This window comes from Plecotus auritus, assembly GCF_963455305.1.
Source record: "Plecotus auritus genome assembly, chromosome: 8".
Lineage (NCBI taxonomy): Eukaryota > Metazoa > Chordata > Mammalia > Chiroptera > Vespertilionidae > Plecotus > Plecotus auritus.
Window position 1 is genome coordinate 31,048,434 of NC_137782.1, and position 142,073 is coordinate 31,190,506.

Consider the following 142,073-nt stretch of genomic DNA (forward strand, 5'->3'; position numbering starts at 1 on the left):
TAGATGAAGTGAAGGAGCATTCCTGGCACGCGAACTGAACGGGCAGAGCGGTGTTCAGTATGACTCATTTAGAGGTTTTCTTAGAGTTCTAGGACACAGAAGAGCTGTCTTCTGCCACTTCTGACCACAAGCCCAATTTCTCTATCTGGTCTATGGAATAATGGATTCAAAAGCCACATACTGTCACTTCTACCCTATTTCATTTGTTAGAAGCAAGTTACCGAGTCTGAAATGCTCAAGGGCTCAAGGAATTGTACTCCTCTTCTTGACAGAGGGAGTGTCAAAGAGTCTAAAAATTACAACAGTTCACCCAGTGGCCAGAAATTATTAACTGTCCTCCCACTTGCAAAACATACACACCCTTCCTAATACCCACCCCTTGCCAAAAGTCCCATCCTACTGCAGAATGAGCTCTAAGTCCAGAATCTTTGCATCCAAATCAGGTTCTGATGTGAAGGAGGCTCCCTGGGTATATTTCCTTCAGTGTACCTGCTAGTTGCTCTCAATTTATAGACCTGTGAGTTCCAGAGACAAGTTGTTTGAACTCTTGCCACACCCCCCCCCCCCCCCCCGCCCAACATACATGCCTACATCCTCCCCCTAGCATACAATGGTGGGACAGGCATAGCATAACCACTATAGATATTCTTGTGCAAAGGTGGGCCTCTCTGGTTCCACCTTTGGGATCTTTGTTCTGCTCTCCAGTCATCCTTTTGTTTCCATAAATGCAGCCCATATTTGCTTCCGTGCACTTTCTGGGATTGCTTATTGCCAGTAGAATTGGGGCGGGCAGTTGCAGAAGTCTTTTTATTTTGTACTATCTCTCATTCTTTTAGTCCACGCTCCAAACTGGCACTCTTTTGCCAATATAATTATCTTTCAAAACTTTGTGTGCTTTCCGTGAATCTTATTGAGGTTCACTCCTCTAAACGACTGGCATCTCTTTGAGATCAGTTCTTCTCTACCTTGGGCTTTGGCTAAATGACAACTTCAAGATTCTTGGAAGTCCTACTGCTTAACTGAATACTCTGAGGTGCCACTTTGATGTTTTTGAGAACTTAACAAAAGATTTTACAGCCACCCCTTGGCTTCACTTTTAAACCATCTTTTCCTGGCATGGCCCTGGACTGCATCTTTGCCTGGAAGTTGTTAGTTAACTTAAGCATCATTTGATATTTGGAGAAGCTGGGAATTTTTTAAACCAGCAAGTTTTGGTCCCTTTTTATTTAACAGTCCTTTTGGCTTATCTCTCTTCTCTGACTTTTTAATATAAGCATCAAGAAGAAGCTAGGAAGCACCTTCAAGAGTCTGCCTGTAATTTCCTTACCAGATGGTATACCCCGTTCATTTGGCACATTTTCTTTTTCCACGTTACTGCAGGTGGCAGCGTTGCTAAACTTTCTGCTTAAACTCCCCTCCTTCCCTGCTCCTCATACCCTGTAAGACTATGGGTTCTTCTCTGATTTTCTAGCACCTTTTGGGGGTGTCCAGTCTCTTAGTCATCCTTTTGGTGGTTCCTGTTGCCACCTGTTATTCTGCCTTCTCTATTCTAGCTTCAGAGTTCTGCTCACACTACTTTCCCATTCCAGGCCCCTGACATTCAGTCATTTATTCCACAAATTTCATTGAGCACCTTCGGAACACAAGGCATTGAACTAAATGTTGGGGAATTCCTGGGGACCAAGATAGTCTTTGCCCTCATATTCTAGTGGGGGAGACATGTCAATCAAATAATCCCAGAAGCTGTGATAAAATTACAATTGAAGGGGGTGCATGAAGGGAAGTTAGAGGCCCCTCTGTAGTCATATAATCTGTCCTAGTGGCTGTGTGCTTAGGGAGAGCTGCCCTGAAGATGTGATATTTAAGTAGGAACCCCGGAAGTGTGAATGAGATTCCCTTGGGGAAGAGGATGAATTAGCATGTGGAAAGTTTCTAAGTCAAGAAGGTTGGTGTATGTGGGGGATAGCCAGGAGTCCTGCAGGCTGGAGCAGGAAGATCAGGGTTCAGCTCCCAAGAATGAGCTAGAAGGCTCAGTAGAGATGGGCCACCTCAGTCTTGGGTGTTCATCCTGGCATGTGGGCATTAAACCATATTTGGCATCTACAAGGTGCCATCACTGTGTATTGGGAATACAACAGTGAATTTATCACACCAGTTTCCTGCCCTCAGAGAGCTTAGAAGCTAGTGGTTGAGACAGATAATAAACAAAGAATGAACAAGAAAATCTCAGATATACAGTGAGTGCTGTGAAGGAAGTACGAGAGGGTGATGTGACAGAGAGCGGTCGAGGGACTTTAGACCGCGTGACCTAGAGCAGCTTCTCTGAGGCTTTGCATCAGGTATTTGACGTGTAAGCCACAATGTGAAGGCGAGAGAGGGCAAGCCTGTGTAGTATTTGAGAGAAGAACGTTCCAGCAGAGGCCAATGTACACGCCTGGAGGCTGGAGCAAGCTTGAAGTGTGCAGGCACTGAAGAGGGCGGTCCAGGTGGCTGAGAGCCCTGAAAAGAAGCAAGGCCAGGAAGGGCACAGAGAGGTCCAGTGCGGGTGTGGAGGAAGGCACCCAGTGGGAGGAGGCATCCAGACACAGGCTGGAAGGCAGGACACGTGGGCAGGTTTGTTCTCCTCTGCATTCTTTTTCCCTGAACTGTTTTTGGTCCAGAGGGAAACAGATAACCCTGCCTGAGACGGGATTGGTCCGGTCGGGAGCCTGGGGCGGGGTCGTGGCATCCAGACTAGGTGGAAGCAGAGCTAGGACGGGAATTGCCTAGAAGGGCGGCCGGCCACTGAGCAGGCAGAAACCCCATAAGCAACAAGACGCGCGCGGTGACTGCCTCTCTCAGGTGCACGGAGGCTCAGACGGCGAGGATTTTGTTTGGTTCTACCTGTGTCCACAGCACCTGGTAGGAACTTGACGCTTTGTTTTTGAGTGAGTGGGTGAACATTGCCGGGTTTGGCAAGAGTTTCCTTTTCAAAGGCCACGCTTTGTGAATTCTGGAAGGATCCGTAGCAAGCAGACCCAGAGAAGGTGAGTGAAGCGCCCAGCCTGCGGCTCACAGTTAGGCGAGTCCTTCTCCCCGCCCCCACCCCCCGTCCCCTCCCCTGTCCCCCCCGCCGTCCAGATTGAGTTTCAGCCGCTCCGCGTCCCGCCCCCTCGCCCCCCGCCCGGCGCCTCTCCCTCCTCGGGCTCTGGCCTTGGCCGTGGCTGTGGCCCGGACTGGCCGTGGCAGGTCCCACCTCTCCGCCTCCCAGGGCAGCCTATGCCAGCCCCAGCGCCAGGAGCCCAGCTCTCAGAGGTCCCTTCAGGCCCGCGACCGCTGCCCCTCCTTCCGAGCCAGGTGAGTCCCCGCGCACCCCGATCCGCCCCTCCTCCCGAGGAAATCAGGTGCTCCAGCTCGCGGCTCCGGGGGCTCTAGGCTCAGGGGCTCCCGTGGAGCCCCCGAGCCTCACCGTGGGAATGCGGGGTTCTGGGGTCTGGGTTCGGGGTTCCCTTTGGGGCAGCGGAGCCTCCAGCCTGGTGTGGGGTCTTTAGATTAAAGGGCCGCCGCAGGGGGCTGGGTAGGGTCCCTGGGCAGGATGTCAAGCCCCTTGGGTGGGGTTATGTACCATGTTTACAGAAGAGAAAACAGGTTTGGAACAGAAAAGGAGCAAGACAGGGATGGTGCGTGATAGAGGGACATGTCCCCCTTTTCTAAGTTCCATACCCCATTCTAGGGACTGTGAAAACTACTCTATTGTTGGTTCTGTGCCAGAGGAGCCTGGACCCCACAACTTAGTTCTTGGGATTGCCCCACTCAGAGCCCAGCCCCCCCCCTCCCCACGCCCTCTCCCCCCCTCCCCCCCCCCCGTACCTGTTGGGGCCCCTCATTTGCCACCTGCCTAGGTGTGCGGACAGAGAGGGAATTTACAAGTATTCCCCGACTGGGGGTTAACAGGTGTGGGCTCTGGCTCCCTCCCCACTCCCTCCTACTCTGTGTTCTTAGGCAAGTTTCCTAAACTCTGAATCTTAGTTTCTGGGGCTGAAATTGAGAAGGGCGATAATCAATAGTACCATCCTCCTAGGGTTGCTTGAGAATTGCTTGAGCTTATGCAACATCCGGCCATAGGAGGCCCTCTGTGAAAGTTGACTGGTTATTAACCTTTGCAACAGTGTTGGGAAACAATCCCTTACAGAGACAAAGAAACAGGCTCAGAGGTGAAAGCTATTGGCCACGGTGAAGCCAGGCTTACAGCCTCCAGTGCTCTAGGTACCCCGCTGTAGGTCTGTCCCCTGTGCCCAGGCCCTTGGGAAAGTCCTCCCCCAGGGGACCCTAGCTGTGGGAGGAAAAGTGTGCTGCCAGCCAGGCGCCAGGCTGAAGAGACTGATTGCTGGAGAGGAATCAGCTTTGGACCCTCCAAATGGCAATTGGAGGAATGGGACCCCTTGTGGGGGAATGAAGGCTGCCAGCCTGGCAGCTCAGCTGAGCCCTGCCCTGGTCGAGAGCTGCATTCCTTGGTGGGCCACAGGCTGCAAATAACGGTGACCCGGAGCTGCTCTCCGCTGGCTTGGCAGGGTCTGGTAGCTGGGACCTGGGGAGCCAGTCCTGGGTGGGTCTGGGGTAGGAGACCTGGAAAGCCGTTACATTCCTACTGCTGCCAGCGCAGCCCACAGCATCCCCACACACCACCGCCTGGGCAAGGACCTTGACCAGTGTAAACTCTGAAAGGAGGCAAAAGCTGGAAGGCTGCCAGGCTGCCCACGCAGGCTCTGTTGTCTCTTCTTCCCAGCTCCTCCCCCTTGCTGCACCTGATCTTTCTTCGCTGCGGGCCAGCGGCCAATGGTTAGCTGAGGCCCCTCTCACCACTCCTCAACTGTGACAACAGCCTCACCTGGTGGCTACCAGACTCTACCTGCTTCCAAAGGAATCGTTTCGTACCCCTTTATTTTCCCACAAGGAATACATGCCCAGTGCAGGGAAAGCAAAAGAAGAAAAAGAAGCCCTGGCTGGGTGGCTCAGTTGTTTGGAGCATCCTCTCATACACCAAAAGGTTGAGGGTTCGATTTTCGGTCTATGCACATACCTAGGTTGCCAATTCCATTCCCAGTTGGGGCATATAGGGGAGGCAACTGATGGATGATTCTCTCTCACATGGATACTAGTATTTCTCTCTCTTTCTCAAAAAAAATTAATAAAAGCATATTCTTGAGTGAGGATTGAAAAAAGCAAAAACAAAAAATGAAAAGAAAAGGATAAATGCAGTCATTCCTTCTGACCCCCCCACCCAAAAAAAAAACCCACCCCAGACCCAAAACATTTCTGTTTTAATTCTTCGGGCAAGTACACAAACACAGGTGTTTGCACATATACCTTAAAAATCATGGTGATGTGTTACTTGTTTCAGTGTTTTAGCTCATAAATTTCTGGGAGTGAAACAGATTATATTGCCATTTCTAATAGCAGCATGGCTCAAAGAGTGTGAATGTCTCATTATTGTAAAATACTCATGTCTTTATCTGCTTGTCCAAACATAATTTAGAAGTGAAATTGCTGAGTCAGAAGAATTATTTTTAGGATTTGGATATTTATTGCCAAATTTTCCTCCAGGGAGTTTGGACCACTTTATCAGTGCACTGAGTTATCTATCATATACCACTATCAGTAGTATATAAGAGTGTCCATTTTCCATAGCCTAGCCAACATCAGATATTTATATTGTTGTAAATATCCCTAATTTTATAGAAGAAAAATAGCCCATTGTTTTATTTTACATTTTTTGATTACTTGTAATTTGAATATGTTTTTATTTATCTATTGGCAGTTTTTATTTGGCAAATTGTTTCAGAGACGTAAAATTTTCATGTATGAAAATTTGTCATATACTCTTATGTTTCTTGTATAGTGTCAGGCTTGTAAAGCCTAAAATTTACCAGCATTTTCTAATATTTTAGTGTTTTCTTCCTATATATAATATCTATATACACTGAGTGGCCAGATTATTATGATCTCTGAACTCAGTGCATATCCTATATAATAAAAGGCTAATATGCAAATTGTCCCCTCGACCAGGAGTTCAACCAGCAGGCAGGCTGGCCAACCGCCCGTGTCCCCTCCTCCTGGCCAGGCTGGCCGGACCCCACCCATGCACAAATTTATGCACCGGGCCTCTAATATATATACACACTGAGTGGCCAGATTATTATGTGTCCAGAGATCATAATAATCTGTCCACTCAGTGTATATAAAAGCCTAATATGCAAATTGTCCCCATGGGAGTTCAACTGGGAGACTGATCGCTTGCCATGATGTGCACTGACCACCAGGGGGTAGTGCAGAATGAAGGAAGGCCCTGGCTGGCAGCCAGAAGGCCACGATCAGCCCTGATCGCCGGCCAGGCCTAGGGACCCTACCCATGCATGAATTTTGTGCACTGGGCCTCTAGTTTTAAATATTTTTAAACCCAATTGAACTGTATTTTAGAGTAAGATGTGAACCATAGAGCTAGATTTACTTTATCTAATTAATTAAATTAATAGATAGGTTTTTTTTTTAAACTTCTGCGCTCCACCTGTTAATTCCTCCTTTTCCTACCAAACCCCTGGCAACCACAGATCTTTTCATTGTCCCTCTAGTTTTGCCCTTTTGAGACTGTCATATAGTTGGAACCATACAATGTGTAGCCTTTTAATATTGGCTTTTTTTTTTTCACTGAATAATATGCATTTAAAGTTTCTCTATGTCCCTTCATGACTTGATAGATCAGCTTTTTTTAGTGCTGAACAATATTCCATTGTCTGGATGTACCACAGTTTATTATCCATTCACCTACTGAAGGACATCTTGGTTGCTTCCAAGTTTTATTAATTATACACTAAAGCTACCATAAATTCCCACATGCAGGTTTTTGTGTAGACATAAAATTTCAACTCATTTAAGTAAATACCAAGGAGTGTGATTGCTGGATTGTATGAAAAGAGTACGTTTAGTTTTGTAATAAATTGCCAAATTAGCTTCCAAAGTGGCTGTATCATTTTGTATTTCCACCATTGCTCCACATCCTCATCAGCACTTGGTATTGATCAATGATTTGGATTTTTGTCATTTTAGTAGATGTATAGTGGCATTTCATTATTGTTTTAACTTGTGACCCCTAATAACATATGATGTTGAGCATCTCTTCATATACTTTTTTACCATCTGTATATCTTTTTTTTGTGTGTGTGTGTGTGAAATGTCTATTCAGGTCTTTCCTTCATCTTTAAATTGGGTAGTTTGTTTTTTTTTATGTTGAGTTTTATGGGTTCTTTGTATATTTTGAATACCAGACCTTTATTAGATATGTTTTTGCAAATGGTTTTTCTCTATGGCTTCTTTTTATTCTCTTAACAGTGTCTTCTGCAGCGGTATTTCATGTTAGCAAAATAGCTGAGATGACAAGGCACAAGGCTGCAATGCAGAGCACATGGAAGTGGAAATCGGTACAACCACTTCGGAAAACTGGCAGAATATGCCACGGCCAGATATTTTCATATCTGTGAGCCAGGAATTCCACTCCTAGGTACATATCCCACAGAAATGTGCAGTAAGAACCATGTGGCAGAATCTTTATAGCATTCCTATTGGTAATAGCTTCAAACTGGAAAACTGCCCAAATGCCAGTCAACAGCAGAGTAGATAAATAAATGCCCGTGTTTACATTCACACGATGAAATACTATACAGCAATCAGAATGAGCACAGTACAACAACATGAGTAATGTTAAGGGGGGATAAATCCACAGAACATTACAATGTACGATTCCATTTATATAAAGGAAAACATATATTTTTTAAAACAGGCAAAAGTATTTGATATTGTTAAACGTGGGGTGTAGTGTCTGGAAGGGGCTCACAGGGGGCTTCTGAAGTAATTCCTTTTCTTAGTGCTGATTATAAGGGTATGTTCAGCTTGTTGAGGATTCGTTGAGCTACATACCAATGTTTTGTGCATTTTTCTGTATGTATGAGGCTTGTTACTTTCATAAATTTTCTGTAAAGTATGTACGATTTGTGAATGGACAATGTAAAGAAATGTACCAGGAGAATAATAGGTTTTACAGACATGAGCGCGGTGAATGAGTGAGCAAACGTTGGAGACATTTGCATGATCTAGGTATGTGTTATTCCATGTATCTTCCTTCTTCTTGGCCAGTGGCACCCCCTCCCACTTTCCACCTCCACCTTCAGTCTCAGGGCCTGTCCAGCAATTGTGCTTTTCTGTGAGGTTAAGGTAATCAAGCCCTCAGGCCCAGGCCCCCTTGCTGCTTCCTGGCTCATTTATAGGCTGAAAGTCATTTGAGGCACGTGACATCCTTCTCACTAACAAGTGAGGAAACTGAGGCTTGCTGTGACTTGACCAAGATCACAGACTGGTTAGTTACTGAAATACGTTCAAATATACCTCAGGCAACGTGACACCCAATGTTCCATGCCAATTTGGAGGGGTTTGAGTAGGAATCCCTAATTCTACAATCTCTGTACATCTCTCCCACTGTAAAATCTAAAATCTGATCCCTTCCCTTGGGGAACCTTTCCCTCTGGTCTCCCTGCAGTGGCCCGCCACTAGGACGCCCCAGAAAGGAGGCTGAGAGGTTGGGGAAGGGGGTGCATGTGAGGCGCTGTGCAGCTGCCACACTTGGACCAGGGTCTGCTTGCTGGAGGCCAGTGAGCCCTTTCTAATGCTGCAACCTTATTCCTTCCCCAGGTCCTCTCCACCCACCCCTGCTGCCATGAAGATCGCAGTGATTGGGCAGAGCCTGTTTGGCCAGGAAGTGTATTGCCACCTGAGGAAGGAAGGCTATGAGGTCGTAGGCGTGTTCACTGTCCCAGACAAGAATGGGAAGGCGGACCCCCTGGGTGAGTGGGTGGTCTAGGAGCAGGGAATGGGGGTGTCCAAGAAGGCAGGCAGCAGTGGATGGGAGCAGAAGCCCACAGGATCTTGTGGTGGGGCCACGGGTGTCCCTGGAGACCTCCTCCCTACCTGGTTGTGAGGTGGGGCTTCCATCCTGGAGAAGAGCCACGGGAACACTCCTGCTCCCAGCCCTGCTGTCTGGTTACTCCATGTTTCTCTGACCCAAGTCCCCAGGCCCTGAAAGGGATGCCAGGCAGGAGTCACTGTGTCCCTGCCACTGAGCAGGGCTGACTCACAGAGTGCTAAGCCCCACCCTGGCAGTTTCTGTTCACTGGGGTTGGAATGGGGGCTGAGAATTTGCATTTCTAACCAGTTCTCCGGTGATGCTGATGGCTGTGGCTCTAGGAGAAGCAATTTGAGAATCAGGGGCCGAGCTGGGGGCCTCAGCAGCCCAGCAAGATGCAGGGCCCTCAGCTCAGATTCACAGACTCTCCAGGGACACTCATGGATCCTTTCAGGCCTGACAGACATGGAATAGGTGGGCAGGCTTAGGAAAGGGGCCTGTGGGGCTGACCAGACACAAGGCTTGGTTCATAAGGAAGAGTTGAGTCTCCCCAGAAAGCAGTGCAGGCCCTGTTCTTAGAGATGACCCATGACATAGCCTGAGCCCAGCCCCAGCCACCAAGTGACCATTGACACCAGCTCCTGAGCCTGGACCCAGACTGGAGCTGCTACTTGACCTTACCTCAGATGCCACGCACAAGTATTCTCTTGGTCACAGTGGGAACAGCTTTTGCAAGCACAGTCCATTCTGTTCACACTGACCCCACCCTCCTTCAACACCTCTGGATGCCAGGGCACAGAGACGGAGGGGCTAGAAGGTGGGTCAGGTCCAGTCAGGGGCCAGACATCAGGAGCGCTAACAGAGAATCAAGTACAAGCAAGTGTCCGATGGGTGCTAAAGAGGGGCGGGCAAAAGAGAACTTGAAGGTACCAGTATAGTGACTGCAGGAGGCAGCTGCCACCTCTAAGGCTAGGGAAAGTCGAGGGATGAAATTGTGACTTCTAACACTTGGAATTGGGGGAGCTGTAATTCAGCCCCATGAGGAGGGTGTGCTTGACATGGGGGCTGGTAACAGGGTGGGAAGAGGGGCATGAGGGCTGGGACCTGGACCTTGGAGTGCCGACACCAGCAAGAGGGGGTTGTGTGCACTGAGGCTAGTTATGCAGATACTGGGAAGACTGCAAAGGACTCAGCTGCTTCTCTGGGTGAGGAAGTGAGGCTTGGGTAATGCTCACTTAGAGGAAGGAGCCCTCCTCTCCCCCTCTCTTCCCCCCTCCTCTCCTTCCCTCTCCAGCCTGTCAGTGTCCCTCCTGCACCTATATGGCCAGTGCTTTTGTGGTTTGCAGGTCCCAGACCCCTCCCCAGAGAGCAGGGTAGAGAAATAGTAACTTGGTGATGGGCATGGTGTGAGGCCTTGGGGAGTGGTATGAGGGCAGAAGGCCAGCCGTTGGGGGTCAGGCAGGCGTCTGGGAGAGGGAGGAGCTCAGATGTCATCTCCCGGTTGTCAGCAGAAGTCAGACCAGATAGAGCAGCCCCTGAAACCTCACCCTTGGCTAGTGCTGCCCCCTCTGTGCTGTGGGGTGGAGCCGGGCTGGGCAGTGGGGAAGGCTGAAAGGGACAGGCCTAGAGAGAAGAGGCAGGAGTTACTTTGCTGGGAAGGCAGAGGTGGCCACGTGTGGGTGGATGCCAAAAGGGGCTGGTTTCCCATTCCCTGTCCCACAGGCCTGGAGGCCGAGAAGGATGGAGTGCCAGTGTTTAAGTTCCCCCGCTGGAGGGAGAAAGGACAGGCTCTGCCTGACGTGGTGGCAAAATACCAGGCTCTGGGTGCTGAGCTCAACGTCCTGCCCTTCTGCAGCCAGTTCATCCCCATGGAGGTCATCAATGCGCCCCGCCATGGCTCCATCATCTACCACCCGAGTCTGCTCCCCCGGCATCGAGGGGCCTCGGCCATCAACTGGTAAGGTGGCAACAACAGCCCCCTCTGCCTGAATTGCCATCCACCCTTAGCCCAGAACAGGTGCCATGCAGGTGCCTAGCTGTGCTGCCAGGTGGCATCCACACACCGGATTGGTTTAAGTGTTATCAGTCAGCAAGAGCACTCAGGAGAACTGGGGCTAAGCCTCGCTGAGTACTCTGCACTCCTACAGTGAGCTTCAAAGGGGGCAGGCATGTTCCCATCTTGCCTCAGGATCTCAGCAACAGTGTCAAGGGGCCTCACCCAGTAGGCTACCAGGGCCACCAACCAGGTGATGTGTCCAGAGGTCTGCTCTAACCTCTACCCACTGCCATCCTCGCAGTAGCACCCCACTTAGAAAGAGCTGAAGATGGGTGATGAGAAGTACTAAGAAGACAATAAATGGGTGATGTGTCTGGTAGGTGGGGTAGTTTAGATGAGTAGTCAAGCTGGGAAAAGAGAGGGGGTTTGCAGTCAGACTGATCTGGTTGGAATTCTACAGCCACATCTCTTCACTTCTCTGGATCTGTTTCCTTGTCTGTGAAGGGGGCGTACAATGCCTGTTACATCATTGGGAAAGATTAAGTTACATGAAGCATATCGAGCTTTTACCACAATGCCTGGTTGATGTCAATAAATAGCATTTTATTTCTCCCTCCCACTCTCACCAGAATAGGCATGGATCCTCCCAGGGGTCGAGGGGGTCAAGAGGTGTGCTGGAGGATGGCAGGGTCCATACAGGCTGCCCCCAAGTCGTCCCTCTCTGTGGTCCTTGCTGCTAGACTCAGGGTTTCATTCTTCTGTTCCCTAGGACCCTCATTCATGGAGATAAAAAAGGGGGGTTTACCATCTTCTGGGCAGATGATGGCCTGGACACTGGGGACCTTCTGCTCCAGAGGGAGTGTGAGATCCTCCCGGACGACACCGTGAGCACTCTGTATAACCGCTTCCTCTTCCCTGAAGGCATCAAAGGGATGGTAAGAGCTGGGAGCTGGCCTTGACACGTGTGCCTGTTTGTCCCAGACACCCTTTCTAGGCCCAGCCTGCCCTGGGAATTTGTACCCCCAATTCAAGGGTTCTGGAGGGAGAAAGCTTTCATTTCACAGTTTCAAAGAGGCTTGATTAGGACATTTAATATCCTGTATTAGGCAGGACTCTTGCTTACAACTGGAAGAACCAAACTCAAAAAGCTTTAGCCAAAACGGGGACCTTTGGGGCTCATTAAATAGAGAAGACTAAAGGCAGAGATGGTGTCAAGCATGGCTGAATCCAGAGGCTTAAGCCATGTCACTAAGATTCTATTTCTCTCTTTTTCTTCACCTAAATCTACTTTTCTGTTTGGTTACCTTCATTCTTAGGTTGCCCTCAAGTGGGAGGAAAAAAAGTCACTGGTACCTCAAGGCTTATACCTCTGGGCTCCAGGGAAAGAGAAATCCTTTCTCTCCTAGAAATCATGAATGAAAAATCAGAGAAGACTGATTGGCTGATTTGGGGGGCATGTGATCACCCTGAGCCAATCACTGACCAGGACGATGGGGTACTCTGATTGGCTAGCCTCAGTCACATGCTTCCTGCTGTGGCCTGTGGGGGAAGGAAGGCTGGTCCAGTTGTAGTCTTGTGGACTGAGTTTTTTCTACAAGAAAACTCAGTGTTACCCGAGGAAAGACAAGAATGACTGATATCAGAGACACTTATGCTTGGCTCGGCAGGCAGACCCTGTGGGACCTGACTCCAAAGGGGTTGGTGTGTGTGCGGGCCTGCTGGTGGTCCAGCGGGAGAAGGCCAGCCAGTGGTGGCCAGCATTCCTGCTTCTCACAGATTCCAGTGGCAGGCAGGGGTCAGACAGGAGGAGTCTCCAAGAGGACAGCATTTGCTGTTTGGAAGTAGCAATGAGCATAACAATGCTGTGAAAGTGCTCACTGCTGCCCAGATGTCAGCAGTCTGGTGTGCGGCCACCTTTTACTTTTCAGGTGTGTAGAACTAGATGCCTCTTGGTATTCTCTCCCATGCAAAGTAAACTTGCTGAAGATTTTGTATGAGAGACAGAGAAAGGGGTTACTTGCACATCTCCCAGGAAACAATTAAAAATATCCTTTAAGGCTGCGCTGTCCAATAGGACAGCCACTGGTCACATGCGGCTATTAAATTAACTTAAATGAATTCTAATTAAAAATTGAGTTCCTCAGTCTCACTAGCTACATGTCAAGTGCTTAGGAACGCCGCTCGGACAATGACCCTGTATTAGACAGGACAGGCGTAGAACGTGTGCGTTGCCACAGAGCATTCCGCTGGGCAGTCCTGCTTTAGACATTTCCGACATTCCCATCACTTCTCAGTCTCTCTGTGTCTGGGGCTCTCCCACAGCCCCTTCCTCACAATGAGCTCAGGCTTCTTGGCTACCCTTCCCCCTACCCTGATTCCTTCTCCCACAATCTTGCTCTTCTCTTGAACAGAGAAACTACTTCCTGCTTAATCTCAGACCTCCAAAACCATCGCGAGGCTCACCACCCATTCTCCTTACCAGACAGGGAAGGTTTTAGATAAAAACATGGAAATGTGTGTGTGTGTTCTATGTAATCTTCCAAAACCTTGTGTAGTGGAGATGGTGGGGTTTAGTGCCCATTGTACAGATTGGAATTGGATTCAAACGAGCTCCATCTCTTCATACAGGAGATATTTCTTGGCTTCTGTGGTGTGCCAGGCACGTGTGATTAGTGTGGGGCAGGGTCCAGTCCCAGTGTGAACCCAGGGAGGGGAAGGTCCTAGTCCTGGGAATGTTGACCGATCGGGTCTCCCCAGGTGCAGGCTGTGAGACTGATTGCCGAGGGCAGAGCCCCCAGAGTCCCTCAGCCTGAGGAAGGAGCCACCTACGAGGGCATTCAGAAGAAGGAAACAGCCAAGGTGAGTGCCAGGACTCTGCCCACCCTGCAGCCAGGCTATGCTCAGACTGGGGTGAGGAGGGTATCCTGGGGAAGCGGGGGTTCTGGCTGGGCAGCCAGATTGTAATTGTTTCAGGCCAGAAGAGAGGGCTGCCCAGGCAGGGGAAGCGGGAGCTAAGCTGTGGACGGGGAAGGCATGCGCACCCAGACAGGCAGGGGTCTGGGTCCTTTCTGGGTTTTTCTCTGTTTCTCTTTAGGAAGAATGGGCAGGCAGGGTCCCCAGAGAGAAGTGTGTGTGTGTGTGTGTGTGTGTGTGTGTGTGTGTGTGTGCGCGCGTATGTGTGTGTGTGTATGTGTGTGTGTGTGTGTGTGTATGTGTGTGTATGTGTGTGTGTGTGTATGTGTGTGTGTGTGTGTGTGTGTGTAAAATCAGCTGTAGTGCTGGCAGTCTCTAAGATGAGGACGAGAGATAATTCAGTTCCTCAAAGCTGTCACAGTAGTGGAGTCTGCGGGCCGTATCTCTGCTCCTCTGTTCAGGGCTTCTGGGGTGCTACATGGGGATCTGTGTGAGTCCTGTAGGCCAGGAGGAGCTGTGGGCGGCAGGGCACTATGGGATGGACCTGCACTTTGTGCCGGGGACTCTGTGTAAGGCCTTGGCCATCTTAACCATGGAACAGTATCTCCCCACACCATTAGTTTATGTTTACGCAACCTGCCAAAGTCTGAGGGTCAGAGAGCACCCGAAGCATGGGTACCAGGGAGACGCCCACCCCGCTCAGGAACTCAGACTAGTGTCTGAGAAGAAGCCGGACCCCCCGCTTTCTCCCCCGGGCTTCACCTACTGCCAAGGGCCCACAGGCTGGAGGGGGGGCATAGGTGTTGCCCAGATGGTCCGCAAGTGGAGAGAGACCTGCTAAGCAGCCGCGTCCTGCCCCACAGATCAACTGGGAGCAGCCAGCAGAGGCCATTCATAACTGGATCCGTGGGAACGACAAGGTGCCCGGCGCCTGGACAGAGGCTTGTGGGCAGGTGTGTTCATGCGTGACTGAGATTGAGCTAGATGCACTGGTGTGCCCCACTGACTGCAAACTGGTTGGCAAACAGCCACTACCCTGAACTCCAACCCCACCCGAGTGCCCCCAGCCACCTCAGCCCCTCCCCCAGGACCATGGGACCACCTGCCATCCAGTGGCTAAAGGAACAAGGCCTCCAGGCCCTACAGCAAATCTGTCGTTGAGCTGTGTTGGTTGTAAAATATTTTGACTCTCACCCCTGGGCTCATAGACCCCAGTCCCACCTCCTAGGGGGAGGGGCAGCATGCTTAGGCCAGGGGCTGGGCAGGGGGCAAGTGAGATGGTGCTTACAGGCTCTCTTGAGGGGTCAGGGTCTGGCAAGACCATAAACAGGGACTTTGCATCCCACGGAGGGCAGTCCTGTCCTCCACAAAGTCCCAGACTGTCCTAACCCCTGATCATTGACCAACCACCCAGACTGTATCCGGGAGTCCCCCTTTTGCCCTCACCACCACAGGACCTCTTTCAAAGTGACCAGTGCTTGGTGGCACCCCCAGGGCTGGTGTCCTCACCGTGGTGTCTTGAGCAGATGTCCTGCCAATGTCTGTCTACCTGAGATCTGAGGCTGGGGCCAATACCAAAGGTCTTAGGGGCACACCGGGCTTAAGGGCTCCAGAGGCCGCCGAGGCCTTGCTTGTGCCCCTTGAGGCAGAGTCCCAGGCCTGCAGAGCCCTGTCCCCCGCCCCCCCTTCATCTCCCTAGCCCTGCTCAGCCCTGCCTGGGCTGCCAGCAGTGGGGTCCTCTTCTTATTCACTACCTTCTGGTTTTCCTGTCCTGTTTCCAAACAGAAGCTGACGTTTTTCAACTCCACGCTGAACACTGCAGGCCTGGTGCCTGAGGGAGAAGCTTTGCCCATCCCGGGAGCCCACCGGCCGGGGTTGGTCACCAAAGCGGGACTGATCCTCTTCGGGAATGATGACAGAATGGTAACAGTGCTGCTGTGGGTCACACGTCCCTTGAGACTTCAAGGCCACACCGACTTCTGCCCAGGGGTTCTGGCCCTTCAGTAGACCCCAGGCTGCTCTGGAGAAAATAAGATGGCAGGATCTAGGAGTCCATGTGTGCCCCTGACCACTGGGTCTGCCCACTTCCCTGTTCCAGGAAGGCTGGCCTTTTGCTCTTTTGGACCAGGTGCCCCACCCAGAGCTGGGTGTCCTGTGAGAATCAGGGGGAAGCCCTCTGCAGGGAGTCCTGAACTTGGGGCCTCATATTAGTCCTGCAGAGTGTCCAAGCACCACTGGCGTGGTCATTAAAGCACCCTGCCTCAGTTTCCTTCTCTTTGAAGAGCCCTGGAGTCATGCCAGGCACATAGCATGCTCCAATTTGTATTAGCAGACTCTGCAGCTTAGAAACAGCTCATATTATGGAGCACTTTCTGTGTGGTGGGCACAGCTTTAAAACAATTTAATTCTCCCAACAACCATATGAGATATGTATTAATATTATACCTATTTTACAGAGGAGGAAACTGAAGCACAGAGATTTTTTTAAAAAAAACCTAGTTTATGGCAGAACTGGGATTCAAACCTAAAATTCTGGCTCTGAGGCCCACCAGTTGGCCAAGGTTCTCTATTAGTGCTCACTCCATGCATTGCTGAGCAGATCAGGACCTTAAGATACCAGGGGAAGGGAAGAAAGAGGACAGGCAAGGGTCTGTGAACACGTTAGGGAATTTCAACAAACCCTGGATGCTGACGTTTGGCTGCATTGGTGTGTGTGTACAGGCCAATTTATCATGACTGATAAATGTGGTTGGAAGACCAGATCTGTCTTGGATCACATTCCCTAGAAGCGGTTCCTGAGGTGGGAAATCTCGTGCACATGATTTCTGGACCATTCGGGGAGCAGGCTAGGACAGAGGGTTCTGGAGCAGTCCAGCCTTAATGAGGACAGGCTCTGCAGTGTGATCCGCTGATCATGTCCCGGCATCCTCACATTACTCAGTTCTCGATTTCTGCATCCCCGAGCTAGGGTTGGGGTCAAAGATACATAGCCCCTGGCCTCTCTGTGCAGGGCCATGCTTATCTGCCAACATAGAGGAGGACACAGGTACAGAAGTAGGCCACTAACTGCCCACGCTTGTAGCAGGGCCCTCTATGGGGGAAGGGTACCAGCTCCATCCTCTGAGATATCCACAGGTACAGCAGAGCAAAGGGGACCCTTGGTGGAAACCCTTGGTTGAACCATCTCTTGGGACTTTCCAGCTGGGCATGGCTGGGCTTTAGCTCACAGAAAGCTCCAGAACATATTCAAAAGGCAGCAAGCTAGGGGTCAGACATGGGACTTGGCACCAGATCTATTAGGGCATGTGTGGTACATGCCATTCTTATAGACTTCTTATCAAACAGAGATGTCCTTCTCTACCCAACAGTACATCTGCTCCTCTTCCTACCTCAATATACCCTCTGTCCCCCAGAGGGGCATATATGACCTTCACCAGATGTTCTCATGGGGCTTGGGGAGCTGGGGATTTTGGTGATGAATTTTTTTCTCAATTGGTTTTCAAAGTAGTGCTGGAATTATCTTGTTTAATGCACAGGCATCGGTTTTATAGAAATAATAAAGCCATTACACATAAGAGAACGAGAGCATGGTGGGGTGGGTGACAGGGAGAGCTGAGCATGAGCTTCAGTTTCCTCTGTGTCCTTACACAGCAGCCTCCCCACTCTTAATGCCTCCTCATGCAACTGAGACTCCCTCTGCCTTTCTTGCGGTGAGGGCTGGAGAGGAAGCACAGCGCTCTCTGCAGACTTGCTCTCTTCCCTGCATCAGGGCAACCACAGGCCCTGTACAATCCTTTCTTGTGCAGCTGCTGGTGAAGAACATCCAGCTGGAGGATGGCAAGATGATCCCAGCCTCGCACTTCTTCAGGGGAGAAGACAGCAGCGCCCTCGAGCTGACGGAGGCAGAACTGGTCACCATGGAGGCTGTGCGGGTGAGACCACTTCAGGGCTACTGTCTGGTTGGGCAGGTCCTGCACTGCGCATGTGTTTTGTGACCCACACTCCCGGGAGTCAGGCTCTCTGCACTCTCTGTGGATGTGCTGGCCCTAGGCACAGTGTTGGTTCTATCATGTCTTGGGGTTTTCTATGTCCTCTTGCCCCTTTTTCCTCTACCTCTGGAAGCCTGAGATTTGGTCAGTTGTCTATGACTCTTCTAGGGATTCATTGTCAACAATGGACAAATGAAACAGAAGCCCCTGGAATAGCTGAGTCAGGTGCCAAGCCCCAGGTCTGCCCTGGGGTTAGAGGGCTAGCTGGACAAACGGGCCCTCTGGAGCTTACAATTGAGTGGCATTCAGAGCGGTGGGATTATGTGTTTACTAGAGGCCCGATGCAGGAAGATTTGTGCAAGAACGGGCCTTCCTTCCCCTGGCTGCCGGCACCACCTTCGCTCCAGCCTGGAGCCGCCTTTTCGCTCTGGCCCGGAGCCACCTTTCTGCCTTCCCATGCTGCCCAGAGGCCTGGAGTGGCTGGGGCGGTGCGTAATGCCCCCGGCCGCTCAGCACCTGCATATGCAAATTAATCCTCAACCTTTGTTGGGTTAATTTGCATACTCACTCCTGATTGGCTGGTGGGCATCACGAAGGTATGGTCAATTTGCATCTTACTCTTTTATTAGTATAGATAGATGTCAGCAGCCACATGGGTGGGTGTGGATGTTGCTGACAAGTACAGACAGCGGGATTTATCAAGGGAGAGACAGGAGAACACCAAGAACTTCTTTATTCGAAAGCTGAACATTTGAATGTCCATTTAAAAAAAAGAAAAGCAAAGCATATTCATTCAAAAAATATTCTTGGAGCAATTGCGCTTGCCCCAGCCCTATGTCCACTCTGGGGTTAGAGGGCCAGCTGGACAAACTGGCCCTCTGGAGCTTACAATTGGGTGGCATTCCGAGTGGCATGAGATTATGTGTTTATAGAGTTGGACCTGAGTCAAAAGCTGCTACAGCTGAGTCCGTCTGTGAAATGGAGAGAATAAACCCCACCTCCGTGGCTGTTGTGAGTGGTTGGAGGAGAGAATGCGTATGAAAAAGGTCAATTTAGTAGCATCTATTAGGCTCTATAAAAATGTTGGCAAAGAGCCTACCAGTCATAAAAAATATCAGGTACTTCTAGAGTGTATACGCATGTAGAGTTCTAAACACTTCAGGAATAGTAGTTCTAAACACTTCAGGGGTGGTCAGGCCAGGGCCTTCAGGCTCCTTGAAGCAGCTGCACCTTGGAGTGGACAGAGAGCCAAGCCTGATACCGTGCATACATCGGGGGCTGCTGTCACCCAGCTGACACCTGCTCCCAGCTACCCTGTTTCTCACCACGCCTTTTCTTCAGAGTGCCTGGAAACGGATTCTCCCCAATGTCCTGGAGGTAGAAGACTCCACCGATTTCTTCAAGTCGGGGGCCGCATCAGTGGATGTGGTGAGGTAAGGCCAGGAGTGGGGGCGGGGGGTCCCATCCCAGTTGTCTGAGTCTGTGCCACTCATCAGCCCAAAATGCAATGGTGGGAAACCACCACCATTTGTTATATTCATGATTATGCAGGTCAGTGATCCAGAAAGGGCCCGTGAGTGCAGGCCTGGCAGGCCACCCTGAATGGCTACAGGGCAGTGGACTGGCACGAGCTAGGACAGCTGAGTAGGGATGTACTACTGCTAGCTGGCTTCTCACCACCATGCCTGGCACCTGGGCCAGGAAGGCTGGCAGCTGTTTTGCTGGCACCTGCATGTGGTGGCTTGGGGACTTGGACTTTTCATGGTGCTGAGAGCGAGAGTGCCAGCAAACAATGCAGGTGTGGTAGCACCTTTCGTCACCCAGCCTGGAAAGTCTCCCCATCGAGTCACTGCTCCTGACTTGATTGGTCTCAGCAGTCACAAGCCTATTCAGACTCAGGGGCAGGGGCAGGGGTCTGAGACCTACCCCTTCAATGGGAAGAGAATCAGCTAATGCAGTGGTCGGCAAACTCGTTAGTCAACAGAGCCAAATATCAACAGTACAGCGATTGAAATTTCTTTTGAGAGCCAAATTTTTTAAACTTCTTCTGATGCCACTTCTTCAAAATAGACTCGCCCAGGCCATGGTATTTTGTGGAAGAGCCACACTCAAGGGGCCAAAGAGCTGCATGTGGCTTGTGAGCCGCAGTTTGCCGACCACGGAGCTAATGTATGACTGTTTTAAAACTGCCACAAGCTTCAATACCCCCAGTGGAAGCCAATGTGTGCAGAAGGTGGGGGTCGGGGAGGACAGGCAGGTTGGGCCTGAGCAAATGAATCTAACCTCACAAGTGTTCCCATCAGATGTATGTTGCGGGTAAAGGAATCATGATCTCAATATTTTAAAAATTGAGGTATAAGTTTATATACAGTGAAATGCACAGATCTTAAGACAGTAGTTTGGTAGGCTTTGGTTTAACTTGTGTAACCCACACAAGCTATATAATATATAACCTATAGATGATGTGATATCTTTCATATACAACGTAAGTTGTATCTTGATCAAGATAGATACCAGCTCACCCCAGGAGGTTCCCTCCTCCTTTCCAGTCAGTAGCCCCATGGCCCATAGACAATCTTTCACCATAGATTAGTTTACCTATCCTTCAACTTCCTATGAATTGTCCTGCCTTCCATTTAACAGTGTATAAAAAGGAGGTTCAGGATTAAAAAGAAAAAGAGCCCGGCCAGTGTGGCTCAGTGATTGAGCATCAGCTCATGCACCAAGAGTTCACCAATTTGATTCCCAGTCAGGGCACATGCCCAAGTTGTGGGCTTGTTCCCTAAAATCAATAAAAGCATATTTAAAAATAAAAAAGGGGGAGAAGGATGTGGAATAAACTGAAACATCTTTGCTTATAACAGTAGTAATTAATTTATTCAGTTTGGTTTAAGCAAAAAAGCAAAAAAAAAAAAAAAAAAAAAAAGAAAAAAAAGAAAAGAAAGTTCAAAAGTCTACAGTAGCTTTCTTTAGGCATAGTTGACTACTCCAAAGAGTCAAATTATGTCATGAACTTGTCACCATCTGTTGCTTCATTTTGGGGCAGGAATTTTCTTCATAGTGACAAGATGGCTGCACAGTAGCTTTGGTCTCATTTCTTGCCTTTCCAACTTCCCCACTGAAAAGGGGATTGCTCCTCCAGCAGTTTTCACATAAGTCCTTGACTTGAATTTACTGTCTCTGGTGGAGTCATGAACCAATCACTGGCCAGGGGGAGGCATGCTGTAATTTGCCAACATTTACCACCCTCCTCCTCATGCTGTCTCCCCTGGATACTGCAAATGTTCACTTGACTCCAGAGTTCCAAAACATCCGATTCAGACAGTTCTACCATTTCAGTAGTTACGTAGGTGGAGGATGAATTTTTGGAGTTCCCCGCTCTATCATCTTTAGTCTTTACGTAGGCTTTTATTTATCTTGGATAGATACCTACAAGTGAAATGAAAGTATATGTTTGAATTTTAAGCAACTGCTTTACAGAGTGGTTTCCAAAGTACCATTTTACAATCTTACCAGCAGTGTATGAGAATTCAGTTGGTAAGGTCAGACTTTATAATTTTAGATATTCTAATGAGTATGCAGCCATATCTTGTGGTTTTAATTTGCGCTTTCCTAATGATATTGAGGATCTTTTCATATGTCATCCATATTTCTTCTTTAGTGAAACATCTGATCAATCTTCTGACCACTTTTACTTAGGCTGTTTTTTTCTTAGTGTTGAGTTTTGAGAATTTGTAAAATATCCTGAATAAAAGCCCTTTATCAGATATATGATTTGGAAATACTTTCTCTCAATCTATGGCTTGTTTTTCAATCTTTAACAGTATCTTTTGAAGATTATTATTAATAGTTGGATTATCCCATTTACTCATCACAGAATGGTAGCAGAGCTTTTATTATTCCCATATTACAGGTGAAGAAACTCAGACTCAGAAGAGTTTGTCACTTGACCAAGGTCATAAATTAGTAAGTGGTGGAGCCAGAACTTGAAACCAGGGCCTTCTGAGTGCATGGACTGGGATCTTAACCCCAATTCTAGGCTAACACTCATGCTGTGGCTGCTGAGATGAGGGTCTGTTCTGGATAAATGTCTTTGGCACCACCACCGCTGCTGCTAGAATAACGCAGGTCTGCCACGTCTCTCCCCATGCTCCCACTTTTAAAATCCCCTGTCCCTCAGGCTGGTGGAGGAAGTGAAAGAGCTGTGTGATGGTGTGGAATTGGAAAATGAAGACGTTTACATGGCAACCACCTTCAAGGACTTCATCCAGCTGTTAGTGAGAAAGCTGCGAGGGGATGACAAAGAGAGCGAGTGCATCATTGACTACGTGAGTTCTGGGCTTCCCCATGTGGGCATGACCCTAGAGACCCCTCAGGCATCTACTACTATGGATCCAAAAGAACACACGGATGTACAGAAAGGCAGGACCCCCAAGTGCCCACCTTTCAGTGTCCCAAGCTTTCCCTGGCAGCTCCGGAGGACCTGAGGATGCCAGGGCAGTAGGGAAAACTCAACAGAAGAAATTGCTGTCTAAGGCTCAGTATGTAGGCTAAGTTCTGAGTCCCAAGACACGAGACTAGAATAATAGGAAGAGGCCTTTACCGAGAATTTCTCTCCCTCTTTCTCCTTTGTTGGTTTTTCCAGCTGCATCTCTACTGTGCCCACAGCCCCTCCTAGATTACCTGCCTCAACTCTGGTGCCCCTGGGTGGCCCTAGCCCCTGCTTCCGGTACGACCTTCTCCTCCATTTGTCTCTGTAATTTAGTGAGGGCAGTGGCTTCCTGCTGTTACTGATGTCTGGGTTGATTCATGGCTTCTCAGCTCTTCCATCACCTGTGTTACCAATTCTCTGCATTAAATTATTTTTTTTTGAAATGCCAGGAAAAAAAAGAAAGCAAGAGAGAAAGGAATTGGGAGTGTTTTCCCAATAAGGAAACAAATGTTGCTATACATTTAACTTGTGTTATGGAAGAGTGATGAAGTAATTGCAAGTCTGTTTCTTAGAGAAACTATTTATTTATCCTTTAATCCTCACCCAAGGATATGTTTATTGATTTTTTTTAGAGAGGAAGGGAGAAAGAGAGATATATCGATCAGTTGCCTTCCATGTGTGCCCAGACCAGGGATCAAATCCACAACCGTTTTGGTGTACAGGACAATGCTCCAAGCAACTGAGCCACCCAGCTAGGGTATTTCTTAAAGACACACTTAAAAATGATCTCTCGGTTATCTTGGTACAAACTCCCACAGCAATTAGCTATGGGGTAGTTTGTTAGGCTGGTAGTTTGAAACAAAAGCTGATGAAGAAAACATGGGTGGTCAGGATGGACCTCAGGTTGGCTATAGCTTTGTGAACAAATGACTGATGAACAGGTTTCCCAGACGCTTCTGCATTCAGCATGGAATTGCAGATATGTAGGTAAGTGAGTGGTGGGTCTGGTGTCATGTCTGGTGGCTTACAAGGGCCTGTCCACCTACTTCCTACGTGTGAAGGCCAAGCAAACAGCCTGAGGTCACACAGTAGGTAAGTATCAGGGCTAGGACTTCAACCCAGGCAGTCTGGCCTCAGTCCATTCTATTCATTTCTTCTTACCACTCAGAACCTCAGACTTCTCACATAATAGACCCTTTGTGTGTGTGCTTGTGTGTGTGTGTGCGTGCGCACACACACACATGTGTGCCAATGGTTGTCTATCCATCTGTGTTTCCCGTGTCTCCAGGTGGGTTTGTGCCAGCCAATGATGCCCATTTGTGAAGAATCCACACTACAGCTAAAGCCTGTGAAACCTTTCTTTCCAGGTGGAAAAGGTAGTGAACAAGCTGACCCTCCGAATGCCCCACCAGCTCTTCATTGGGGGCACATTTATGGATGCTGAGGGTGCCAAGACCTATGAGACCATCAACCCGACAGATGGAAGTGTGAGTGCAGGCCCAGCACCTTCTTTTTCCTCCCTCCCACTGCTCCCCCATCCATGGTCTGCTTGCCCATCTACTCCCCTATCTGACACTGGGGTGGAGGGCGGTCCTGGCCCAGGGGACCTCTGCTTGGACACAAAAGGGCTGCAGTCCATCGCCAGTCCTTTCTACAGGAATGACATAGAGGGAGGTGTGGTGTGGAAGGGTTGGTGGGGGGTTGGGGCAGGACTCTAAAGGGCCTGCTCCAGAAACTGGAATAAATTTCAAACCATTCCCTCCCCTCCACACTTCAACAGTTATCCCAGCATGGCCCCACCTTCTTGAATATTTGTACCCTAATGTCTGGAAATCCTTCCTTGAATTCTATGGCCCTCTTACATCATGACCCATATACACACATTCTCAGACACGTACATACTTGGGACAACACTTACTCTTACCAGTATCTACCGAACGTTTTCTATCCTGCCCCATCTTACTAGTACAATATCGCTCCAGTCCCTGCAGAAAATAGGGGATCATTGGAGAGAAGTTTAAAGAAAGTGCTTTACAAAGAGATGGACAAGGTGTGGGGACACAGACAAAGGGTACAGTGCCCTCGGCAAAGGCATGGAGTGCTGTTAGCACCTCAAAGCCTGTTTTGGGAGTCAGGATGGAGGCTGTGTGGACAGGGCTGCCCAGCAGGCGCTGTCTGTAGTGACCAGCAAGAAAGCCTTGGCCTTAGCCCTCCAGCCCCTCTCTTCCACTTGCACCCAGGCCTGTGCTGTGGACCATATGGATACCCTTAGGGCCGTGATCAGAAAACTGCGGCTCACGAGCCACATGTGGCTCTTTGGTCCCTTGAGTGTGGCTCTTCCACAAAATACCACAGCCTGGGCGAGTCTATTTTGAAGAAGTGGTGTTAGAAGAAGTTTAAGTTTAAAAAAATTGGCTCTCAAAAGAAATTTCAATCATTGTACTGTTGATATTTGGCTCTGTTGACTAAGGAGTTTGCCGACCACTGCCTTAAGGCATGCAATGCAGAGAGGGGACAGGTCTAGTCACCCCAGTGTCTAGCCTATTCCACATAAAAAATAAACCTTTTGCCTGGGACTCAATAAATGAATGGATCTATGCTCTCGGTTTGAAAATGCTCAGCCTTAGTCAGCAGCCCAAGTCTGTTGCCCTGTGTTGGCTCAGTGAGAAGGTTATGAGAAGGTCCCTGGTATGTAGAAACACAAATAGACCTTCCCCAGGCCTCATCTTACTCTGGCTGCACCCTCCCCGTGCCCTTCCATTGGTAGAATTTCTTCTCTGAGTGACCCAGGTGGCGGGGGAGCAGGCAGGCGTGTCTGTGTCCACTGAGCCCAGGGAAGTTCTGCTCCACCACAGGTTATCTGCCAGGTGTCCCTGGCCCAGGTCAGCGATGTTGACAAGGCAGTGGCTGCTGCAAAAGATGCCTTTGAGAATGGATTGTGGGGGAAGATCAGTGCCCGGGACCGGGGCCGGCTCCTGTACAGGTGAGAGCCACACACCCACCTGTCAGCTCCCACCACCTTCAGCTCAGGGCGAGGATGGATGCTCAGGTCCTGTCAAGAAGAATTGGGGTTTCCAGACAGGGCCCCGAGGCCCGAGGCTCATAAAAGGCTACTCAGAGGAAGTGACGTGAGAGGCAAGAGGGATTTTACAAGTGACCTCAGGGGAAAGAGTAGAGGGGACAGTGTGAGCAAAGATGAGGAGGTGCAAAAGTGAGGGAGTGCTTCAAATGGGAACCACAAACTGGCAAAGCTAACAGCTGGTTCTGGGCAGACCCAGACAGACAGGGTGCTCACCTGGACCAGCCCAGGGCTGGTGTGCACAGAAGCCGACAAGGGCAGGGACGGGCTCATCCTCACATCCCCGCACCCCCCGCCTATTTTTTAAAGTCAGGGTGTAACTGGCCCTCCCTCCTTAGCTCCAATCAGAAGTCTTAGAGAAGGACTTGGGATTGCTCTGACTTGTGACCACAGGATGGAATGAGGCCTGGAAGAGAGGAGCTGCTCCCCTAGAACCAGGTGGTCTGAGTGGGAGTGGAGCAGTTACCCCCAAGGAAGTGGGGTGATGTTTCCAGCAGAAATGGGGGATGCTGGACAGACGAACTTAGCGGTATCCGAAAGCCTGGTGAGCTGGTTCCAGGAACCTGGCTTTGATGCTCTGGGTTCGGGGAAGCCCTCAGGCACGGAGCCTGGTGATGATGTAGTCAGTGCTGGTCATCTGGTAGGAGAGGCCCCACCCTGGCCACGCCATTGGAATGCCTTTTGTTTCTATTCCAGAGGTCAGACATGCCAAGGCAGCCCCGCAGCAGGGAAGCAGAGCGAGGGGCTTGCATGGCTTGCAACATGGAATAGATATGGTGGGGCTGGGGCCAGGTGAGGGCTATGTAGGCGGGGCATGCCCAGCATGCCTTCACTTTAGTTTTAAGGCTTCTTGGAGCACCCATCCATTTTAGGAAGCCATTGGCTAATGACCTAGAGCCTCTGAAGGTCAATCAGAGCTATGAACGTGCATGCCTGGGCTGGTGGCGGTGAGCTGCTGGCCCTGGAATAGGGACCCTGTGGTAGACAGTGCTAGCCCAGAAGAAAGTGCCTTTCTCTGGAGATGCTCTCCTTCCATCTGGCAGCGCATGTGATGACCCCACCGACAACAAAGATAGTGAGGAGGTGGTGCCATGCACCGCTGTAAGTGGAGACTCCACCTGGATGGACAGACATGTCAAGGCCTGAGAACTCCTGGTGACCTGCTTCCTGCCCCATGCAGCCTTCTAGTCCCCAGGGAGGAGGCATGCCCATTGCTGCCCTGGGATTTCCCTGAGAAATGGCTGCAGAGCACCCCTGATTCAATGAGGGAAGTAGGACTACCATGGTTTTTACGGAATATGGAATACGTTATAGGAATAAGACATGATGCAATTGTGGGAGCAGCTGGGAAGACAGATCCAGAGGGGAGAGTTAGAGAAAGTCACTAGTCAGCTCCCCAGAACCCCAGAGAGATAAGACAGAACCTCCCTGGGAATCTGGGGAGCCAGTCATACCTAGCTGCCAGAGCGGGATCATGATGATCTGGTGGAGGTGTCAGGACAGGGTTGGAGCTGTATCCTGAGTGTTATGGGCAGCCATTGGGAGGACTAGAGGCATAGGCAGGAGGACTGGACCAGGCCTGGGGGTGTTAGGGCCTTGCCAGTGGCCGTAGGCAGAAGAGAGCAGAGTGGGAACAGGTCAGCAGGCTTTGATCCTGGGCTGGTACTTCCCAATGTGCAAGACTGAGGGAGGCTCTAGATTGGTGGTCTCCACCTTTCCCTGTCCACCCTACCCCCTGGATACCTACGACCCTCACATCAGGAAAGGTGCACCATTCTAACTCCTAAGCTGCCCACAGCAGCAAACCCATCAGAACCGTGGGAGAACAACTGGATGTTGGAGTGTTCAGACTCCAGGAGGACTGTGTAGACATGCCTGCCCTTGCATCTCTCCCATCATCCCTCCCTCTCCAGCCCTGGAGATGCCAGCCTTGGGAACTTCCTCCACTGGATTAGCTGGTGCTGGGAGCCAAATAGGCTTTCCCCTGGTGGAGGCCGCCCGAGACAGAGGGTGGCCTTCTGGGATGGTGGCCTCCTTGGAGGCAGGCAGCCTCCTCTGAACAATCAAGTGTGAGGATTATTATAAAGTAGTCAATCCATTGATATTTTGGGGAGGAAGCAAGGGAGAGAGGAACGGAGAGCAGGACAGAGGACATCATCTTCACACTCATCCAGTGAAGTAAATGTTACTGTTCCATCTCACAGATGAGGAAACGGAGGTCAGCACAGCTGAGTGTGCAGGGCAGGGCTCCTGACTCCTTGAAGAACAGCCCTGAAAAAGCAGGCCAGGTTGTGCCAGGCCTGAGGCCATCTCCTTCCTTCCTCCATGCCTTGGCCAGGTTGGCAGACCTCATGGAGCAGCATCAGGAGGAGCTGGCCACCATTGAGGCTCTGGATGCAGGCGCTGTCTACACCCTGGCCCTGAAGACCCACGTGGGCATGTCCATTCAGACCTTCCGCTACTTTGCTGGCTGGTGTGACAAGATCCAGGTGGGGACTAGGCTCCGTCCCACTGCAGGAGAGCTCACACGGGCAGGCCTGGCCCGGCAGGGAAGTCTGAGGGCAGCACATTACTCTGGATGTTGTAGAACAGCATTATACATAATCGGGGAGGTTTGAGTCTCCTACCCCTCTGGGTAGTGGGGGTGTCAGGACACAGACAAAACCTTGCTCTTCCCTGGGCCCCAAGGGGCAGGCTGGCTGCCCAAAGTGAAGGGAAGAGAAATTGGGCTGGTACTTCCCACTGACAACTCCACCGCCCCCCCACCCCACCACCACCATGCTTTTTCCAGGGCTCCACCATCCCCATCAACCAGGCCAGACCCAACAGAAACCTGACCTTGACCAGGAAGGAGCCAATCGGGTGAGTCCCAGCACAGGGTGGAGAGTGGCCACACCCCAGGTGCTTTTCACACAACACAGTGTGTGGGGCACTGATACCGTCTTCTGTTTATGTATTTATCGAACATCTATTTATTTGCCAACTACTATGTGCCAGACATTTCAGGGGCTGGAGAGAAAACAATGATAAAAACTGGTGAAAATTCCTATTCTTGGGATAAAAAACAGCTTCCACCACCTCCATGTGCCTGTTCTGTGCCCGACACTATTTTGACTACTTTATAAACATAATTTTATGTAATCCCCAGAAAAACCCTATACCAGTCAGGGTCATGGAGGAAAACAGAGAGTACACGCTAAAAAATGCATGTGAAAACAATATAATAATTAATGTGCTTTAAAATGAGGGACTTCCACGCAGCCCAAGGAACAGAAATACTGAGGGAGAACGAGGCAAGAGCAGAGAGAAGTGCTCAGTGGAAGGAAAAATGAAAGTGTCCAGTCGTCATAGACAAGACTAGGGACTGGGGAATGATTCAAAGCCAGCAGGAGGAGGCCCCATCCCACCGTCAGATGGCCCAAAGGCCCAGGATGAGTAAGTAGGCTGTGGAAGCAGGAAAAGCCCTCCGTTAGCCCACAGGGAGGGGTGAGGCTGCGGGGAGGTGGCATGGACTACAAGGCAGGGTTCCCCAGGCCAGGCCAAGCAGCTGAAGCTGTGGGGAGAGAAGAGGAGAATTGTCTACCTGGTGCTGAGAAAGAGAAAAGGCCAGCTCTTTCCGATGTTCAGAAAATATTGGAAAACTTATGAGCCCATCTCGCTGCTTCCCCTCGCGTCTTCCGGTGGCTCCCAGTGCGCCTAAAATGAAATCAAACTCCTGACTTTGGCTGCCTGCTTGATGGGGGCCTGGTGCCCTTGATCCCATCCCCTCACTGGGCTCAGCCATGTTGGTCTTCTCATGGACCCTGGACCCTTTACGCCCGTGCTGCTCTCTGGGTATTCACATACCCACCCCCCCACTCCACCCTCCAATTCCTGGTCACTTAAGCATCTCTCGTGGTGACCTCCTCTCCAAGTGTGGTCTGCAATCTCATTTTGTTCTCTGCAAGATACACGTCCCCCATCTGCGCTGCTGCTCTCCCAGGGGACATACTGAGCACTCCAAAAATGTCTGCATACAGGGTAGGGGTGGCTCCAATTAATGTGCACCAACCAGCTCCCCTAGCCAGTGCCCCAGTGACCCCAGGAGTGAGCCACAGCCACCTCACCCCTCCCTCAGCTTCACACTGGCCCAACCTCCCTGGGGCCAGTGGTCTCTCTTTAGTGAGAGGAAGGTGTCAGCTCCCATCATCCAGGCACAGTGGACAGCACCCGGGACAGGCAGGAATCACCCATTGCAGTGCCCAGGAAGTGAAGCACAGCAGGGTACTGGCTGGGAGGTGCAGGCCTCTGCACCGGGGAAGCCAAGACCATGAGGCTTCCGTAAAGAAAGGCCACGGGAATAGATGAGGCACAGAGGCAAATGAGTGTTCTTTCTCATGGCAGCTTAGCCAAGGATGGAGTCATCTTGTCCTTGTGTCCCATGCCCCCGTTGGCTTTGACCCCATGCCAGGCTCTCTGTGCAGACCCAGCCCAGGGGCCGCAGCCTTTCCCCTATATTGACAAGTTTGGGGGTTTGCTCAAGCCACATAACAAACTGGGAGGCTCACACAACACATAAGTGTTGTCTTAGCATTTTGGAGGTGGAAGTCCCAGATCAAGGTGTCTATCAGGTTGGTTCCTTCTAAGGCCATGAGGGAGAATCTGCCCAGGCCTCTCCCCTAGCTTGTGGTAACTTCCGGCAATCTTTGGTGTTGCCTGACTGTCTTCATGTTCGCGCGGAGTTCTCCGTGTGACTGTCTTTTCACACGGCGTGCTCCTCAGAAGGACAGCAATCATATTGGGTTAAGTATCCACCCTACTTCAGCAAGACCTGATCTTAACTGTTGACACCTGCCACCACCTTATTTCCAAATGAGGCCACGTTCTGAGATTCCAGAATTGGGACTTCAACAAATGAATTTTGGAGGGCGCACAATCCAGCCCATGACAGTGGGACTTATTTCTCTGGCATCTTTCCTGTTGTGGAGACCCCACAGCCCAGCCCCCTCCCTTTCTGTGGTCACCTCACCACTTCCTGGGAACACTCACTCTGGCCCTTCTACCTGCCTCGTCCCTTTGGGTTTTCTGGGTGTACATGGTGTGGGAAAGCGGCTTTCCTAACCCCTCAGTATGCCCCATCACTCCCAGGATGGCATGGGGGCCCCTAAGCCTGCCTCTGCGCCCACTCAGCCCCCACCTTGCTCCCGCTCTGCCTGCCCCCACACCCTGTGGCTTCTCACCGCCCTTTCCCACTGCCTGGATTCAGCTAAGCGGTACTTCTTGGGGAGCGTCCTCTGATGGTGATGGTAGTCATGGAGATGATGATGGTGACGATGAAAACAGTCGCATAGTCAGTGTGGTGCTCTTGCGTGCACTAGTTCCTACAGGGGAGGGGTATGGGAGGACCACATGCCTGCTGGGACCACAAGTTTCATCAGCAGGTCCCTCAGCACAGCGGGGTGGCCTCCCCTTCATGGACACACTGCCCTGCCAGAGGCTTTCTCCTCCACCGAGAAGTGGTGCAACACTGGGCTCCAGGGCTTAATGCAAAGCAAGCAAACCTTATCAGGCTTCCCAGGCTGACTCCATGTTTCTCATCTTCATGGGACTGACCCTGGCCTCATATCAGGGAGAACCCTCGCCCACATTCTCCTGGCCCACTCTTGTGACCCTGGACCCTGTCCCACACCCCTCCAGCCTGCCCTGTCACCCTGGGCCCTCTCTCAGGCCCTGCTAGCTGCCAGGTCCTTACCCATGCCTGCCTGCTGTCACTCCCCCCATTGCCTGGTGCCACGCCCTACCGAACTGCAGCACTAGACTGGTCTCATAGCTCCGATCCGAAACCGTTCAGTGTCCCAGGCCATCGTGCCCTGGGAAGAGGGCCTCCAGCAGGACCTTTGGTGCCATGTCAGGAAGCCTGGCCCTGGAGCAGACAGCAGGCCTGGAAAGAGGAGGAAGTGGAAGGTCCGCGGTGGGCACCCAGCTGAGTGGAGAGGTGAAGGCCTTCTTCTTTTGTGCGGCAGGGTCTGTGGCATTATCATCCCCTGGAACTACCCCCTGATGATGCTCTCCTGGAAGACGGCTGCCTGCCTGGCTGCTGGGAACACAGTGGTGATCAAGCCTAGCCAGGTGGATATGGGCGGGGCCTGAGGGCTGCACAGGTTATGGGGAAGCACCTGTAAGGGAGGAGCCAGATGGTCCCTTTGCCCACCCCAGTCCTGGTTTCTCCTCAAGGAAGGAAGAGCACTGCTGATGGGAGCTGGCCTGCTGTGGCCCCGCAAACTGCATCACTAGCCTGGTCTCATAGCTCCGATCAAAAACCATTCAGTGTCCCGTGCCATCTTGCCCTGGGAAGAGGGGCTCCGCCAGACTGGACACTCTGCCCCGCCAGGGCCTGCAAAGTCAGACGGGAGCTGCCCCCAGCAGGACCTTTGGTGCCATGTCAGGAAGCCTGGCCCTGGAGTGGAGAGCAGGTCTGGAGTGGAGAGAGGAGGAAGCTGGAAGGGCCAGTGCCAGCAATAGCACACATGGTGTTCTTTCAGCCCTGGGGTGGCTGTGTCAGGATAACTGTGCTTGTGTTTGCAGCTGCCTGGTGAGTGGAGCCAGGTATTTCTCCACAGACACAAGAAGTCTGGATCAGGGAAGCAGAAACCCTGCTTGGTGCCCCATACTCTAAGACAGCCTGCAGTGGTCTATTAGAGAGCAGGTGCCATGGTCTCACAGTCTGCAGTGGTCTATTAGAGAGCAGGTGCCATGGTCTCTCAGCCTGCAGTGGTCTATTAGAGAGCAGGTGTTATAGTCTCACAGCCTGCAGTGGTCTATTAGAGAGCAGGTGCCATGGTCTCTCAGCCTGCAGTGGTCTATTAGAGAGCAGGTGTTATAGTCTCACAGCCTGCAGTGGTCTATTAGAGAGCAGGTGCCATGGTCTCACAGCCTGCAGTGGTCTATTAGAGAGCAGGAGCCATGGTCTCACAGCCTGCAGTGGTCTATTAGAGAGCAGGAGCCATGGTCTCACAGCCTGCAGTGGTCTATTAGAGAGCAGGTGCCGTGGTCTCACATCCTGCAGTGGTCTATTAGAGAGCAGGTGCCATGGTCTCACAGCCTGCAGTGGTCTATTAGAGAGCAGGTGCCATGGTCTCACAGCCTGCAGTGGTCTATTAGAGAGCAGGTGCCATGGTCTCACAGCCTGCAGTGGTCTATTAGAGAGCAGGAGCCGTGGTCTCACAGCCTGCAGTGGTCTCTCAGCCTGCAGTGGTCTATTAGAGAGCAGGTGCCGTGGTCTCACAGCCTGCAGTGGTCTATTAGAGAGCAGGAGCCATGGTCTCTCAGCCTGCAGTGGTCTATTAGAGAGCAGGAGCCGTGGTCTCACAGCCTGCAGTGGTCTATTAGAGAGCAGGAGCCATGGTCTCTCAGCCTGCAGTGGTCTATTAGAGAGCAGGAGCCGTGGTCTCACAGCCTGCAGTGGTCTATTAGAGAGCAGGTGCAGTGTTCTGACAGCCTGCAGTGGTCTATTAGAGAGCAGGAGCCATGGTCTCTCAGCCTGCAGTGGTCTATTAGAGAGCAGGTGCAGTGTTCTCACAGCCTGCAGTGGTCTATTAGAGAGCAGGAGCCATGGTCTCACAGCCTGCAGTGGTCTATTAGAGAGCAGGTGTCGTGGTCTCACAGCCCGCAGTGGTCTATTAGAGAGCAGGTGCCATGGTCTCACAGCCTGCAGTGGTCTATTAGAGAGCAGGGGCCGTGGTCTCACAGCCTGCAGTGGTCTATTAGAGAGCAGGTGCAGTGTTCTCACAGCCTGCAGTGGTCTATTAGAGAGCAGGAGCCATGGTCTCTCAGCCTGCAGTGGTCTATTAGAGAGCAGGTGCTGTGGTCTCTCAGCCTGCAGTGGTCTATTAGAGAGCAGGTGTCGTGGTCTCACAGCCTGCAGTGGTCTATTAGAGAGCAGGTGCCGTGGTCTCACAGCCTGCAGTGGTCTATTAGAGAGCAGGGGCCGTGGTCTCACAGCCTGCAGTGGTCTATTAGAGAGCAGGAGCCATGGTCTCACAGCCTGCAGTGGTCTATTAGAGAGCAGGTGCCGTGGTCTCACAGCCTGCAGTGGTCTATTAGAGAGCAGGAGCCATGGTCTCACAGCCTGCAGTGGTCTATTAGAGAGCAGGTGCCGTGGTCTCACAGCCTGCAGTGGTCTATTAGAGAGCAGGTGCCGTGGTCTCACAGCCTGCAGTGGTCTATTAGAGAGCAGGTGCCGTGGTCTCACAGCCTGCAGTGGTCTATTAGAGAGCAGGTGCCGTGGTCTCACAGCCTGCAGTGGTCTATTAGAGAGCAGGTGCCGTGGTCTCTCAGCCTACAGTGGTCTATTAGAGAGCAGGAGCCATGGTCTCACAGCCTGCAGTGGTCTATTAGAGAGCAGGTGCCGTGGTCTCACATCCTGCAGTGGTCTATTAGAGAGCAGGTGCCATGGTCTCACAGCCTGCAGTGGTCTATTAGAGAGCAGGTGCTGTGGTCTCACAGCCAGCAGTGGTCTATTAGAGAGCAGGTGTCGTGGTCTCACAGCCTGAAGTGGTCTATTAGAGAGCAGGTGCCATGGTCTCACAGCCTGCAGTGGTCTATTAGAGAGCAGGGGCCGTGGTCTCACAGCCTGCAGTGGTCTATTAGAGAGCAGGTGCCGTGGTCTCACAGCCTGCAGTGGTCTATTAGAGAGCAGGAGCCATGGTCTCACAGCCTGCAGTGGTCTATTAGAGAGCAGGTGCCGTGGTCTCACAGCCTGCAGTGGTCTATTAGAGAGCAGGAGCCATGGTCTCACAGCCTGCAGTGGTCTATTAGAGAGCAGGAGCCATGGTCTCACAGCCTGCAGTGGTCTATTAGAGAGCAGGTGCCGTGGTCTCACAGCCTGCAGTGGTCTATTAGAGAGCAGGAGCCATGGTCTCACAGCCTGCAGTGGTCTATTAGAGAGCAGGAGCCATGGTCTCACAGCCTGCAGTGGTCTATTAGAGAGCAGGTGCCGTGGTCTCACAGCCTGCAGTGGTCTATTAGAGAGCAGGTGCCGTGGTCTCACAGCCTGCAGTGGTCTATTAGAGAGCAGGTGCCATGGTCTCACAGCCTGCAGTGGTCTATTAGAGAGCAGGAGCCGTGGTCTCACAGCCTGCAGTGGTCTATTAGAGAGCAGGAGCCGTGGTCTCACAGCCTGCAGTGGTCTCACAGCCTGCAGTGGTCTATTAGAGAGCAGGTGCCGTGGTCTCACAGCCTGCAGTGGTCTCTCAGCCTGCAGTGGTCTATTAGAGAGCAGGTGCCGTGGTCTCACAGCCTGCAGTGGTCTATTAGAGAGCAGGAGCCATGGTCTCTCAGCCTGCAGTGGTCTATTAGAGAGCAGGAGCCGTGGTCTCACAGCCTGCAGTGGTCTATTAGAGAGCAGGGGCCGTGGTCTCACAGCCTGCAGTGGTCTATTAGAGAGCAGGTGCCGTGGTCTCACAGCCTGCAGTGGTCTATTAGAGAGCAGGAGCCATGGTCTCACAGCCTGCAGTGGTCTATTAGAGAGCAGGAGCCATGGTCTCACAGCCTGCAGTGGTCTATTAGAGAGCAGGTGCCGTGGTCTCACATCCTGCAGTGGTCTATTAGAGAGCAGGTGCCATGGTCTCTCAGCCTGCAGTGGTCTATTAGAGAGCAGGTGCCATGGTCTCACAGCCTGCAGTGGTCTATTAGAGAGCAGAGCCGTGGTCTCACAGCCTGCAGTGGTCTATTAGAGAGCAGGAGCCGTGGTCTCACAGCCTGCAGTGGTCTCACAGCCTGCAGTGGTCTATTAGAGAGCAGGAGCCATGGTCTCACAGCCTGCAGTGGTCTATTAGAGAGCAGGTGCCGTGGTCTCACAGCCTGCAGTGGTCTATTAGAGAGCAGGAGCCATGGTCTCACAGCCTGCAGTGGTCTATTAGAGAGCAGGAGCCATGGTCTCACAGCCTGCAGTGGTCTATTAGAGAGCAGGTGCCGTGGTCTCACAGCCTGCAGTGGTCTATTAGAGAGCAGGTGCCGTGGTCTCACAGCCTGCAGTGGTCTATTAGAGAGCAGGTGCCATGGTCTCACAGCCTGCAGTGGTCTATTAGAGAGCAGGTGCTGTGGTCTCTCAGCCTGCAGTGGTCTATTAGAGAGCAGGTGTCGTGGTCTCACAGCCTGCAGTGGTCTATTAGAGAGCAGGGGCCGTGGTCTCACAGCCTGCAGTGGTCTATTAGAGAGCAGGAGCCATGGTCTCACAGCCTGCAGTGGTCTATTAGAGAGCAGGTGCCGTGGTCTCACAGCCTGCAGTGGTCTATTAGAGAGCAGGAGCCATGGTCTCACAGCCTGCAGTGGTCTATTAGAGAGCAGGTGCCGTGGTCTCACAGCCTGCAGTGGTCTATTAGAGAGCAGGTGCCGTGGTCTCACAGCCTGCAGTGGTCTATTAGAAGCAGGTGCCGTGGTCTCACAGCCTGCAGTGGTCTATTAGAGAGCAGGTGCCGTGGTCTCACAGCCTGCAGTGGTCTATTAGAGAGCAGGTGCTGTGGTCTCTCAGCCTACAGTGGTCTATTAGAGAGCAGGAGCCATGGTCTCACAGCCTGCAGTGGTCTATTAGAGAGCAGGTGCCGTGGTCTCACATCCTGCAGTGGTCTATTAGAGAGCAGGTGCCATGGTCTCACAGCCTGCAGTGGTCTATTAGAGAGCAGGTGCTGTGGTCTCACAGCCTGCAGTGGTCTATTAGAGAGCAGGTGTCGTGGTCTCACAGCCTGAAGTGGTCTATTAGAGAGCAGGTGCCATGGTCTCACAGCCTGCAGTGGTCTATTAGAGAGCAGGGGCCGTGGTCTCACAGCCTGCAGTGGTCTATTAGAGAGCAGGTGCCGTGGTCTCACAGCCTGCAGTGGTCTATTAGAGAGCAGGAGCCATGGTCTCACAGCCTGCAGTGGTCTATTAGAGAGCAGGTGCCGTGGTCTCACAGCCTGCAGTGGTCTATTAGAGAGCAGGAGCCATGGTCTCACAGCCTGCAGTGGTCTATTAGAGAGCAGGAGCCATGGTCTCACAGCCTGCAGTGGTCTATTAGAGAGCAGGTGCCGTGGTCTCACAGCCTGCAGTGGTCTATTAGAGAGCAGGAGCCATGGTCTCACAGCCTGCAGTGGTCTATTAGAGAGCAGGAGCCATGGTCTCACAGCCTGCAGTGGTCTATTAGAGAGCAGGTGCCGTGGTCTCACAGCCTGCAGTGGTCTATTAGAGAGCAGGTGCCGTGGTCTCACAGCCTGCAGTGGTCTATTAGAGAGCAGGTGCCATGGTCTCACAGCCTGCAGTGGTCTATTAGAGAGCAGGTGCCGTGGTCTCACAGCCTGCAGTGGTCTATTAGAGAGCAGGAGCCGTGGTCTCACAGCCTGCAGTGGTCTCACAGCCTGCAGTGGTCTATTAGAGAGCAGGTGCCGTGGTCTCACAGCCTGCAGTGGTCTCTCAGCCTGCAGTGGTCTATTAGAGAGCAGGTGCCGTGGTCTCACAGCCTGCAGTGGTCTATTAGAGAGCAGGAGCCATGGTCTCTCAGCCTGCAGTGGTCTATTAGAGAGCAGGAGCCGTGGTCTCACAGCCTGCAGTGGTCTATTAGAGAGCAGGGGCCGTGGTCTCACAGCCTGCAGTGGTCTATTAGAGAGCAGGTGTCGTGGTCTCACAGCCTGCAGTGGTCTATTAGAGAGCAGGAGCCATGGTCTCACAGCCTGCAGTGGTCTATTAGAGAGCAGGAGCCATGGTCTCACAGCCTGCAGTGGTCTATTAGAGAGCAGGTGCCGTGGTCTCACATCCTGCAGTGGTCTATTAGAGAGCAGGTGCCATGGTCTCTCAGCCTGCAGTGGTCTATTAGAGAGCAGGTGCCATGGTCTCACAGCCTGCAGTGGTCTATTAGAGAGCAGAGCCGTGGTCTCACAGCCTGCAGTGGTCTATTAGAGAGCAGGAGCCGTGGTCTCACAGCCTGCAGTGGTCTCACAGCCTGCAGTGGTCTATTAGAGAGCAGGTGCCGTGGTCTCACAGCCTGCAGTGGTCTCTCAGCCTGCAGTGGTCTATTAGAGAGCAGGTGCCATGGTCTCACAGCCTGCAGTGGTCTATTAGAGAGCAGGAGCCATGGTCTCTCAGCCTGCAGTGGTCTATTAGAGAGCAGGAGCCGTGGTCTCACAGCCTGCAGTGGTCTCACAGCCTGCAGTGGTCTATTAGAGAGCAGGTGCCGTGGTCTCACAGCCTGCAGTGGTCTCTCAGCCTGCAGTGGTCTATTAGAGAGCAGGTGCCGTGGTCTCACAGCCTGCAGTGGTCTATTAGAGAGCTGGAGCCATGGTCTCTCAGCCTGCAGTGGTCTATTAGAGAGCAGGAGCCGTGGTCTCACAGCCTGCAGTGGTCTATTAGAGAGCAGGTGCCGTGGTCTCACAGCCTGCAGTGGTCTATTAGAGAGCAGGTGCCGTGGTCTCACATCCTGCAGTGGTCTATTAGAGAGCAGGTGCCATGGTCTCTCAGCCTGCAGTGGTCTATTAGAGAGCAGGTGCCATGGTCTCACAGCCTGCAGTGGTCTATTAGAGAGCAGAGCCGTGGTCTCACAGCCTGCAGTGGTCTATTAGAGAGCAGGAGCCGTGGTCTCACAGCCTGCAGTGGTCTCACAGCCTGCAGTGGTCTATTAGAGAGCAGGAGCCATGGTCTCACAGCCTGCAGTGGTCTATTAGAGAGCAGGAGCCATGGTCTCACAGCCTGCAGTTGTCTATTAGAGAGCTGTGCTATGGTCTCTCAGCCTGCAGTGGTCTATTAGAGAGCAGGTGCAGTGGTCTCACAGCCTGCAGTGGTCTATTAGAGAGCAGGAGCCATGGTCTCACAGCCTGCAGTGGTCTATTAGAGAGCTGGTGCCATGGTCTCACAGCCTGCAGTGGTCTCACAGCCTGCAGTGGTCTATTAGAGAGCTGTGTTGTGGTCTCTCAGCCTGCAGTGGTCTATTAGAGAGCTGGTGCTGTGGTCTCCTATTTGGCTTCAGAGACTAAAGTCCTGGAGGGAAGTGGGATGAGCAGTGGGATTTGTGCATTTTACACCCCAGTCCCTTACAGAGGGGCACAGAGGTAGGATTTCAGGGGCTGCTCATTCAGGTCAGGAGGGCCTGAGCAAGGGCCCCCAGGGGTGAAGACACTCCCTCATCCCTGAGCCTCAACCTCTGCATCTGTGCATTGACAGTAACAGCCCCTCTCCTGCTGCCTTCATGGAAGTCAGGAACTGAACGTGAGGTGCACCAGCAGGTGGCTCTCAACAGTGGGCCCAGGAGGTTTCTCACTCCCCCAGCTTCTTTGGGGCAATTTGGCCCCAAGAATATAAAGGTTAAAAAAATGATAGTTGACATTTGTGGTATTATAGTGCCTGGAGTTAGGCACTCCTGGAGCATTTTAGCATATATAACAAATTAATAGTAATTTACATACATTTGCTTATTTAAGCATCATAACAACCCCCTGAGATGACCCTTAGCCTCCCCCCTCTTTTTGGGGGGGAGGCTTTGTCTCTGGAAGACTCCCATACTAGCCCATTGCCCTTGGAAACACAAAGACCTTCCCAGGGCCCACACCCCACAGATTTGGCCCCTGAACCTGAGGCCTGGTGGTGGGTGGGGCATAGCCTTACCTAGACAGGAAAGTTACCTGGGTCATCAATTAAGTCCCTCTTTCTCCAGAAGGTCATTTGATAGCTGGTCAAGGCAGAACACCACCCACAGCAGTGGAGTGGTTATCAGAGATACCGCTGGACCCTGGAGCACCAGGCTCTCCTTGGTTGAGGTGCTGCCAGAGCTCAGCACGTGGGCAACTAAAGTGGCACCACAGCCAGAGAAGAAGCAGTTTTTCTGAGGAGGCAGGAAGTGGGTATGCCCTGCAGCCCTCTGAGTATGCTGCCCTGCTGGGCATTCCTCAGACTCTGCACTCCCTGATGGCTCCATATAAACCGTGACACATGGAGAATCAGGGGTCCAGGCCTGGCTGAGGGGCTGAAGCCCTGCCAGGAGAAGGTGCTAGAAAGGTACCTGAGGTTAGCAAGCCCTGTTCTTGGCTCCCAGCTGTAGCACGAGGGAAGCTGACTGGTTGGTGGTGCCACTATGATGAGGCATGAACATGGCTTCCCCGAGGAGTCTTCCTGCCATGGCTGCCCCTCCCTGCTTGCTACCTAGGCTGCTGGGAAAGGAGGGCAGAGCCCCACTTCCCAATCCCTTCTGACCCAATCTTCTTTCCTGCCTCCTTAGGTGACCCCACTCACAGCCTTGAAGTTTGCAGAGCTGACCTTGAAGGCTGGCATTCCCAAGGGCGTGATCAACATCATCCCAGGATCTGGTAAGGGTGTGAATGGGGACATGGGCATCTGGGGGATCCAGGGCTGCAGGCAGCTGGAGATACACTTGGTCAGAACAAGGTCTGCTGCATTATGTGCCCTGGCAGGTGAGCAACCCATTGCAGAGCCAGTGGGAAGGGGGAGGGGTGACCCTGGAGCCTAATTGAAAAGGGGATTTGAGGGGTGAATAAGAATTAGCCACATTTGGGCATAGGGGCAGGGAAGGCCATGGAATAAGGGGCAAGCTAGGTTCCAAGCATTCCAAACAGGGGGGGCAGTGAATGCCTGGGTCTGCACACCTGGGCCCTCCACACCAAGTCTCTCGATGCCTGGGGCCCTCCTGGCCAGGCTGCATCCCCAAGGAAGGCCTTTTGGAGTCTGTGATGCTGGGGCACCACCGCCCCCACAGCCAGGCCAGGCAATCCTTTTGTCTCTGCTGGAGAACCTGTAAAAGCTGGAAGTCTGGGTGCCTGCACCCTTCGGTGTCCACCTTGATAGGTTGAAGACTGTATGAGCTTGCTTGGGCTGTTGTAACAAAGTGCCACAGACTGGGGGCTTAAACAATAGGCATTTAGCTCTGGCTGAGTAGCTCAGTTGGTTAAAGAGCCTCGTCCTGATACACCAAGGTTGTAGGTTTGATCTTGTCAGGGCACATACAAGAATCAATCAATGAATGTATGGATGTATAAGTGGAACAACAAATCAATGTCTCTCTCTCTCTCTCTCTCTCTCTTTCTCAAAATCAATAAACTTAAACATTTTAAAATACACAGACATATCTTTCTCATAGTTCTGGAGGCTAAAAGTTCTAAGATCAAAGTGTGAGAAGGGTTGGTTCCTTCAGAGGCTTCCCCCTGTGTCTTCTCGGGACCTTTCCGCTGCGTGTGTCTGTCTAATCTGCTCTTATAAGGACACCAGTCAGACTGAGTTAGGCATCATAACCCCGATTGGATAGGTTGATGACTTCATTTTACCTTGATTACCTCTTTAAAAAGCCTGTCTCCAAATACAGTCACATCTGAAAAACTGGGGATCAGGGCTTCAACATGTATGTCCAACGGTAGGCAAAGGTAATGGCCACCATAGCGAGGAGGTATCTTCAGACCCAAAGATGAAGCAGGCCACTCCATAGATCTAACAGAATTTATTGGAGGGTAATTTACTTATGGGAAGATTGGGTCAGAGTGGAAGGGATGACCAGCAACTCTGCACAGACCCCTGTTATTGTACTTTTTTAATAGTATATCCCGAGCACTAAAAACTGACAGGCTAAAGCAGGGGTGGGCAAACTTTTTGACTCAAGGGCCACAATGGGTTCTTAAACTGGACCGGAGGGCCGGAACAAAAGCATGGATGGAGTGTTTGTGTGAACTAATATAAATTCAAAGTAAAGGAGCGGAGGGGAGAGCAAGAGAACTGGATAGAACAGCGGATCCGGCCCGCGGGCCGTAGTTTGCCCACAACTGGGCTAAAGGGACAAAGAATGCAATAGCACCTGGGGGCATCCCTCCTGGTGGTCTTGTGATAGATGATTGTGTATAATAGATGCTATTACCACTTTGGTATTTATCTCGGTTGTCACGCCATCCATGGCTGTTACTAACAAAGATATTTATGGCTACATTTAAGGAACATAGATAATCGTCTAGAAAGCTTTGGTGTACTTGCTAAAGACAGTGAGGTTGGTCAAAGGTCACAGCATGAAGCTTAACAATGAAATGAAATCCAGGACACAGAGATGGAGTTGGTTTTGTTCACATCTACATCTATACAATACGGATTTTGAGGAGATACAATTATGCCCTTAACAGGGAGCAAGACCTAGAAAACCTCAGGAACCAACAGTGCTAATCACACAGGACACAGCCCAGAGTTCTGGCCTCGGGGTGGACATGTGAGGGTAAAGGGGCTCATGCCTCTCCACCCCAGCACCTCGGAGACCACCCTGACTCCCTCCCCTCCCCCGCCTACTCCCATCCGCAGGCTCAGTGGCTGGCCAGAGACTCTTAGACCATCCTGATGTGCGAAAAATTGGGTTCACAGGCTCCACAGAGATGGGAAAGCACATCATGAAAAGGTAGGTGGTTTGGGTGTGTGGGAGAGGCCACCCTGTGGTGCTGGTCCTGGCGCCTGGAACTGGACAGTGCTGTGCGTGAGCTCGATCCTGCTCCTCAGCCTCCATGTGCGTGCAGTTCCCACAGGCCAGGTTAACGCAGGTTCTGATTGCTAGTATGTGGCATGCTCTTGGTATGGCCGGTGGTGGCTGCTCCACGGTGCTCACTTGGATGGGTGGGATGCTGGAGCTCAGGTGGCTGCTGAGCGCCTGGGATAGAGCTGCTCTGAATTGGAATATGATGAGGAGTGTAAAAGACATTGGATTTTCAAAACTTAGCACACAAAATAAAGCATCTCATTAATAATTGTTATATTAATAATTTTATATTATCACTAGAGGCCCAGTGCACGACATTCGTGCACTGAGGAGGGTATCCCTCAGCCCAGCCTGTGCCCTTTTGCAGTCCAGGAGCCCTCAGGGATGTCTGACTGATGGCTTAGGCCTGTGGGGAGCAGGCCTAAGCCGTCAGTTGGACATCCTCTGCCAGGAGGCAGGCCACTGCACTCGCCAGCCATCTGCCTGGCTTGTGGCTGAGCGGCACTCCCCCTGTGGGAGTTCACTGACCACCAGGGGGCAGCTCCTGCATTGAGCATCTGCCCCCTGGTGGTCAGTGCGTGTCATAGCAACTGGTCATTCCGATGTTCGGTCGATTTGCATATTACCCTTTTATTATATAGGACTGGTTGAAATGATAATATTTTTTATGAATTGTGTTAAATTAAAAGTATTAATTAATTTCACCAGTTTTGCTTTAGTGTTTTGTGTTTGTTTTTTAATGTGGGTACTAAAAAAACTGTCATTACATATGTGGCTAAGATTCTGTTCTATGGCAGTAGATGGCAGTGATCTAGGATGTCCTCTAATCGTTTATTCTGTAGGCTTTGGCCGTAAACTGACTGGGTTGTGTTTCAAGCTCTGTCGCTAATTCACGACTGGTCCCAGGCCAAGCCCTGACCCTTTCAGGCCTCAGTTTCCTCACCAGTTCACTGAAGGCAGTTTACAGACTTGGTAATTCCGGTCTGCAAAGTGGAAGAGCTTGGAGTGGTACATAGGGCAGATCCCAGGGTGGAGTGCATAACCCTGGCTGCCCCACCCACTGAAGCTGAATTTCTGGGGTGGGTTTTGGGTATCTGCCCTTTGAGTGATGGGTGCAAATAGAGAGTAGCTAAGGGTTCTTCTGAGCTGATCGACCTTCAGGATTTCCAAGGACACATGACCACTCATTTCTGTCTCTGTTCCAAGAGTCACATGTGAAAGGAGTCCAACTACATCATGACAGTTCTGCAGGGAGAAAGGCTTCTCTTGTGTTAAAACAATGTCTCCTTGTTGTAGCTCCTAATGCAGAGCAATGCTGTCTTTCCCTGGGTCATTTCTGAAGCCTTTGACCCCGCAACTCCACGGGCCTCTCTGTGCCCCTCAGTCCTGCACAGGCCCTCTGTGAGCCAGCCTGGGCCAGCCTTCTCAAGTGGGCACCATGCTTGTACCGATCACAATGGCCTCGTGTAACATCCACTTTTGGGTCAGAAGCCACAGCCAATTGGCTGGTGGATCATGTCTTTAGGGTCAGTAGGGACTGATGTCACAGCCTGTGATGCACCAGGCAGGACTGGCTGTTCTGATTCATTTTGAGTGCAGCAGAGCAAGCCTCGGTATTGAAGAGAAGGAAGGTGGAGAGAGCGAGGGACTGAAGGATGGACAGACAGACAGATGACAAAGCAGGGAGGTAACTGCCGGTAGTCGTAGCAGTTCATTTGCCTCTTCTGACTCAGAAGCTGGCCAGTCTCTTCTGTGGTGTGTAGGTGACAGTCACGTCTAAATGCGTGTGTGAAGGCGTAGAGGGAGGACTCGGGAAATGTCCGCTCTGAAACCTCAGGGAAGAAGGGTTTGGTGAGCTCTGCGGCTGCTGTCTTCCCGGGATCCTCTCCGAGCCCCTGTGGATGGTGCCTGAAACAGGCGAGTCCTCCTCCTGCAGTCAGTCCTGAGCGAGGAGCCCCCTGCCCTGTATGATGCCTCGTGTTTCCCTTGCCCAGTCCACTGAGGGTCTCTTTGAGGACAGCATCAGTAGGTCCATTTTGTGTCCACTGAGGCAACAGGCACAGGACCCCCCAGCTACTCCCTGTTTGCGCCCATTATTAAAAGCCCTACAGAACTACAGCTGCCTCGGGGAGGAATGACTATGTGATTTATTAGTTGACATTATGGAACACCTAGTTGCATGCTCAGACCAATGCCTGCCCACTCCAGCGGGCCTTAGGCTCAGGTGGACGGGGTCAGACAAATGCACCGTGGTGCACAGGAGCTTGGATCTTACATGGGGCTGTCAGGGCAGGCACCCTAACAAGACAGCTTTGGAATAGAGGCCTGCAGGGAGTGAGACATGAGCTTCAGGGACATAACTCTGAAGAAGGAGTGACCAGAAGGGGGAGCAGTCAGAGCAAGGCCTGATGTGGGTGTGGGCTTGGGTGTTGGAAGAGGAAGAAGCACAGTGGAAAGCCAGTGAGTCAGGGCCGGCGGGAAGGAGTAGCTGGCCAGGGTGGGGTGGGGAAGGTGCTGGGCCTGGTCTCACATGGGGCTCCCTCTAACCCTCTGCTTGCTCTTTCAAGTAAAGCATGCTTTGGAGCTGCCCTTGGCCCCCTCTTTCTTGAGCCCTGCGTACCCATCTGGACCCAACCCCACTAACACTGTTTCTTTCAGCTGTGCTCTGAGCAACTTGAAGAAGGTGTCCCTGGAGCTTGGTGGGAAGTCCCCCCTTATCATCTTTGCTGACTGTGACCTCAGCAAGGCTGTGCAGATGGTGAGGGCTGGCCTGTGGGGTGAGGGAGCGAATAGGGAGCGATGTGGGGAGGCTTTCTCTGATTCTGCAGTCAAACTTTCACATTAAACCTGAACTATGGTGTCACCACAAGCATAGACTGTGGCCAGAAGGGGTCTTGGGGACAAGGAATGACATGTACCTGCTAAAACCAATTTCCCAAGAAGTTCCATAGCTGTAAGGATAACTGGAATCAGCTTCCTGGATCGGGAAACATGCTGGAACCAGCGCGGCAACCTTTCCTCCCCTAGAAAAGCGAAGCAGAACCCTGGACCTGGGCACAGCCCTGCTGACAGCGATCTGCCCCCAACCGTGCCCAGCTCTGCCACAGACTCACCGGGCAGTCTTGGGCAAATTGCTTCACTTCTCTAGGCCTCTGTGGTCTCACGTGTACAATGGGAGGATAGTAGACCTGCCTCCTATTGCTGTAACAAGGATTAAATAAGCAATTATGTCTAAAGGTCTTAGAATGGTGGCCGCACATGGCAGGGGCCGTGCATCAGTTCTTCTTACATATCTGGGTGCCTCTTCAGCCAGGCACCCAGATATGCCCCACCCCATCTCAGTCCTATTGTACCGTGGAGGGTGATGTGACACCCAGCACGGACACGGAAGGGAGCCCAGCCTCACCAGATGGGGAAACCAAGGGAGGCCAGCCCCTCAGCTCAAGATCTTGCCCAAAATCTGGGGCAGTGCAGTCCCAGCTTTCAGGAGAGCCAAGCAGCCAGCCTCTCGCTCCTCCCCTGGTTCCCCACATGGAGCTCTCCATGTCCCAAAAGCAGGTTCCCTTGGGCCTGTGTGCACATTTATTCTGGATTCCTGCCAGGAATTCTCTCAGGCTGGGCTGGCAACCCATCCCTTCCAAGCCGGGATGGCTGCCTGCCTTTGCCCACCCTCTGCGGCCCGGTCCATGCTAACAGACTTGCCAGGCTCAACTCCAAGGGTGTGAGCTCTGTCTCTCCTTGAATCACCCCAGGGAGCCCATCCAGTGTGCAGGGCCCTCAGGCTCACTCCACTTTGCTTCCTCTTCTTCTCCACTCTCTGCAACATGGACACAAGCCTTGTCCCCAGGGCAGGTCACCCTTTGCCTCTCCTCTCAAGGTGACTGAGGAACGGGTACAGTGCATGTGCCCAGCACTGGCTGGGCCTGGCCACCTTAGGAGGCCAGGACATGTGCATTCCTCCCCTTTCCTGTAGGAAGGGGGTACCAGGACCCAGTGGGAGTGGGGAGCTGGCACCTCTGGGAGCAGCTGTAATCCAGCATTCTTGTCTATGTGCCAAAGGGGATGAGCTCCGTCTTCTTCAACAAAGGCGAGAACTGCATTGCAGCGGGCCGGCTCTTCGTGGAGGACTCAATACACGATCAGTTTGTGCAGAAGGTGGTAAGTTCTGCCACTGGGTCTCAGCGGTGCTGGTGCACCGGGGCAGTCACCTGGCTGCAGGGGCTGGGCCAGCCACCTGGACCAGGGGAGCTGTATCAAGCCTTCACTGGATTTTATTATTTTAGAAACCCAGCAGCGGAAATCGACATAAACACAAAGGGTTTATCTTAGGCCAGGTCCCCAGCAGTGGAGCCTGAGGCAGGAATCCATGTGGCCTACCAGAGGTGAGCGCTCACACGAAGCCTGGAAGATGCCAGGGTCCAGGAGGGAACGGGGATTGAGGACGTGGCCTCAGGTGACGTCCAGCCTTGGCCTGACCCACAGACAGGAGATTTGGAGCACAAGTGACACCACTCAGGTGTGCCCCTGGAGTTGAGGAGCCAGGCTTCTGTCTCCTGTCTGTCCACCGGCTGGAGGAGGCAGCCCCTGTCAGCTCTGGGACCTGTCAGCAGCCACCTCCCACGCCGCTGCAGAGGGGGTGCCCACAGCAAAGGGGATGGGTGGGGGCTGACAGCATCTCCTCCATTCTTACAACATAGATACAGAGAGGAAAATCACTCTTTCCCCGGCAATTCTGTTGGAAAAGGCTGTGGGGAAGGGTGCGGGCTGGTGGTTCCAGGTCTCTGCTCCACCCCGGATCCATTCAGGCATAGCAGGGCGTGGGGAGCTCTGTTTGACTGCTTCAGCCAAGAGCCCCTCTCCCCTTCGTGTCATGGAGAGCAAAATCGAATCCCAGTGGATACGAAAGGGGATGCTGGGGGCACAGCCTGTATGCGCAGGTTTAAACAAACTGTGTTTAGGAAGCGAGGAAAAAGGAGAGAGTAGCCTGGGAGAAGGTGGGACTGCTGTTAGGAAGGCGGTTCCTGGAGAAGATCTTGAATACTTGTGTGAAAATGGGAAAGGCAGTGAAGGAAGGGGCAGATTTTCTAAAAGGGAGTGTAACAGCTTTTGCCATGTAGCAAACTACTCCCAAGCCTAGTAGCTGGAGATGACAGCTGCTCACGCAGCCCACGCTCCTGTGGGTTGGCAGAGTGGACACCAGCCCAGGTCTGCCTGAGCTTGTCACACATCTGCGGTGAGTTGCCAGGTCAGCTGGAGCACTTGGTGACTATGTTGTGGCTCATCCTTGTCCCCGCGGTCCTCTGTTCTGCAGTTTGTGCTCGGGCACATGCAGGCCCATGGCAGGACTCCCGAGAGTGAGAGTGGAGCTCACTCAGCTCCACTGGGGGAGGGCAGGGCTCGGATTCCCAAATGCAGAGAGTGAGTTGTACATCCAGGAGACGCCGCAAGGTTGCTCTTGCTGTCCTGGGGAGACCGGGGAGCAGTTGGGTGGCCAGGCAGGAGCAAGCGAGGCCTTCTCCTGACTTGGGGGACTCCTCAGGACAGTCAGAGGAGCTAAGGGGTCCTGGCCGGAGGGCAGGGGTTGGGGATTGAATGCCTCCTGCATCTTATTAGGTTGGTCTGCGGGTATGGAGCCTGCACAGGAGTGAAGTTGTCCTGGCCACAGAGGAGGAGGCCAGTTGGGTCTTACCTCGAAGAGGCTACAGTTAGGGCAGAGATGTCCTTGTTTCATCTTAGGAAACCAAGGAAGGAGCTGGGAAGCGGGTGACAAAAATGGGAGGTGCTGACTCTAGCCTAGAGCCCTGAATATCTGGTGCTGCCCCTCCACCCCCACATGATGGCTATGTTCACCTGAATTCCTTTTCCTATCACAGCATCCCACACCCCGGTCTTTTCTGTCTCTCCCCATCCCAGCCCCAGAATCAGCAAATACATCTGGTACACCCCTTGAGGAGACCCAGGCCATCTTTAGGTAGCATAGCCCAGACGTACTTGTATGTTGGCTGAGGTAACAGGGAAGGCTTCCTGGAGAAGGGGACCTTCAAGTTCGATTCTGAAGCAGCAGAAGTGGGGGTGAGGGAGGTGGACTCAAGGCCCAGGCTTCTCCATTCCACTCAGCGCTTGTCCCACCTGTCACCAGGGCATTGCGTACACTGGACTCCTGGGATAAGCCTTCCTTCAGCTTCTTAGTCCGTGAAGCTGGGTGCAGGACCAGTGTAGAGACTGTGCTGCCCCCAGCCCCGGCCTCCCTCACTCACAGGCACACCTGCCTCTCTTTTCCATTCACCTATATCCCTGCACAACTGTGTTTCCGAGTCCATCCGACACTGGGCTCAGGTATGCTTGCACGTAGCATACATTTGAATTTCAGCCTGAAAGGCAGGCTGGGAACAAGAATATGGAATGTCCTGAGTGCCAGAAACTGGCGTGTGGACTTTCTTCAGGGGCCAATGGTTGGTCCCTGAAAATGCAAACATGGGAAGGGGTCGGGTAATGAGCCAAGTCAGAAACTGCAGCAGCTGAGTGAGACCTGACTGGGAGGACTTTCCGCAGGTGGAAGAGGTGAAGAAGATGAAGATTGGCAACCCTCTAGACCGGGACACCAACCATGGGCCGCAGAATCACCAAGCCCACCTTCGGAAGCTGATAGAGTACTGCCAGCGTGGCGTGAAGGAAGGGGCCACTCTGGTCTGCGGTGGGAATCAAGTCCCTCGGCCAGGTCAGTCAGAGCACGGCTGGCCCACTTGGGCAAACTGAGGCAGCAGGTAGCATGGCCTGTGGTTTCTTGCTCAGCTCTAACAGGAGGTATGTGAAGGCCCGGTACCCGCACAATCAGACTCCCAGGTCTCAGGCCTTGGCTAGCTGGACACCTGCCAAACCAGGGGTGGGACTGGCAAGGTGAAGGCTGCTTTAATCTATATTGTAGTGGACTCTGATTTACTACTAACGTCACTGCATCCTTGACATTCTTTCCTCCCGTGGGTTCCATGGCACTGGAGTGCATGGTTTTCCTGGCTTTGGCCATTACTTCTTGGCAGTTTCTCTTTGCTGAAAGCTCCCTCTTAAATGTAGGTAGATCCCAGGTCTGTCCCGAGTTTGAAGCACTTCTCATGTTAGACGCTTTTCCTAGAGGATCTCACTCTCAGCAATGGCTCGGATGCTCCCAAATATCTGTCTCCAGGCTCCTCCTCACTCAGGACTCCTGACCACCTGGACACCTCCACCTGCATGTCCCACAGGCCCTTCAAACTCAAGGGTACCAAATCCATCACATCATCACAGCGGCCCCAGGCCCAACCTGACCCCAGACACACACACACCAGTATTTCTAGAATCTTCCATTTGATTAAGTCAGCAGAGCCAGAGGGGTCGGAGCCACAGGTATGGACTGTTTGTGCTGCTTCCCCTTAGACTGCCTGCTCCAGGGGTACAGGAGCCGCGTGTCCCCTCTATACCATTAGGTCCTTCGTGTCAGCACCGAGCCTACACCAAGCCTGAGTTAACTTGATGGAACGAAGGAGGGAAGGAAAGAATGAATTCATGACTCCTGACTTTTCTTGACCTCCTACTTTTAATTAATTTAATTAATTAAATGCTCTGAAGTTTAGCCATCTGTCTTGCTTCTCCTGTATCCCTGCCACCATGAGGTCGACCCTCTGCATCTTGCTTAGCTCTTGCCTGGACCGTCACCTTGGCTTCCTCTGAGATCTCTTGAACCCGCTAATCCTTTGCTTGTGCGGCTGCCAGCGGTCTAGTTGTGCCAGCCCAGTGTTGGAACTCTTCCACAGTGACCCCGTCTCCCGCAGAGCAAACTCCAACTTCTCAATTTCCCACCAAGAGTATCCTGATCTCTATCTAATTTGCTTGCCCTTGAACCATGCTCTGGCCATGCTTAACTCTCCCTTTGAACACGTCTCACGTTTTCTCGCTCTCTGTGCATTTGCCGCTTCTCTGCTTAGCGAACACCTCCCTAGTTTCCCCACCTGGTGAACTCATTTTCCAGCTTAAATGGCAGCCAGGCCCAGGCCATTGCTGTGCCACAGGCACTCCTGGGCACCTCAGACCTCAACAGTTTTATTGCCACTATCCACCTACCTCTTCCCCGCCCCCCAATCTATTGGGGATTCCATGAGGCAGAGCTCAGGGGTGGATGGGAGAGAGAGACATGAAAGCACTGTTCAAAGAGCAGCTTGGGGTGCAGCTTCCAGGAGCCAAGAGCAGTGGGGAACCCTCACCACCACCACTGTCTGAACTGAAGGGCAAGAGGAGGGAGTGAATTCCTGGGACCTGGTTAGGGGCAGAGCTGCGGGACAGGGGCTGCCTCCTAGTGGCCAAACCCAACTGGAAATTGGAGGATGAGGGAGCTCCCCAGAGCAGTGCAGAGAAAGGAGCAAGAAGAGATGGGAGAGGGACCGCAGCTGGCCAGCCCAGAGCTCCCAGCACCTGGTGGGCAAATACAGGCCAATCACAGGAGTCAAGATGTATTCATAAGTAACTCACAGTTTTAAAATGGTAATTAATGTTAAAATATATTTATAAATATATAAAATATGGAATATTTTATTAAATGACTTTTAAAGTTAATTTTTTTAAACCAGAGACAGAAAATGTGAGGTCTGTTGATTTTTCCTAAGTCAGAATTAAATCTCAGTCTAGCAGGGTCTCAGCGGAGAAATAGTCAGAGAACGCATTTTTGCCATCGGAAATGGTTTTGTCCAGGCAGCCAGGATCTGTAGGGTGGCAGCCTGGGTGGGAATATGTGGTGGATCCATGCTGACAGGAGAGCAGGAGGCTGTATCTTGGCTAAGAGCACTTATCCTGCACCTGGGAGTCAGGCCCACATTGAGGAAGGAGAAGGGAGGCAGTCCTGGGAGGTCTTGCTCATCAGGACCAGTGTTCAACCCCCTCTCCCCCACCATTTCACAGTGACCAATGGAGAGCCATCTGGGAGGCTGCACCAGCCAAAAACATCTGTATATATTTTCAGATTGAATATCACCAGAAAAAACCCAAGTCTTTGTCATCATAGTGTGGAGCTTCTGTGCTGGCCTTGGACAGACTTGGACCCCAATGTCAGCCTTATCATAGACCAACTCTAAACCTCATTTTCCTCAGCAGCATTTAGTTGAAAGGGTGGTGAGGCTGAAGTGAGCTCACATGTGTGGGACAGGAAAGCCATGCACAGAATGTGGCATCCACCATACAGGTATCCCACATGGCATTGCTGGAGTGGGATGTGCGTGTGGCTGGCGGGACCCAGCCTGGAGGGGAGAGGCTGCTGGAGGAGGGCTTCCCCATGCCATGGGCCTCTGTCTCCCCCACAGGTTTCTTTTTCGAGCCAACCGTTTTCACAGACGTGGAGGACCACATGTTCATAGCCAAGGAAGAGTCCTTCGGGCCTGTCATGGTCATCTCCCGGTTTGCCGATGGGTAGGGAATCCTACTTTTGTCTTTCAAGAACCTGTTTTTTGCCACGTGTTATGGGTCCTCTACATGAGCTTGTGGGAACTCAGGAGGGGAACTCAGACAGGTGTGGGGCTGTGGATGCAGCCCGGCTGCCTGCCGAGGTCGCATCAACCACTGAGGGGAGGAGAGCCCCAAGGCACTGGCAGGGCTTTTGGTCCCCAAGTGAGCATTCTCTGAGCCTTTGGATGTCTCTCATGGTGTGCTTGGTCTGTGCCCTAATCATCTACTGCTGTGTAATAAACCACCCCAAGACAGTGGCTTGGAATAGCGACAGTTATTTATTTCACTCATGAATCTGCAATCTGGTTAGGAATTGATGGAGCTAACTGCTCTGTTCTGTCCCAGGTCCAAGACTCCGTGGTAATACCTGGAATGGTTGTCTTTAAGTGGGTCCGGCCTCCCTGAAGGCTCTCTCCCCCATGGAAACCTCAGGGCCTCCCACACTGAAGCTGGGTGGATGTTTCAAGGCTTCCCAAGACTCATTGATCAGCCTCAGAAATCCCAGAACCTAACTTTCACCAGGTTCTATTGGCCCAGCAACACACCAAGGCCAGCCTGGGTTGAAAGGGAGAGGGATTGGACTCTGTGGCCATATTTGAACTACCACACGTTCTTTTATGGACTGTTATTTTTCAGAGAAGAGCCTCTGAATAGATTACAAAATGACATCTCCTCCTAATGCACTATACTTTCAAAAAATTATCATCCCATTCTGATTGTATTAGAATAAGATGCTTTTCTGCCATCTACGGAGCAAATGTTGTGCTAAATCTTCAAGGGACACCTGGACATGGCTCCCTGGGGGATACCCAATGCATGTGCCTTTCCCTGTGTGGTGGGGGCCTCACCAGCCTCTTCTGGGCCCCTATTCCCCTGCCTTAACGTAGGAAGTCTCCGGAACAGTGACCTCTCTAAGGGTCCTTGTGGCCGACTATGTGCAAATCCAACTCTGTTCTTCCTCTTCTCTTTAACTTTGTCCTCTTCTCTCTGCTGCCTTGTCTCCTCCACGTTTCTCCTCAGAAGGTCCTGAGTGGTAGGAAGCTTGGAGGGGGCCAGGCTCCCTTTAGGGGAGAGGATGCAGGTCTCCCTGAATCCCATATCCAACGCTATCCTCCAACCCTCCTTCACCAAGTTCTTCCGGGGTTTTCCCTGCAGCGACGTGGACACTGTGCTGTCTCGGGCCAATGCCACAGAATTTGGCCTGGCCTCTGGCGTCTTCACCAGGGACATCAACAAGGCGCTGTACGTCAGTGACAAGCTGGAGGCAGGCACTGTGTTCATCAACACATACAACAAGACCGACGTGGCCGCTCCCTTCGGAGGCTTCAAGCAGTCTGGATTTGGCAAAGACTTGGGTAACCTAACCCTCAACATCTGTTTTAAGCCACTTGGTGCCAGGCCCTGTCCCTGGGGGCAAGGGTGTAACATTGAAAGTGGTTGTTGATGCTCACTTCTTACTGGGAAGGGACAGTGATAATTGAGGCAGTAAACAAGATCCTTCTAGGAAGTGAGGGGTGCTGGAAAGCAGACAAGTCAGAGTAATCTGGGCAAGGAACTGGGAGGGCAACTTTAGCCAGGGACCATGGAGGGCCTGTCTGAGACCCCAGTGGTGGGAGGAGCCATAACAATCTGAGGATGTGTGTTCCTGGAAGAGGGGAGGCAGGTCCTGAGGGCATCAGCTTTGGTCTCGGAGCTGAGCTGCCGAAAGAGGCTGATGTGGGCCCAGGGCAGGTACAGCAGGAAGACAACAGGCCCAAGGGGTAGGCAGGGGCCAGATCGAGGGACCCAGGGGCCACAGACAGGCCTCAGGCTTCATCCTCAGAGAGAGGAGAAGCCACAGGGCCAAGTGTACCCACTGGTACAGTGTGAGTCCCTAGTGTAGAGACAAGGCCATTCTAGGTGGCAAGCAGAATGCAAGCCAGGCCTGACCTGCCAGGAAAGCGGAGTTCTGCACTAGCACCCTCTATCCCTGGGCTACCGTGTGACCTAGGGTGAGGCCTGCTCCCCCATCCTGCCACTCCGGAAGCCAGCAGCTGCGGACCAGCTGCAGTTAGGGACCATAGCTCTGATGCCAAGCTTGGCAGGGAGCAAAGATATGAGAGAGCAGCACACTGTCTCTGAGAAGCCTCCATCCCTTCTGGCCTCTCCTGCCCAGCTCAGGGTCTCCAGGGAGGTTCAGGCGGAGGCTGAAACCAAAGGATAGTTACAACTTTATTTTTCCTTCCCTCCCTCTTTCAAACCCTGTGGAAACCTCCAAGGGCTCTCATGAAAGGAGCCCAGCAATACCCCCCAAGCCTGACTGTCTACAAATACTATGAATGCAGAACCGGGGTGCACACATGCACACACACGCATGCACATGCATGCTGATCACTTCTGCCCCCTCTGTCCTCGCCTCCCCTGGGCTACCTTCCTGGTGTCCTCCACAGAAATCCACGAGGACCATCATCCTCCACGGAGGCCACAGGTCCCCAGGATAGGATCTCTGTCACTTACAAGTCTGCCTCCTGTGCCCCTAGATCTTCCTCCCACTGTCTCTGTGTCCTGTGCCCACAAACCAGGCCTTCAAATAGCCCACCTGGGATGGGCCAGAGACCTCAGTGGGCCCCAGCTGGCAGTGAGAACAGCGTGGGCAGCAGCATCAGGGAAGCTTGGCTTCTGGAGTGAGCCTTGGCAGGTGGGGGAGTTATCAGGCAGCCACAGGCCTCTCATGCCGGTTGTGGGGCTGAAACACACCAGCCACATAGCACTGCCAAGTTCCAGGGGTCTCAGGGGGTCCCAGGGACCCTGTGAGGCACCCCTTCTCCCAGTCCCAATTTGATCTGGAATTAGCTGGGAGGCATCAGTGGAGAGGCTGCACCCCTGGGTAATAGGAAGGCACCACGAGGGCCTCTGGGCTGCCCTGGAGCTGATAAGGCTGCCCTCCCCCACAACCCCCCCGCTTAAGTGCAGGTGGCTGGAGCTGGGGAAGTCTCCAGAACAGTGACCTCAGATTGGTTCTGTATTCTAATGCCTGTTGGAATTCCACCCCCCGCCCCACACTTACTGATGATGACCCCGGGTCTCGGTTTCTTGCCTGAACCTGAGGCTGAGCCAGACTCCACTCGCTGGCTGCAGGTTCTGTGAGATAATACGCATGCAGGAGGTACTCTGATGATGATGATTCCAATGGCACGTGCTGTTTTGCAGGAGAGGCGGCCCTGAATGAGTACCTGAGGGTCAAGACGGTTACCTTTGAGTACTGAAGAAAGGTCGCGTGAGAAGAAAGCCTCCGTCTCACCTTCCACAGCCGGACCTGCCTCCCCTGGCAGCCCAATTGTCCTTCTATCCCCCTCCTGGGTACACAGCACCTCCACCTGAACTGGCTGGTGGAAGCCTGCTGCCTGCAACCCCTGTCCCTGTCCGGGACCCCATCCCCCCAACCCCAGTCCAATCAGAGCAACATTTGGCTACTGAGAAAGTTGCCCCAGGGCGAATAAAGGTTCTGACCAGCAGCAGCCAGCACCTGTGTGTCTTTCCTGCCCGTCTGGGGGTGCCCTGGGTGGCCCTGCAAATCCTGGGCACACAAGTGAGGCTTCGGGCCCGGGAGTGCCAGTCGCTGTGGGGAGAGACACAGAATTGAGAAATGGGTGTGTGTCAGCTCCAGCCTCAGAAAGCAGGTGCTGAAGAGGAGTTAAGAGTTTGAGAGGCTTGTGGGGGTAACCCCCTCATCCCAGACACCAAGGGGAGGAGGCAGGAAGGGTTGAAGAAGCTCAGACTCTGATGCAGCAAATACGGCCTGTGTGGGAGCCGCCCCAGGGCAGAGAGGCCTCAGCTGATCACTGGTCAGAGGACACTGCAGCGGGTGGGGGCCCCTGGACCACCGTGGGGTTGTTGTCCCAGACTGGCATTTCAGTGAAGGGGCGATGCTTAAAGGGGTTGTGGACCTGCCTTAGCCAGACAAGTCTCACCTCTGTCCCTTTTCCGGGTCCACGTTGTTTTGCCTCAAACACCCCTAGAGCCAGGGCATCAGCAGTGGAGCCCGGGCGAATGCAGCGGCCCTCAGCTGGTTCTTTCATACTCCTCCCAGTGGGAAGCATTCGGAGGGGTCAACCCTGGCCTCCCTGCAAACAGCCCTCTCAGCAGAAGAGCAGGCAACGCCTCGAGCACAGTCCTATCCAAACTCAAATCAAGCCAAGAAACACTGTCCTCCCCTCTTCAGACACACACATGGAGCTTGGCTTTAGCCAGGGCACCCACGACTGTTCTACCCGAGACCTCTGGTTTAGAGACTAGTACGAAGACGAGGCTCCGAGTCTTCTCCCTCTTTATTTTTTTTAATCTAAAATGTGTTTATGAGATGGTTGCCCACTCATCTCGATTCGAGGTGCTTTCGTGCCGCTTCCTTCTGGAGGAGCGTCCTCTGTGAGCCTTGCTTTTCCTCCTGTCGCCTGACAGAGGACAGTGGGGCAACCAACACACAGCAGCCCTTTGTGCAGGGCCGAGAGGGTGGTGATTTTACAGCGCCCTGGGCGTTTCACAGCCGTGAGGTAGGAACTGGGCCCTGCACCAGGCGCTTCTCCTTGTGCTCCCTCTTCTCCTCTTCTGGAGAGGGGGAAGGGGATCCTCAGTGAGAGGCTGGAGCGGGGGAAGGGGATCCTCAGTGAGAGGCTGGAGAGGGGGAAGGGGATCCTCAGTGAGAGGCATGCTGTCTTGGGGGGGCGAGGGGGGGAGGGGCTCATCACCACCAGAAAAGCTCTTTTCCCTCTTTACAAATTTTCCTGAAACTGTAAGTAAGTATAATTTTAAAAACCACCCAGTTTCCCCCTCCTACGTGTTTCTCACCGGTGTGTTTCCTTTACTTTTACATAGAACACTTCACTTCGGACACTTCTGGTCACCACACGTGTGAGGGTGTTTTCCCACATCAAGCAATTTTCTGCAACACCGACTAAAGCTCATGTCCTATGGTATCACTGGATTCTGACACTGTCTCCCAGGCGATCGTATCAGGCCCTACACACTAGGGCTCGGTCCCACAAGACTGCTCCCACCCACTTCAGACGTCAATCTGCAGATGTCAATTAGGAGGTCTCCAGTGTACCTCCAACTTCTACCCAATTTAGCTATAAAACAGCGGTTCTCACGACCCCCTTTTTAGGTTCAGATGATTTGCTTGAGCAGTTCACAGAACTCAGGGAAACATTTACTTATGCTGATCAGTTCACTATAACCCAGTGAATATGGTAAGGGTACAGATGAACAGCCAGATGAAGAGAGGCACAGGGTGAGGTCTGGGCAGGTTTTGCGTACAAGAGTCCCCTCCCCATGCAGTTGGGATGCTTCACCCTCTCGGTGTGGATTTGTTCGCCAACCTGGGCTCTCTCTGAACCCTGTATTAGGGGATTTTATGGAGGCTTCCTCAAGTAGGCACGATTAATTATTAACTCTGCTTTCTATTCTCTGACGAGTGCCTGATGAGCACTCTAACTACTCACTAGCTGCTGTGGGGTGTTCTGAGCTGGTCCAAGGAGTGAGGTGCCTTTACAAACAGGTAAAGGGGTTTAACAATAAATATATTAAAAAGGTGAGGATGCACATCACTCTAAAAACAGCATCAAATTGAAATGAACACATACAGTAGTCAGTCTTGCCTGAAATGCCTACATGAGACCAATTCACTCTTAGAAACATAGTCTTGACCCCTCAATACATGGGGAAGGCAGGAGGAGCCATAGGATGGCTGGCCCTCTGAAGCCCAGATTCCTGAGGACATGTGCGGGTGGAACCAAATCTAGATGTAAGTGAAGAAGGCTGCAAGTCTGTGTCTGTGAACTTGGAGAACCTCTTGTGTTTAACATGCAAAATTGTCTTTTGTTGAAATAATATAATGCAGTATTTCTTAAACCTTGTTAAATATCTGAGAACCCTGAGAAAAAAGATACCTACTAAGTGTTAGGGTTGCCAAAGGAGGGACGCACAAGGCCTAAAGGGGTAAAGAATTATGAATTTATTAGGTCATCTGGAAACCCAGATGGGCTGAGCCCCCAAAGGGTGCTAGCACCCAAGGACAGTGAGTCAGAGATTTTAAAGGACTCTAGGTGGGCTTTTTCTGGGCGGAGAATTCTCTGAGCAGGTCCTGAAGGGAAAGATAATGGTCTTAGCAAGTGAATGTAGTCTCAGCAAGTGCTAAGCAAAAGGGAATGTCTGTTGTGAAGTGGTCTAAAGGTCAGTTTCCAGGGGCGGGGGTGTCCATTCAATTATTCAAACAGACCTAACACTAAGAAGGGCTCCTGGTGGTGACCTTGGATCAAATGAAAAATCAACAACAATCTAGCAGTCATTTCTATACAGGGGCTTCTCACACAAACCGCACTTCAGGGAGAAGCCTGCAGCAAGCTACCTGCTTGCACTGTGTTCCTGTCATAAGAGCCAGACCCTATAAAGGAGTTCCTGTAATCCTATTTCAACCAATAGGCTTTCCCCATCCAATTGGCGCTACATAGCTATATCCCAGTCAGTATCTACACCAACCAATAAGAGCAGCCCCATTCTGACTAATCAGGACAGTGCCCTTTGAACCAATCAAATTTTGAGGATTTGGAGTCCTTAACTGCATGAGGAGAAACCAATCATGGACCAGGGGTGGGGACTTCTGCCTATATAAGCCAGCTCCCTTCTACCTCTGAGAGCTCATTTTGCTTTTCCACCTGGAGCTTGTGGGAGATGTCTTCTCCACCGCCACAGGGCTAGACCAGCTCAGGGCAGAAAGCACCTGCAGGGGCCAGGGCTGTCTAGCTGGTCAGGGGCTGCCCCAGGGCTCCTAACAGCCCTGCACAGACTATATCACAATTAAGTTGTTTGCAGGGAGTCAAGTTTCTTTCTTCCAAGTTCCCCAAATTGTAGATTTCCTGTTGCCACTTGACATTTCCACCCTTCAGACTTCCCTATGGAGGGACTAACTTTCTGGCTCTTTGAGCCTGAGCAGGCTTCTGGTAACTTTGCTTGAGCCTTCTTTCCCCCCCCCCCCCCCCGCCACCCCGCCCCTTCCAAAATCTCTTGATTAGAAAGGCCAGTTGTCAAAAGACCTATTTTGAGTCAATCAGGAAAAATTGAACCGGGTGTTGTGAATTTTGTAGGTGTGATACTGGTATTATGGGAATGTTTGGGGGGAAAAAAAACCAAACCTACACAGATCTATCATTTAGATAAACATACTCAAGTATTTAAAGGTGAACTGGGAATGCATTAAAATGACGGGGGTGGGGGTGGGGCAGGTGTGCGTGGGGAGGAGCATAGATGTATAAAAGAAAGGAGGCAAGATGCACACATAATTGAAGGTGGCCGCTGGGTGTGGGCCATTTCCTTGTTCTTCGTTTTAGGTCTGAACATTTCCATGATTAAAAAGTTACCCACAACAGCAAGACACTAATCCCGGAGACTTGATGGCTGCAGGCCAGGCATCCACGCCTTAGGAACGGCCAGTCTTCCTACACCCTTTAAAGAAGAAACCCTCCTGCCCCCTTTCCTCCCTGGAGGTTTCTTAGCTGGAGACTGTTTCCATCTTTGTAAAGCAGCCTCAAAAGCGAAGCTTCCCCAAATGGCCGTGGGGGGCATTCCCTGCAAAAAAGCATGGGGACAGCTCTGCGCGCTCAGGAAACGGTCTTTCGTGGGGTGACTCCCGCCTGGAGCAGATACCTGACCCTAAACCTCCGCACTGCAGAGACCCCGCGCTTCAGCCCCGAGGGCGCGGTCTGCGCGGCCCAGCCTTCCGGCGCTGGCGAGCCGCTTCCTCCCGGTCCCTGCCGGACTGAGGGCGGGAGGGAGGGGCGGTGGGGTGACCCGGCCTTAGCGGTTTTCTCTGAGAGCCCGCGTGCGGCCGCGCTCGTCCTCCGCCGGCTGGCCGGCCTTCTGCTCGCCGCTGCGCGGGAGTGGGATCGGGTAAGCGCGGCCGGGGCTGGGGTCGGGGTGCCGGGCCGGGTGCGCAGAGTGTGTGGCCCACAGGGGAGCCCGGGGCGTTCCGAGGGAGGCCCAGGGCGGGGGAAGTGCCGAAGACGGAGCTGGAGCTGGAGCTGGAGCGGGCGCCGGGGACGTGCAGAGGGCGGAGGAAACGCAGAGTGGGGAGAGGTCCGAGGGGGATCCCGGGCAGGGTGGGGCACACCCGGGGAGTCCGGGGCTTGGGGAGCGGGGATCCGATGGGAGGCCCGGGTTCGGGGAGCACTGGATAAGAACCTGCAGGCGGGAGGTACGCGATGGAGGAGGAAAAGGGGGAGAGTGAAGGAGAGGGAAGGGGAGGGAAGGCGGCGGCAGCGCCTGGGGAAGGAACCAGATAAGGTCCAGGGGCTGGGGAAAGGGGACGCTGTCTAGGGCACTTGGTAAGGGGGAGGGATACTGATGGTGCCGGTGGGGTGTGGGGGTGGGGAGCGTGCTGGAGAGCGGACCCAGAGCATGGGGGTGGGGCAAGTCCTGTTTTTTAAGGTAGCGCTGAGGCTGGGTCCCCCACACGGGGCACCGCAAACTTCTGGTGTCTGGGCTTAACTGCCCTGCTCCCCACACAGATTCTCCAGCTCCTCCCTCTCCCCAACTAGTCAGAAACTACTCAGGTGGGTCCTCTAGGTCAGTGGTCGGCAAATTCATTAGTCAACAGAGCCAAATATCAACTGACAATGATTGAAATTTCTTTTGAGAGCTGAAAACCGACTTCTGCGCATGGGCCACGAAGTTTCAATTGCACTGTACGTGCGCACCTGCACGTGGTATTTTGTGAAAGAGCCACACTCAAGGGGCCAAAGAGCCGCATGTGGCTCGCGAGCCGCGGTTTGCCCCACGGCTCTAGGTGATAGGACCAGCCAGGTGTCCTATGATGCAAATGAATTATTCCTTGCACTTGTGGACGAAAGGGGGCCACATGCTAACCTGACAAACTCAGGGAAGGCCTGCAGGGTGGTCTTGCAAACTCAGAGACCTAAAGTAACTACAAAGGATGGTCTGAAATGAAACTTTAACTAAAAGCAGTTATGGTGGGCAGTTACATCCTAGGCCCGCATCTTCACTGACAAGGTCAACCTTTTCCTTAACTGAGATTATCTGTCTTTTTGTATCCTTAATAACATACATACCCTTGAAATGTCTGGGTAACTTGTAACTTCCCTTTTTCTGGACCTCTTGGGTTGGGCACCAGGACAGATACCACAAATTCCTTCATTATCATGTTAATTGTTCTTGCATCCACCTAAGTATGTGTCTATCATTTTACTTTTTATCCAATCCCAGGGGTTTCCCTGCTTTGCTTTCTCCCGCCTCTCTAGTCTATCACCAGTGGATTTCATGTAACCCACCTACGTCTCTTCCTTTGATTGCAATATATAAATACAGATTTAACCTGCCAATCTCTGGAGCATTATCTCAATTCGTTGAGGTTCTCCTTCCCGGCATACGTCGACAGTTTGGCTCAAATAAACTCACAAAAATTCTTTACAGGTTTCAATGGTTTTTACGTTAACACACTCTTCACAACTCTTGTGAAGTAGGTGCAATTATCCCCATTTACCAGATGAGGCAGTGGAGTCACAGAAATGTAACTATTATAAGACGCATCTAGGGGAGGGGAGAAGCTGAGATTCCAGTCCTTGTGGCAGGCTCCAAAGCTCTCCCACTGGACCAGGTCACCTGTGAAGCCCAGGGGGTTGAGGCCTCATAGCATCTTGACCCACCCACAACCCCCAGAGTGGTCAGGAATGGCTCTGCCCCCCACCTTTGTATGAGGTGCTAAGGACCAGGTTCCAGAACACTGGGGTACCCAGAGGCTGGGGATCCAAGGCTGACTTTCTCCCCCGCCCCCCCCCCCCCCATCTCCTCATTGGGTGAGGCAGTGTCAGTGTCCTCCTCAGTCTGTTGTTTCTCCTGGAGGTGTGGGGGCGTGGGGGTGGGGGCGGAGGCTGGCCTGGACTCCTTCCCCCAGCCTCACTCCTCACTGCAGGCTAAAGGAGGGTTTTCCTGCACCCACAGCCCATTCCTGACAGGAGCGTCCCTCACCAGCAGGCCAGTCCTTCGGGACCTGGTTTGTCCATCTGTACTCATTTTTTATCAACCTCAGTGACAATTGAACACATCCTCTTTATGGAGCACTCCCACATTTCCAGCATCAGAATCACCTCTGACCATCACCCACGGGGATGTGAGGTCCCTCTGGTGGAACAGTGTCTCCACCCTGTGAGGAGCACAGAGCAGGTAGAAAAGACTGTGTCGTGTGACCCAGGTGGGGCCTCTGTCCCAGCAGCTCCCCTCCCTCCTGAGGTCACCCCTGGCCAGACCATTCCCTGCCCACCCACGCACGTGCAGTGAAGGTGGACCACAGGACGGGACCATGTGGGATGTTTCTGGACGCCATCCTTCGGCCTGCTTTTCCATGTGACAGTGGTTCCTTCATGAGGAAGTGGTTTCTGTGCTGTGCCCACAGTGCTGCACTTCCTGCACAGCCACACTCATTCCCCCCAGGACACCAAGGAGCTCGGCATTGGCGGTGCTGTCAGGTTCCCAGCCCAGCTGCTGCCACCACTCTTGGATGTGTCTCCTTGTGCACCCATGTTCGTCACCATGGTGGTGCCTTGTGGGTACTGAATAGTCACTACCAAGTTGCCTTTCACAGAGGTGGACCCCCTGCCTCCCTCCCCCAGGCAGTGTGGGGCGCTTCTCTCTCCCTGGGCCTTTGGGCCATCTGATGATGAGATAGGGGTTCCGCCTGCTGGGTTTAAATCATTCCCCCTGGTCTCTAGTCTTGTCATGCTGACTGGACGCTTCTCTTTCTTCTTCTACTGAGCACTTGTCTCTTACCTCTTTCTCCATCAGCATTTCCATTCCTTGGGGTTATGGAGGAATTGTTGATTTTTAAATATATATATATATATATATATATTGATTTCAGAGAGGAGGGGAGAGAGAGATAGAAACATCAATGATGATAGAGAATCATTGATTGGCTGCCTCCTGCACACCCACCACTGGGGATGGAGCCTGCAACCCGGGCATGTGCCCTGACCAGGAATTGAACCGTGACCTCCTGGTTCATAGGTTGATGCTCAACCACTGAGCCATGCTGGCCGGGCTTGTTGATTTTTTTTTGGTTTTGGTTGACACACTGTTGACTCTGGAAATCAGATTCTCCCTTCTGCGGGTTTCATATTACTGCTGTTTGTTGTAGTTGTTATTTGTTTAGTAACTTTTCTGAACTAATTCTTTAGTGTGTATTCCTTATTACCTGTGGTCACTGAAGTCTCTGTTTAGTGGTCAGGTAATGATTGGTTAGAGATTTCCTTGATCACTGTGCCCGGAACCTGTAAGTCTCTGCGTCTTTGCCAAGGGGCTGTGTTTGCTGTTGGGGCACACCTTTAACATTCAGTCAGGTCATTACGACTCTGCCTTCCCTCCACTTTCTGCCTGTGCAGAGCCTCCCAATTCTCCAGGGGTGAGATGCTCAGGGCCTTTGCAGGTATTTCCTGAACATATGCTCAGCTCAATATGAGTGGCCTTTTAGATTCCCCCAAATGTGTAGGAACTTTTAAAGTCTGTATAGGCATCTTATTCCCTAGCTTTTCCTTTTAGGTTTCAATTAGTGTATTGTTTATCCCAACTATTATCTACTGTCTCAGGCAGCCACAAATTGTTTTTGTGTTCAACAAATGTCCTCTAGGGAAAAGGCTTTTTATGCTAAGTGACCTATGAATCCCATGAAATCAGGCTGTCTACAAGTGGCATCTTCCAGTGAACCACCTGGTAGGTCAAATAATGAAAATTCTTTGGGAATGAGGCTTTGAAGTAGCTCTAGCCCATTCTATTCCCTCCCTCTCTTTTTAAGGTTTTTAAGGCTGCTGCAGAGGGGGAGAGCAGGGGATGGGAATAGGCAAGTTGAAACATTATGGACATTACAGTGTTGCTGTTCTTGCTGAGATTCAGCATTTTCTCTTGAATAAATCTGTGTTGCTCTAGCTGGTTTGGCTCAGTGGACAGTCTCTGGACTGAAGCCTGCGGACTGAAGGGTCCCAGGTTCGATTCCAGTCAAAGTACATGTCTAGTTTGCAGGCTTAGTCCCCAGTAGAGGGCGTGCAGGAGACAGCCAATCCAATCCATGTTTCTCTCTCATCATTGATGCTTCTATCTCTCCCTCCCCTTTCCTCTCTCTGAAATCAATAAAAATATACTTTAAAATAATCTGTGTTGCTGCATGCCTTTGATTAATTTTCAGAGTTCCGAAAAAGTTACTTCTGACAATTTTCCTGTTGCTTTTATGAAAGAGAGAATTTTGAGAAGTCCTTATACCCCCGGTTTTGCTGGTTATAATTCATGTATTTTAATGCTGTCTTTTGTATGTATGTGTTTTTTTCTCAAACATGTGCTATTAAATAAAAATGTGTGTAAACTGGGGTTGCAGGAGGCCATGTAGAGCAGGCACCAAGTGAAGGGCTGTGGATTGACTGGAATGATGCCAGCCTCTGTTAGAAAGGCCTGAGGACTTGCCGGGTATCAGCTCTGTTGGGGGTCAGGAACTCTGCCCTACCATCCCTGCTGCTTTGTGTCTCCCAGGTGCAGGCTGCCAGAGACTCAGCTGTGCTCACATGGATGGGACAGAGACCCGACAGCGGAGGCCAGAGGAGCTGGGGCTGCCACCCGCCCTCAGCACAGGAAGACTCCCTGCAGCCTCAGAAGATGGGCCTCTGACTGTCCCTGAGAGCCAAAGGGTGACCTCTAAACTACTGGAGACTGAACTCAGCAAGGAGACTGCCTTGTCCATTGGCTTTCAGGTGACAGTGCCCTTCGTGTTTGCAGGCCTGGGACTGTCTGGGGCTGGCATACTTTTGAACTATTTCCAGGTAAGTGGGAACTAAATGGGGATGATGGTGTTGGGGGCACTGCCTAATGTCACCCTAAAGAGTAGGCAGCTACATGTTGGGCCCAGCTTGAGGAACATAGGGTAGGGCCTCCTCTTCTCAAATACAACTTTCCTATAAATTAGTAAAGATTCTTTCAGTTATTGGTGACAGAGACTAAACGTAACCAAGGCTAAGCAGGCTCTGGACCAGGAAGGAGAGGGCCCCATGATGAACTAACTATGTGGGTTCCCCTTTGTGGCCAATAACTTCAGTTTAGAGACCTGTGGGACTGGGGGTGCAAGGAGTGTCTATCTCCAGGGAGCATCAATCCACATTAATCAATGCCAGACTTATTGTTTGCCTCAGTGGGGTTGCCGCTGTGTAATTTAAATATGTGGATAAAACAGGGGTTCAATGGAAAGTAATTTCATAGGATGATCTGATCATAAACTTCTAACTGGGCAGGTCATAGTGAGTAGTCTTGCCCCAGGCCTATAACTTTTAGTAAAAGGTTTATCTTTGCCTTAAATAAGCCCTGTGCATTGTTTCTGCATCTAGATCAACACACCTTTGAAATAAACTGCAACCGACTTCAAGAGAGCACTTACTCTGTTAACTCTTGTAATCCAATTTGTCACCTTGCTTTCTTCCACCTTCATGTAATGTTCCTTCAGTTCCCTACTTAATTTTTTTCCCAGATGATAAGAGAAAGTTTATTTAAAAAGTTACAGAGGTTGAAGAAGTGAGCCAGCTGGGCGGTGTGGGCTCAGGAAACAAGCTACAGAAGCAAAAGAAGGGCCCTTGGAGCTTAGGAGAGAGAAAGGCAAGGGTAACGCACCCGGGAGGAAGAAGGGGAGAGGGAGCAGAAGGGGAAGGAGATGGCAGGGGCATGCTCCCAAGAGGAAGAGCGCCCCCGCCCCCCCTTAATTTTAAATGAATAAAACAAGCTGCGAAACTGTTCTTCTCCAGAGCATTTGCTATCTGGCTCCCGGCATAGGTGTTCAGTTTGGTTTAAATAAACTCCTGCAGTAATTCTCTACAGGTTTGGATGTTCATATGTCGACAAATAGGAGTTATTTGAGAACTCAGTTATGCCTCTCGATTCAGCTGGCCTCCCGGGTGTGTGGGGAGGGGGGGGTGTACCGAGTGCCTCCTTGTAGAGCCCCATTGTGCCTTTTGAGAATTGAAAGGGGAGCCCACACTGTCAGTAATGTCGGAACTCCAATGACGGCAAGGAGTGTACTGGGGAGGCCTTGTATTGTGGCCTTAGTATATGTAGAGACATGTGTGACCTTGATTTGTTTTTTGGGTGTCTTTGAGGCAAGCGTTCCTACAGTTCCTCACCTATAAAAGGTACACTATGAGGCAGTGGCCAAGGAGTTTGTGAAAGGTACAGATGGAGCCATTTCCTGGCAGGGCGTCTGGTGCTAATGTTTGGTCACCTATGCTGACCATCCGGTGGGTTGTCCTTTACCAGAGACATCAGCATGTCACTGCACTCCATCATGCAGTGTGGTGGTAATACCAGCTGTGAGTGTTCAAACTCCATGGTTGCTGTGGACGAAAGAGGGGTTCTATGGAGAATAATCTCACAGGGTCACTGGATCATAAATTCCTAACTGGGCAGCCATGGTGGGTAGTCACGCCCCAGGCGTATAGCTTCTTTGGTGAAAGGTTTTAAGCCAGCTCTGTCCATTGTTCTTGTGCTTCTAGGTTAACACACCTTTGAAATACCAGAAGTAACTACCCCTCGGAGTGGGTAATAACCCCAATGAGAGTACATAATTTTAATGATCCTACAGTCCAATCGCTGCTCTGCTCTCTCCAGTCTTCCTTATGTCCCTCCTTAATTTCAAATGCATGAAAGAATCTACAAAACTGTTACTTTTGGGAGCATTTGAGACCTTGCTCCCCAGCACATGTCCTCATTTAGGCCCAAATAAACTTACAAAAATTCTCTATGGGTTTGGACGTTTCTTGTCAACACTGCTTACTCAGTGGATCTCAAGGGGGGGGGGGGTCCCCACATAGCCAAGGAGCCTGGGGGAGGGGTGACCCCCTCTGGCACTGTGGCATCTGGCAAGAGACAGGACAGGGGAGGCCACCCCCTCCTGCAGGTAGGATACGCCAGACGAGGCCTGGGTAGCTGTGCCTCCCAAGGCTCAGTGAGCATCTGGGTACTGAGGGTCAAGGGCCAGGGCCTGTGAGAGCCTCTCTTTCCAGGAGTGCGCAGTATGCATCCAGCAATCAATGCTCTGTTGATGTGTAGTGCAGGCAAGAGGGCAGTTTCTTGTATCAGAACCCCTTGAGTGACTTATTGTAGGTGGTCCAGAGACTCCAGGAAACATAAGTGGAGGTTGCTAAAGTCTCTTTCTACCGTGAAAGAGTCCCTGAGGGCACTGATGAGAGTGCCTGCTGATCTTAATTTGGACAGATTCTAGAGCCTCTTGTTGGAGGTGCTCATTCACTGCAGGCTGCTTTGAAGTGACAGCATCAGTCAGCATCAGTGAAATGTGTAGATGCGGACTGCATTGCCTCCAGAATCCAAAAAGGACTGAAAGATGTCGGGCATTGTGGATGCTGAGAGGTCAATGGCTGTTTTATGACAGTACCGAGGATCGAATTGCCCTCAATGTACCAAATAATTTTTAGGAATTTGACCAAGGTGGCAAATTGCCCCACATGTGGGACAATAGCCCATCCTTTTCTTGCGAGCTCCTGTGTGAGTATTTGGATGACTTCAATGGATGTGTTCAAGTGAGTCTTCTTGGAGATGGATGGCCACAGGGTATTGTCAGACCTATGCTCCTGGAGAAAGGTGCATGCAGTTAAGATCTTGCCTGCAAAGTCTGTGTGATGGCAGAGCTGGTGAGGTGGCCCATGAGAAGCCTGGAAAAGATGCATCGTGTCCCGTCAGAGCTGAAGATCAGCTGTGGCTGAGAGGCTGTTGAAATAGGCACTGAACAGAACATATTAGCCAAGTCTGTAGTAGCAAAATATTTACTGGTTGCTGATTGGATGGAGTCAGTAATCTCAATAACATTGGATTTTAGGTCTCACTGGATGGAACCACTGCATTATGGTTGTGGTCAAACATGCTAAAGCACATTATATTCTTTCCAAGTTTAAGAACAGGCCAAACTGGACTTTTAAAAGAAGAAGCACTTTTAAAAGGTGGTAATCAGACCTTCACTAAGTAGGTTTTATATGAAAAGTATCAGTCCTTGAAGGCCCTATGTTAGCTTACATTGGGCTGTATTAACTATTTTAATTGAGGGGTGGGGGGGTCCATGGAGTTCCATTTTGTCAAAGCCAATTTATAAGTCAGACATAAACCATACCTGGAGACACCTCATATCGGGATATGGTCGGTTAACAATAGTCCTTGCCTTGGGGGCTGGGATGACACTTCAGGGTGGGAGGAGACGACAGTGCCCAGGAGAGATGACTGCACGAGGAAAAGGCTAGTGCACAAGCTGACCAGCAATTAGCGGCTCCATCCCAGGCAGCCTTCGTTGTGTCAGGAGATGGTTAGTCAGCGAAGAGCAATTAGTGAGAGCTGATCAGAGTCTTAGGTCAGGGCTGGGCTTTCCTGCTCATGATGCCCGCTGTGGTTTTGAAAGCCTCTTCTTGACTTAATTGGTGAGAGGGATTCCTGCCTTAGTGCTAGAGGGTTGACTGGACCCATGACCCCAGCACTGGACAGATGAGATCACTGAGTTGGTCAGTCACAGTCCTCACAGCCTGGGGGAGAAGGACACTGCCTACCACTCAGGGCCACACAGGTTGTGCTTGGGAGCTGAGCAAATTGCCAGGGGCTGTGGGAGGCAGGCTGTGTAGTAACAATAGTGTGAGGTGCCCACTGGTTCTGGGGAAGGGTGAGATTAGCTTGTTTGAATAATCTCATGGGCTGGCAGGAACTAAAACCCACTGGGATAATCGGGAACTGTGCCTGGTCCCCCTGATAAAAAGCATTGCTTAGCTAGGGGACCTTATCTGCTGCAAGCAGAGAAGGGAGGGGAAGTTGCAATGAGGCCATGGTTTCACCAGATGTCAAGGCAGCAAATCATAATAATCTTAGGCTTGACACCACTCAACCGTATGAAAGGCTGACTGAGTTTCTTTTTCTCTTTGTTTCTATGATTCTGTTTATTTGTTTATTCATTAACTAGAGGCCCAGTGCACGAAATTCGTGCGTGGGTACGATCCCTAGGCCTGGCCTGTGATCAGGGCCATCTTCCCCAGCTGCCCACAGCCAGCCCTGCCCCCCACCACCACCCACCCCTGGTTCCCCATTCACCATTGGGCGATTGGAGCCTGATGGCCGGGGGGAGGGACCAAGAGGTCAGCTGTTCCTGCCCGCTTGCCGGCCCCACCCCCGCTGTGGGTCGCCCTCTGTGTGTGGGGCGACTGGCAGGGCAGGGGCCTTGGCCTGGCACCACTGGCATCCCCCGCCACCCACCCCCCGTTGCCCGTTCACCATCGGGCAATGGGAGCCTGCCGGCCTGGGAAAGGGACCGAGAGGTGGTCAGTGTTCTTCATAGTGACTGATCAAGCGGTTGTTCTGGTCATTCTGCCATTAGGGTCAATTTGCATATTACCCTTTATTATATAGGATCATTCATGCAACATGAGTATGTGTACCATGGGCCAGCACTATGCTGGACGACGCCAGGGTGGATACGACGGCCAGGCCCTGCTCTCATGGCTGTCAAAATCGAGTGGGGAGCCCCAGCCGGTTTGGCACAGTGGATAGAGCATCAGCCTGTGGACCAAAGGGTCCCGAGTTCGATTCTGGACAAGGGCACATATCTTGGTTGCAGGCTCTTCCCCAGGCCAGGCCCTGGTCAGGGCCTGTGTAGAAGGCAATAATCAATGACAGACAGTAGATGCTTAAGTCAATGTCAGATGGCAGTAAGGGCTATGATGAAAATAGAGCTGGGTGGTAGGCTTCAGGGGAGTCCGAAAAGGCCTTTCTGAGGAGGAGATGCTGGAAGGAGGCCTGAGTGACCTGAAGGAGCTGCTTGGAGAAACTTCATGAGAGTAAGTTGGACAGGGGTGGGAGCGAGAGACTCAGTCCATTTTTACTTGTGGGTAGGTCTGCCTAGCCAAAGAAGCAGAAAATAAAGAACTTTTCCTGTTATTGAAAATGTAATTGGCTTGATTTCTGAGGACCTAATAGGATGGGAAAGAATTCAGGCCTTTAAGAATGACCATTTGGCTCAGAATCAGCCAAGGCTCAAGGTGACCCACGAAAGGAATAGGAGGCCGTTTGGAAGGTGTACTCCTGGTAATAAGAGCAGTTCTCACTGAAGAATAAGAAGTGAAAGCTAGGAATGGCAATATGCATTCCAGAGCCCTCTGCCTGCCCTCGGCACCTCCTAACTGTCCTGCAATGACACACACCCTAAAAACCAAGGGGTGTTGGCATAGCGGAGTGGTTCAGATGCCACAGGCCTGGGGCTCTGATTCATTGGTCTGCCCTGAGGTGGGGCTGCACATTTTAGGAGCTCCCAGGTAGTTCTGATGGCATTGTGGACTGAAAACCACTGATGCAGTCCCGCCCTCATGCTGGAGGCTGAGTGGTTAGAGGCCCACAGGGGCAGGGACTTGTTACAAGTCACCCAGAAATCCACCTGATGCTTGACCCAGATTTCACCACTACCTGGTACAGCCCTGGAATCCAATTTAAGCTCTCTGGAGATTTTCCACTGTGCTACTGAACTATTTTTAAAATCACATTCTTGATTTTTTTTTTTTTTTTGGATTATGACCCAATAAACTGTGTTGACATATTTTGTTCTCAAGTTTCAAGGAAAGTAATTGTTCTCACATAATGACATCTTTTATTTATTTTTGGTGACAGTTGATGGTTATAAAAGCAAAAAATCACAATAGAATATATAGCAAATTATAAAATAAAGGTCACTTATAATTATGCCACTCAAACATAACTACTTTGAGCACTTTGGTATATATCTTTCTGAACTTTTTACTGATTGTATGTCTGTGTGTGTGTGTATTTATCTTAATTTCTCGCTTGATTTTTTAAAACTGAGAAACATTTTTGTAATGATTTATAACTTGCTTAATCAGGAATCTCTATATGAAATTGTGTAAGTGATTATCTGTTTCCATATCTTCTGTACTGATGAGAATGGTTCATGGTCTTGCTGTGTGTGTTGACATTGTATTATGATGTCTGAACACATTCAAAGCTATAAAGAAAGTGCAGGAGTCGCCAAGGTCAGAAGAAAGTGATTGCTTGTTGGGGCGTCTCCAGCAGTGTGCCTCGGGAGTGGTGTGGTCAGTGTCTCAGGCCAGCTGAGAGGGGTTTTGTTTTAAACTGGTTAGCTCCCTTAAACCAGATAACTTCTGCACCTGTTTTCTCAGAAACACACCATTTATCTCAGCCTCCTACTGGTACAGGCGAAAGGGTCAGGAAGTGTTCAGCAGGGGAGGGCAGTGGGGGCAGTCTGCACTGGGAGTCAAGAGCTAAGGGTCTTAGTCCTGCCTCTGATACTAACTGGGGTGACGCTTTCAGGGCCTACGGAAGGCAGTACTTGCTGGTAAGCATCTGGAGGTATTTTGAGAGTCTGGTGATTGATTTAACATGAAATGATTCCTTGTTAAAGGGCATTGAGAAGCAGGAGAAACTGAAGATCTATCATTCTTTCATTCATTTGTTCATTCATTTGCTGGCCATTTAGTGCATGTGTGTAGTTGATTCTGCTCTATGCACTCAGCATTTCTTGACTTTCCTTCCGAGAACTTTTCCCAGGTTATAATTGCATTTTCCTTTTTATGATGATCTACTACACCGGAAAGCTCAGTACATATCCGTTCCACTGACAGATGCACCACATCTGTTAGACCGTTAGATCAGAGTCTGGCAAATATTAGGCCCTAAGTACTAATCTGTGGAGTAAGTTAATGAATAATTTTCTGTGCTGTGAAGATTGCAGTAGTGAGTTCGTTAGACTCCCTTCTCAAGAGGAGCACAGTCCAGGAAAGGAGAGTAGATTTTTGTGTAGTTCATGCTTTCATTAAGTGGACTTACCATCAGACAGATTAAAAAAAAAAGTACTTTGGGAATTCTGGGGAAGGATATGTTAGGCTGTGTCCAGGAAGCTAGCAAGGCCTCAAAGATAAGAAGGTGCCTCCACTGGGCCACGTGTGGAGCTGCAGAAGGAGCCATGTGAGCGCAGGCATGGTCCAGGGCAGGGTCTGCAGGAATTGTCTTCTATGGTGTGCAGCTATGCAACAAACCATACCAAACTTTTGTGGCTGTTTGAAGCTAGTCACTCAGTTTGATCATGAATCTGCAGGGCTTTAGGTGAGACTGGCTGGCTGTTCAATGCAACATCTGTAGGGGTGACTTGCTAGGCACTCCAAAATAGTTCACGTGACATGACAGTTGCAGCTGGCTGTCAACTGGAACCTCAGCTGGGGCTCTTGGCTGGAACCCCTCTATGTGGCCTCTCTATGTGACTGCTTGGGCTTCTGCATAGCATGGTGGCTGGGTTTCAAGCAGGAACATCTCAAGAGATGGGAAGTAGAAGCTGTCAGTTTCTCAAGGTCTGGGCCCAGAACCAGACTGGCACAGTGTCTCTTCCACTGAGTTCTACTGGTCCAGCAATCACAGATTGAAGGGGAGGAGACAGAACTCCAACTCTCAATGGAAGGAATGCCAATGAAATTTAGAGCTTCCTATGTTTGGCTCCTTATGTTTGGGAGGGGTTTAAAAATATCTGTTGACTGAGTGAGTGAATGAATGGTGTGAGGAAAGATGCAGTGAGAGGAATATCTAGGGCTTGAAGGAAACAGTTATTGGAGATGTTTGACTGGAATTGGCAAGGAGAGGTTGTAGAATCTAGACTTGTGAGGGCTGTGAACCTCAGGCTAAAGGGATGGGACTTGAGCATGGGATAGACAGGGAAACCAGTTAAGTGCCCAAGGGGGCTGTGGTTTAGGAACAGGAGGTGAGGCCTACACCAGGGCCTGGTTTAGGTAAGGTCCTCAGTCCGTAGGTGAGTGTGCACCTGACCCTCAGCTTTGGGCTTCTGCTGGCTATGGCCTTCATCCCTGCTCCAGCCTGGCACCCGTAGAATGCATGATGGACATGCCCAACAGTAACAGAATTACTGGAAGTCAGGTGGCAGCCCAGCCCTTTCTCCTGGACTGGGTTGGTCGGACCTTTGTAGCAGATGAGAATGTGGTCCCTTTGGAAGCACGTTTACAAATCTCCTGGGCCCTTGAAAGAATAAGGCTGTGATTCCCCTGAACACAGTTCCTTTGTGTGCCCATGACCCCCTGGACATCAAAGTCGAGGTGACCCCAGGTGTATCTTGGGGACCTGCAGACCCTAAGAGGGCTGTAGACCTGGCCTGAGGCGTGGGTTCCTCATGCTGAGATTGTCTAGAATCTTATCTGCCAAGAGTGGAGGCTGCCCAGGGCACACATACCAAGGTAGGCAGGCCTTTGCGTGGCCCTTGCCAAGGCCAGGCCTCACATGTCTCCATCTGTGAATCCAGCCAGAGCCAGCGTGGGCCAGAGGGCTGGATGCTGTCAAGGTCGTGCCGAGGGACAGAGAGCATTCTTGTGGCAGGCTAGCCGAGGGAGGTCCCGGCTGACGTAGCAGACACTCTGAAGAAAACCTTATCTGCAGAGATCAGATGGACAGCAGGAGCTGGCTTAGGCCCCAGATGAGGCTGAGTCACACAGGCCTTTTCTCTTCACTTGTTTGCTCTGACTCTGGCTGAGGTGCACTTGGGGAACCTTCCACAGACGCAGGGCACCTGGCCTTCCTACCTGTGCGGACTTCTTAGGAAACGTATCTCACTGAGGTTGAGGAGGACAGAGGACGGAGGGCTTCCTGGGCCTGGACGTCTTGCTTCTGGGACTGCTTGACAGCCTGACCATGGTGGTCACCCAGCTGAATCTGGAGTTCCGCTTTCAGGGCAAGAAGCTGCGAGGCTTCAGCTGTGAGCTCACCCGGTCCCCCCACGGGGTCTTCCCTGAGACTACCTTCACCATCACGTGCCAGATTGTGGTGCCCCTTCTGCTCTCGGGTCTGGGCATGATGACTGCCGGCCTGGTGATGAACACCATCCAAGTGCGTACTGGGCATCTGAGGGGCAGTGTGGGGCCTGGGATTGGGCGGACTGGGGTTCCCAGGCGTCACAGATAGGACAGGTGTAGGGATGCAGGGAGCCCCTAAACCAGGTCTTGAGGCTCAGTGGTGCTGGCAGATGGATCCTCCAGTGCCTGAGATTTACAGCTTCTGAGCCCTCTCTGAAGATCAGCCCACATGAGCCACATTAGTCCCCGGAGCTCAAACCATTTTCCTTCCAGGGAATGCAGACTCATTAGGCAGGGACTGAGGAGTTCGAATCCTGGCTCTGCCATTTGCTCAATATCTGAGAGAACTCCTTAGTGTCCCCCATCTCAGTTTCCCTATCTGTAGATGGGACTAATAAATGCACCTACCTTGCAGGTCTGTGAGGATGGATTACCAAGTGCACCTTGTGTTGTGACCTGAGGGTGATGGGCACTACTCCCTCCAACCCCCGGAATCTTTGTGGGGCTCTTCCTTGGGAAGACAAGGGAGAGAGGTCAGACTGGGGGTCCAGGCCAGCCAGGGGCTATGGTGGTCTCCATTGGTAGAGGTTCATTTTTGTATATTTTTTTTGGGGGGGGGGGCAAAAGGACTCATATCTATTGGGTATATGTCCAGGAGTGGAATTGGCAATGAAGGGTTCTAAAGGGCTGAGTGCCATGGTCATCTACGTGCAACAAAACTCAACCCTGGCAGCAGGGTCAGAGATACCCGAGGGTGCGGCTCCAGGCCCCAGGGGGAAGCTGGGAGGCTGTGGTCGTGATTCACAAGTGAAGAGTCATCACTTCTGGTTGATTTCAGCCTCCCTAGTGCCTCGGCTAGATGTCTTTAAAGTGTTGCTGGAGAGGGCAGTGGCAGAATGTAAGACATTTACAAAGATTTGGATGGCAGGATGTTGGGGAACACAAGGGGTTAATTAAGCCCTGGCTGGCAGAGCAGGAAGGATGCTTGGAAATGGGTGGGTGGAGCAGGGCATGGGGGGCTGGGTGAGGAGGGTTGAGTTGAGAATCCTGAGTTTGAGGGGCTTGTGGGATATCAAGGTTCAGTTAGCAGTTGGGTCAACAGGTGTGACACTCAGAAGGCAGATCTGAGCCAGTGATGTCGCAATCACCAGCACAGAACCCAGTGCATCAGCCAGGGTGCTCTGGCTGTAAGGAATAGAAAACGTAACTCAAAGTCACTAAACCATTTCTGATCTCTGTAAAGAAGTCTACAGATCAGGCAGCTCCGGCGCTAGTTCACTCGCTGGATTACCAGTGCTACCCAGTATCCAGGGTCCTACCGTTCTTCTTTACCTTCTACGTCTGTTGACTTTGTCCCTGAATAGACCCCTCATGGTTATGTGATGCCTCATGTGTCTAGACATGATGTCTCAAATCTCCTGAGCCACGATGTGTCCCAGCCCACACCCAAGCAGCCACTTGCAAGAAGTGGGGACGCCTGCATGAAGGGTCACAGTCCAGCCTTCACCTCCTCCAGGCCGTTTGTGTGGATGGAGGGTGGGGTGGCTCTGGAAGTTAGCTCCAGCCTTGGAAAGGAGAGGATGTGGACAGAAAGGGCAACTGAAGACCAAGTGTGAAGGAAAGTCAGGATTACGTCAGGAGGTCTGCACCCGCGGGTCTCCCGAACTCTGGGCTTTCCTGTTGGCAGGAGCAGACTTTGCATGGGCTGGGTGAATCAGGGTGGGACGTGTGCCACAGGGCAGTCAGAGGTCTGGTGGCAGCCTGATCTTCCCTCGGCTTGGTTCAATCTGTCCTTAAATGGTGTTTCTCAGCTGCCAAATTGGAATCTTAAAAAAGATTGCCCCTGCATTTTCCAGAGAAAATGTGTTCGTTTGGTCAAATCAGCCCACAAGACTGTCCAGCAACCTGAGGACTATGCAGAGTTGAAAGCCTGTGCCCATTTTAAATGAAGGGTTATTAGACTTTGGTGAAATTTCTAACCGTGTAGCTTTCCTATATGGAAAAAGGAAATAAAAAAAATTTTTTTTGGGGGTGCGGAAATAAAATTCTTTAATTACATTTTAAAAAATTAAAAGGTTGGGAGGAGGAAGAGCCTTCAGTGGAGGTCAAGGTGGAGAGATTAGAGAGGTCAGCATAGGACGGGGATATGGTCCTAGGCGCCAGTGTGGAGAGCTCAGAGGTGAGCTTGTCACACAGGCTGAGTCTAGTACATATTTGGGTGGGTGGGGGGTGTGTGTGGAAGATGCCCTGGCCCAGTCCCTTCACCTCCAGATTGCCTTATAGATGACTCTCCAGGCCCCAGAAGTGAGTGGATCCGCACAGCTTCATTCAGCTCTTGTCTCAGGCAGTGGGGATCCCCAGGCCTCCTATCTCCTAGCTGACAAAGTAGGGTTTTTTTCAGTTCTTGCATTCTAAAACCAGGAGGAGCTTTTAGTATAGGGGTCACAGATAACTGTGGGGGCCAGGGAGCTCACACAAGTCAGTAGAATCATTACAAATTGATTGAGGAATAATCTAGTTGCGTGTTAAATAGGTTGGAACAGTTTCCACTCCATAAAGAATTGTTTTCTAGTTTTCTTGAAACATGCATCCCTTTCATTTTTTTAAAAATTTTTTTAGTATCTCTCTTCTCTATGCCCTCTCCCACCTTCACGCCTCTCCCCTCACACTCACCACACTGTTGTCCATATCCATGAGGAAACTTTTTCCCCCTCTCATTCTTTTTGTTTTTATTTTCTTACGTTTGATAGAGACCTTTATGGAGGCGCCTTCTATCTCTTTAGACAAATCCAGAGCCCCGCCACATGATACTCCAGAGCAACTTGCGCTCAGCCTTGGTGCCTGGAGCAACCAGCAGGCCTGGGCCACCTGGGAGGCCCTGTCCTTGATAAAGCAGTGCCACTCTCAGCCCCACTCTCCCAATTCATGTGGATCTCCCACCTTTGAAATTAGTGACTCATTCCTATTTCTACAAACACATTGTGCATACCTAGCAAAGGGTGTCCACAGGCTCAATCCAGCTTCCCCCCAATTTTCCCAGGTTCTGAGGACCAGAGAGAGAAAGGGACCTTTTGAGGCCTCTACTGCTGTTCACTGAATAGTACTGAGAAAATTTCACAGCTTCATCATTATTTTGTATTTAGTTTAAAGCCACTTAAGTAACTGTTTAGGCCCTGGCTAATGTGGCTCAGTTGGTTGAGTGTTATCCCATGCACCCAGAGGTCACGGGTTCAATTCCTGGTAAGGGCACATGCCCAGTGTTAGAAATAGGCAAGCCCCCCCAAGTCAGGGGTCCTGGTAGAACACAAAACATACTCAGGAGCCAGGCAGCAGGGCAAACATCTTTACTTCTATGCAGAAGGGTGCGCGCACTGAGCAGGCAGTCTGCTTGAGATTTATAATCCCTGACGTACGTGACCTGTCCCTTGCTCTTGATTGGAACTCAGGCACACAGTCTTTTGTGATTGGCTAATTCAAAGGGAGGGGTTGGCCTTTGCTGTTTCAAGATGGCGGCCCCTAGGGGAGCTGCAAGCCATGCGGCCAACATGGCGGCTGCCAAGTCATGCAGTCCAAATGGTGGCTGTCTAAACCAGGGGTGGGCAAACTTTTTGACTCGAGGGCCACAATGGGTTCTTAAACTGGACCGGAGGGCCGGAACAAAAGCATGGATAAAGTGTTTGTGTGAACTAATATAAATTCAAAGTAAAAAAGCGGAGGGGAGAGCAAGAGAACCGGATAGAACAGCCGGATCCGTCCCGCGGGCCGTAGTTTGCCCAAGGCTGGTCTAAACTGTTATTTGACAGAAAAGATGACTTGTTTATTCTTACATCCAGGTAGTGGGTTTGATCCCTAGTAGGGGACGTGCAGGAGGCAGCTGATCGATGTTTCTCTCTCATTGATCTTTCTTTCTTTCTTTCTTTCTCTCTCTTTCTCTCTACCTTCCTCTCTCTCTAAAATCAATAAAAACATTTTTTTAAAAGGAAATGATTTAGTCTTACTCATTTGTTTTACAGGGAGTGAGGAGTAACTTGTGAAAAGCTCTCAAGAAATGTCCGAGATATGCCATTATGTGTGTATGGATTGAGCTTCTTGTTCTGTCCCACCAGCACTGGCCCGTGTTTGTGGAGGTTAAAGACCTGTTGACATTGGTGCCACCCTTAGTGGGCCTGAAGGGGAACCTGGAGATGACACTGGCATCACGACTCTCCACAGCTGTAAGTGGACATCTGGGTCACCTACCCCTCGGGGAGGGACATGTCTGCACCACCAGGTCTCCCCAACGTAGCTTGTAGGTGGGTGGGTTGGACTCTCCAAAAAGAAGTGTTGTTGAGTTTTGTTCTGTCACGATGCTCTACTTGGTCACTCTTCCCAGCCCGTCACCCTGTTTAGCCAAGCTGGACTGCTGTATGTCCAGGCCCAGCCCCTGAGTTTCTTCTTTAACCCAATGCCAGGCAGGGCTCTGTGTCCCTGTGCCCAAGTCTTTGGGCTGCCTCTGCACGGCCACCTGGACCCTGAGCCCAGTTCCATGCATTCACACTGAAGCCATGATGAGCACCACAGGGCTGATGGAGGATGTCATGGAGAAAACAGGGTATTAAGTAATGATCTCTAGAAGGCGTTTTGTTCTGCGGAAGGGCTTTTGACTGCCCCACAACCAGAGTTGTTTCCTGTGGGCTCTGACTAACAAGGCCCCTAGCTGTGCCCCTCTTCTCACCTCTCCCAACTCTCCCAGTAACTGAAATTCTTTTCCTCTCTCTGATGCCCATTGGATATCCAATCCAGTATGTGAAAAAGGCCTGTGGCAAGAGGAAGTGAGGTGTGTTTAAGAAAATGAGAGAAGAGTGATGGCTTTAGATGGGGTGCAAAGGGTGGGGGAGGGGCTGTCTGGAGCAGGACTCGGGAAAGACAGGTGAGGAGTGTGGGCTGAACAACAGCCCTCAAAGATGTATGACAGGGTTTTTGCAGTTGTGATTACGTTAAGGGCCTTGGATGGGAGAGCATCCTGAATTACCCCAGTGTCATCACTTATGTAGGGGAGGCAGAGGGAAGTTTCAGACAGAAGAGAAGGCCTCTGAGAGAAGCAGAGTCCAAGGAGAAGATGTTCTGCCACTTTGAAGATGGAGGAAGAGCCATGAGCCAAAACATGTTGCTCTACCTATTGGAAAAAGCAAAGGAACAGACTCCCCTAGAGCAAGGCTCTCCTGACACCATGATTTTAGCCCCATCAGACTCATTGCAAACCCCTGGCCACCTGACCCATAAGAGAATACATTCTGTGTCTTAAGGCCATGTCAGGTTCCCTGTTACAGCTATAACAAAGTATTGCAAATTTAGTGGCTTAAAACAACAGAAGTTGACTCTCTTACAATTGTACTTTAGATCTCCTTTTACTCTGTGTTTTCGAGAATGCTGCCTTCTTTAGAGCAGGCTACCTCTGGTGATTGGGGGGAGAGTCAGAATGTGTTGCCTGGAGGTATATACCAGTGACTGGTCTTATGGATGTGGGAGCTGTGTGTCCCTCTAATGAAGTGGTTCTCAACCTTTCTAATGCCGCGACCCTTTAATACAGTTCCTCATGTTGTGGTGACCCCCAACCATAAAATTATTTTCGTTGCTACTTCATAACTGTAATTTTGCTACTGTTATGAATCGTAATGTAAATATCTGTGTTTTCCGATGGTCTTAGGCGACCCTGCTAGTGGTTCTCAACCTGTGGGTCGCTGCTGTAGAGCCTAAGACCATCGGAAAACACAGATATTTACATTACAATTCATAACAGTAGCAAAATTACAGTTATGAAGTATCAACGAAAATAATTTTATGGTTGGGGGTCACCACAACATGAGGAACTGTATTAAAGGGTCGCGGCATTAGGAAGGTTGAGAACCACTGCTCTAATGGCCACTCTAGGTACTGCTCTGCCTTTTCTTACCCCAAAACGCAGTCTTACTGCATCCAGGTATCCCACTGTTGGCACAAGTCAGCCAGGCAAGGGAGGTCCTGCAGCTGTTCTGCTCTACCTTATTCCCTTGTTCTTACGAGCATCCCTGAGGTGGGTGTTCGTCTGTCTGTGGAAGAGTTGACTGAGGCCCTGGGACAGTTCTGTGATATGTCCCCAATGTCCATCATGCTAATGACAAAAAAACTCTCCTTGTTTTTACAAAGAAAAGTGATTATATTTTGCCCCTGGGAGTTCAGGAACTTAATGAACTCAATACAAAGGATCTCAGTACATTTGCTTTGAAATCTTTTCTTATCTACGTATTGACTTTTGCTGGCAATTGCTATGATATTTGGACCTGACTACCATCTTTAAAGGAGAAAGTCATCTTTCTGAGCCTGTTTTTTAATACTAAGAGAAGAGGGACTTGCATGTGTTTCTGAAATGGGATGATTTGCAGAGATGAGGTTGGGAGGTTGGTGGTTCTTTGAGACGTCCCACTGGCGTGGGAAGAAGGGAATTTCAGGAGAATGGGGCCAGAGAACTGTCAGAGGGCGCAGGCCAGGGTCACAGAGCCCTCCTCCCCTGTCGTGTGTGGAGGAACTTGGGAGTCAAGTGGCCCTGAAATTGCGGGTGACACGCATGCCTGTGTGTGCTTGTGTGCATGTATACATGTGTGTGTGTTTCCACACTTGGGTATGGGAGAGATGGTTCATGATACCATCTGATTCTCAAAGGTACCTGTCTGTGTCTTTACCTCTCCACTCCCCAGTCACTCTTTTGAAAGCTGGTTAATAATTTGTTCTGATGTCAGTGAAGTGGTATTTGCTGATTTCTCTCCTGAGAGACTGCCTTTTTTTCCAGGAAGGATTGACCCTGGCTTTGGGCCTAAGCAAACTTACCCTTTGCCCTTTTCTCCCCATACTAGGCCAACACTGGACAAATTGATGACCCCAGGGAGCAACACCGAGTCATCAACAGTAACCTCGCCCTTATTCAGGTGACTCTCCCTTTACCTGATGGATGGGTCCCATCCCCTCTTTGGAATCTGCAGCCAGGCTGGTAGGAAGAGTGAAGGCTCAGTGAGCCTTGTCCCTGCGCTCTGGACGGAGCTTTGGGGATGGGAGCTACTCATCCATTCACCCCCCTGCCCACCAGACCACATTCTTGCAGTAGCAGGAGGCTTCTTGAAAGATTTGCCTGTTACTTGTTCATTTCTTTTTCTCGTAGCCTGGGGTGCAAATTGCCCCCAAAGTATCCCTGAAACAGCATAGCTAGATCTGGCCTCATCACCTTCCCTTCTCACACTCACCTGTTCTGAAGTCCCCAACTCAGTCTGGTTTGATGGTTGAAAACTCACTCTGGGAGTCAACCAGATGGGGACCCTTGGGCAAGTCACTTCACCTCACCTGCAAGGTGGGCTGTTATGATCTGTGGGTCATAGGAGAGGCATGGTGTCCAGGTTGCACGTGATAATCAATCATGCTAACTATGCCTAGTGAATAGTCTTACCATTTAATTAAGCTGGAAACTGCGTCACCTCAGCTTCTCTGCCCCTTATCCTTACATCCAGGTACTGAACATCCTACCTCTGAGCTATGCAGGAATCCAGCCTTGCCCCTTCTTGCCTCGGCCTCTTGGTCCCCTTGCTTACTGCAAACGTCTTCATTGTTTGAACTGCTTCAGGCTTCTTGATCTTCCACTCACCTCTGCATGGTTACCTAAGTGACCTTTTCGAAAGCCTAAAGCTGATCAGACCCCTTCTTCTTTCAGCCCTTCTGCTGGTTCCCCTTGTCCAAGTGTGGGCCTGGTCCAAAAAGCATTCACAGTCTGGTCCCACCTTCCCCACCAGGCGCATGTCTTGCATATGCAGTCATCTCTTCTTGGAATGTCCTTTTTCCTTTTGTTCACTTGGCAATGCAGCCCTTTAAAGACTCTAGTTAGGTCTCGGTTCTAACCTGACACCAGGTACAGCTCTTTGGTGCCTTGCATGTGCTGCTGGGGCTGCCCTTGTTGCAATTCTGTGTTTGGATGTTTGCTTTCTCCACTTGAAGTGACTTGCATGGGCCTGGACCATCCGTGATATACTGTAAGGCAAGCATGTCAAACTCAAAGGCTAACACGGGCCAAATAAATGAGGCATGTGGCCCACAGGCCACGAGTTTGACATGCTTGCTGTAAGGTATATGGATAATGTACAGCCAGATTCAGCTTGTAGCTGAAGAGTTTCAGAGATTAAATGAGACACTCATGATACCCCTAACAGTGGATCTGGCAAGGGTAAGTGATAAATACCTCAGCTACAAGTCACTGGTTTTACTTTTCTGTTTTACACCAAATCCTTGTTCATATGTATGTACATTTTCACATGATTGGACTTAACAAACATTTATTAAGTCCTGTTCTGGGCCAGGCAGTGGCTTGGCACATGGTCCGAATGATAGTGAGGGTAAAATTTTGTCCCCTCTATTTTTAAAACACTAAACGTCAAACATAAGTGGTGCAACAAGTTTCACAAGAAAACTTTTTAATAATGTCAGCATATTCCATCATCTATCCTACATAATAAAGAGCTAATATGCAAATGGTCATCACGCCATCACGCAGTAACGGCTCAGACACTCAACACTGGGGAGAGAGGAATGGGGACCAGCCAGGCACAAATGAGCTCACGAGAGAGGAATGGGGACCAGCCAGGCACAAATGAGCTCGCGAGAGAGGAATGGGGACCAGCCAGGCACAAATGAGCTCATGAGAGAGGAATGGGGACCAGCCAGGCACAAATGAGCTTGCGAGAGAGGAATGGGGACCAGCCAGGCTATGGTCTGGGAGAGGGACAAGCCGCACACCCCGTGGTCCTGGGCACCAGTGGCTGTGCCTACACCTGCAGCCCAGGAGAGGGATAAGCCGCCCACACTGCCATCCTGGGTGCCAGCGGCTGGGGCTGGGGCCCAGGAGAGGGACAAGCTGCACACTCCATGGTCCTGGGCGCCAGCGGCTGTGCCTGTGCCTGTGGCCTGGCCCAGGAGAGAGACAAGCCACACGCCCCGCAGTCCCAGGCACCAGCAGCTGGGGCTGCAGCCTGGGAGAGGGACAAGCCGCCTGCCCCGTGGTCCCGGGCACCTGCGGCTGCAGCCCAGGCGAAGCCGCCCACCCATGGTCCCCTGCAGCTGTGGCCAGCCCGGGCGAAGCCGGCCCGGGTCCTGGGTGCCTGTGGCTGGCCAGAGGGAGGGAAGCCTGGGTCCCAGGTCCTGGGTGCCTGCAACCAGCTGGAGGAGGGAATCCTGGGTCCCAGGTGCAAGGTGAGGCAGAGGCGGTTAGGGGCGGGCGATCAGGCCAGCAGGGGAGCAGTTAGGGGCGATCAGGCCAGTAGGGGAGCAGTTAGGAGCGATCAGGCAGGCAGGAGAGCAGTTAGGAGCCAGTGGTCTGGATTGCGAGAGGCAGTCGGACATCCCCTGAGGGGTCCTGGATTGGAGAGGGTGCAGGCCAGGCTGAGGGACCCCCCCCTCCATGCACGAATTTTGTGCACTGGGCCTCTAATCTATATTATAAAAGGCCTGTGGCCCTAATGCCATAACGACCAAAGACCGGCGTGGGTGGGCGGGGCGCGCATGGGTGGATGGGGCTGTGAGCATGGCAAGGCTGTGCGGGTGGGCGGAGCTGCATGATTTCATGCGCTGGGCTTCTAGTCTACACTAATAAAAGAGTAACATGCTAACTGACCGTACCTTCACGACGCCCCCAGCCAATCAGGAGTGAGTATGCAAATTAACCCAACAAAGATGGCGGGTTAATTTGCATACGCAGGTGACAAGCGGCCAGGGGTGGGGTGGGACACTTGCATCATTGCCAGGGTGACAATGCAGGTGTTCGGCACCACCCCAGCCGCTCTGGACCTCTGAGCAGCGTGGGAAGGTGGAAAGGTGGCTCTGGGCCAGCGTGGAAAGGCGGCTCTGGGCTGGAGCAGAAAGGCAGCTCCAGCCAGAGTGAAGGCGGTGCCAGCAGCCAGGAGAAGGAAGGCCCATTCTTGCATGAATCTTTGTGCATCGGGCCTCTAGTATATATATAAGAGGCTAATATGCAAAGTGTCCCCTTGGGAGTTCGACCAGGAGACCAGGAGTTTGATTGCTCACTATGATGTGCCCTGACCACCAGGGGGCGGCATGAAACGAAGGAAGGCCCCCACCGGCAGCTGGAAGGCCCCGATCAGCCCTGATTGCCAGCCAGGCCTAGGGATCCCCACCCGTGCATGAATATAATGCACCAGGCCTCTAGTGTAAATATAACAAAGAGTGATATTTAAAATTTTTAACAATTAGTAGCGCCTGGAAATACCCCAGTAAGACTGAAGGACAACCATCAAGAGCTGGCCCAGCAGGGCCAGTGTAAACCTGCCTAACCTCGGCCCGGACCCACTTCACTATACCGGTGCCCTGTGGATGCACCTGCAGTTGTGTGGAGGCTTCTACTTGAAAAATTATCCTGCAATGAAAATGCTCTCTTTAGCACGAATTTCTTGAGAGAACTTCCCACAAGTTCACAAGGTATGAACCCCGTTTAAAGCTCCACATTTCCCCCCAAAAGATTACAAAATATTTGCTTTCTTAGTATTAAACTATAGCACAAGTATTAATATTTGAAGTATTGGTTTCTTCATAACCTCACCAGCATTGAAAGTATTCTTCTAAACTACTTTTTGTATTTACCATATACACTGAGTGGCCAGATTATTATGATCTCTGAACGCATAATAATCTGGCCACTCAGTGTATATCCTATATAATAAAAGGCTAATATGCAAATTGTCCCCTCAACCAGGAGTTCGACCAGCAGGCAGACCGGCCAACCACCCATGTCCCCTCCCCCTGGCCAGGCTGGCCGGACCCCACCCATGCATGAATTCATGTACCGGGCCTCTAATATATATATACACACACTGAGTGGCCAGATTATTATGCATTCAGAGATCATAATAATCTGGCCACTCAGTGTATATATGCTATAGACAATGTATGATAACAATTTTCTGTATTTTTAAGCTTAAAACATATTATACTGTAGTCCTGGCTGATGTGACTCAGTGGTTAGAGCATTGGCTCATGCACCAGAGGCTCGAGGGTTCCATTCTCTGGTCAAGGGCACATACCTGCTTTGCAGGTTTGATCCCGGGCTCTGGTTGGGGTGTGTGCAGGAGGCAACCAATCGATGTGTCTCTCTCACATCAATGTTTCTCTCTCTCTCCCTCCCTCCCTCCCTTCTATTCTGTCAATATCAATGGGAAAAATATCCTCAGGTGAGGATTCACAACACAAAAAATATTACACTGTACATGTAATTCTGTAATTTGTACTTTTCTCTTAACGACTTAATGAATGAAAATCTCTTACAATAGCAAATCGTAAGCACTCAGTAAATAGCAGCTCCAAATATCATTATCATTACATGGTTCTTTGTACATAGGTACAATTGTTTCCCTGGAAAATGCTTGATCATAAGGTATATGGGTAATGTACACCTAGATTTTCCTCCAAAATCCCTGTACCAATTTTACCACCATCCATGTATGAGACCATTTCCCTCCAGATGTATTTTATAGTATCAACCTTTCAGATTTTAATTTTACCTAGTCTGATGGGTAAAAAGCGTGTATCCCATCCCTTCATAGATTCATGCATCCATTTATTTGGTGAGCACAGATGAGGGCTGAGATTCAGCCTCTCTTCTCAAGCTGAGGATCCCAGCAGAAAATAAGACCGTGCTTATCTTTTAATAGAGGAGCAACAACAGCGGTTACAAGTGAATAAAATGTCTTCAGGTTACGATTTCATTTAAAATTTTCCTGACAACTAGGGCGATTGATCAGAGAAAACTGAGAGAATGAGAGAAGCAAGAGATCAGAGCTCACGTTTCTGATTTCTGCCCGACAGGTGCAGGCCACCGTCGTGGGGCTCCTGGCTGCTATGGTTGCCCTGTTGCTGGGAGCTGCATCTAGGGGGGAGCTGGACTTTGCGAAGGTGGAGTTGCTGTGTGCCAGCAGTGTCATCACCGCCTTCCTCGCAGCCCTGGCTCTAGGTGAGCTGTGCCCCAACCCCCGCACCTTCCTCCTCCCGGCTGGCCCCATGCTCCACTCTCAGCTCTTTGTGCTGTCAGTTCCAAAAAAGGGTGCCCTACTGGTGGGGCCTTGGGCATCCTGCCAGGTCAGGACCCACCTTGTGGGCAGGGGAAGAGGGCAGTGAGCCCCGTCCTGGGTAGGGTGTGTGTGCCGGGGGAGCTGCTAACTACGTTTCTTCCCTCTGCTTGCTTAAAGAACTGGCCTGTGGCTCTGTAGACATTCATCTGTTCACTCATTCATTCACTCATTCATTCAGTCCTGAACCGTTTCTCAGGCATGGCTTGGGGCTGGGCTTGTGTTGCTCTGCTGTGTGCAGTCATGTGAGGAGCAAGGCCCAGTTTTTAGCTTAAATTTTATCTCTTTGGAGAGGTGTTTCCTGACCACCTCTCCCATGTACCGTTCTCCCCCCTCTCCCCTCTCCACTGCCACCCTGCACTCCTGTCCCATGCTGTTTCCCTTTGGAACACTTGGGAAAATCGGAGATTATCTGGTTTCTCTGTTCATTTTCCGTCTCACCTTCCTGCTACAATGTCAGCTCCTCAGAGCGGGAGGCCTCCATCTATTTTTCCATCTGCTGCTCCTATCACACTGGCTGCCACAAGATGCTGCCTACGCGTCTACGGAAGGCAGAAAGCCGGAGGCACGGGCAGACGAAACCCCAGCCTTGGAGCCCATGCATGTCAGTGGAGAACCTGTTGGCTGTACCAAAGAATGTCACCCACTCATTATTACTCAGTGTTTACTGAGTGTCTGCCGCTGGCCATGCACTGTTATGGCGCCGAGCATACACTCGTGAGCAAAATTCCCAGGGATCCTGTTTTGTGATGTTTATATTCTAGTTCAGAGTGAGACATCAATATGGGAGCAGACAGGTAATTCCAATTAAGTGTCAATGCCTCTTCCTTTCTGAGGCCTTCTCTGATCCGCTCTCTAGAGTAGCCCTACCCACAGTCACTCTTTGTTTTTAGTATCCTATTTATTTACTTCAGATGCTTGTTCACTTCCTTGCATATGGTCCGTTCCTCAACCCGACAGGCATTTAAGTGTGACTACAGAGCCCAGTTACTTAAAACAGTCCCAGGCATATAACCAGCTCCCAAATGTTTGCTGAATGGATGGACTTTATTCTGATTCTCTTGTGGATTGTATGTCTGTGGGTATGTCGCAATGTGTGCAAATGCAAGAAGGAACAAGTGATAACTTTATACATTGGATTTGTATATACACTTCTGTCCAGGCATCTGACTGCCCACAAAACACCGCTGAGCTCAGCTCTCTGTCAGTTAATGCAGCGGGTTATGGGGTGATTTTTGTTCCTTCCAGGCAGCTGATAGATGGAACCGCTGCATTCCTGCACTAGGGCCCGTGATTGGGAGGGGAGGTCAGAGTGCAGAAGCCTAGGAGCAAATTCATAAGTTGTGCTTCCCAGGTGGGATGTTTGCACCGGGTCACATGCCTATGCACGTGCATGGGGTGGGGCACAATTACTCAGTGTGGTCAAAGGAAAGGCAGGATGCGTATGCCAAACCTGGAGAAACAGAGAGCCCAGGAGATAGTTGGCATGAAGTTTCCTCTGAAAATAATACAATGAAATGATTCAGAAGGCCCATTCCTGTAGGGCCTTGTACAGAATGTCATAGCTCCCCATTTTACAGATGAGAAAACAGAGGCCCAGAGATGGGTGAAACTCAGCTGCATGGACATAATCAGGATCACCCGAAGATGTGTGGAAGGTCAGAAAGGTTGCCGGTGTCTCAGTGTGACCACGACATGACTGTGCCATAAAGCCAGGAGGTGGTGGTGGCTCTTAATCAGTGCTCTCAAACTGACGGTGTCCCCGTGTGTAGTCCTGGTGGGATTGTCACCAGACCACCAGTTTAACCATGCAAATTCGGATTCAATTAGAACTGCTATTTCAAAAGAGATAAAGTAGCTAAGACCTGGTCACAAAATAGAGCACAGACTGTGGCTTGAAAGCATGGGTCAACCCAGCTTTAAGACGACATTAAGGTGGTAATTCTAAGTATTTTCAGAATTACAGGATACTGGGTAACGTGTTAAAACAGCAACAGACAAGATACAGAGTGTCTTCATAAAGACCCACATGAGATGTGATTGGGTTAGAGCCTAAGGAGCAGATGGGGGCTTGAAGTCCACGTGTGACATTGACCTAAGAAGAGGAAGTAGGACCTGAAGCGGTGGTGTGCCCCTCAGGTCTCCAGCTATGGGGCAGGTCCTCAGTGCTGCACCCTAAAATCCATCAGCCCTCACTCAGAGGCCACCTGCTGACTCCACCCAGTGGTGGCTCTTCAGGGCCCCTGAGATGGGCCTGTTCCCCAGACATGGATCCGCCCACATGCCTTTGGCTTGAGGACCCCTGCCAGTGCTGCCCACTCCCAGCACTGCACTGCATGTGCCCCTCCTCTCCCTCTGTCCTGCCGCAGGGGCCGCCCTGCTCCACCACCCTCCCATTTCCCTCGTGAGCTGCTCATTTGACTGATTCCACCTGGGCATCTGTTTCTCCAGGGACCCCAGCAGGCATGGGAGGCGATGCTCGGTCCCTGGGGCTCCATTGCTCAGAGCAATTGGGAGCACCTTCCCTGCAGTGAGGGCCTGTGAGCTTCATGTCTCTAGTCCAAGTGGTTTGGAAGCCCAGGAGCCACCTGCTGCTGCCCCCCAACGGGTGTGAGTGTCATCAAAGCTTCGGGGCTGCTCCTTAGCATCATGCCAGAGAGCCACAAAGCAGAGTCTGACACTCCCAGCCAGGGTGGCCTGGCTTGTGCTGATAGAGGGAAGAGCGCTCCTGAGCAGCCTCCTGACCCCCTCCTCACCCGGTGCTGCTGAGCCTCCTCAGGGTCAGTCCATTCCCGAGCCTTGAGTCTCCTCTCTCTCCTCTCTGCAGGGCTGCTGATGGTCTGCATAGTGATTGGTGCTCGAAAGCTCGGGGTCAACCCAGACAACATCGCCACACCCATTGCAGCCAGCCTGGGCGACCTTATCACGCTGTCCATTCTGGCTTTCATTAGCAGCTTCTTCTATAAATACAAAGGTAGGGGGTCCCAAGGAGGAGGGGCCCGCCAGCAAGGCTGAGCGGGAAGGTTTGCATTGAGCTGCAACATTCAAATCGGGCACCGCAGGAAGGAACCCACAGGCTCGATGGTGGAGTCAGCGATCCTCTTTATACAGAAAAAAAGCCTGAAGTCACTGAACAAACCAAGGTGTTCTCCAGCAAGTTCCTCGGCTGTCCCAACCGTGTTAGCTGACACATAGGTTGTCAGTTATCAGCTTAGACCAGGGTATGCGAGGAGGCCAGGGAGGTTCTAGGCTGGTCTGGCCACTTCAGCACAGGGGCAGGGCCTCCTTGGGGAAGGCAGTTCCCACTGGGCACATGCCACCTGCCCCAGAAGTCTCCCGGGGAGGAAGGTCTGTCACGGGCAGCAGCAGCAGATGCTCTTTCTGCAGGTGCCAGCCAGGGGAAGCGGGCTTCTCAGAAGGCGGCCTGGCAGCCTGCTCAGATGCTGAGGGCGTTCACACGTCTTGTGGCAACAGGCCCTCACTCCACCAGAGGTCTCCCAGGGCTGCCATGAAAACAGAGCCTGCTCATGCCCGGGGCAGTGTGGCCAGGCAGCATCACCCAGGCCCAGGGGTTTTCCCTTCCGGGTTTCCACAGCCCACCACTCCCTTCGGAGTGTCACACTTTTTACTTTCCACCTGGCACAGTCTCGCTAAGAGGGCTGCACACAACTGTTGGCATCTAGTAAGTGTCGATTCCGGGCCCCGTCAGGACCCTGGGTGCTCGGGGGCAGGCAGCATAAATGAACGGAGTGGGTGGTGATGAGACGGTGGGGAGGCTGGGCATGTGGGACAGTTGGTGGGAGGAGAGGCCCCAGTCAAAGGAGCAGCACAGTGAGCTCCAGTTTACCGTCGCCTCGTGGCAACACGCACCCAAGCGTTTGAGATATCACTCCGTGTTCACGTGGTGGCAACTGAAGCAGAGCAACAAAACACTTCTGCTGCCGCGTGTTCAGGCACGCGGAGCCTTTCTCGGCTCTGGGCTGGCTCCTGGCTACCCTGGGAACTGCCTGCCACCAACACTGTTTAATGATTTGGGAGCTTCTCAACGTTCATGTACATGATAATGAAGAGTTAATAATAAGGTGGCCTCATTTTATTTTTAAGCCAAACTGAATTTAGAATAAGAAGATTTGTGTATGGGTTAATCCTATTTGATTTGCAAAATTAATATGGGTCACAGGTGTCCCCAGACCCTTCCGCTTCGCCCCTGCTGTACCCCTCCTGAAATAGTGGGTTTCAACACACGACTTATTAGATGTTGAGTCGTTGTTGGATTGTCCATCTCTCCAGGTGGACTGTGAGTTTATCTTGGGTGCACTGGGTCGGGGGTGGGGAGTGCGTCACTGGGCCTGGCACATATCAGACACATCGTCACTGACAAGGTGTGAGCCATTGACTATCTCACCTGCCGGTGTAGCCAGGAAGACAAGCCACGTGCAGGGGAATGAAGTGTTCACCACACGGCTGCGGGAATAGGAGGTGGGACTTCTGCCGAGACTTCTGAGGAGTTCCAGAAAACTTGGACTAGACGCAAAGGTGTCCTGCCAGTAGGCGCCCCTGCAGGCTGCTGCCTCCCAGACTGACACTTGCTTCCATCTCCCTGGGTGGGAGGAGGCAGAGGAGGGTATTTATGTCAGGAAAATAGCAAAACCCGAGAAGTGAAGGTGAAGGAGGCAGGACCTGAGGACAGAGAGGAGCTTTTCCAGTTGCTTAACAGGATGAGAAAATGCTTGGGGATGTGGTAGGACAGTCACCTGAAGCTGATGAGGACGGAAGTGTCTCCTCACACCTGTAGAGCCTTTAGTTCCCAGCCCACTTCTTATCTCTACAGCCCAGGCCACTGCCCACCATGCCATGCTGTGCTCTGGCTCTGGCCTCATGGCTGCGTGCATCCCCTTTTTTCTTCTTTCTCTTCCCAGACAGCCGGTTTCTGACTCCCGTGGTCTGCATCGGCTTCATGGCCCTGACCCCGGTGTGGGTCCTCATTGCAAAGCAGAACCCACCCATCATGAAGATCCTAAAGTTCGGGTGGTTCCCAATCATCCTAGCAATGGTGATTAGCAGGTGAGCATGAGTGAGGGCCTCTCCCCTCCCCGTGCCATCCCCTGTCTTTGTGTTCAAGAGAGTGGCCTGAGAGCCAAGGACCCCCGAGGAGGGGGCGGCTCACTGCCCAGTGGCCATGGTGGGCATGGACTGCAGCGGCGGCTCCTTCACTAATTTCCACGGCTGGTTGAGTCAGACCTCTTTACTCTTTGCCTCTGTTTTTCTTACCAAGAATCCTAGACTTGTTTGTTCTGAGAGGCAGCCCTGTTTACATTTGCCAGAGCACCAGAGAGCCAGGAAGAGCCGAACCTGGAAACATCAGATGAGTGCATAGTGCTGTGGCTCCCTGCCCTGTCCAGGCGCTGTGGGACCCTACCTCTCCCATTCCCCTGCTGTCACAGCTCTCCCTGCCCTGGCCCCTGCTTAAGCTGCAGGGAGTCTCTCATCTGGCCTCAAGGCAATGGCTCTGCAAACACCATTTCCACAGCATGGCTGCCTGTGGGACCTAGAGGGGCTGAGGGATTAGTGCCTGGCTCCATTCTCAAGGGCCCTTTCTGCTAGCAGACCCTGAGGGGGCCACCCCAGGTCTTTCTGATGTGTTTTCCTAACTTTCTGATGTGCTTTCCTAACTTTGATTCTCAGAGAAGAGAGGCTATAGTGTAGGTATCTTTGCTCCTGGGTTCCTTACACAAAATGATCGCACTTCCTCAGGGCCCTCAGGGTGGGACAGCCTTGGCTAAACTACAGGGGCTGGTGGGAGCGAGGTCTTGCTGCAGCACCTTCCAAGAACCAGGGGCTGGAGAGGACACTCGTGCAGGTTCGTTTTCTGCTAAGGAACGGCTCAGTTGCAGGTCAGGGGCTGTCACCAGACAGAGCCCAGCGAGCCGAGAGGCCTCAGAAAGGAGTTTATTGTTTGTTTTCAGTGGGCGGACACTTGGAGAACAAGGAAGCCTAGACTAGAGACGAAAATGCATGTGGGAGGTGCAGGGCACACTGTGGAGACAGCCTGGCTACAACAGATATCTTGTAGAGGGCTAAGGAAAGTGCTTGCTAAGCTGAAAAGACAGCCTGATAAGGCAGTTTGCAAGGCCACTTACAAGCGCAAACTCTAGTCATTTAACTGCCGTCTGCTCTCTCCCCAGTTTTGGAGGGCTCATCTTGAACAAAACCATTTCTAAGGAGCAATACAAAGGCATGGCCATATTCACGCCCATCATCTGTGGTAGGTATTGGCAATCCCTGCCACCCAGGCACCCTGAACTGGGTTGGCCCCGCAGCCCCAAGTGGTGGGGGCTGGCAGCTCTGATATCAGAGGTCCAGCCCCCGGCCCTCAGAGGCAGAGGCAGGAAGCTGGCAGGCAGAGGCTACCAAGGCTGGTTTTCCTAACAGAAGGAGACCTCAGGGAAGAAGCCATGCCCATTGCTCCACCAGATCACACCCTGCTCCTCACAGGCCATGAGACCTGGGCTTTCCCACGGGCTAAATTCCATACCTTGAAGGCACACTGGATCTAACCCAGGTTCTCACACCTGCAGAATGAATGTGGCCTTCAGAACTGGAGTGTTGGCCTCTCATGGTTTTTCTTTTATTTTAACTTAGATTCACTGGAGACATTACACATAAAAATCTGGATTTCTGTTTTCTTGAAAAGCGAGGATGTAACAATACTGGGTTTACATTGGGGGTAGGGCCAGAATCAGCTGCCACTGAGACAGGACCTGTGTTGTCCAGTTTGCCTCAATCCCCTCCATTCCCTGTTGTCTTTTACCCAGCCCTTCACTGATGCACCTTCTGGGCTTAGGCCCTGTGGGTATTTGTGTGAGGAACCCTCTTTTAACCAAAGCTTGGGATGTGTCTGGTTTCTGATAAAGCTCTGTAATGGGACCAGTGGTCAGGGGAGCAACCAGCCATGATAACTTATTGCACAGTTTGCTTGATGCCAGGCTGTGGCTTTCTGGGACTTCAGAAACAGGAATGGCTTAGTTGCAGGTCAGCGTCCTTGGGCCAGCCTCCCTGCCAAGACGCACATTTCCGTGGGAACTCGGGCGTGTGTTCCTTGAAATGTCAGTAGGCCACCCGTAGGTCTGCACCTCGACAGAGTCCAACAGACTCTATTCCCAGCACAAGGGCTGGCCATTATAAGTGAGGACAGCAACAGCTAAGTCAGGCCCAGAAAGCCATAAGCCGGGGAAGATATCCATGGATGGCACCAACTTGGATACCTATAGGGGCCAAGCAAGCAGTTTGACTGAGTTAAGCAGATAAGACAACAGCTAGGCAGTGAGACGTGATGGGGAGCAGGGCCTGTGTTTCTGGACTGAAGGGAGTAGGACCTGCTCAGCTATGGCCACTTGCTACCTGGTAGGAACTAATGTCTAGAGTTGCCTGAGCTGACTTGTTAGGAGAAGCTGGGAATCTGGATGAAAGGCCCAATTTGTAAATGCTGCCAATGAATTTGAGTTATTTTTTTAATCATGTGTGGGCCAGGGAAAATAGATATGCAGCCATCCTCTGCCCACTGACCATTTTTGGCATCGTCTGGAAGCCTGAGGCAGTTGGTCTTTGCCCCTGGAGATCACTGGGACACGAGAGGTCCAGTAAGAGATTGTTGCCTGTGGAGCTCAGGACATAGAATGGGGGCAACCCAACTCCACCTCAAAAGCTGACGGTCACCCTCATGAGCCCTGTTCTCTGCCAGCCCCAAATTCAGCCCCACTGACTCTCCTCCCTCTTTTAGCATGGCCTGTGTCACTGGGCCCTCTGCCCCTGGCAGAGCTGGACACTATCAGCTGCCCCAGCTCTGCCATCACATGATCATCTCTCCTCCCTTACTGCTCTTACCAATGGTCTCTTTCCTCTCCGTCCTACCTGAGGTGAAAAAGATCCCTTTTGTTTCCTCAGGTATTCCAGTCTGTTCTCTGGTTCCTGTCACTTCCTATGGCTTTGAGTGGCTTATCAAGATACCTCTCATTGACCTCTCTATTGACTCTCCTCCCTTTCACTCTCCCTCCTTCCCTTTCACACTCCCTCTACCCAATAAATATGTATCGGGGACCTACTTTGCAACACTTCCTTCACCTTAAGAGCTGTCAAGGTGATACAGGTACTACCTTGATAGCTCATTCATGAGGTCCAGGCCACGCTCGTTTGGTGTTAAATAAGATCTGAGGTCAAATGGGAAAGAAGGAAAAGAGATCAAGTGTTGAATCGGAAGACTTCCTTGAGAAAGTGATGTTAACATAAGGAACAGAACTCAGAGACTGGCATAAAGAAGGGGAAACCAGGTTCTTTTTCTCCTCACAGGTGTTGGTGGCAATCTGGTGGCCATTCAGACCAGCCGGATCTCCACCTACCTGCACATGTGGAGCACACCTGGGGTCCTGCCCCTCTGGATGAAAAAATTCTGGCCTAACCCATGTTCCACTTTCTGCACTTCAGGTAGGTCTTAGGTTTTTCAGAGGCCATGGGGCCATTGCTTTAAACAAGTAAAAATTAATGTCATTGGAACCTCGTGTTTGTAGCAATGATGTCTAAGACCAGTGCTGACCTCAGCACAGATTATCATATGGAAAAGCTGCTGCAAACAGCTTGGATGGGGCTGCAAATTGGATGGGGCAGGGTCTCAGGGAATCCCCAGAGTGGAGCAAACAGTGTGCTCCAGGCTGATTGAGACTCGGATATGGCTGCCAGTCAGCCCTGGGACAGGGGAGGTCCCAGCACAGGAACAATGACTCTTGTGAGCACTCCTGTCTGGGAGAAAGCCGCCCCTGAGTTCCTGCCCCAATGCCAGATGGTCTAGTTCCTCTTCGTATGTGTCTGGGGTGGAACTGAGAAGTATGGTGTCATCCTTTAAAAGGAACAGCTGGGTCTCCAGCAGCCTCTGTGTCTCTCAGCCACAATCCCCACTGGTTTTTATAGTCTGAAGTTACAGGGACTTCTCTTCCCAGCTCTGGTAGCCTGGGGGCTGGGGGTTGAGACCCCTTACTCCTGGGGGTGGGGGGGTGGGAGGGGGGAGAACGGGCCTCCGCAGAGACAATCTCCCTCCTGATTTAAAAAACAACACAAATGGGCACCGGTCCAGCAGGTTCTGCACCTCCACCCCTCCACCCCTCCTACCAGTCTTGGTGTACTTTCTTTACTTCTCTAGTTGTAGGACATCGATTCAGCCAACTTTCAGGTGGTTCTGAATGACAGTGGTTCTGTATTTTAGTTGTAATTTTGATGTGGTTGTGGGAGGCCACAAGTACAAGCATTTACCTACACTGCTATCTTGGTTCTCCTGAATTCTTTATGTAGCTTTCTATAAATTTTCTTGAGTTTTATGTCACCTTCCAATGATAATTATTTCGCCTCCTCCTTTTTAAGTTTTTTTTTTTAAAGAATCTATCCTTCTCTGATTTTTCATCATGAATAGATTTTGTTGCTTTTCTATGGTTTCATTCTCTCTCCACATATTATTTTATAGTAGACTTTCCAGTTTCTAAGCTACATAGGATTTTCCTTCCTTTTTCTTATTAAGTTGATAAAATATATCAACTCATAAGCAAATGGAAGCTTACTTTTCATGGAAAGCCTTTGTGTGTGAGCAGTCCATCATAGTCACATGTCACAGTTTGAAAGGGATGGGCAGGGTAAATCACATTTCTGGCGGTTTCAAACTCATGGAGCACTGGCTCCTGAAAATAATGAGACTCACTCAGACCTCACCCATGTGCTGAAGGCCCATGAGGGCACCGCCCTCCCGACCACTAAGGATCGCTCGTGAGCCTTTGTGTTTCGACACTCCCGAGCTTTCCACCTTAAGCCCCTTGCACATTCTCTTTCCTCTAGCCAGAATCTTCTTCCCCAGATTCAGACCTCAGCCTAAATGTCACCTCCTTGAGAGAGCTTCCAATTTCTGTCGCTCATTCCCACTAATAGACACTCATTCTCTCCCACATTCCCCTGACTTATTTTCTTCCTAGTACTTGTCACAATTTGAAATGACCTTTCCTATTTGTTTCTGCTCGATTCCAATTTTTCTCTCTTCTCTAAAATGCCAGCTCCATGAGCGAATGGGTAGGGCTATATTCCCCAACTGCAGAAATATGCCTGCCACATAGTCCACCAGAGCTGTGTGAACTACCCTTTGGCACCTTCAGGAAGTAGCTGAATGAATGTGGATGCCTCACTAGAGACTGTCAAATGTCATGCAGGTCACACAATCTCATTGGTTCTGTTTCTTTCAGAAATTAATTCCATGTCAGCCCGAGTTCTGCTCTTTCTGGTGATTCCAGGCCATCTGATTTTCTTCTATGTTATCTACCTGGTGGAAGGCCCTTCGGTCCCAAACAGCAAGATCTTTGTGGCGTTCTATCTGCTAGCAGGCCTGATCCAAGTAAGGACGATTGTAACAGCAGCAAAGGAGCATTCAGTGGTGGTTCCCTGTCCTGGGAGAGATGCTGAGAAGGTGGATTTGGGGGACACAATCCCCATCTTCCAGGAGTCAAGTTAATTTGTTCAAGCTCAAGGGCATGATCCAGACCCAGAGGCCATTCCTCACTCCTCACTAGACACCCCATGCTGCACCCTCCACATGGCATACTCCACATTGCACACTGCATAGGCCACCCTCCACGTAGCACACTCATTACTCCACCCTTCACAAGGCACAGTCCATACTGTATACAACTCACCCTACACTCCTCACCAGAGGGTCAGAGGAGCCATCCTGAAAATGCAGCACGTTGCCCTGAAGCAAGCTGATGAACAGGTCCAGCTGATGAGCTGGGCCTTATGCGTCACTCATTATAGATGGGATGGGCAGGGACCAGACCCCTGCTGGGGTGTTGCTAAAAGGCATTTGTGGACTTTAGTCAGAGCCGGATGATGATAAGGATATTAAAGACTTTCTGCCAAGACTATAGCTGGCTGATGCCCTGCTGGGCCTGGGGACTCTGCAGGGATTACTATGGGCATTGATGGGCAATTTTTAAGGGGCTAGCAGTTTCAGATCTCCTTGAGTTATGGCATTTGCAATCTCAGCATGTCCCTGACCCTCAAGCATAGGCTGGGGCAGTCTGAGAAACTGTCCTGAGCAACAGCAGGAAAGGAACTGTGGGCAGCCTGCAGTTAGGGACTGGGAAGCCCTGAGACCTGACCAGTGCTGTGTGGACCCCTTGGCACCTGCAGGAAAAGCCAATCATCCAAAGCTGCCCATGAGTGGGCCTCCAGAAAACCCATAGTGAAGTCCCAGCAAGATTTGTGTCTAAGGTTCCAAGGATGTTGAGTGGAGCTGGTGCATCAGAGAAAGTCAAGGCTAGTGATCAGCAACAGGTCTGTCTGGCACTTCAATATGCCAGGAGTGGGGTCCAACCACAGGGAGGGATGCTAGGCAAGAGTGGAAGAGGGTGGACTCTTTGGCCCCTGCACAAGCTCATAGCTGGGCGCCAGACCCCAAGAGAAGCTTATGAAAGGAGACTACCTGGGGTTGACATGTTCACCTTGGTGTCTGCCCTTGAAATCTGCTAGTGTTTCTGAGTTGGTCATTGTCTTTTTGTCTGCTTGTTATTATGACAGGTGACAATCCTGCTGTACCTGGCAGAAGTGATGACTCGGCTGACGTGGCACCAGTCCCTGGATCCTGACAGCCACTGTATCCCCTACCTCACAGGGGTAGGGGACCTCCTAGGGACTGGCCTCCTAGCACTGTGCTTTCTTATCAGTTGGTTATTGAGGAGCGAAGCAGAGCTGGATGGCATTTCAGAACTAGCATCTGGACCTTCCTAATGAGACAGGCAGCTCCAGTTAGTCAATAGAATGCTCCCTCACACCAATGGGGTACAGAATGCAGTTCCTCCCTGGCTGGGTCCTTAGGTCTCCCTGCCTCGACAGTGGCCTTTTGTCAATCTGCTAAGGAGACTCGTACATCTTGACCCTGGTGTTGGACCCTGAGGCCACGATGGAGCCTAAAATCAGAAGCACTGTCTGTGAGTGTGTGAATGTGTCTGCATGTGCCCACGTGCTAGATGAGTGTGTGAATGAGTACACGTATGTGTGGAGAACAGGGTGCACAGGCCTGAAGATTCTGAAGGAAGAGGCATGGCAGTGCACTTTGGGGATGTTTGGCCCTGTTTCAATCCAGTGCAGCCCGGATTGGGGTAGCGCAGGAAGAAGATCCATTGTGTGCCCAAGTCTCAGGACACCCCGAGTCCTGGCTTGACCGTTGTCTTCACTAGGTCCAGCTCCACAGGCCACTCTGCTGAGATGCCCTGCAAATGTGTGCAGCCCTTCCCAGGACAGGGCCCCCATCCGCTCCCAGCATTTACTTTTGCCGCTGCTTTCTTTCCTTTTTTCTTTTTTTCTCCCCTTTCTTTCTCTCTCTTCCTTCCTTCCTCCCTCCCTTCCTTCCTTCCTTCCTTCCTTCCTTCCTTCCTTCCTTCCTTCCTTCCTTCCTTCCCTCTCTCCCTCCCTCCCTCCCTCCCTCCCTCCCTCCCTCCCTCCCTCCCTCCCTCCCTCCCTCCCTCCCTCCCTCCTTCCTTCCTTCCTTCCTTCCTTCCTTCCTTCCTTCCTTCCTTCCTTTTAAACAAACACCTCTGTTTAAAATTTAATAATCAGAAAACTGTAAAATAAAGCATAGAACATATTGCATTTGGTATTTTGTGTTTGTAAAAATATTAATGCAACCATGAGACTTGTGGTCTGTAAGTCACGGAAACCTCTGGCATTTCTCTAGTGCAATGTTTGTCATACTGTAGTCTCCAGCTTAGAAGCATCAAACATCACCAGAGAACTTGTTAGAAATGCTAATTATTAATCTTCCCTCCCGCCAGGCCTGACAAATCAGAATGTCTTGAGGCAGAGCCCAGCAGTTGGGGTTTAACCAGCTCTCAGGGGGTTCTGATGAACCACTGCTCCAGAATTCCAAGTTACTGCAAGCACTAAATAATGCCTTATCTGAAGGCCTACCACAGAACCTGTCTTATTGCAGATACAGCAAAAAATTATCTTTGTACCACCCTAATGTACAGACTATACACAGAATATAATGTAAAGTCCATAGTGAAGTATTACACTTACTGGAAAAACAGAGGTGGTAATATATAATTAATTCTGAAGGTATAGAAAACTTTCATAGAGGAAAAAATAACATATTAGACAAAAACACAAATAAATAAATTATACGTGTTTTCCATTTCTTCCTTGAATTCCTGTGAACCAATACAACATATGTGGTCAAAGAGTAATGGTATAGGACTCAGAAAATCCTTCCTCGACTTCCTAATGGCATACCTTGTGTGAGTTACTTATAAAGAAGCAAATTAAGTTATTGATTCAAAAATTTATGGAATCTTTATTATGTTCTTCCCATTATTTTACATAAGGTAATTTCAGGATATGAAAAGAAACAACAAAGAAGCCTGTTTCTCAGAAGTGTACATCTACTTGAGCAGATAAGACATTTACTAGAATGAAACACAGAGAAAGATACAAAATGATGAAGGTATAGTGACTTCATTGCAATTAACTATTTTCATGAAACATCAGCTGTGTTAAATTTGTAAGTAAGGCTATTAGAAACTTAAAAAAATATATATATCTTTCTGGATTTCAGAGAGGAAGAGAGAGATAGAAACATCAATAATGAGAGAGAATCATGCCCCCCATGGGGGACTAAGCCCACAACCCAGGCATGTGCCCTTGGCCAGAATTGAACCTGGGACCTTTCAGTCTACAGGGCAACACTCTATTCACTGAGCCAAGCAGCTAGGGCTTAGAAACTGTGATTCTATCTGACTTTTTATTGTCTGAAAGCAGTGTTTCCTCAATACTTGCCAATATTAATGTGTGTTTAGCTCACTAGATGGCATCTTTTCTCTTTCAGAATCAGAAATTTGAAAACCAATTTTTATTTGTAAAAAAATAAAAAAGTTTATCTTTGAAAATAATGGGAATGAAACAAATTTGTTTTTAGAAAGTTTCTTTTTTATTTTAACTAAAATACCAGAACTTGTGCATCCAAATATATTGTCCTTGTAAGAAATCAGCTTGAAAAAATATACTCTGTAGACCTTAGAAGCTGCAATTATTTCAAAGAAGTTTGAAATTTAAAAAAATTTCCTTCAGAGGCTGAGAATCATACAAAAATGTTTTATTCTATACAGGGTGTCCCAAAAACTGTATAAACTATGTCTATAGATTCTATTATATTTGAAAGTGAAATGTATTTTAATAAACACTACCTTTACAATTATTCAAAATTTGTATACATTTTTTGGGGACACTTCGTATTTATAACACATATTTTTTGCTATTATCTAAGTTTTACATCAAGTTTTTTAAAGAAAGTTTTTTAAACTTTAACTGGTATTTTATAGATTTTCAATGACAGTCACAGATTTTTTCAATGAATTGTTTTTACTTACCGTAAAGGGAAACAGAAAAGAAAAAGAATATATCTAATTAGAGGAGGTAGGATGACAACATAAAGTATTGGAAAAAGCATGGAATTTAGAAACAATCTAATCCCAGGACAAATCACAATATGACCTTGGGCAATTTTTTAGCTTCACTTCCCTCATCTATTAAAGAGTGATGCTAATTCTATCAAATAGTTGTGAATTCTTTTATTTTTTAAAATCCTGCCCTACCTGATTTGGCTCAGTGGATAGAGCAGCGGCCTTCAGACTGAAGGGTCCTGGGTTCAGTTCCCTCAAAGGTACATGCACATGTTGTGGGCTCCATCCCCAGCAGGAGGTGTGCAGGAGGCAGCCAATCAATGATTCTCTCTCATCATTGATGTTTTTATCTCCCTCCCTCTCCCTCTCTGAAATCAAGAAAAAAAAAATATATATTTTTTAAATCCTCATCTGAGGATATATTTTTATTGATTTTAGAGAGAGAGAGAAACATCCATCAGTTGCTTCCCGCACGTGCCCCTACAGGGGATGGAAACATGGAGAGAGAAACATGGTTCGGTTGCCTCCCGTACATAGAGAGGTGCCCTGACCGAGAACTGAGCCCTCCAGCCTTTATCGTGTATGGGTCAATGCTCCATCCAACCCAGCCTCCAGGCCAGGGCAGCTCTGAAGTCTTGAAGTGACTAGTAGGAGGCCTCCATAGTGAAGGCACTAAGGATTTATAACTATTCAACGCAATCAACATGTTTTTTTAAGATAAAGAACATATATCAGTTTATTATCTCTTCCTCCAACTACTCTTCTGTTTCCAAGGCCAAGTGTCACGCTCAACCATAATTCTCTGGTCACTTCATTTATAGATTTCATACCCGCTCAGCAAAACTATAAGATTCTTGATTGTAGAATCTACTAGGGGCCCGGTGCACGAAATTCGTGCACGGGGGAGGGGTCTCTCAGCCCAGCCTGCCCCCTCTCACATACTGGGAGCCCTCAGGGGATGTCCTATTGATGGCTTAGGCCCGCTCCCTGTTGGAGCAGTCTGTCCTCCCTTTGCGGGAGGCGACCAGGCTGATCAGGGGAAGGCACCGGTCCCATCACCCAGCTACTACAGCCACTGCCAGTCACTGCAGCCACCAAGGTATTTTCATCAACATGGACTCCAGTCCCTTCACCATGAAAAGATGACAACTTTCTTTAGGCATTTTCAAGATGTGCCTTTCATAAGATATGATATTTCTTTCTTTCTTTTTCTTTTTATCCTCACCTGAGGATATGTTTCCATTGATTTTTTTCCCCTTCCCTCCGATTCCAGGCTCAGCCACTTCCCAAGCCTACAGCCTCTGCCCCAGACTGTAGGCTTGGGAAGCGGGTACCCCCATCCCCCAAGCTTAAAGCCTCCGCGGGATGGTGGCTGGGAGTGACCTGGGTGCCGAGGAGGTTCCCGGGACCCAGGTATGTATGCAAATTAACCACCATCTTTATTGGGTTAATTTGCGTACTCACTCTGATTGGCTGTGGGCGTAGTGGAAGTACGGTCAATTTACATGTTTCTCTATTATTAGGAAAGATTGATGAATTATTTTTGTTTTGAACTTTGTGTAAATATTGCTGCTTCCCATTTCACAATTTGTTGATAAGAATTGGGTGATTAGGTTTTTACCTTTTTTCTTAGGCATACTCCATGTCAATTTCTTCAGATATTTATCTACCTATCTATCCATCCATCCATCTATTGAAGTTACATGTCCCATTGACTCAGAACAGGTCTGTGGAAGTCTTAGGGTATAAAATCAGCCATCTGAATTATTCATCTGGATTCTTTGCCAATTGATTAGACAAAATAGAAGTACCTCAATAGAACTTTCATTCTATTGTTATAATCTTCCTTTATTATTAACCCTATATCCTGTTAAATAAAATGAATTTGTGATTAATTATGTTCTTATAAAACCCCCTGCAGGCCCAAATGGCTTCATTGGGAAACCTATAAAACATTAAAGGAAGAAATATCACCAATCTGAACAGAAACTTTAATAATATAAAGAGGAAGGAACTTTTCCAACACTCTTCAGAATGCCAGCCTGTATCAAATCTGTCAAGAATATTACAAGTAAATAAAATTACACACCAATATCTCCTCCAACAAAAATTCCAACAAAATTTAGCAAATCATCTATCTACTATCTACCTATCTTCAACCACGTTAATAAATTATTTCATTAAGTCCTTACAAGATTCTATATGCCAGTACTACTGTTAACCTTCATTTTGTACATGAGGAAACTAAGGGCCAAAGAGCTTAAGTGGGTCAAAGTTAACATCACTAATATATGTTAGAGGTAGGATTTGAACCCAGAGCAATCTAAATACAGATTCTGGGCTCTGAGGCACTGTCACCTATTACACTGTCACTTAGTCAGCTAGAGATAACTTTTTTAAACCACCTGATACAATAATCCTAATATATAAAAACCCTGGGTCATAAGGACCAGGAAGGACAAATGCTCGACCAACCGGAAGTCAGTCCTGCAGTCAGTGCTGGGTTGCCATGGCTTCCACTGCAGGCTCAGTGCCCCAGCACTGACTGCTGAGGGGGCTGCAAATCAGGGCCAGAGAGAGGCCTGAAGAGAGAAGCAGGGACTGATCCATTGCCTCTGTGGCAGCTTTTGATCAGCACTTGCTTCCCTCTTTCTCTCCCAGTCTGGCCAGCAGCCTCGCCTCCATTTCTCTCCAGGCCTCCACTGGGGCTGCTGATCAGCCCCGCCTTTCTGATCAGGCCCCGTTGATAGGCCCAGAGACACTGACTGGCATCGGAACCAACCAATCAGAACCAAATGTGGGTGCTGTGAAGAACCAATGACTGCCTAGGAGGCAGAGCTTTTGATGTTGATTGGCATCAGAACCAAATGTGGGTGCTGTGGGGAGCCAATGGCTGCCTAGGAGGTGGAGCTTCTGATGCTGACTCGCATAGAAACCAACCAATCAGAACCAAATCTGGGTGCTGTGGGGACCCAATGGCTGCCTAGGAGGTGGAGCTTTTGACACTGACTGGCATAGAAACCAACCAATCAGAACCAAATTGGCCAGCAGAGGAAGACAGTTGGGGGTGAGATCAGGCCTGCAGGGGAGGGCCACTGGGGGCGAGATCAGGCCAGCAGGGGAGGGCAGTTGGGGGCAACCAGGCCAGAAGGGGAGGGCAGTTAGGGGTGATCAGGCAGGCAGGTAGCAGCAGTCAGGGGCAACCATGCTGGCAGGGGAGGGCAGTTAAGGATGATCAGGCAGGCAGGCAGGTGAGCAGTTAGGAGCCAGTGGTCCCAGATTGCGAGAGGGATGTCCAACTGTCGGCAGTCGGGCATCCCCCAAGGGGAGAGGGTACAGGCTGGGCTGAGGAGACATCCTCCAATTGGAGAGGGTGCAGGCTGGGCTGAGGAAAGCCCCCCTTCATGCACAAATTTTGTGCACCGGGCCTCTAGTTTTCAAACAATGTTCTGAGGTGAACCAGGGGTGCTGAACACATGAGTCAGACTTAGAAAGAATCAGGTTTGGGTTGGATGGAGATGGAGCCCTTCCTTTATTATGAACTCCTCCGCCCAACTTCAACTAGAATGCCTCCATTTATATCCATTTTTGTAAACTGTTCTCCATTAAACACTTTAAAAAAAATCTTTATCCAAGGATATGTTTGTATTGATTTTAGAGAGAGAGGAAGGGAGAGAGAGAGAGAGAAAAAAAAACAACAAACATCCATCAGTTGCTTCCCGCACGTGCCTCTACAGGGGATCGAACCCACAACCTTTTGGTGCACAGGACAGCGCTCCAACCAACTAAGCCGCCCCGCCAGGGCTTGAACACTTTGTTTTCAAAAGCTTTTTCCTCACTGGAAAAATGTTTAAAACCATTAACGCAGGGTAGGAGGATACCCCAAACATCAGCATCATTTTACAAAGGAGAGATGCAGTTTAGAGGATTCTGGGAAGATGGCAGAGCAGGAATCCGTCTCCACACCTAGACAATGCCGCCGGTAGAATCTGTCTGATCTAACTATTTTCGACCTTTGGATTCCATTGAAAGCTTGAAACTTACAGGAGGAGGTTTGGAGGGTAAGTTGTGGTTAATTTTGGTCTGTTTCAGCCTTTAACACAGTAGCAGATACTGCCCCCCAGCTCTGTAGCAGCCAACTGTGCACATGTTCCTAGATTAGCTTGCACACAGCTTTCAGGAACCCGGGTGGGCAAAAAGGACCCTGACTTTTAAATATAAGGAATCTTTGCTCTGATGGCTGATTGCTACTTCTTGATGCAAGACATTCCCCCTCCAGCTGAAGACACTTCCAGGAGATTTAAAGGGCTGGGGCCCTTTTTTCACACATACCCCTTCTCATTTTCCTCATTTGGGAGGCAGGCACTAAAGGTTCCAAAAACAGTTGCATAAAAACTACATGAAAAAAACAACAACAGGGAAAATTAGAAAGTGACCCCGTATGCCCAAGAAAAAACTCAGAAAAGGCCCGAGAAAACCTTAAGTTTACACCTCCGGGGCCGTGGCAAAGCCTACAACAATTAAGAAAATAAAAACAATAAACAAATACAATAACAAAAACCAGCAAACCCTGAGGAAGGGGGAAGAATCTGATTTACAGAATTACCACATAATTCGATTCAAATGTCCAGTTTCTAACAACAACAACAACAAAATGACATGGCATACAAAGAAACAGGAAAGTATGGTTCATTTAAAGGAAAAACAATAAATCAACAGAAATGGGGCCAGGGCCTGGAAGGCAGAGGAGGGGACAGTGGGGGCACTGAGGCTGTGACTCCACCTCTGGGGAGCTCCTGGCTGCCACTCCACCAGGTTAGCCCAGTGGGCTGGGCAACCACTGAGAAGGCCCAGAGGGACATAAAGGCAGGAGTAGAGGCCCAGTACCCTTCCTTGGGCGCACCAGTTGTCATGAGCCCTAAGCACCTCCAGGCATGGGCAGCAGAGATGGACTGCAGCCCCCAAATACCAGGGACCCCTGGTAAACACAGTTTGGTCACAGGCCTCTCAGTCAATGAAAGTTGAGGTTTCTCTCATTGGGCTTAGCCTGGACACCAGGCTGGCCCCCACTACAAAAGGGGCTAGACTTGCAGCTGACCACACCCCCGCCATCCCTGTTCTCCTGCAATAGGAAGGCTGAGTCAGAGGGGGTGCCATTTGCTCATACAAGGAGGGGCCTTGGCGTCGGTGCCCTCAGAAATGACCCTGGGGATGGGGACATGTGGGCCTGTGGTTCCATGGGATTTTAAGGAAACAGGAGCAGCTACAACAAAATGGAATAAGAAAGGGTGAGAATCGTGGCACCATCCAGCATGTATCAAGCATTGCTCATGAGAACTCATCTCACTGTAATTTGCCTTCGGAAATACCTGTTCCTGAAAATGAAAACCTCCCATCTAGAAGGAATAGTGCAGCAGGTGGCAAAATCAACAAAAACCATTTAGAAATTCCAGTGGAGCCATGGATGCTAGAACTGAATTTGTCATTGCATGCGCACAAAAGAACACAGAATAGTAAACAAGGGCTATTTTAGTTATGGGGTTATCTCCACGTTCCCATCCATAACATGAGGAGGATAACAGCACCATCTCACAGGACTGGTGTGAGGTCCAACACATAGCACAGCTTCTGGCACCTGTAACTGAGCAAGGGGCTTCCGGGAGTGCTCTGCCCCGAGGGCGGGTTGTAAGAGAGGCTAATGTCTGTAGACAATTTAAAAACAATAATAAAATGGACTAGAAGTCAGTCTGCTTTTCATTAGTGCCATGTACAATAATATACCCCTGCCCATGAGGACAGGCTATTCCCAGGGTTGACGCTTCCTTTCCTACACTATAGGTAGTGCTTACAGCACCCTTAAAAGGAAAAGACATGAAATTTGGCCTTATGAAGTAGAAGATATTAAAGAAAGATAAAGTGTGCTTCTTTAATGGGTTCCAACTGTAAGGCAAAAAGGTACAGTTTATCTTAAGTCAGCAGGTGTAAAATAAATAGATAAGACCACAGAATTCACTGTCATAAGTGAGCTTTTCATGTGCTCCTAAGATAACCTGGCCCATTCCCCCAAAATTCCAGGAAAAGCTAACACATTCTACAAAAACAGGGAGAAGATATTGGAGCTGCTGGAGACAGGGAGAGAAGCCCAGGGAGGAGTGAAGCTGGAAGGGTGGAGGTGAGGGGCAGACTGTCATTCTTCTTTGAAGAAGCAGAAAATGGTACTCTTTTTTCTTTCATTTTTCTTCCTCCTCCCCCTCCTCCCCCTTCTTCCCTTCCTCCTCCTCCTCCTCCTCCTCCTCCTCCTCCTCCTCCTCCCCCTCCTTCCCCTTCTTCCCAACCTCCTCCCCTTCATCCCTCTCCTCTCCTCCCTCTCTTCCTCCCCCTCTTCTTCTTCCTCCTCCTCCTCCTCTTCCTCCTCCTCTTCCTCCTCTTCCCCCTCGTCCTCCTCGTTCTTTTTATTGTGAATGTGACTGCATGTGCAGTCTCAGTGTGCTTTCTTCTTTATTTCTCTAGTTGTAGGAGCCTCTACTGAGACCTCTTTATTGGGGCAGGTGAGTAGAAGTAAAGCTTAAAGACACTTCTCCACTCTGATACAGTAGACAGTACTGTTCCTCTCCTGGGCTTTTCCCTGCCCTCTCCCTTCTCCTCCCCAGGTCCATTTGTAGATATACATGGCTTAGTGTACACACATATATTTTCTTGCTCTGTTAGCTGAAAGAGCCTGGAAGCAACAGTAACAATAAGCACGTTTAGCACTCTGATCTTGGTTCCTAATACCATTCTCCCATGACAGGAATCAGGGATTCTTGGAGCAATGGCTGACTCTATGACTGTGACAAAAAATAACAAGATGAGCCTGGGTGTTTTATAGAGCTACTAGAGGCCTGGTGCATGAAATTTGTGCACTGGAGGGGGGGGGAGATATACCTCAGACCAGCCTGCACCCTCTCCAATTTGGGACCCCTCGGGGGATGTCTGACTGCCAGTTTAGGCTCGATCCAGTCAGATATCCATCTCACAATTTGGGACTGCTGGCTCTTAACCGCTCACCTGCCTGCCTGCCTGATTTCCCCTAACTACTTCTGCCTGCCAGCCTGATCACTCCCTAACTGCTCCCCTGCTGGCCTGATTAACACCTAACTGCTCCCCTGCTGGCCCAATCGCCCCCAACTGCCCTCCCCTGCCAGCCTGGTCACCCTCAAATGCCCTACCCTGCAGGCTTGATCTTGTCCCCAACTGCCCTCCTCTGCCAGTCAATTTGGTTCTGGTTGGTCAGTTTCTATGCCAGTCAGAGTCAAAAGCTCCACCTCCTAGGCAGCCATTGGCTCCTCACAGATGACCCAGATTTGGTTCTGATTGGTCGGTTTCTATGCCAGTCAGCATCTCTGGGCCTATCAACAGGGCCTGATCAGAAAAGCAGGGATGATCAGCAGCCCCAGTGGAGGCCTGGAGAGAAATGGAGGTGTGGCTTCTGGCCAGGCCCAGAGAGAAAGAGAAAAGCAAGTGCTGATCAAAAGCTGCCACAGAGGCTACGAATCAGACCCTGATTCTCTCTTCAGGCCTCTCTCCGGGCCTGATTCTCAGCCCCCTCAGCAATCAGTGCTGGGTCACCACGCCTGCTGCCATAGCAGTCAGTGCTGGGTCGCCATGGCAACCCAGCGCTGACTGCAGGACTGACTTCCTGTTGGTCGAGCCTCCAGTCATGACAGACCCAGGGTTTTTATATATTAGGATAAGTAACTGTTCTCAAAACCCACAATGATGAGGATATGTCAGAACATATTGCCAACTGAAGGAGTTCCCAATGGCAAAAATTGGAACGAAGTTTAAATTAGGCATTATATTTTCTGTTCAATAATGTACCCTTCTTATCTATACAACTTCAGAATTTTCTTTTCATCTTTCAATTCCCAAATCATGTTAAGACTACATACACCAAGAAAACAGGAAAGAAAGCCCTCAAATCGCACAGCTCCTTCATCCATTCTTCCTGCACTCCTCCGTGCTGCAGTCCAGACATGCAAGCATGCAAGCAATTATGAACATGCAGGTATGTTTGTGTTTCCTATTCACCAAGGGCAGGTGTGCTCATTGCTGCACTCTCCAGCACAGAGGGAACTGTCCAGCACAGGACAGCTCATCAATAAAAGCACATTGAGTTAATATAAATGAATAAGATGATTAAAAGTCCACATCTGCAGTGGTAACTTGAAGTTTGGTGTCAGGAACAAGGAAATAGCTATAATGAAACACCTAGACCACTCACTATGTAGCAGGCCCAGGTGTTTCAGGATTTTTGAGCATCTTTTTAAATGGATGACTATAGGGATGGGCTTATGCGTGAATGCTGAGCTGACCAACTCTAGGAGACAGGGTCCTGGATCAGTGCATTGTCATCCTGGGGAACTTCCAGGTGTGCATTAACTCTCAGGGCTGGACCTTCAGTGCAATCCTACAGAACACATTTAATGACAAACAACCTAAAGGTTCAGGTCACTGTGACCAACATAGCCCAACATGCAAGTATGATTTACCTAGAGGAATCTGAGGAAGAATTATTTTGACCTTAAATTTCACACAAATAAATGACTTAAATATTTTTCCAATCCCAGTTTTGTTTTTGTTTCTATCCTTGGAAAAAGACTCCAAAATATTCCTCACAGATGATTTTTCAAAGTACTGAACATACACGCTGAAGAAAAAATTAAGTGCATCAAAGATAATTTTAAGCAAATGTCTTCATTTGAATGAATTAAGCAGGCTTTCACCACAAGATTTCTTCAAAGGCATTATCGTTGATATCAGAGGAATATTGCAAGGTAAAAATACCCCCCCCCCCAATTTGATTTTCCTTGGGAGAAATCTTGTCTTTGGTTTCAAATTACTAGTCATTATAGTCAAAATTTATTCTCCTGCTCTCCTGGGAGATCCCTTTGAAGTCGCTGTAACTATGTCAGGTACAGGATCTGGGGGAAGGTACTTGGACATGTATGAATTATTTTGTCCTGGCCTTATTGATTTCTAAAAACTCTCAATAAGTAACCCAGAAGACTCTTATGAAAGAAAGCCACTGTGACGTAGCTCCTATGTGGTTGTGCCCTTAACTCAGACGCATTAATCAAAGCATACAGAAGGACAAGACTGTATTGAATCCTTAAGGAGCTGAGAGATGTTTGTCAGTTGTTCATTCCACTAACCTTGCAAGCTGCACCAACTGGGTTAATATCAGTTTAAGTTTGGCTCATTAATACCCACTTCCTTCCAAAAGCATTTTTCCTGTATGTGCTTAGTTCACATCAATCCTTGGTACAAATCCAGATCTCTGAATGATTCAGATGCTCACCAGCTCTTTATTCTTCAGTCGCCATCCTGGTTGGTACCTGCCTTCCTTTACTTAACCAGGGTCATAGAAATAATGTTAGTATTTAACCCAACCTTGGTCTCGTTAGCCTTTAAGTCTTTAATTTCTCTCTTACCATTAAGTACAATTACTTTCTTTTTCTTGCTCATGTTATTTTGCTCTTGACTGCCTCTTCCTCCTCATTAACCTTCAACCCTGTTTTGGTTTTTCCTTCACTAAACACATTTTCCCCTCAATTTCGCCTCTCCTTTAGCTATTAACCTATGTCTATTTATTTCACTGTAAAACCTCTTTAGAGACAAGTTTATGCTCACATCTAATTCATTCTTCTTTTGTTAGTGTTTATAATTTAAACACATTTGTTTTGTTATATACATAATACAAACATACTGGTTCTTATCACAAAATTAGCCACTGTTAATATTTTGTTATATTTGCTTTATATTTTTTAAAATAAAAGAATATTGCTGATATCCATTTATGATAAAAGCTATCAGCATAGTGGGAAAGGAGGGAACAAACCTCAACATTAAAGGCCATTTATGACAAACCCACAACGAGCATCAGACTCAATATGGGCAAGCTCAAAGCATTTTCCTTAAGGTCAGGAACAAGACAAGGATGCCCACTTTCACCACTCTTATTCAACATAGATTGGAGGTCCTAGCCACAGCAATCAGAAAAGAAGAAGAAATAACAGGCATCCAAACTGGAAACGAGGAAGTAAAACTGTCATTATTTGCAGATGACATGATACCAAACCGAGAGAACCTAAAGATCCCACCAAAAATCTATTATATTTTTATTCTAGGTGGAATGCAACTTGGCAGAGAATAGAAATGCAGATTTTTCTAGTGTTCACAGAAGATTCAAAGTGCAGCCAACCAGGGTGAAGTACCATTGTGGAATGCAATGCAGGGGGGTGGGAAGGGAAGGGAACACATAAAGGTAGAGGACCTACACTTGGAAATAAAAAAAGAAACTCATTCTTCATAAAAGAGGACAATAAGTGAACCAATTCTAGAAGAAAATTACACCCAATTCATAGAAAAAAGTAAGAAGGTACTCATTAAACTGTTGACAGTTTTACCTCTGAGAACAGAACCAAAGGTGAAGGTCAAGATTGAATGGGGGAAGAATAGTTTTGAAATGTCATTCAGATGCCAGAAAGAAAATGCAAAAAATGGCAGCTTAAATGACAAAAAAAGTTTGTTTTTCTCTTACACAACAATACAGGCCTGTTATGGTGGATTCTGTGGTATGGGACCTCAGAGTCCTTTAATCTCATTGCTCCAGGATGCATACTCTCCACACTCAAAGTCACCTCATGGGCCAAAATGGCTGCTTCAACTCCAGCCATCACATCTGCATGCTAGACAATAGGAAGTAGAAAAATAGGGGGGAAAGACCCCTCCCTCCCATTCTGATAACTTCCTAGAGGTTGTACAGACAGTTTCCATTTAAATCTCCTGGTCAAAATTTAGTCACTTGCCCACTCCCAGCTGTCAAGAAAGCTGAAAAATTCTATCCTGGGTGGCTATATGACTAATACAAATTTGGGGGTCCAATTACTGAGAAAGACATTTCTGCCAGTGGGCAAAATACATTTTACCATGTTCTTACTTAATCTGTGAAACCATTATAAATATGTATACACATGTTACTTATGTAATAAAAATAGACATGAAAATTTGGGTGAAGAGTTCAAGGAATTCAAGCCTGGCCTTTATTTTCTTACTAGAGGCCCAATGCATGAAATTCATGCAAGAGTAGGCCTTCCTTTCCCCGGCTGCTGGCACCGGCTTCCCTCTGGCACCTGAGACTTGGGCTTCCCTCTCAGCCCCAGCTTCGTCTGGAAGGTTGTCCGGTCTAATTATCATATTATGCTTTGATTATTATAGATGAATGAGATAAGGTTGATAATGAGAGAGTGTGTATGAGATAGGAATTTGTATAGCAGGAGAAAAGTATGGAAGAGCTTTATGGGGTCAGTGCAGAAGAAGGTGTTTCAAATGATGCTCTTGTAGAACATTAGTGTTCCATGGGATGAATCAAATATGTTTATGTTAAAACAAAATCTCTTCTTAATATTTAGAAAAACATCCAGATGTTATTCAAAACTTTTGCAATTCTAAGATTTTTCCAATAAGTAAAGTCTTTGGTGTCTGCTGCCACTTGCTCATTGGCACATCTTCTTTTGCTTTCTTTTATATTACAAGAAAGTAATAGAAGAAGCAAAACAGTAGTATCTTGAAATAATCAACTATCAGTATGCTTAGTTCTCTTTCTTTTTTTCATGGCACATGTTACTGTGGATGCCAAGTTATATTGCATTTGTTATAATATCTATCTATATATATATATATAAAGAGGTAATATGCACATTGTCTGGGATGCCATAACGTCACGACCGCTCAGGAGGAGGCTGTGCGTGCAGGTGGACGGGAGGGGACTGCGTGTGCAGTGAGACAAGCCACGGATGGAGCAGGCCCGAAGAGAAGAGGGCCTGCCAGCCACTGTGGCTGCGGGGAGGCCCGGAGAGAAGAGGGCTTGACAGCCACAACGCGCTGGCAGTCCCGCCTCTGTGCGTGAGCTGCAGAGGAAACACCTTTTCTAACCGCTCATTGGCTAAGCTCCCGGTACGCCACTTGCAGTGTTCTTGGTAACTTGGGTAACAAGAAGGTGATCTAGGGTTTTTCCACCTCACTCCTGGAGGTAAAAATGAAGGTCAGCTGCTAGAGGGGCTAAGAAATGTCATATCCTGCCCTAGCCAGTTTGGCTCAGTGGATAGAGCCTTGGCCTATGGACCACAGGGTCTGGGTTCGATTCTGGTCAAGGGCATGTACCTAGGTTGCAGGGTCCTCCCTGGCTGGGGCCCAGGTCAGGGCTCATGCAGGAGGCAACCAATCGAAGTGTCCCTCTCACATTGGTGTTTCTCTCTGTCTTTCCCTCTCTCTTCTATGCTCTCTAAAAATAAATGGAAAAATATCCTCGGGTGAGAATAAAAAAGAAAGAAAGAAAGAAAGAAAGAAAGAAAGAAAGAAAGAAAGAAAGAAAGAAAGAAAAAATGTCATCTCCTATGAAAGAGACATCTTGAAAATGCCTAAAGAAAGTTGTCATTTTTTCATGGTGAAGGGACTGGACTCCATGTTGATGAAAACACCTTGGCAGCTGTTGTGGCCGGCAGTGGCAGCAGCAGCGGAGTGATGGGGGCAGCACCTTCCCCTGATCATTCTGGTCACCTCCCGCAGAGGGAGGCCAGACTGTGGCTTAGGCCTGCTTGCCGCAGGGAGAGGGCCTAAGCCATCAGCAGGACATCCCCTGAGAGCTCCTGGACTGTGAGAGGGGGCAGGCTGGACTGAGGGACTCCCCCCACCCCCAGTGCACAATTTTTCCTGCACTGGGCCTCTAGTATAGTTATAATCTGCTAGTAAAGTTGTCCCCAAGGTATTTGATAGAATTAAACATTTCAACACTTCCTAACATTAAGCAAAGAGCATGGCAGGTGGGAAAGACCATCAGGGCATTGGAGTCAGTCAACAGAGGGGAAAATAAAGATATCCAAAAAGTTAGGCTGCCCATCTGAGGTTGGAAAGCACAGATTTGTAGATGATCCAATCAGGAGTTGGACATTCCCAGTAAAGTTTAGTGCAGTCCAGGACAGGAACAGGAAGCATTGTGTCTGAGCAGTCACTCTTACTGCCCATCGACTTAACTTGCTATGAGTACCTTTGTTTGTTCAAGGAGATAACTCCTCTTCTGGGAGAAAACCAGTTTCCAGCACAGTGATGAGTCTAATTAGTTCGAGCCAATCGGTGGCAGGTTGCTCAGATATGACCAATGGTATGTGAGTGACTCTCTATTGTGGAGCTTCTTGAGAAGGTGTTTTTGCTGGTAAGATGGAGATATTTGGACGACACCGTCACTGGCAGCAGTGCTGGGACTGCACAGCAGACTGTGCCCAAGAGGGACCTGCTGGTGGCTGGTAGCTCTAGAGGAGAGCTGGAAAGAACCGCATCCTGGAAGAGATTGTGGATCTAATGCAGTAACCAGTTCTAGAACTAGCCTGTCTCTAGACTGTGCAAAGAAGCCTAAGGAAACTTCAGAAAGCAGACACAAAGAAAACAGAAAGAGGAAGTGAAGCATCACTCAATAGATTGCTCATGCCAGAGGATGTTAAGGGTCAGCACTGAATCTTCTAAGCTATTTCCCCTTATTCTTTTAACATGTTCTCATTACTACCTTCAGAAACTGTTGGGAACAGACTTCACAGTAGTGTCCAGAGTATAGAAGCTGTCTTGCCCAGCCAGGAGGTTCAAATATGAACAGGGCTGCCACAGCCACCGGCCATCCTTTCCTTACGGCAAAAATCTCTTTTGCTTATACCTGGAAAAATCAAAGCCATCACTACATTTCATCAGTTTGGAAATTAGTCCATTTCCTCCACTTTCTGGAATTCCCAATCTGCAGTTTCATAAAGCTGCTTGCTCTCTGAGCCTTTATGTCACCCAAATGTACACCAAATTAGATTTTCAGTCCAATCTTCATTTACTTTCAGGGAAATAGGTTACAAATTAAGCCATAAAATAGGTTAATTTAACAATGCTGCACTATTTTAGTTGAAATTATTGCCAGTGTTTTTTAAATAAATAGAAATGATATTTTCCACATCATATACTTACAATAGATATATTCATAAAGCTAGAAGGCAAAAGTCTTGTCTTATGAGACTGAAATTTATCAGGCATGTTCACATATGTGCAATGGCCTTGGAGACATTTCCAAATGTAAAAGTATTTCTGAGAACTTCATGATTACACTGCTATCAGAAGTAGGAGTTTTCTGATAATGGTTAGGCATGACAGTTGCACAGTCAGTAAATGTTAGAAAATGCCTGATTGTGGCCAGGCTTTTTAGTCATTTGTCTCGGTTATGCATGATTACAGGGACATTGCTTTTGATTCTTCCTGGGAGCTAGAAATCTCAACAATCCACCCTGAAACACAAGGACAAGTAAGAACGGAAGTATTTCATTATTGCTCGATGCTTCAGATGCCAGTTACCAAATAAGTCCTCATGAAGGAAATTATTAGCATACATGATGGAATTCTTTCATAAAAAAATATTAAAAATAAGTTTATTGCTAACTATTTAGACAACAAAATGTCTCAAATGATTACAATAAAAATTAAATTTGTACAATAACATTAAAAATAAAAAAGCCTCTGGGAAAAGCCTGTTTTATGTTTATCCCCCAGTTTTGACCATTGCTGTTTTGCGTTTGCTATTATTCTGGAGTTAGGGGTTTATGTGGCTGGGGCTGGTGTTTGTGAAATGCTTTTATGCTATCTAGAGAAAATTAACTGAGGTTAACTTGTTAATGACGGGTTTGTTTGCCTTCATTTAATCGTAAGAGTAAAATAATTTCATTATTTAAAAGACAGAAGAGTACTATTTTCAAATGGATCCCATTAGAAGCCTGATGTATAAGTTTACCTTAGAGTCAGATTTAGGAAGACAGCAAGTTCTCACAGCTACCAACTGTTGCCTGATACACGCAGAGTAACTTTTAGTCTCCTTTGTGTATGTCTTTTCAGAACTGAATCCAGGAGAATTCTGATTCTGAAGGACATAAAGATTGTCAATACAAAAAGACTTTATAGCAAGTTTCCAGAATATTCATAGATATCACTTACATTAGTATTAAGCACATTAGGTAGTATGTGATTCATATAATACATGCTATTAAAGGATATAATGCTACTATTATTCTAAACTATTTAACCTAAATAAAGTATAACAATATTTCAAGCTTTTGGACAAAAATTAAAGCCTCATTTTATTTATTCTCACCAGAGCTCTTGACAAACTGTTACCGCACAGCGGGGGGGAACCTTTTTTCTGCCAAAGGCCATTTGGATATTTATAACATCCTTCATGGGCCATACAAAATTATCAACTTAAAAATTAGCTGTTATATTTGGTCAAACATTTAATGAACTCACCCCTAATGCCTTGGCAGGGCCAGACATTCCCCACTCCTGCTTTAGACTGTGGGGGAAATGGCTCTTAAATGGTTCCCTATACTACTACACCATCATGCCAACAGTCACAGAAATGGGATGGAATCCTTTATGTCCAGGCGTTTATGTCTTTACACAATAAAGATTTGGCAAAGAAAGGGAACAACCTAATGATACAGAGAAGGGAATTGGTTTCAAAACCCCTCCCTGATAATAAGACACAGGAAGAAAAGGAAAATGAGGAAATGAGTCTATTTAATGCCCTGAACTGGAGGGACCCAGGATTAGCAGCAGGAAGATCCACGCCCCCGCCCGCCACTGCTAGATACCGCTGAAACAGGGTCCAGAGGGCGACAGCCCCAGCCCTTCATGATGAAGGAATGGTCTCCTCTTGAAGACCCAGCAAGATACTCAATTTGGCCAGGGAGCATCCCTATCTGGAGCAGGACATTTCCATCTGAGGTGCTACCCTACAGGGGGAATAAACCAGAAAGACCAGCCCGCTGACTATTATTGGGCCCATACTTCATTTTCTACTTCAGAATTACTGAATTAGAAGAATTCCAACCTCTAATAGAGCAAGAATCCTTCGAAAATGGCAGGTCTTATCACCTCCATTTTTGCCACTTACCATCCAAACTGGGCAGATGTACATGCTTTCCTTAACACCCTGCTGATGGCAAATGAAAGGTGGGTAGTTATAAGCAAGGCTAATGAAGAAGCTTATTGCCTCCATCAAGGGAATCCCATTGGGACCTCCAAACCAGCTGGGGCAATTCCCTTGACAGAGCCCAACTGAGACCTGAAAAGCAGAGACCTAGCCTTCCTAGAACATTACAAAAGTGCATCCTGGAAGGGATTAAGAAAGGGTTGCCTAAACAAAAGAGCCTGAATATGATTCAGGCTGTTCAACAGAAACCAAATGACGATCCTTCTGAATTTTTAGAAAGGATCTATCAGGCCTATCGAAAGCACACTGATGCTGACCCACAGACACCAGAAAATGTCCGGATTGGTAAACATGACTTTTATTGGGCAAAGTGCCCCAGATATCAGAAGGAAGCTCCAACCATTATACGGGTCATTGGGAATAAGTCCCTCCCAGCTGGTGGACATAGCTTTTAAAGTTTACCATACCTGGGAAACCAGGAAATTAAAACAGGCCACCACTTTTTAGAAAGAGTGCTGGGAGACCAGAAGGAGAGGTGAGACTTGAGGGGAAGGGGAAAAGATCCACTAGGTGCCAATCAATACGTCTGTTGCAAGGAGGAGGGCCATTGGAGAAAGGACTGCCCAGAACTCAAAAACATTAAAAAGATAGAAACCCTCGCCAAGAAGTGTTAGAAAGGAATGATGAATCTGATGGCAAATGAGGAGGCCCAGTGGCTCCCCTAGACACCTGACCTATTACTGTTTCCGCACAGGAGATGGTGGCATTCATTTACCTTTAGGACTGGTCATGGGATTGATCCATCAGTCTTACACACTTAGAACAACCTAATTTGACAGCACACAACATGGAACTAATTACTAGTAGAAAGGTGACGTTAAGTTAAACCCAGACCAAGGTCACCAAGGAAGATGATATATTTCCAGTAACAGACGGGCTACACATGTAAAATAATACATGCTTTTTTTGAGACTGGAGATTTCTTTCTGTGTAAGGCCAACCTTGAAATGTGCCCTTTATGGTATAAACAGCCATCACAGCGCATCACCATGGCAGCAAACATTCAAATTACAGCATATGCTGAAAAGGGAGCTCTGGTCCCAAGACTTACTTTAGAAATAAATAGAACAGTGATGCAAGAGCTATGGTTTTATTTTGAATTTTGTTTGGTTTTAATTATGTGGCTTTAACTTAGTGAGGAAACTTTAACTGAATTACTCCTCAATAAATTAGGCAAACTGGTTTTATCTTCTTTTTACTGGATCATTATGGCAGGAGCAAAGTGGACATCCTGCACTCTGTGGAGCTCATCTGATAGAACACTTACTAGTCACTTCATCACAGAAGAAAACACTTGGAACCAGCAAGTGCCGATGTGTGAAAGCAAGAATAGTCAGCAGTGATAGCCAAGAGTGACTTTGGTCAAGGCTCTCGTGGTTTTACCAGCAAGAAGAGGATGAGCTTTTTATTCTGGCCTAGGCTGTAAGAATATGATTTATTCTTCGGAACATCTGGCTGTTGTGCAAGGTGTGTGGTTAGTCTAAGTGCGTCACTTACACTGTTGAATGGGTGGTGATCACAGATCTCTAAGAATTTATGGATGGGAATAAGGATTTCTGGGCTGCAGTGAGAGAAAGAGAAAATGGCAGCAATAATGTGGCTTACAGGCTCACCAGGAAAAGATTTGAGATCTTCCAGAAGAAAATTATACGGTAATGAAATTTGGTTCAATGATTTGTTCTGCCATTAAACCACCAAGTTTTTAAATCCTTAAACTCTAAATAATCCTCTCTGAAAATGTAATAACTGTATTCCCCTGGTTAGCCACCTTCTAAAGAAATTCAAATAATTTGCCAAGGAATAGACATTGTTCCACGAGTCCACCTGAGGAAAGACCTGTAAACTGCCTCCGTGTTAAATCCATCTGCTGAAGGACTTTCAGGCTTTACATGCGCAAAGGCTTCACACAGGGCCTGGGTAGAAACGGAGGAAGAGCATTGGCTGCCTGGGGAATGATGGCAGGACTACAGGCAACAGACAGAAAAAGCAGCACCCAGAGGAGTTCTGAAACATCCCTTTTTACAAGGTGGCCACCCCCACCTCCCCCTCCCCCCTCCCCCCTCCCACCTCCCACCTGTGGCTAATCTTGGTCAGGTGTTCTTGCTGTGAGTGACTGAACATTTCACATTTGCCACAACTGGGACACAACTCAACATGGAGAAAGACCAGCACTGACAACATCAGAGTCAGGAAAGAGGGAATGAGAGAACGGACAAGAACAAGAATGCAAGCCAAGATGGAGAAGAATAAAGATCAAGTGGGGATGTTTGTTGCCTGGGATTTATCTCAGTGAGGTGCAGCTCAGTATGTGCCCAGTTCAGTTACCAGGATGCCCTTTGTAAAAAGTGTTTGACTTCACACTGAAAAAATAGAATTAATAAGAAGTATAATAACACTACATGCCTATCATGGCCCAGGCCATGTAGAATTTCACATGTAATTTCTTATTTAATCACCCAGTTAATCATGCTGTTTTATAAATAAGGAAACTGAGGAATAGGTGAGGTAAGGGTCATGCTATAAGTCATAGCTAATATGAGGCAGAGCTGAGATTTAAACCTAGGTCTGTCTTTAATTTGAGCTGCACTGCCAGATGGGGCACAGGGCCAATCAATGTCCAGGTCTTTACATAAAGAAAGAAACTATCTGAATGTAAGTACTCATATGAAATTTTCAGCCACAAGGGAATTACTTGAGAATATTCAAGGATTTAGGATTAATAATATAATTAATAAATTACATACTGCCTTGCTACGCAACTAATTTTGCCTTCAGGACTCCACAGGCAGCGTACTGAGTGATCCTATCGAGTCCTCTGCCTGGAACCTGGCATGACCCCTGCTGTCCAGGTCCCTTTGCTCCTGTCCTCCCCACGTTTAGTCTCTGTCTGGTGCGACTCCTTTAATACACAGGCCCAGGTGCTTTGTGCTCTGCCCACTCTTTGTTGTTTCTCTTTCCTAACGCACTTTCCTCTGGCATTGCCCTCCCTGCATTTGGTTCACAGAGAAGGCTCGGTTCTGATGTTTCTCTCTCCACCTGCTTCGAAGGTGCTGCCTTCTCCTAGGCATGGTCTGCTCTCAGGAATCCTGGGCCTCTCGGGGATCTTACCTACCCTGGTCCTCTGGTTCTTCTGTGTATGACTGGTCCTGTCACAAGCATCTTTGCCCACTCTGCCCACCCTAACTACACAGCAGTGCTGACCACAATAGAGCTAGTTAACACATCCTTCACCTCCTATGACTACCATTTTTGGGTTGTGTGGTGGCAAGAGCAGTGATCTGTTCTCTTAACAATGTTCAAGTACATAAAGCAGTATATTAACTACAGTCACCATGCTGTCCTTTATACGTTAAGAATTCATTCCTCTTATACCCGGAAGTTTGAAACCCTTTGACAAATAAGTCCTCATTTCCCTTGCCCTCTTGCTCCTAGCAACCACCATTTTACTCTCTGTGAGTTTGGGCTTTTTAGATTTCACATAGAAGTGAGGTCATAAAGTATTTGCCTTTTGCAGTCTGACTTACTTCATTAGCATAATGCCCTCAAATCCCATCCATGTTGCCAAAATGGCAAGATTTCCTTCTTTTTTTAAAGCTAAATAACATTCCATTATATATTATAACATTTCCTTTATTGTTTATCTGTCAATGGATTATTTCTATGTCTTAGCTATTATAAATAATATTGCAATGAACACGAGAGTACAGATATTGCTATGATATAGTGACTTCATTTCTTTTGGAAAAATACCCAAAAGTGGAATTGCTGGATCATATGATAGTACTATTATTAATTTTTTGAGGAACCTCCATACAGTTCTGCAGTGTGGCTGCACCAATTTACATTCCCACCAACAGTGCACAAGTGGAGCATAGTCAAACCTCCAAATAGAGAGGGAGGGACGCTGCAGTAGGAGGGACACTGCAGTAGGAGGGACGCTGCAGTAGGAGAAGCAGAGAGCTAATGATTGGTTGTGATTGAAGAGTAAGTGAAGTCGGCATAGAGGATTGAGAAGGTGGTAGGACTGTCATCAGGGAGAGTTGGCAATCACTAAGAAGGTCAGGGTGTGGCTGTGAGCTCTGTTCCAGATGTGGAGTGTGAGTGAGTGTCCTGGAATGGAATATGGTGGGAGAGTTCTGAAGTTCAATTATCAGGTGGTTCATTCTTCAGAAGGCTGGAGATAGCAGCTGCCTAGTCCTCAGGGAACAGAGTTAGTTGGTACATGACAGTGAAAACTAGAGGGAATTGGTGAAAGCACCTTGCATTCCTTAAGCACTAACTGCCCCAGGACTTCAGAAAAATCAAAGCAAGCCTTCTGGTGTTCAACCAATTTTAATACTTTAATCCATTTTATCAGTAATCTTAATCATCCTATATCTAGTCTATATTAAATAAATAACAGAGATAATAGAGTACTCAAGTTGGAAAGGTAGTTGTTAAAATAACAATGTCTATTTTTATCAATTTAACCTGTGGCTAATAAAATCAAATAAAAAAACGGTAACACAGTTGGCATAGGTTTGGGCTTTAAATGCCATGGTCAATATAGGAAACAATGAAGGAACCACAGATTGCCAAGCCATTTGTTTTCTTTTTTCCTACCTGCCCATCATCATTAGGATCATGGCAGAAAGCCTGCAGAAAGGCTAATTATCTGTGTGGCACAGCAGGGTTCATGTTGGGTACAACATTTTTGATCAGTGACCAAAAGTAAACTAGCAATAAAACTCATTCCATCCTACTGAAAAAAAAAAAAAAAAAAAAAAAGCAAAGGAAGGAACTAAGAAAGAAAGAAGAGAGAGAGGAAAAAGAAGGAGTTGCTTTCTAATAGCAAATCTCACCGACACCCAAGTTCCTGCAGCTTTAGGACAAACAATGTGAAATCATTTTCTCTATTTATGACCAAGTTTTGTCTCTGTGACAAGAATAGTAAAATATGAACCTTGAGTTCAACAGTGCCTGTTACCACTATGACTATACTTTTCTTTGTCTGCATTTCAATTCCAAGAATAATACGCCAGCTTCAGAGGAGGCCAAAGTCCATAAAGTAGACAAAACAAAGGAAGTTGAAAGAGAAATGAAAGGCAGAAATGAAAAGACATGGAAAATCTCATTAGGCAGAAATGAGAGGATAGGAGGTTCAGTAAATGAAATAATACTCGACTAATGAAACATAACGAAAAATAAAAGGTAAGCCTGCGGTGCCCAATGAGAACAAAAGCAAGATTAGAAACAATGATCCTTCCATGAGCTAGACCACTCCTGTAGTACAATGACACAGGCACACATACATCACAAGATGAGTGTGGTTGTCAAAGTTAGCTAGTAAAACATGGTCTGGTGAGAAACATGCTTTCCCAGAACAGCATGAATTCATCTGAGGGAAGGATGGCAGGGAGGGAGGAAAATGCAGTTACTTTGTATGTAAATGATGCATTCCCATCCCACTCTTATGAACCCCGGTCATTTCCCTAATTCAACCACTTGAACTTTAAATGTTAAGAAACACCGCTCCTCTCTTCTCACCTAATCAATAATCAACTAAATAAATCAAGTAGGACACACAATTTCATTTCTTACTGCTCTCTCATCAGTCATGTGACGGAGGCCCAATTTGTGTTTGTCATGGGAGCAGTGGTCAGGCCCCACTGGGACACCAGCAGCCTGAGGGCTGGCACAGGTGGAGAAGGCGACCCCCTCATTATTGGGCCCCAGACCTCTGGCTTTGTGCAGACTTAGCTTGAAGACCTGAATAGAGGGAAGAGAAAAACTCCACCTCCACTGGTTTCCAGGTCTGTAGGCTCCATTTCAGCACTTCCGTTCATGTGCATCCCATTCTGGCCACTCCCTCAGCAGCCCCAGCTCTGGGCTTTCTTCCTGCCAATGGCCATCCTCCTCAGTACTCTGCTCCCAAAGGCTCAGGTCCACGTATGTCACCGTCCTGCTCAGAACAAGCTACAGAATAATGTGTGTGACTGCCCATTCCCAAGGCAGGCCCTCCTGCTCAACACTCTGCAGGAGGCAAAAACAAAAGGGAGACAGTATTAATAGAAACTAGGAGTGAGACATAATGTGTTTCTGGGCCATAGAGATAGTAGACATTAATTATAAAGCAGATGATGCTATATGGCAAGGATCATCTGGTCGGGAAATTACTTTCTCAAAAACAAATCAGTAAAGATGAATAAATGCAGACTATCTTCCTAATGAATAAAGATAAATTTTGACTATTATTTAATAATAAATTGAATTGTATGCATGTAATGCTTAAATAATTAATTGTTAGCTGATAAAGAAAGAGAAAAGAAACATTTATTCCAAAGCTATAGTAATAGAGACAATGTGGGAATGTTCAGAGACCGAGAAATGGAGACCAGTGGAGAAGAGCAGAGGCTAGGGAGGGGCCAGCCTCCTATAACAACAGGACGTGTCACAGAGCAAGGACTGTGGTCCCTGGGGAAAGGGTTGACCTTTCAACAAATAGTTATTTTTAAACAATAGCTTTCCATATGAACAAATGAATGTGTTTTCTTACCTCACATAAATAGCAATTGCAGGTAAATTGAAGATTCAAGGCCAAGACAAAAAAATATGACAAGTTTAGAAGCACATATAGGAGAGTGTTCTTTTGATATCAGAGGAATGAAGAACTTTAAGACACACAAAGTGGAAATCACAAAGAAAGTGATTGCTAAGTATGATCAAATTAAAATTAAAAACTTGTACTCATCAAAAGACATCATAAAAACAAGGAAGAGAAAAGCCATGAAGTGAAAGTAATATGCACAACCAGATAAAGAACTTACACAAATAAATATTAAAAAATAGAGGCTGGCTAAAAGACATAAACAGGTATTTCACAGAAGATGAAATATGGATGTCCAATGAACATTAAAAAGATGCTCACTCCCACTAGGAATAAGTGAAATGCAAATTAAAATCACAATGAAACACCATTTCACTCCTCACAGTTGGGCACACATCCTATCTACCGTAATAAAAGAGTAATATGCAAATTGACTGTCACTCCAAGACACAAGATGGCTGCCCCCATGTGGACACAAGATGGCCGCCACAAGATGGCCTGCAGGGGAGGGCAGTTGTGGGCAGTTAGGGGTGACCAGGCCAGCAGAGGAGGGCAGTTGGGGGTGACCAGGCTGGCAGAGGAGGGCAGTTGGGGCAGACCAAGCCAGCAAGGGAGGGCAGTTGAGGGGGACCCAGGCCTACAAGGGAGGGCAGTGGGGAAGTGGGGTCAGGCCTGCAGGGGAGGACAGTTGGGGGGGACCAGGACAGCAGGGAAGGGCAGTTGGGGGGGACCAGGTCTGCAGGGGAGGGCAGTTGTGGGGGACCAGGCCTGAAGGGAAGGGCAGTTGGGGGGGGACCAGGCCTGCAGTGGAGGCCAGTTGATGGGGGGGGGGGGTGTCCTGGCCTGCAGTGGAGGACAGTTGGGGGAGACCCAGGCCTACAGGGGAGGGCAGTTTGGGGGGACCAGGCCTGCAGGGGAGGCCAGTTGGTGGGGGGGTCCTGGCTTGCAGTGGAGGACAGTTGGGGGGGACCAGGCCTGCAGGGTACAGAAGATGGGGGGGACCAGGCCTACAGGGGAGGGCAGTTGGGGGGGGACCAGGCCTACAGGGGAGGGCAGTTGGGGGGGACCAGGCCTGCAGGGGAGGCCAGTTGGTGGGGGGGGTCCTGGCCTGCAGTGGAGGACAGTTGGGGGGGACCAGGCCTGCAGGGTACAGAAGTTGGGGGGGACCAGGCCTTCAGGGGAGGGCAGTTGTGGGCAATCAGGCCAGCAGGGGAAGGTAGTTAGGGGTGACCGAGCTAGCAGGGGAAGGTAGTTAGGGGTGACCGGGCTAGCAGAGGAGGGCAGTTGGGGGAGACCAGGCCAGCAGGGGAAGGTAGTTAGGGGTGACTGGGCTAGCAGAGGAGGGCAGTAGGGGGAGACCAGGCCGTCAGGGGAGGACAATTAGGGGCAATTGGGCCAGCCGGGGAGCAGTTAAGCGTTGATCAGGCTGGCAGGGGAGTGATTAGGTAGTGACCAGGCTGGCAGGCAGAAGCGGTTAGGGGCCATCAGACAGAGGCAGGTGAGCGGTTTGGAGCCAGCAGTCCTGGATTGTGAGAGGGATGTCCAACCGCCTGTTTAGGCCCATTCCTAGTGGGATTGGGCCTAAACAGGCAGTTGGACATCCCTCAAGGGGTCCCAGATTGGAGAGGTTGCAGGCTGGGCTGAGGGACAATCCCCCCTCCACCGTGCACGAATTTTGTACACTGTGCCTCTAGTTTGGCAATACAAAGCTTGGCTCAGATGAAATAACAGGGACCATCAGTTCCTGTTAGTGGGAATATCAATCGTTTGTCATTGCATAGTACAGCTGGACAAGTACATTCCCTGTTTCACTGATTCGTATTCAAAGCACAGAGCAGATACACATAGCAAAGAGCTAGAAACACTCAAGTGTTCATTAACAATAGGTTGGATAGATTTTGGTATATTTAAAGTATGGACTATTAAAATAGCAGTGAAAATAATAAACTGCATTCATCAATATGAATGAATCTCAGAAACCAAGGTTGAACACAAACTAAAACTACGTTGCAAAAGGGTAATCATGGTAATTCTATCTATATAAAAGGTCAAAGGGGAAAAGCCAATGTCTTGTTTAGGAATATACATACATGTTTATTTATTTATTTATTTGTTTGTTTGTTTGTTTGTTTATTTTTATCCTCACCTGAGGATACTTTTCCATTGATTTATTTTTTTAGAGAGTGGAAGAGAGAGGGAAAGACAGAGAGAAACATCCATGTGAGAGAAACACATCCATTGGTTGCCCTCTGCACGTACCCTGACCAGGGCCTGGGCCTGGGCCCAGGCCAGGGAGGAGCCGGCAACCTCGGTTCATGCCCTTGACCAGAATTGAACCCGGGACCCTTTGGTCAGCAGGCCAACACTCCATCCACTGATCCAAACTGGCCAGGGCTGCATGTGGAACTTTCTAATCAAAGCAAGGGAATGTTCTAGAGTTGAGAAGCACAGAGGAATTAGAATGTTTGATTTTTGAAGCTGTGTGGTAAGAACACGGATATTTGTTTTACTATTATTCTTTAAATTATACATTTCTATTACCTATGCACTTTTCACTATATCATATATTTCTCAATAAAAATTGTGTCATACATCCATATAAATTCTGCATGGCATTTAAACATAAAATTTAATGCCATAAACTTCAAGAAAAATATATAAATACTAGAGACCCGGTGCACAAAAATTCGTGCACTGGGGGGCAGGGGGTCCCTCAGCCCAGCCTGCCCCCTCTCACAGTCTGGGAGCCCTCAGAGGATGTCCTACTGATAGAAGGAGACCAGACCGATCAAGGGAAGGCACCACCCCCATCACCCCGCTGCTGCTGCCATTGCCGGTGGCCGCCAAGGCTGCTGGCCCTCGGCCCTTACAGCCACCGTGGCTTTGTCCAGAAGACATCCGGTCTATCCGGTCTAATTAGCATATTACCCTTTTATTAGTATAGATTTATATGATCTTGAGACAGGGTAGACTCTTATAAGTGGTGATAGGCTGAACTGTGTCCCCTCAAATTTCATATATTGAAGTCTAATTTCCAGTACCTCAGAATGTGACTGTATTTGGAAATAGGACCTTTAAAGAGGTGATTGAGTAAAAATGGAGCCCTTTGGGAGGGACCTAATGCAATCTAGCTGGTGTCATTAGAAGAGAAAATTGGGCACACGAGGGGACTAGGGAGGCACGCACAGGGGCGAAGTCCTGCGAGGACGCAGAGGGAGATGGTGGCCCTCCCCAAGCCACGGAGGGAGGCCGCAGGAGAAACCAAGCCTGATTACACCTGATCTCAGACTTCAAGTGTCCAGACCTGTGAGGAAATGAATTTCTGTGCTTGAGCCATCCAGTCTGTAGTATTTTTGTATGGCATCCCTAGAAAACTAATATGGAAGCATTATTCTAATACAACACTACCTAGAGAAAGCTTAATGCATTTTACTGCATAATGTGGTTAAATACTTACATGTCACACAAAAAGGAGAACACAAACTCACAATGCTATTTGTAACATATTAAACAGCAGTTTGATAGTCTAACAAATAGCTCCTACAAATTTATAATAAAATGAACATTCTAGCAGAAAAATTGGCAGGATACATAAGTTAGTAATTTTCATGTCAAGAAATACAAATGATTGCTAGGAAATAGAAAAAACGATCTCTGTACAAATTAAGACTAAAATAATATTTTTCTTCCATTAAAAGACAGGAATCTCTTAACATAATATCATATACAATTTACAAAGGTTGTAGTTTCCATCCATTGCAGAGCTATATCGTCTAAAATCCTGCCTGCTTGGCCCTGTCATGCCATGGATGAAAGAGCTTTAAAAGTGGTTTCTGTTTGACCTAGAAACGTACATTTTTACTTCTGAGAATTACATCAAATAATTAGGTGCAATATTTGAACTATACAAATTTTTAGTCTAAAGTGAGAAATAATTTTAATTGTTTAACAGCAGCAACTTGGTTAAAACGAGCAGAGAACCTTTCATGTCATGCAGCTATTTAAAACAAAAGCTATCAAGAAAGATAATCTCTGATAGGTAAACTTTCTGGGTTGTAGAATTGATTGTAGCTGAATTTAGATTTCTTTCTGCATGTTTATCAATATTTTCAGAGTTTGCTATAACAAACATATTCTGGTAATAAGAGAAATCTATAAAAGCTACTTCAAAAGAAACATGAATGTGATCACCGAGTTCTGAGTGGTGAAGTAGCAGGTGCTGTGAGAAGTGAACTCTCTTGTGGGCGTGAGAGCCGGGAAGCCAACTTGCCTCAGTCTGGATGGTGGTGAGTCATTTACTATCTCTGTGATCCTGGCCAAGTTACTAAAAGCAGCACGTCTCAGATTTGTCACCTGGAAAACAAGGAAAAGTGTAGCTCCTCCTCAGAGCCTTGTTAAGAGGATTAAGTAAGAATCTGGACATAAAGGGCACAGGGTGGGCACAGAGGAGGTGGTTTCCCATCCTCCTCTCCAAACACATCCAATGAAAAGTGGAGTTTCAGCTGGAAGTAATGAAGTCACTGGGGACCCAGGGGTGGAGAAGGAGAAACAGGCCACGAGAGATGAAAAAGAGCTAAAGGAGGACCAGAATCCAACAGACACCTCCTGCCCAATTAGATAGCTAATAATTATCACTAAGCATTCATTGGAATGACTGAGGATGGCTCTGTGCCCTTATCCTTGTGCTAGTACATAATCATCTCGTGTAATTCTCCATACAGCCCTATGCTACAGAAATATTGTCATCTCTGTTTTAGAAGGAAAATGAGGGTTAGACAGGTGCCCTGTCCACATCACACAAATAGGAAGGGCCCCACTAAGATTTTATGTTTTGTGTGTGTAATTCAGACCCAGCTTTGTATTTCCTGTAAGCATCTCCACTTCTAAGAGGCTCAGCCACATCTAACATAAGCACAGCTTCCTTCGGGTTTGGGGAACTGTGAAAGGTAGTGGCCTCCCACCAAATTGGCTTAATTTTCTTTTTGTAAAATAAAAATCTATAAAACTAATTTAAGCAATCCATATAATATTGCTGTCATTTTCTACTACACATAACAGGGAAGAGAGAGAAACAAATCTGAGTTCAAATAAAGCACATCACTATATAAGGTAATTATTTTCCCCAGTTAACCTTTCTCTTCCGCCAGTAGGCGGTCCTTCCTGCCTCCGACACTCACGATTTGGGGACTGTGTTCAGCTGCTGGTTAAGGTGCAGAGGCAAGGACTTCAGGAAGGCCGCGTGGGCATCTCCCTTTCACAGCTCAGATGCCCTCAGAAGCTCTTATCCAGGCCCTGGGCACACAGCAGCCCCTTCTGTGGCCTGTCCGAGGCTCCCCTGCTCACAGCCCTGACCTGTGCTCCTACAGGTGGTTAGCATCTGCCCAAGACTCTTGGTCAGTTGAGTGACTTCTAAATTGAGTTTCAGAGGAAATACATTATCAGTGTTACATTTCCTCATTCTAACTCCTGATACATGGAAATTCCAATATTACCAATGTTAAAATAAATCTCCACTGTTAAAAAAAAAAAGGTATATTTCACTACTTGTACTAGTTTCCTATTGCTGATGTAACAAATTACCAGAAATTGATTCTATTTTTTAAAAAATGTTTTTTCATCTTTATTGTTGAAAGTATTACATATGTCCCCTCCCCCCCCCCAATTGACCCCTTTAGTCCGCCCCGGCCCCCCACCCCAGGCCTTCACCACACTGTTGTCTGTGTCCATGGGTTATACATATATGCCTATAAGTTCTTTGGTTGATCTCTTCCCACCTACCCACTCACTGTTTCTTGCATGGCAAAAGAGACTTTGAAGATGTGATTGAATTAAGATACTTGACAGGGGGGAAACTCAGATTTTTTTTTGTGGGGGTGAAGTGTAATTACAAGAGTCCTCAGAAGTGGGGAGAAAAGGGGGACATATGTAATACTTTCAACAATAAAGATTAAAAGAAAAAAAGAAGTTCACCTGGGCAAATTAGAAATGCAATGTATTTTGATCACAGCTTTAATAGAGTAACCCTGGTCTTCTTTCCAATGGGGGTCCTGCTGGAATGACTCATCATCACATTAGGCTGCTCTAATGAAGCCCATTTGTTCTTAATGTTTTGTTGTTGTTGTTGTTGTTGTTGTTGTTGTTGTTGTGTGTATTAATCCTCATCCAATGATTTTTCCCCCATGGGTTTTCAGGGAGAGTAGCAAGGGAGGGGAGAAACAGAGAGAGAAACATCCATTGGTTGCCTCCCGCACTCACCCCAACTGGTACTGGGGATTGAGCCTGCAAACCAGGTACGTGCTCTTGACTGGAATCAAACCCTTGACCCTTCAGTCCACAGGCCAACGCTATAACCACTGAGCAAACCCGGCTAGGGCTATTCTCAAGCTTTTTTTTTTTATTATGCTCCCCTGAAATGAGAAACTTTGTAAATTTGAAAGGGTATGTGGGATGGGGAAAGAACACGAAAAGCTTGAGTAAACATGAGATGTCCTATTGAAAGGAAAGAAAAATAAAAAACTGGGATATAAAACTCATCTGAATCAGTTATTACCACTTAAAATTCTATTCAGTGCACATATTTGTGCATCCCATACAGGCCCTCCAGGGCCTAGTGACTGTGAGTAAAAAGTGGAGCCGGATGAGGTAAGGTCAAGTACTTGAGAGACTCTGGGAGGTAAGGGCGGGGCGGAGGGGGGTGGCTGCTCTAATTACTCTTGTAATTACACTAAAGTGATTGTTTACCTCATTCACTAAACTTGGCCCTAACCCAGATCTTTGCATGTATGGGAAGGCAATGAAGAGTGAGTTTCTTGTGTTACAAGTATGAGCAGGCATTTCTAAGGTTGGCTTAGATGAACACCGCTCAGCTTGGGACAGGGCGTGTCAAGGCCGATTGTCTAGCTGCAGCTAATATCTATTGTCTGTGTTCATGACCACAGGGCAGGGGAAGATACCTAAGATGGGGACTTTTCAGTGTGCTTTCTGCAGTTTCTCCTGGCCATACCCTTGTAAAGCCAGACCTTTAACCTTTTCCTGAAGGAGAGATGATAGACGTAACCATTGGGATAGAACTAGAAAAAGCACATTACCATAGGTCTTATGCTTCAGGATGACTTTATGAAGGCAATATCTGGGATTCATCCAGTATACAGAACCAATTTATCTGGGTTGACTTGGCTATGCCAAAGGAGAGGGAAGAAAAGCACCTGAGTACTCAGTGATGGCGAATCTGGGGCAGTGGAAATAGCTCAGGTGCAGTGGGTAAGAATGTGGGCAGAGGTTTTGGGATTGTGACAAAATCTGTAAACTGAGTAATAGGATTATTGCCAGAAATTCAGACCAAGAGAAGAGGTGGCAAAGGGCCATGTTGGACATAGTTCCAGGACAGAAAGCACAGCTCTGGAAAGCAAACCCAGGTTTGACTGGCTGCAAAGCTAGTGCCTTCCCATCACATTTGACTGGAGAACAGGACAGGTGAGTAATGGGAAATAAATGCAGACAAATAGGGCTCAGATATGGACAATTTTGAGTGTCCAATAGGGCTCAGATATGGACAATTTTGAGGAATTTGGGGAGCCATTCAAGATTTATGAACCAGGGAGTAACTTGTACAGTGGTATGGTAGGGAACTTGATTTTTAGAAACACTCAAGATAAATTTGTGTGGGGAAAGATTCAACATAGAGGTTATTGCAGCAGCATCCATCAAAGTGTGTGAAAATATGAATAATGGCATCTTCCTAAACTAAAACGTAAGTACCATTAGTTAAACAATTGTGCCATTGGTCATAGGACAGAAATATATTTTCCTTACTTTTTAAAATAAAACCTTGTATGAGAATCAATAACACTTGAAATAAAATAAAGGTGTGTAATGCTCACTTTTTCACTCACTCACCTCTAAAGTCGTTTCAAAGTCCTGAGAAAACTTATCTTTGGAAGTTTCATTTTGAACCTCTTTACTCAAGTCCAAAGTAGCAGGTGAACAAAGATATCTGTTTCATTTCACGAAAGGAAACCTTGAGCTAATAGTTTTTGTTTTTTTCTTTTGAAGAAGTCTTTGATCTTATGTGACCATCTGAAATAATAAATAACTTCTCAAGGTCTGTTAATTGAAATAGAACAATTTCCCATTCCATTAACATATCAGAAAATAAACTTGTTGTGAAATATCCAGTCAATTCTTAACATTTAACAGAATGCGAATTATCGAAGAACAATTCTGATTTATCTAAAGGTTCCTTTCCAAACTAGTTAGAATTTGGGCACAGTAAACATTCAAGAGATATAGTACTGTATACTACTCTTGTTTTCTTTGAACTAAATCAAACTGTTTAGTGTCAAACAATAGGTGAATTTTAAAAATAAGTGTCCTTGAAAAATCCTTAGTTAAAGATCCCTTGCTACTAGACAGAGTTGGGGGAAACACCTAGATTTGATCTTAGGAGACTCTAAGAATTCTTCTATGCTTCTGTGAAAGTATATGCTCTCCAAACCAGTTTTTTATATGGCAAAGCTGGAAACCTGTTCAAAGGAACAAAGTTTCTGTGGTTTTTTTCTGTCTGTTCTGATTAGCACTATCTCTTTGGAGGGTCTGAAGTTTTCCCATAAACCATGCAGTGTCCAGCCGGTGCTTTCACACATGATACCTCTGGGCCAAAGGGTTGGATACAGACCACACCGTCTGGAGGTCTGTGCAGACAGATTACCCCATACCTCAACCATAGTGATGGGCTCAGGACACAACCTGAGCTCGTCACAATCTTTCCTGGGATTTTTCTAATTGCACAGGTGAAATTAGACACAGAAAATTGGTTCTACAATGGTTCTAGCAGAATGTGTACAACAGACTTAGGAACATGAAGCAGAAGGCAGAGGAGAGGAGAGATGAGACAGCGGAAGAGATGGAGAGTTCCTGGGCCAGCTAAAAGTGAGGATAGCTAGAGCCACACCCTGCTCTTTCGGTAACCTGTTTCATGTGAGCCAGTACATTCTGGGTTTTATTTCCCCGACCAGGGCTTCCCCTCTTCTTCAAACAAGTGCTTTGCCCACCACACATCACTATAAACACCTAACCGAACAGAGCGGCTTTGAGCATGACAACTTCTTGGGGTTGAGGTTGTTAAAAGCAAGGCAGAATTCCCTACCCTGCTGGCCTTCTCTTGACAGTTGTGACCTGTCACTTTTGAAGTTTAAGACAGTTGTTTTGAAGAGTACTGAAATGTTTTCAAAATTAAATTTAGATGGTGCATTTTCAGTGAGAACCTTCCGGAAGAGATGATGTGTCCTATGTGCTGCCTCCTTATCGGGAGGCACGTGGCTGTGATTTGTTCCGTTACTGGTTGTGTGAGACAGTGTCCACTGTAGCTCGTCTTATCCCCTTTGTAATTAATGCAATGGACAGGAGAGGCGGAGGAGGAATGATGAGATGCTGTGAAAATCTCATTCCTCAGCAAATTCCAGCCACTAGTTTTAGCATCCTTTGCTACTTCTTGGATTGTCAAATGGTCATGTTTCTAATCCATCATTCCTTTGACCTTTATTAGTTAGCATTCTACTGCAAGAAAAGAACTTTATCCTCTCCGCATGTGGTTATTCATTCATTTATTTATAACAGTATAGGCTCATGGACTCCCATTGTATTCAGTGAATAATAATCTATTCCTATCATTATTTAGTTCAATGCTCAATTCCCAGATTTAGATAGTGGGAGTCCCTTCAAGCTAACTTCAGTGTCCTTTTGACATCTTCCTATCACTTTCTTTCTTTCCTTTTCATCTTTTCATTTTATTTTTTAGCATTTAGTTTTGTGAATCACAGAATATTCCAGACTCATCTTGAATCTCTTGCCCCAGCATAGAATCAGCTGTTTTTTTTCCTAAGAAGCCCAACTCCATTTAGCAGAAAATAATATTTAAAAACCAGGACTTGGTGTGCTCATTGATAAGGGGGTGGGGGTGGGGAAGGTCATTGCTCCTAATCCCCGTGGATGCTCTCATAGCTACCTTTGAGCTGTGATCCTGTGTACTCTGCCTCCCAGGTGTCCCTTTACTTAACCTGGCTTCAGTGTTCCAATTCAGGCCTCGACCTCCCACATGGATGAGGTTCTGACACCCCAGCCGGGGCTGCTGCCAACATCAAATACTGCTTTCTTGTCTGGCTCTGGCTTTGACACGTGGCTCTGGGCTCCATGGATGCCCTCTTCACCCTGCTTGGGCCCCGTGGGCTCTGGTGCCCCATGCTAGGCTGACTGTATTTTGTGGCTATCTGGAAATGCTACTGGCTTGAGTGAGACGGCACCCCATTTCTAGTGGCATGGTTCTCAACAGGGCATACACATGTGTCAGGAATGTGTTGTGTCCCTCAGATAACAAGGGTCACATACAGATTGATAACCAATAGACTAGATGTTTTAGAAATGACTTTCCAGCTCTGATGTGCAATTGAGTGGTTGTTCTGTCTCTCTTTTTATAAGAGAATATCTGTATCGGTTTAAGTGTCAGGAGAGACTTTTTCCATGGGAGTAGAAAGAGTGCTCCAGTGAAACTATTCAGCCTATAGGAAACATATGATGTTTAAAACCCAAAAGGCTCAGAAAACATTGAAAAATTAACTTCACCATGAAGGAGCCTCAGTACAAAGATTTTTTCCTTGTGAAGATGCCAGACAGATATGATTACAAAGTCCTGGACAATTTTCCTGCCATTATCTCAACCTTTCTTTGATAACTTTACCTTTTCATTTTGAAAGTGATTTATTATTTATTACTAGAGGCCCGGTGCACGAAATTCGTGCAGGGGGGTGTCCCTCAGCCCAGCCTGCACCCTCTCCAATCTGGGACTTCCCTCTCACAATCCAGGACTGCTGGCTCCCAACCGCTCCCTACCTGCCTGATTGCCCCTAACCGCTTCTGCCTGCCAGCCTGATCACCCTCTAACCACTCCCCTGCTAGCCTGATCAACGCCTAATTGCTCCCCTGCCAGCCTGGTTGCCCCCAACTACCCTCCCCTGCAGGCCTGGTCACCCCTAACTGCCCTCCCCTGCAGGCCTGGTCACCCCTAACTGCCCTCCCCTGCTGACCTGGTCACCCCCAACTTCCCTCCCCTGCAGGCCTGGTCCCATACAACTGCCCTCCCCTGCAGGCTTGGTCACCCCCAACTGCCCTCCCCTGCTGACCTGATCACCCACAACTGCCCTCCCCTGTTGGCCATCTTGTGGCAGCCATCTTGTGTCCACATGGGGGCAGCCATCTTGTGTTGGAGTGATGATCAATTTGCATATTAGCTCTTTATTATATAGGATTAGAATAGTTATTACTAACATTTTGAAAACCATTTCTCATAAACCTCCATGAGGCAACTGGAAAATTCCTTACTAATATTTTGGAAGGGAATTTTAAGTGTCCTAGAATTTTCTGTGTCTTGATTTGCCCATCCAATGTCCCATATCAGAATTATCAATGAGTCAATTAATTAATATTCTACAAGGAACATATTTTCCTACTGTCTTTGGCATTGCATGCACAGCACATTACTTTCTAAGGATTGCAACAAGTCTTATCTAACAAGGCAATCTCCTCCGAGAATGTCACAGAGTTGCAAAATCTAACATGGGGATTGACAGTCTTCTAAATTTTTGTGTGTCGGTTGGTACATATGGAAATGGGCCACTGAATAACTGTGCCTTTTTTCTTCATAGCTAGTTACTAAACTGGAATAACCAATCAAAAATTGCCATTAAACTGTGCTGGATTATAGCAGCCACGCCTGGCCTTTCAAATAGTGGCATGTGTGTTTTTTTGTTGTTTTCTTTTTTGAGACAGAAATGTTGCAAATGCTGGGTCTCTTTCGAAATAAAGAGCAAAGTTCCATGGAAAAAGCTAACAACCATATTTCTGAGAAGAAACTCTAAGGGTGTTCAAGGAAAAACATTAAATGATGCAACCTCTATAAGTTAAAAAACAGGCTGCCCTGACATGTGAAGGTATTGAGAAAAGAAGTATGTGCTTAAACAAGCATTTCATTGCAGATGTTAGCTATAGAGACAGATTGTTATTTTCATAGCCAAACATTTTACTAGCTTTTGGAAATTGTTTTCAGTAGCTCAGGGTGAAATGGTTGATGTGTCTCTCCCTAGATGTTCCTGCACGGATTTCCAGCAGCGCACTGGCCTGGTAACTGGGGAGATGGGCAGGTAGTGCTTCATTCCCTCCATACTGCTGGCCAGTTCAGTGACATTGATGGGCTGGATATTTTTGTGATATTCTTTACTTTCTTAACTCCTTCATCCTATATAATAAAAGGCTAATATGTAAATCGACCAAACGGTGGAACGACCAGTTGCTATGATGCGCACTGACCACCAGGGGCAGATGCTCAATGCAGGAGCTGCTCCCTGGTGGTCAGTGTGCTCCCACAGGGGAGCGCCACTCAGCCAGAAGCCGGGCTGATGGCTGGCGAGCGAGCGCAGCAGCAGTGGTGGGAGCCTCTCCCACCTCCACGGCTAAGGATGTCTGACTGCTGGCTTAGGCCCACTCCCTGGGCCGCTAGTAATAAAATAAGACCCCTCTTATTTTATTTTAGTGGCAGACCTGGAATGCTTTCTCTCCTCATCAAACTGCAATGCAAACCACAGACATTCTCCCTGGAAATGGATACAGAATTTTAAGTCAAAGATTTGGCACACCATATAACCTCTCTGAATCTTGGTTTTCACCATGTGGTTTACCATTTTTAACTATGATTGTTAAAGTTGGATAAATTAATTCATGCTGAAAAGACCTTTGTCTATGTCTACTGTGCTATATGCGTGTTAGCTGCTGCCATTGTCTTTGCTGTTAGGGTCGGCCCCATCGAGCTGGTACAGGGGACTCGCACAGCATGAGCTTCATGCTATTTCCCAGCAGGCAGGCTGCTCTTCTAGGAATGTCCTATTGCCTTGGCACACCTGCAGAGGGCAGGGCAGCATCTGATTTAGTCACACTAAAATCAAGTATAAGACTTGAGAAATGAGAGTTAAGAAATGGTACATTGAGTGGGATTTGGTATCTACAGTCTCCATGAAGCAAAGACCTTGAGGCCAGGGCAGGGTGCTGAGCAGTGCTGCTGCACCCCTCCTCCAGGCAAGCATGTCCGGGGACAGGAGAGGTGGAGACCGATATGTCCACTGAGGTCTGTGCACCCGGAGGGTGGTCGCTGCTGGGTTGGTGCGAATTAGCTAGAATTCTAATATGATCGAGTTGCTAGGTATTTTTCATTCATTATTTTTTATTTTTCCCCTTATTATAATGTACTGATGAGTAATATAAGATATCTAGGAACGAAGTAGACTGAGCCCAAGTAGAATGAAGTAACAGGACAAGACTGCTACTGGTGTGGAGAGAAATCTTCTCAGGAAACAGGACCCATGGCAGATGTCACCCCCCACTCTTGACTGGAGCACCCACTTTCCTTCCCCCACCCTCACTGGCCTCTTTAAGTCCAAAAAAGGGTGTCTTTTAATTGTACCAGTACGTGTAGCTTAAATTCCTTGAGGTCATATGTGTCTTGGCATACCTCCTTTAGCCTTCGGCACACAACTTTATATTTAGGGAATTGTTGCAAGGGTTAGCCACAGAAATTATATTCCTAAACAGTAACAGAGCATTGTTTTTTAAGTGTGAAAATGAACTCTTCTTTAATAGCAGTAGGAAAAAAAAAAAAAAGCAGACATGCTTAAACCAGACGATTTCCACATCTAAGTTGGATTTTGGCGCCTCTGGAAATCATCACGTCACGTTTTTAAAAAAACTTAACATGGTAATGAAAATAATAGCAAATCTATTTATCTGGATAAATAATTTATATTAGAAAATGTACAAAATGTTTTCATTTAATTCATGGGACAACCCATCACTAAGTGCTATTATCATCCTTATAGCTCAAATATGAAGAAACTGAGGCTTATCAGAGAGTCCGAGGGACTTGCTCCATACCCGGAAAATGGACGAGCTGGGCTGAGGAGCAGCGTTTTCAGCCTTCAAACCCATGCTCATCACACCCACCTATTTTAACCTTTCTAATAAAAAAAAATATAACAAATCACTTTCAAAAGGAAAAGGCAAAGTTTCTTACATGTGACTTTGAGCATTTTTTCATGTCTCTTGGCCATCTGCATGTCCACTTTGGAGCAGTGTCTATTCAGGTCCGTTGCCTATTTTGTAATTGGATGTTTGTCTTCCATTTGTTAAGTTGCATGAGTCCCTATATATTTTGGATATTAGCCCTTTATCAGATGTATCATTGGCAAATACGTTCTCCCATACAGTGGGCTCCCTTTTCATTTACACCACGGAATACTGTGCAGCAGCAAAAAAGAAGGATCCTTTGAGACAGCATGGAAGGTCCTGGAGAGTATTATGCAAAGTGAAATAAGCCAGTCAGAGAAAGACAAGTATCACATAATCTCACTCATTGTGGAATCTAATGAACAAAATAATCTGATGAACAAATTAGATCCAGAGACATAGAGCATAGAATAGACTGACAAATCTCAGAGGGAAGGTGGGAGTGGGTGTGTGGGTGGATGGGGAGAGATTAACCAGGGAATTTATAGGCATATATGTATAGCCCAAGGATACAGACAATAGTTTGGTGAGGGCCTGGGGTGAGGGGTGAGAGGAGGGGAGGAGGGAGTCAATGGGAAAAAAAACAATAAAGATAAATTTAAAGAACAGAAATCCCCATGGATACTGTCATATGCAGTACAGATGGACAGAGGAGACACTATATGGTGCTCTTAGAAATAGTGTGTTTCTAGGAGTCCCTTGGCCAATTGCCCTTCGACTTGAAGTCCCCTAATCTTCATCTTATGATTGATATTTTTCTCCTCTGGAGAAAAAGCAAATGGAATTAGCCAATTGTGTCTGGTAGCTGTTAAAGTAGGTGTCAACAAGATCTAGATGAGCCTTTCCCAAAAATAAATTCCATGTGCTGTGTCCAGTAAACATTTACTTCTTACCAAGTTTCCATATGAAATCTGGCCATGTTCTCAAACTGGCCAGTTTGCTGGGGGTTTTGTTTTGTTTTGTTTTGTTTTGTTTTGTTTTTTATCCTCCCCAAGAATTCTAATACCCATCTGGCACCAGACATAGTTGTTACAATATTATTGACTATATTCTTTATGCTGTACTTTACATCCCCATGACTATTTTGTAACTACCAATTTGTACTTCTTAATCCCTTCCCCTTTTCACCTAGCCTCCCAATGCCCCGGCTTGCTGTTTGATGCTGTTAAGAAATGAAATGAAGTAAAGTTGTGTCTAACTGGATTTCACTACAGTCCACATTTCTGCCCCAAAGAAGATTATAAAAATGGTCAACACAGCTTCTTTAAAACAAACAAACAAACAAACAAACCAAAAATAAAACAGTGTCTGTTTTAGGTAAAATTCCTGTGTTCACTCCTCCAAAGCTGGAGGAGATGTTGATTTCTTATCAAATATCTAAAAAGAAAAAGGAGAAGGAAGAAGAGGAGGAGGGGAGGAAAAAAAGTCAACAAGCAGAAAGCTAAAACACCTTGTAATAATATGTGAATGGTGTTACCTTTTGTTCAGGGCATAGATTAAAGGGGCGTAAAACAATACACCGATTGATCTGAGTGTCTTGTTGTTCTGAAACCTCAGTTCTATTGCTTACTTTTAAAATGTTGGTTCTTTTCCAAAAAAGCCACCTCTGACTTTGGCTCAAGGTGTACTCAAAGACCTTCAGTGCAAAAACCCATTAATGCGGTGATAGAAGAGAGTTTCAGAGAAAGCATCAGGGAGTTGTGCCGCAGAGAAAAGGGGTCTTAATAAGGAAACCCCTGTGCCTCCCTGCACCTGAGCTTCCTGGTACTTCACACAAAATCAAGTATTTTGACACATGGGAAAATGGGTGAAGGACTAGCAACCCCTGAAATCATTATTATTTTATGTCAATTATACTTACTAATATATACTACTAGGGGCCCAGTGCATGAATTCGTGCACCTAGAAAGGAACTGTGGGCCACAAGGCTATGGTGGGCACAGGGGCAGGTCTCAGTCCATCCTCTGTGCCCCCACCCGGCCCCTCCCTCCACGGCCCCAGTTCCCTCTCTGCCAGCAGCCCCGCTTCTGCCACCACTGTCACTCCCACATGCTGACAGCACCAGCCCCGCTCGCACCTGCTGACGGCACAGAACAATTGGGGCCAGTGCCAGCAGTGGGTGCGGGTGGTGGCTACTGCCCTGATCCCCCCTCAGGAGCAGAGGGAGGTGAAGAGGCCCTCAGGGGCAATTAGGGTCAGCAGCTGCCGCTCACACCCACTGACAGCACTGAGCAATCCGGACTGGCACTGGGTGCCGGCAGCGGGTGTGAGCGGGGTCGGTGCCAGCAATGAGTGCAAGAGGCAGCTCTGGCGCCAACAGTGGGTGCGAGCAGGACCATCGCTGGCAGCAGGTGCGAGGGGTGGCTGTGGGCCCTGATCGCCCCTCAAGAGTGGGGGCGGTGAAGAAGTCCTGAGGGGCGAATGGGGCTGGCAGCCACTGCTCACACCCACTGATGGTGCCGAGAGATCGGGGCTGGTGCCAGGTGCTGGCAGCGGGTGCTAATGGTGGCTCCGGCATCAGCAGTGGGTGTGAGCACCGAATGGGACCGTGGTGCGCAGGAGCAAATAATTTTCAGTAACCACCAGAGGCTCACCCTGATGACAGTGACCAGCAACACGCCTTGGTCTGACACCCTGGTTCACCTGCTCCACCATCCTGTCGCAGCCGATGCCTGCCATGTTCTGCGCGCGCCCCCTGGTGGTCAGTGCATGTCATAGCAACTGGTTGTTCAGTTGTTCAGTTCTTCCGCTGTTCAGTCTATCTGCATATTAGGGTTTTATATATATAAACTAGAGGCCCAGTGCACAAAATTTGTCCACTTGGGGGATCCCTCAGCCTGGCCTGTACCCTCTCGCAGTCTGGGTGCCCTCAGGGGATCTCCAACTGACAGCTTAGGCCCAATTCCCAAGGGGAGTAGGCCTAAGCCATCAGTCGGACATCCTTAGTGTTGCCACAGAGGCGGGAGAGGCTTCTGCCACTGCCACTGCACTCGCCAGCCCTGAGCCCGGCTTCTGGCTGAGTGGCGCTCCCCCTGCAGGAGCACACTGACCACCAGGGGGCAGCTCCTGAGTTGAGCGTCTGCCCCCTGGTGGTCATTGTACATCATAGTGACCAGATGTTCTGCCATTTGGTCAATTTGCATATTAGCCTTTTATTATATAGGATAGGGGTCCAAGCTCGCTAAATAACTTTGAAATATTTTGTTTTGAAAACAAATTATTTGATTGGGGGTGGGCAGTGGTGAGGACAGGTGGGCAGGTCATGCCACATCACTGCCATTATGATGTCTCCCGGTTTAAGACCCTGCTAGTTATTTCCCCTACACCAGTGGTCGGCAAACTGTGGCTTGCAGTTTGCCGCTCTATTGACTAATGAGTTTGCCGACCACTGACCTAGACTCTCGATTCCAGTAATTACAGGCTGTTGTTGTTCCTTGTGATTAAGCCCCTATCCAGTGGTCGGCAAACTCATTAGTCAACAGAGAGGCAAACTGCAAGCCGCGGTTTGCCGACCACTGCCCTACACCATGCAAGAGCCCAAGATCCTCCAGCACACCAAGTGGCCGGCCCGAGCTAGGGTGCAGGACCAACATGGGCATGGGGATGGTGGCCAGGCTCAGTCTGGGGCTGCTGCTTCTGGTGCTGTTTCTAACCACGCAGATTTATTCAAACGTTCCTTTGCATAGCACACCAGAACCTCCTGAACCCACAAGCTATCCAAATGTGCCTTGCAGTTAACAGCCAGTCTCCTTGAGGTCTTGTTTGCCCTTCTACATCTCTACCTTTAAGAGACTCAGTCCAAAAAATATCTACAGTTCACCAACCATATTCTACAGCCCAATCCATATGGCATCTTGAAGTACAATGTGACAAGGAAAAACAGCTCTTTATCAAATCTACTAATTACTAATCTACCAATGCAGAAAATATTGAGAATCTCACATTGGACTGGTTTAAAGACTATCTGCAGGTTTGACTACGTAATGAATGCCAATAGTAAATCTGCTGGAGTTTCATGTACAAGAACGAAGAAAGAGACAACTTAGAAAATTAATGTTGTGGTAAAATGTAGCTTAAAAGTTTTAAGTATGGACACCTAAAACTTTACTTTGAAAATAGGAATAATTTCACCTGGATCTAGAGAAAAAGGATGAACTGTGGAATGGAGAGTCAGTTTCTACTTGGCCTCATTAAATCTAGGAGGCATTAAAAGGATTAGGTGATATAAAAAGCTTCCATGATTTCATTTATGTGTGCACTAGAGGCCCGGTCCCTAGGCCTGGCCGGCTATCGAAGCGCGAGCGTCTGGAGTGGAAGGGCAGGTTCCAGCTGAACTCTGGGCTCTGGGCAGCACCTGGGCCCCCAGGGCCCCGCGCCCCCCTCCCCCGGAGATGCAGTGAGCACAGCCGGACGCCTTGGGGTGGGCCTCCGGGCTCACAGATGGCTCCTGTGCGACCCCACAGGGACGGCTCCTGCAGTCCCAGCGGCTGCGCCTGGCTCACCCAGAAGAGGCCGCGAGGGTGCAGGCGGGCTCCTCGCGGGCGCCCAGCACCTGAGAGTGGGGGCTTCCTGGTGAGTGAGCCCTGGCATCCTGGGGGAGGGTAGCAGATGGAGTGAGAGCTAGCTCTGCAGACACCCCGCATTTTCACCGCACCTCCGTCCCCATCATCCCCGCCCCCAGGTAGCTGGCGAGAGGTCGCAGCTCCCTGCCCAGGCACCCCGGGAGGTTGGTCGCCGCCACCCACCCCCAGTTCCCTGTCCCAGCCCAGGTCCCAACCCAGGTCCCGGCCCCAAATGGGTGATTAGGGCCTGCTGGCCACTGGTCGCCATCTGCAGGGTGATCGATCAGGGCCGGGCCCCTCGTCCAGCTCTCTTAGTAACTGGTCCCGTCTGTGGGGTGATTGGCAGGGAGACCGCCCCCCTGCCCCCCCCAAAAAAAACACACACACCCGCCTTGGCCTGGCGCCACCTACTCAACTGCTCCACCATCCCGCCGTGGTCCCTTCTCTCATCGGGGCCCCTGGGGCTGGCAGCACCTCCACTGCCACCTGCTGCCACCTGCATGTTCCGAGCCGACCCTGGTGGTCAGCACACATCATACCGAGCGGTGGAACTCCCCGGCTCGCAAAGTCCTGGTCTAACCAACGCCGGAGGGGACAATTTGCATATTAGGATTTTATTATATAGGATGATAAGGTTTTGTCTTAGTTTGCTAAGCCTGTCATAATAAAATACTACATATTGGATGGGTTGAACAACAGAAATAAATTATTTCACAGCAGTGGTGGCTAAAAGTTCAAAATCAAGATGTTGGCAGCTTTATTTCCCCGAGGCTGCATCTTCACCTGGTCATTTCTCAGTCTGTGTTGTCTGTGTCCTAATCTCTTTTTTTAACAGACGCCGGTCATATTGGGTTAAGACGCACCCATATAACCTTTTCTCCTTAATTATCTCTTTTTTAAGATTTTACCTCCAAATACAGT

General features: G+C 49.0%; 2 protein-coding genes across 21 annotated transcripts; both read left to right on the forward strand.

Annotated features, from left to right (window-relative positions):
- Window positions 1–2,332: 2,332 nt before the first annotated feature.
- Window positions 2,333–54,750, forward strand: ALDH1L1 (aldehyde dehydrogenase 1 family member L1). 18 transcript variants are annotated; one of them, XM_080686060.1, is made up of 26 exons: window positions 2,532–2,613; window positions 2,896–3,026; window positions 3,251–3,336; window positions 4,766–4,818; window positions 8,719–8,870; window positions 10,652–10,886; window positions 11,695–11,860; window positions 13,683–13,784; window positions 14,702–14,791; window positions 15,624–15,761; window positions 17,645–17,770; window positions 19,169–19,260; window positions 22,008–22,155; window positions 23,627–23,746; window positions 25,115–25,242; window positions 27,677–27,827; window positions 28,130–28,200; window positions 31,341–31,446; window positions 39,554–39,641; window positions 41,623–41,716; window positions 44,450–44,549; window positions 45,851–45,949; window positions 48,344–48,509; window positions 51,115–51,220; window positions 52,412–52,611; window positions 54,446–54,750. In XM_080686060.1, exons 3-26 carry the CDS (start codon window positions 3,259–3,261, stop codon window positions 54,499–54,501), a joined length of 2,865 nt encoding a protein of 954 aa, XP_080542186.1. In that variant the 5' UTR covers window positions 2,532–2,613; window positions 2,896–3,026; window positions 3,251–3,258; the 3' UTR covers window positions 54,502–54,750. The 18 variants fall into 18 exon arrangements, with proteins under 18 accessions (XP_080542199.1, XP_080542186.1, XP_080542188.1 ...); XM_080686075.1 differs by lacking the exon at window positions 4,766–4,818 and adding an exon at window positions 7,366–7,534 and having other exon boundaries at window positions 2,564–2,613; XM_080686077.1 differs by lacking the exons at window positions 2,532–2,613; window positions 4,766–4,818 and adding an exon at window positions 7,366–7,534 and having other exon boundaries at window positions 2,764–2,901; window positions 2,976–3,026.
- Window positions 54,751–59,043: 4,293 nt separating this feature from the next.
- SLC41A3 (solute carrier family 41 member 3) lies at window positions 59,044–97,985 on the forward strand. 3 transcript variants are annotated; one of them, XM_080685002.1, is made up of 11 exons: window positions 59,044–59,176; window positions 63,815–64,101; window positions 77,289–77,396; window positions 80,052–80,123; window positions 85,051–85,195; window positions 88,138–88,284; window positions 90,230–90,374; window positions 91,496–91,575; window positions 93,657–93,791; window positions 95,582–95,730; window positions 96,912–97,985. In XM_080685002.1, exons 2-11 carry the CDS (start codon window positions 63,847–63,849, stop codon window positions 97,119–97,121), a joined length of 1,446 nt encoding a protein of 481 aa, XP_080541128.1. In that variant the 5' UTR covers window positions 59,044–59,176; window positions 63,815–63,846; the 3' UTR covers window positions 97,122–97,985. The 3 variants fall into 3 exon arrangements, with proteins under 3 accessions (XP_080541128.1, XP_080541129.1, XP_080541130.1); XM_080685003.1 differs by lacking the exon at window positions 80,052–80,123 and having other exon boundaries at window positions 96,912–97,979; XM_080685004.1 differs by lacking the exon at window positions 77,289–77,396 and having other exon boundaries at window positions 96,912–97,979.
- Window positions 97,986–142,073: the final 44,088 nt, after the last annotated feature.

Coding starts and splice junctions, on each gene's coding strand:
- ALDH1L1 (XM_080686060.1), top strand. CDS start 3,259: ATGCCAGCCCCAGCGCCAGGAGCCCAGCTCTCAGAGGTCCCTTCAGGC. Junction 45,950..48,343: donor ATCAGTTTGTGCAGAAGGTG/GTAAGTTCTGCC, acceptor GACTTTCCGCAG/GTGGAAGAGGTGAAGAAGAT. Junction 51,221..52,411: donor ATCTCCCGGTTTGCCGATGG/GTAGGGAATCCT, acceptor TTTTCCCTGCAG/CGACGTGGACACTGTGCTGT.
- SLC41A3 (XM_080685002.1), top strand. CDS start 63,847: ATGGATGGGACAGAGACCCGACAGCGGAGGCCAGAGGAGCTGGGGCTG. Junction 64,102..77,288: donor TACTTTTGAACTATTTCCAG/GTAAGTGGGAAC, acceptor CTGTCCCACCAG/CACTGGCCCGTGTTTGTGGA. Junction 88,285..90,229: donor CTTCTTCTATAAATACAAAG/GTAGGGGGTCCC, acceptor TTCTCTTCCCAG/ACAGCCGGTTTCTGACTCCC.